This window comes from Choloepus didactylus, chromosome 2 (genome assembly GCF_015220235.1).
Source record: "Choloepus didactylus isolate mChoDid1 chromosome 2, mChoDid1.pri, whole genome shotgun sequence".
NCBI classification, from domain to species: Eukaryota; Metazoa; Chordata; class Mammalia; order Pilosa; family Megalonychidae; genus Choloepus; species Choloepus didactylus.
In genome coordinates, this window is record NC_051308.1 from 33,046,696 (window position 1) to 33,189,403 (window position 142,708).

Below are 142,708 nucleotides of genomic sequence, written 5' to 3' on the forward strand. Positions count from 1 at the left end.
TCATACATAGGAAATAGTTACCTAACTCAAGGTCCCAAAGATTTTTTCTTATATTTTCTTACAAAAGTTTCATAGTTTTAGGTTTTATATTTAGATTTATGATCCATTTTGTTTTAATTTTTATGTGGTGAAAAATTTGGATTATAGTATTTTATTTTATTTTATTTTTTTGCAGATAGATATATAATTTTTCCAGTACCATTTGTCAAAATACTGTCCTTTCTCCACTTTTCTGCACTGTCATCAAATATCAGTTGTCCATATATGTGTGAGTCTATTTCTGGACCCTCTATTCGGTTCCATTGATCTTTGTTTATCTTTATGCCAATACCACACTGTCTTGATTATTGTAGCTTAATAATAAGTCTTGAAATCAGGTAGTGTTAGTTCTTCCACTTTTTCCTTTTTAAAATTGTTTTGGCTATCCTAGATCATTTGCATTTCGCTATGAAGTTTACGATCAGCTTGCTAATTTCTAAAAAAAATCTGCTTGGATTTTGATTGTGATTGCATTGCATCTATATATCAATTTGGTTAGAATTGACATCATAATAATATTGAGTTGTCCAATTCATAAAATAGCATATCTCCATTTATTTAGGTCTTTAATTTTTCTCACAGTGTTTTTAGTTTTCACTCTACCTGTCTTCTACAACTTTTGTCAGATTTATCCCTAGATATTTTATAAGTTTTTGAAGCTACTGAAGATGGCCTTGTTTTTTAAATTTTGAGTTCTGATTGCTCATTGCTAGTATATAGAAATAGAATTGTTTTAGTATTGTGCCAGTTTGAAACTGTTATGGACCCCAAAACAGCTACGATCTTTTAATCCAATCTTGTTGCATGGAACCTTTTCTTTTGATTGAGTGTTTCCATAGAGATGTGACTCACCCAACTTTAATTATTTCCATGGAGATGTGACCTCGCCCATTCCAGGTGTGTCTTAATAGATCACTGGAGTCCTTTAAAAAAGCTCACGAAAATAAGGAGCTCAGAGAAACTGAGAGACACATTTTGGAGAAAACCATTTTGAAACACAACCCGGGAGCAAAGAACCAGCAAATGCCAGCCACACGCCTTCCCAGCTGACAGAGGTGTTCCGGATGCCATCGGCTCTTCTTCAGTGAAGGTATCCTCTTGTTGATGCCTTATTTTGGACACTTTTCTGGCCTTAGAACTGCAAATTTGTAACCTAATAAATCCCCTTTATAAAAGCCAATCCATTTCTGGTATTTTGCATAACGGCAGCTCTAGCACACCGGAACAGGTATGTTGATCTTTATCCTGCAATTTTGCTAAACTCACTTATTAGTTCTAGTAGTTTTTTCATAGATTCCAGAGGATTTTCTACATGGAAGATCTTATTTGCAAATGAGTTTTACTTCTTCCTTTCTGAGCTGGATGCTTTTTATTACTTTTTCTTGCTTGATTGCAATGGCTAGAACTTCTAGTACATGTCGAACAGAAGTGGTGAGAGCGGAAATCCTTAACCTGCTCCTAATCTTAGGGGACATGTATTCAGTCTTTCACCATGTCCTTTATCAAGTTGAGGAAGCTTCCTTCCAGTCTTAGTTTTATAGCTATGGTTTTAAAGACCCATTTCAAAAGTGGGCAAATGGAAACATTGAAGAGTTTAGGCAAACTTTCCCTAACTTTTTTTCTACAGTTTTTTGGTAATTACTATAGAAGACAGAGTATGATAAGCGTGGTTTCTGGACCTAGAGTACATAGGTTCAAGTCCTGGCCTTGCCACTTACCAGCTGCCAGATTTGGGGCAAATTACTCATTGCTTTGTGCTTTAACATCTTCATCTGCTATATGGGAATAATAACAGTACCTACTTCATAGGGTTACATGAGGATAAAAATGTATTAATATTTATAATGCATTTAGAACAGTGTCTGGCAATAAGTGCTATATAAACATTTTTTTCCCTTTAAGTTCATTTAAAACCATGGAAGGCAACTAGATTCTGCTTCTGGACATAAGCAGACCATGCTGGATTCCATCTGGTCCTACCTCCAGTCCAAGATAGGAATCCCTTCTCCATGCCACACCTGACCAACTATTGGCTGCCTCAGGCCAGGAATTCTTCGGGCTGCCTGCACATTCATGAAGCCTGTGTTTTTCAGTTCTGGGAAAGGCTGATGATGTCTGACGGTGAGATGACAGTAAGGTTTCTCATGGGCTGAGAAGCTAAGTTGCTGTGCTCACTGTATGCAATGCTGGGTCTTCTGGTTGCTTCTACCATGACCCTTGACATGGGTATTGGCATCTCCTTGAATGACATCTTCTCATATCAGACATGAACTCCATGGAGTGGGGCTCCTGGAACTGGTAGGTCTTCTTTCTTCTCACTAGGGAACTGGATTAGGGACAAGGACAGGGTTGGCTTCTCTGCCTTAGGAATTGCATAGATCCTGGGTCAACCCCTGAATAAACTCTAGGCTCGTTTTATTTAGCCCTGATTGAGGGCAGGGTAGGGAATGAAGCACAATCTTTTCATGGCATGTTTAAAACAATTAGAAAGGAACTTACAAGTGTCTGATTCCTAGGAATTCTTGACTAGAAGTTCTCTTGGTTCCAGATTTAATATGAGTCTTTTCCTGCAGTAGGTTGCTCACTTAAACAGTATTGTTACATAAATAAGCAAGAGATGTGTTTGCTACAGCAAAGTAAAAATTTCCGTCTGAATTTTAGCTAATAGAGATATAACAACCAAATTTTAAATCTCCTCAGCCTCCTAGCTGAGTTTTCCCTCTTTCCATTAGATGCTGTAGTTTTAAGATTTAGGGAATTGTTCAAAACACACTTGCAGGGAGAGAGCTTAAATGGGGTAGTATCCCCTGCTCAGTAGTGCTGGCTCATGTTTCTTTCCCCCCACCCCTTCTTTTTTGTGCTGCTGGCTGGGAAGGAAGGCTCTTGAAAATAATCCAGTCTACAGAAGACTGAGCAAGAGGGTTTCAGACATTACTCAGGCCTTCTTAGTTCCAGTACCATGCTTTTTCTTAAAATAACTTTGAGAATTAAGTGAATACTCTGCAAATGTCACATTTGCAGTGTGCATTTATAAACATGCAATATAAATCTAGCAATTGCACTGCAAAACCATCCGCAGCTCACAGTCCATCCAGTCTTCCAAAATATGACTGTGATGCATTTTAAAAGCTGCAACTTTGCAACGAGGTGCCCACAATGTATCTTCTTTGTGTTTGCAAATTTATGTATAAGAACACAAACTGTTAATACAGGATTTTAGCTCACTTTAAATGCTAAGAAAGGTTCCCATGGTTTGTTTTGTTTAGAACACCAATTCAAAACTTTATTAAAAAGATTTTCAAAAATAGTTTCATAAAGCTAAGCATAAGCAAGCCTCGACTAAGCATAAGCAAGCCTTGATGGAGGGGTGGAAAATGGATCATATATCTTTAACCCGCAGAAGTTAAAAGGCTTTTTTTTTTTTTTTTTTTGCTAGCTAACAATGGAAACTTTTTTTTTTAAAGTGTTTCCCTCCCTCGGTTCTGCCAAGCAATAGAAAAAAAAAAAGAAGAAAAGAAAAACTTGTTCCGCTGAGTTCAACCCCAGACAGGCTCACAACTTCCTTCCTGCTTTCCTCCCCCACCCCCCGCCTTTCTCCCTCCTCCCTCCTCCCCAATCCACCCCCAACTTTTTTTTTTTTTTTTTTTAATCGCACATTGAACAAACACTGAAGTAGCCCAGAGCAGACACTGACAGGGGTAGTATCTTCACGGCCGAGAGAAGGGTGTGCAGGGCCTGTCCAGCGTCGTCACCGCGGGGATCTCCCAGCGGAGGAGATGCCCCCCTCTTTCGCACGCCTCTCTCTCATGTTTTCTTTTGTCTTTCATAGTTTGGTGAATAAATCATTTCTGGAGCATTTTTACTTTTAAAGTCATCTCGTCCCTACGAGGCTGTGTCCCTGGACAATGTAGTCTGCACAGAACCCGGGAATCTCAAACACCGCAGGTAAGTTTGTCGGCGTTTTCATGACTCGCCTCTGAACCCTCTTTCCTCACCTCTGTTCTGGAGCGAAAATGGGCTTTCCGGGTTCTGAAAAAGCGGCGGGTTGAGGCGACCGGGAAGGGGGTTTTATTTTGGAGGGTGACGTGGAGTAGAAGTAGGGGGAGAGGAGCGAGAGACGAATATTCCGCGTTTCTCCCGCCCGCCTTCCGGGCAGCTGGCTCCGCGCCGCCTCCCTCGGCGCGTTCCTGGCTTCCCCGACTCGGGCCGCCCAGCTGCTCCGCTGGCTTCGGGCTAGGCTGTCCGGGATGCTGAGCAGCCCTGGACTCGGCCGCGCCGCCCCCCGGGGCTCAGAGCACCCGCCCCCGGGAGGTTTGCAGAGCCCCGGACCGCCGCAGGGCTGCAGCCACGCTCGGCCCGGAGATTTTCCGAGTGCACACAGGTCCGGGAGTCCGCAGAGGCAGCGCGGAGAGCTGACTCGCTGAGCGCGCGCGCGCGCGCGTGCCCCCCACCCCCAAACTCCCCTACGCGGTGGGCAACGCGGGGCGGCGGTTACCCATTCCGGTAGAAGGGAGATGTAAATTCTTGGCCCCGGGTGCTGCCAGGCGCGTGCCCGCAGTCACAAAACACACTTGTTTAGGGGCAGGCGATCAGACTAGTATTGAAAAATGCTTCGGCTGCGGCCTCCCCGCCCGCCCAGGCATTTGTAAGCTGAGGGACACAGCCCCAAGGCCAGGGTCAGGAAGGCAAAGCGCGGGCACGCAGGCGCCCTCCCAGACCCGGGTGCAGGCAGCAGCTCCGGGACGGCAGGTCCTGCTCAGGTTCCCTCCGAGTCAGTCCCTGATGCCCCGAGTGGGTGGAGAAGGGTGACCCTCAAGTCCAGGGACGGGGGCTGCCTGAGAGTGGAGCCGCCCAGTTACCGGAGATAACCAGTGTTTGCTCATGGCCCAGGAGACAGTGAATGAGGTGTCTCATCCTCCGAGCGATCGAAATCAGCCGCTCTCCGCACACAGCACACTTAGGAATCAAGTAGTTCTGCGTCGTTTCTCTGCCGGTCCTCGTGGGTTCGGAGACAAATCTTAGCATCTGGAATTTCAAGGGACCTCAAAGTGCATCACAACCTGGGGTGGGGGTAGAACACCCGGGAAAGGCATACGCCCAACGTCCTGGCGACCGAGCCACCCGAGGAATGTGTTCACGCTGAGCCGCACAATCTTTCTAGGTGAGGCGCCCGACTGCACCTGGTCCGGGACAAACTGGGGTTCCCAGAGCTCCCCCTGAGCTCTGCTGGTGGACCTGGGCCCCTCTCGCCCTCTAACCGCTCCTTCGCTTCACCGACATCCGCCCTCTAGGGTCTTGACTTTTCTCCTTGTGTCTCCACAGCGGATCGGATCCGTGCGGTTGTTTATGGAGTTCTGGGAGGGGGCTGAGCCCGCGGAACTGCCCCCAGTCCGCCTCCCAGGCCATGCCGCCCCATCAGCGCTCAGAGCCGTGGCCACCGGGCCTCCGGGGCTGACCCGGGAGCCGCGGGAGGAGGAGGCGCCCGCGCCGGAGCCGGAACGGGAGCCGCGGCGGCGAGCAGCGCGGCGGACCCAGTACTATGGCTGTGTACTGCTATGCACTCAACAGCCTGGTGATCATGAATAGCACCAACCAGGTGAAGAGCGGCGGCGGCCCGGGCCCCAGCGGCAGTGAGACGCCCCCGCCCCCGGGAAGGACTGTGCTGAGCCCCGGCAGCGTTTTCAGCCCCGGGAGAGGGGCCTCTTTCCTCTTCCCCCCAGCCGAGTTGCTGTCGCCGGAGGAGCCCGGGAGCCCTGGGGGCTGGCGGAGTGGCCGGCGCAGGCTGAATAGTAGCAGTGGCAGCGGCAGCGGCAGCGGCAGCAGCGTGGGCAGCCCGAGTTGGGCGGGTCGTCTGAGAGGAGACCGGCAGCAGGTAGTGACCGCCGGTACCCTCTCCCCGCCAGGGCCAGAGGAGGCCAAGAGGAAGCTGCGGATCCTGCAGCGCGAGTTGCAGAACGTGCAGGTGAACCAGAAAGTGGGGATGTTCGAGGCTCACATCCAGGCGCAGAGCTCCGCCATTCAATCACCTCGAAGCCCGCGCCTGGGCAGGGCTCGCTCACCCTCCCCGTGCCCCCTTCGCAGCAGCAGTCAACCCCCTGGAAGGGTCCTGGCCCATTGCGCCCGGAGCGAGGAACGGAGGACAAAGTCCTGGGGGGAACAATGTCCAGAGACTTCAGACGTCGACTCCAAGAGGAGAGGAGGGTTGCCCAGCCTATGCTCTTCGAAGGACAAGGATGGAGTGGCACCTCTCCCTGGCCCAGCTGCCACGACAGGATCAGTGGCTCAAGGTCCAGCAGCTGCAGGAAGGATGGAGAAGGGGATCCCTGCCAGTCACTCCTGTGGCTCTCCCACAGCTATGGAAAATGACAAGAGGGTCTTCCCTCTGTTGGGAGCCGGGAGTTGTCAGGCTCCCTCACTGGTGGGAGTTAGCTTAGCAATGGCTACAGACGTGGCTGCTGCAGCCACCTCCACAGGGTTATATCGCCTGCACATTCCTGCCTTGAGTGAGAGGTCTGGGAGGGTGGGGGAGCTTGTGGGTGCACATCCCCCTGAGGCTCCAATGGAGAGGCAGAGGCAGTCTGTGGGCAGTGACACAAGCCCAGCCCCAGAGAGGGGCAGGGCCCACCATGGGGAGCCCCCTGGGAAGGTGGAGAAAGGAAATCTGCCCTATGGTATGCTGGGCAAAAGGCTGGAGGAGATGACTGTGAATGTACAAAGCTTGGAACCCTCGAAGGCCCCAAGCTGCTCTGGGCAACCAAGACTCCTGTGCTCCATAGGTCCCGAGGAGGCCCATAGCGGGACTTTGGTGGTCCTGGGGCCTGGGCATGACTCTGACAGAGGGGAGGAAGGATCTCAGATGCTTGGCTTGCTTGGGGACAGGCACATAGCACAGCAGGGGACCAGGGAAGTGGAGGCAGGAATTCCCTCTGGGGGAATGCTGGAGCCTTTGACCTGCTGGAAAGTGGCAAAAGATCTGAAAGAGCCTCAGCGCCTTCCTAGGGACAGGTTGGGTGTGCAGCTGGGTAGCTCCAGGGCTTGGCTGGGCCCCATGGAGGAAGCTGGTCTGGCCTGGACTTGTGGCCTGGGCGAACAGTCAGAGGGGACTTGGAGCCAGCCACAGGACAGAGACGCCCACCACGGTCCAGAGCCGCTGACCCCGGATCGGAAGGAAAAACCTTTCCTGAGGGAAACCTGCAGTCCTAGCAATATACCTGCTGTCATCATTACAGACATGGGCACCCAGGAGGATGGGGGCTTGGAGGAGGCACAGGGAAGCCCTCGGGGCAACCTGCCCCTGAGGAAACTGTCCTCTTCCTCCGCCTCCTCCACGGGTTTCTCCTCATCCTATGAGGACTCAGAGGAGGACATCTCCAGTGACCCTGAGCGCACCCTGGACCCCAACTCGGCCTTCCTGCATACTCTCGACCAGCAGAAACCCAGAGTGGTAAGTCTTGCCCCGAGATCTTTCCATAGCTTAAGCTTCTTCCAACGGTTCTTTACTCTCTCGTGTGTTTTTTGTTTTCCTTACTTTCTGTTGAATTATGAAGACTGATCTAGACCGTGGGGTAGTTGCAACTTACAGTTCTCTGTAGGTGGGTTTGCTGGGGAGGTGTAGAGGCATTGACCATGTACTATGTAGCTTGGGTTGGAGAAGGGCAGGGAATCTGTCACTTCCACTGCTATTTCCATGCACATGTTCAAAATCAATTTTGTAAGGTACTTTCTATAGGTCACCCATGAGTCACTTTGTGGAAAGATGATATTCATGAGTGTAGCTAAAAACTTAAACGGATTAATCTCCAAAGATAGTGAACAAAGTTGTTGAGCATCAGCTTTTGTCTGATCAGGTGAAACACTGAATTCTGTGGTTCATTTGAGTAGAGGAAACTGACAAGGACCTCTGCTAATAGGCCAGGAAATAAATGATCTGATTCTATGACAGGACCCTGAAACCTGTAGATGTGGTTATGGCCCATCTGTTGGTTGAAGAAGCACCAAGCCTCAGTAAGCTAAACCAAGACACTATGGGGCCAGAGTAACTAAGGTGCAGTTTGATGTAGGCATTAAAATGGAAACCATGCTTTGAACTCTGCAGACAGTCCCTTTAGTAACATAAGATATTGTGTTAGGTTGAATAGCCTGAGATAGGTACCTGGGTGGTATCTCTAAGGAAGGTAACTCCTAATGGATATGGTTGTCAGCCTTTACAGGTATTTTACAGGTATATTTCAGATAAGTCTTCATGTGCATCTGTTTGTTTTTTTTAATGTAATTTTATTGAGGTATATTCGCACACCGTATAATCCATCCAAAGGACACAATCATTGGCTCATAGTATCATCATATAGTTGTGCACTCATCACGACAATCAATTTTAGAACATTTTCATTACTTGAAAAGAAAAAAGAACACCCAAAACACCCCATACCCCTTTCCCACCCCATTATTTATTAATTTTTTTGTCTTTATTTTATTACTCATCTGCCCATACACTGGATCCACGGAGTGTTACTCATAAGGTTTTCCTAATCACACAGTCACACAATCATCATCAAGAAACAAGGCTACTGGATTACAGTTCAACAGTTTCAGGTATTTCCTTTTAAGTATTCTAATACACTAGAAACTTAAAGGAATATCTATATAATGCATAGAATAACCTCCAGAATGACCTCTCAACTCTATTTGAAATCTCTCAGCCACTGACACTTTAATTTGTTTCATTTTTTTCCTCCTTTTGGTCAAGAAGGCATTCTCAGTCCCACGATGCCAGGACTAGGCTCATTCCTGGGAGTCATGTCCCACATTGCCAGGGAAACTTACACCCCTCAGAGTCATGTCCCACGTAGCGGGGAGGGTAGTGAGTTTATTTGCAGAATTGACTGAGAGAGAGGCCACATCTAAGCAACAGAAGAAGTTGTCTGAGGGTGACTTTTAGGCACAATTATAAGTAGGCTTAGCTTCTCCTTTGCAGAAATAAGTTTCATAAGGGCAAGTCCCAAGATTGAGGGCTTGGCCTATTAAATTGATTAGTCCCTAATGCTTGCGAGAATATCAGGAATGCCCTAGGTAGGGAAGTTTAATATTTCCACATTTCCCCCCAGTCCCTCAAGGGGACTATGCATATATTTTTTTATTTTTATGCATCTGTTTTGATTTATTACATTGACATCTTGTGGCTATAGCAGTAGATATGACTTTATTTTTGTTGCATGGTAATTTCACTTCTAGGCTGTTTTTAATCTTAGGAGTATCAGAGTGTCTTCCAGAAGACATGAGTTGAAGTTACACTTCTGAGAAAGTCTGGACTTTCTCTTAGCTTTTCCAGAGGGTATGGGGGAAATTCCTAGTTCCGTGTGATACCCTTCTGACGATTTTAGCAAGGGGTTGTTTCGCTACCTTGGGGGGAAGTCTGCATTTTATTATAGTGGATAGCCTTCCAATTTCATCCTGAATGTCAAATACAATTCGTTGTACCTCGATAACATTCACTGCAACAACAGAGGTTTATGTTCTTACTTTACATCCTTTTATAAGGTATTTTGGACTCCAAAACATGTTTCTCTCTGACTATTACCTCAGAAATCACAGTCTGAATTTTTGAAGGCTAGGCATTTCTTTTCATGAAATGCTCATTTTTGCTGATTATCTAGAGGCAAATGTGTATGCAAAATCTGGCCCCAATCAGCCTGACTTTTTGTGGCCAGGAAAAGGCCCCAGACACCTTGCACCTGGTGTCAGGAACAGGCAGGGCGGCTCAGAGGAGGGTGGGGCCACCTGGAGAGGATGGCGGTGTGGTGGTTGGAAAATGCTTCTCACTGAAGGCGTGGCCCAGATTTCTCTGCCTTCTTGCCCAGCAATTAGAGGTTTAGTAAATAAGAGGTGGTCCTCTGCTCCACTCCTCAAATTTGCTTTTTAAATCCTGAAGTGTGGCGTCACAGCCCAAGTTGCTTTAACTTGTTCTGCAATTTTCCATTTGCCCTTTCTAATGGTGGATTAGAAGTTCTTTCTGGCTGGTTTTCAAAACAGTTTGTATGTGTTGATATTGTTTGGAAAGGGTTCTTAACAGGAAGTGAGCTAAAGGGGAGATAAACAATGACAGGTGATATATTTATGAAAAAATGAAAAAAAAAATAGCTATTTTCATTTGCCAGAGAGACGCCACTGAGAAACCAGAGGATTACGTGGTGTTCTCAAATTAGCTGACAGATCCAGAGGTAGAAATGAGGCCTGCCTTTTGCCCAGCCTACCTTCCACTTTTCAACAGGTTTTCAGACACCTACAGAGTAGAGCCAGGGAAGAAAAAAATCCCCTGCCAGCTTCACTTTCTGAATCGTGTGCAGCTGATGGGAAGTATGTGTGTTTGGGGTGGGTGGGGTGGGTGGGTAACCAACTGGAAATTATGGGATCTTAGGGACTTTTGAGCTTTTGGTTGAGTGCCTGCATTATAAATTTTCTTCTTGTACAGATTGTTATGCTGTAGCCTTATCTCTGTGATACCAGAACATCTCTGCTCATTGGGTCAAAAATCACTTGATTACCTGAATATTTTGTCTGCAGAAGGCCAGACATCTTGATTTACTGGACCTTTTGGCTAGGCTTTTCAGCGTTTTATAGATAAAACCTGAGCCGGCGCTGTCTGAGGCTCTACAACACTGCAATCTCTTCTCTGGACTTTGCTGCTTCTGACTGGTGCTACATGACACCACATGTGGACATGCTGCCTCTCATCCACTCACACTCACACACTCTCTCATACAGGTTTGAAATCGCAGGTTCAGCTTTCCAATCACACATATCAACCTCTAGCCCTCAGGCCCACACTGCGAAAGTATTTTTTTAAGTTGCCTTGCTTTCCCAAAGTAAGATCTTTCCCAAAGAGTAAGATCTCCTGCGGCACATTCCTGCTGAGGGATGCTGTGTGCAAGTAGCGGGTGACAGCCCGGAGGAAACCCCGAAGCCTGCCTGCTTTGTGAACTACCCTGCTGTCTGGTCTTTCATGCAACTCATCACTGTTGGAAGTAATTAAGTCCAGAGTCAGTAAAATGGGGAAATCAGAAGACTTCCCAGTACTTAAAAATAAGGTGAAAAGCAAGTTGTTTGGAGATGCACTCTGAAAATTACTTAACCATTTAGGTTATGCAAATCAGCAAAGGGCTTTTTACTGGAAGGGACTGTGGTGAGAAGTCGAGCTCTCCTCATTTGCTTCCATGGGTAGGAGCCGTAAAGACATCCTCAGAAACATGCAAAGTGCCTTGGGCCTTGCGTACAGCTCTGGAGGAGCCTGACTGATATGTCTGACCCCCTGAAGCCGAATGTCCCACGTTTTTGCATCTGCAAATCTGTTTACAAAGGATCAGACACTTAAATTTCACACCTAGCATGTAATGGCTTAAATGTCTGTTCGGGGCATTCATCTTACTGTTGGGGAACATTCACACTAACAGAATTGAAATGCGCTGAACAAGGAGGGTGTTCTTTCTTGTTCTTTAAGAAGATTGAAAGTTAGCAGTTCTTTTTTTAGCTTTTTATAATTCCATTTAAGAGTATCTGGGTCGTGGAAACCCCATGTTTAAAATACTGTGTTAAAATATTAATGCATCGTATTTTAAAAAATTGTTTTTGTTGGTTTATTTCAAAGTTGCACTATAAATTATGTTGATAGTTGATAGGACAGAAGTACACTGTCTTAGTTATCTGGGTGATATGTAAAAAACTGTAATACAAAATCTTTGTCTCCTTGGTACTAATTTTTAAGAGCTATTGGAATTTTGTTTTCCTTTGTGGTTTTTGTTGTTGTTGTTGTCGTCGTCTGTTTGTATTAACTAGTTAAAATTTTTTTTTTATTTCTTGGTGAAAACCGAACTCCCTTACATAGAAATAAATTCAAACAGTTTTAAATGGCTTTATGTGTTTTTGAAGTGTGTAAAAATTTTAATTGGGTAAACCAAACTCAAATTTCATTGCCTTAGAGGAGGACTTAAAAGTGAATCTAGTGGTGAGTGGAAAATTCTTTACTGGATGAGGATGTTGAAGGCCTATATTGGGGAGGTTATGAGTTTAGGTTGCGTGTGGTGTTTTCTTAAGATGGGGCACTCTTCTTCGCCGTCAGGTATGTGCCGAGGATCCTTCTGGGAAGTCCTCAGCAGCTTCCAGAGTTGGAAGACCCTGAGAAACATGTGAGGTTTTGGGTGTTACTCTGATCTGTTCAGGGGTGAGGAAACCAAGGCCCAGAGAGGCAAAGGAACAAGGACACACTCATTGGCTTTGCCTCTCTGACTCCGTTTCCTTCTCTGAAAATGTGTGAATTGTGTAACTATGTTCTCATGGGGTCTGTCTGGTTCTAACTCTCTGGGGATAGTCAATTCTAGATAATTGGTTGGAAATCTGGTTAGGTGAGGTATGCATTCAGGTGTCCACAAATGGACTTTGGGCACTGAAGCCACACTCTGGGTACATTAAATTTTGTGCTTTTGCTTGAGAACAATTGATTGATCTGCCTATTTTCTGTATCTTTACCAGGAGAATGGTTCTTTTAAATTTCACACTGAAAAAGCATCACCAAGAGAAATCATCAGTACTCGAGATGTTCATTACACTGATATAAAAGCTGTGCTTGTAGGATACTAGAACATTGACCTAAAAAGTAAAAGATGCATTCTTTATTTAGGGCCTCTGGATGCTGAGGCTTTGCCTATGCAGAGCCAAAACATCATTTCAAAGACCTTGTTTGATCAAAGATAAAAGTAATTCAGCCAGCTTAAAATCCTGGTGTGGTAGAGAGTAAAAGAGGTTGAACCTCGACATTGCTACTTTCCACACAAAACTTTAGGCATTGCAAAAATATAGCTCCAGACTTACCTAGCCTTTAGGTTTCACAAGAAAAACTTACATTAGTCGATTGATATGTTTAGAGAAATGTTTTTAAGGCGCTACTTGAATCATTCTTAGAACTTTTGTTTTCAATTCCTGAATTGCTACCAGAGTCACTTTTCTGATTTTGTTGGCACCTACCTGTTAAATGTAGTTACAGATTAGATTAGTTCTGTGTAGTTTATTTATATTCCTGGTATTGATAGCATTGTTTAGGCTGATTTTATTTTGTCAGGTTTCAACTTAGTTCTCTAAAAGTCGAACTTTGAAGTATTTGACGGAAGGGGTTTTTTTATCTTGGTAGAACAAGCTTTGTAGACTCAGGTAATCAGCAGGTGATTTGGAATTAAACCAGAAACTCCTCTAAATCGTGTTGCAATCACACCATCAGCGTGAGGGATCTGTCCGTTTTAATAGGTGGTAAGACCTCAGCGTACATGGATTACACACATTGCACTCTCAGTTCCATGATATGTATGCCTTGCAATGATTTTTTCTGACAAAGTAGAATTAGCCTTTTGCGAATGGTGTATTTTTCATGAATTAGGTGAGCTTGTTTTAAAAACCAAGCTGTGAACCCTTTGGTGAATCCTTTAGACTGCCAACAGCCATTTTCTCATCTGAATATTTGGAATTTTGTATGTCCAGTTCTCCTGAGACTGTGCCACTCCTGTGACTGCATTCTATTAACTACTGAACCAAATGATGGTGGTGGCACAGATCTCAATGACTCCCAGCAGCTAAACAATGTGAGAGAAACATCCAGCACCATGACTTTCCTTCAGACCCATGGGTCCAGTCTGTCTGAATGTGGAGGGTTCCCTTGGAGGTCTGGAAGAGTCTCCTGATCTGGCCTGTGGCCCTGTAGACAAGCTGAACTTGCTGTAGTTCTGCCGCCAATCTGGAGTCTTATTGTGGCCCTCCGAGAATCCTCGTCATCTGCTGGGCCTCCTCCCTATTCACTCCGTCTTCCTGGTGGAGACAGCAGCCCTGGTCCATTTTTCCAGGAGTGAACAGTTATTTTAAAGACAGGTCAGTTCTCTTTGGCTGAAAGACACCATAAGTATACATGAGCTCATGAGGAAGTTAGGACTCTGTTTATTATTAAAAAATAACAAAACCTTTTCTATAGTTATGTATTTAACATTATATAAATCTTAGATCTGGGAGACACTTTAAAGCTCATTGCCTCCAATACCTGTGTTTCAAAGATGAGGAAAGCAAGACCAGAGAGTGTTTAATACAGTTACAGGACCCAAGCTGACATTCTTCTTTTCATTAAAAAAAGAAAAGAAAAGACAAACTTTATTAGTGGGTAAGCACCTTATATTTGGAGATCCACTTTGGCCTTAAACACAATACATGCTTTAAAAAAGTTTGTTAAATGAATGAGTGACTATGAATGAGAGAAAATATCTCAGCTGCATTATCTACCCATAAAAGAAATATTAAACCATCTGAAAGACGAAGAACAAAGCAAGTATAAAAAGGACAATGAAAAAGCTCATTGCCCACTCTGACCTTGCTGCCATGGGGGTAATGGTGCTGGGCTTGGGTTTAGAAGACCCCGGGTGCAATCCTGGCTTTACGTATACAAGGCTGCAACACGGCTATAACGGAGGGAGCATAAATTTGACCTCATGGGGTAATGAGAGTTTGATGATGTAATGTTTAAAAGTGCCTTGTATAGCCCTGGCACATAGAGGCTCCGTGAACGTTAGCTGAGGTGGAATTGGGAGACATTGTCACTACTAGTGAGGCAGTGTCCGTCTGGCAAGTATGTTGGACCTTCTTGGAAGAAGTGCTCTATAACTATTCTGGGATTTTGTTTAAATTTTACTTTAATCCCAGTACAATCCTGGAAAATGATTCTGCCTCAGCCGTAAAGGTTGGAATGGAATTAATTTCTCAAAGATCAGTACCTGTGATTTCACAGGCTATTGTAGAACCACAGCCATTTCCTTAAATATATTCCATTGAACATTTGGGATAAGGCTGGCCTTACCTTATATTTCTGTTTCCTAGTAGTTTTCTTTTGTTCATATGGGGAATCGGGGGATTACTTAGAAGACTTAGAATCAAAGAGATGGGTGAATAACTTGATTGGCTAAAGTGCAGGCTGTCTGGGGAGTATACAAGCCTCAAGGAACAAGGTAAAGATGACACAGTTTTGCAATGTGTGCAGAAAAGACTCTGATGTTTCTTAGTTTAAGGCAGGGTTTCCCAAGCTTTCCCTGATGAGAAATGACTTGCAATAATCACTTTACCTGTAAGCCAACACGTAGGCTTTTTATGAACTTGTCTGGCGTGTTTCTCAACAATTCCATTAATTTGCTGTTGGAAATCTGATCTTCCCCCCCTCTGTTGAGCTTTATTGGGCATTTTATTGACTTGATATCACTTAGTGATTGAAACCCATTCAACAAAGGGTATCTCTTGAAGCCCACTAGTCAATACTACATTTTTTATTTTCTGAAATTTTTACTTCAATTTTGCTCCAAACCAGCTATTAAATTTTATAATATAAATAACCAAAAAATAGGAGCTACAGACAGTAAACAAGCTGGGTGAACTTCTGCAATTCGTAGATGTGTATGATTTAATTTGAGCGGATATATTTTTATTTTCCCATTTCTGATTAAGTAGGAAAGCATCTCACTCAATCTGGGGTGGTGGTTGTGAATTTTCAACTAAAGAGGAGCCTCCCTTGTGAAACTCACTGTTGCCCTGTTAATCTAGCATTTTACTTTTGTGGTAAGATTCTGGGTGGAAAGGGAAAATGAAATGATACTGCATCTCAAACAAAGGCTTTGAGATTATTTCCAATGACCTGGTGACTAGGATGAGGGTTTGCCTAACCCAGAGACGTTAATATGCATTAGTGATGCAGGGTCAGGGCCTGTTCTTGGCCAAGAAGAACCCTTCTGATGGGTGGTCCATTTACTCACATTTATAACGCATTGAGGGAAGGCTTAAAAGAAGTACTTTTGCCTTTTGCTTTTTGAGCATTGACAGCAGTTTTTTAAAGAGATCTCTGCATCCTGCCATCCCTGCTCCCCCATCCATTTATTGAGAGTGGATAAACTGAATATAACCATCTTTCCAAGAGGAAGCTGTAATGCATTTTATATTACTAGCATTTAATTCACACAGGAAATATTCAGCTGCTGCAGACCATGGGGTTTGGTTCTTTGGTTCCTTGGTGGCTGGCCATCTGCACAACCCAGCCTGCAATCTCTCTTGGTATGCTGAGTGTTTTTGGGACCTGGGCAGTTACCGGGGAGGTCACTGCACCCCCAGGCAGTTCCCAGCAAGTGTTTTTCCAGTTTTGCAGACATTCTTTCCGGGCTCAGCTCAATTTGTTTTCGTCTTTCTCTATGGCGATTGATGACTGAGCCTTAAAATGTATAATTCAGCGGGATTGCTTGTTATGTGCTTCTTCCACAGTTGTAGAGGAGCTGGTGTTTGTCTAATTCTCTGCTATGCATGCCTGTGTAATGGTTTCTTTTTACAAGTTAGCGATTTGGTTAGTGGGTTTGATAAAATAGACCTTTTAAGTGTATGGAAAGGATGCTGGCTGGTATGAAGAGGAACTTGGGAGGGGATCATGTCTGTAATCCTTATCTAACCTGAATCTATTAGCAGGAAACTGAAAAGGCCTGTGTATGGTAATGAGATAAACAGTTTAATCTCTTAACAATGTCGAGTGGAAAATTCAACTGCCAGTAGCTTAAGAAATGGCTAGGAGGTTTTGTTGAGGACAGCAAATCCTGAGACCCAGATTGCTGAGCCAAGGCTAGGAAAATTGATTGCTGCCTGCTAATGCTGGGGAGTAAAGAAAACACTGTTAGGGTTTGGGAAACTATAAAGCAGTCCTTACAGATACAAAATGTGTTAATGTAGAGGACATTTTGAATGTTCTATAATTGAATTTTAGTTTATATGAGGTCATTGCAACCTTTTCCTCTTTTTCTCTTTCTCCTTCTTCATCATGTTCATAGTCAACACAGGATTAAGTATGCATTAGTATTCAGTGTCCTCTAGTACCAAGTAATTTAGGAGACTCGGGGCCTTCTCTGAAAACTTTACCGGGCATATCCTAGGAGTGCAGTGTGCTGGAAAGATGAGAGACTCTCAGATTCAGTGTGTGGCCTCTGTGGGCTTTGGTATCTTCATCTGTAAAATGGGTATATTGATAAAGTCTATGTCATGTGATCTTTCTGAGTCACATATATAGTAGTATCTGTAGAGTTATTTTGGGAGACTGTATATTTCCTGCCTAATTTTAATTATGAGTACCATGACATTGCTTTTAAAGTTTTCCAAAATGAGGATGGGCTGTGGCAAGCATCGTACTTGCAAGATATTCTGACTTCTGTGTTGCTTACAGATAAATAAAACGCTATGTCAAAAACAATCTTTATGTCCACTGCAGAGACAGTTCTGAAGTGGATGAGGCAGTGGAGGTAGGAGAGCAGGGGCGATTATCCTTTTCCACTTCAGTCGCTGCCCAGCCTCCTCCTGCCTGCGTGACCATCTCCGTCAGAGGGGACTGTGTACAGAGTTTCCTTCCCCTGTGGTTTGTTCACTTGTTGGTGGAGATGCAAGTGTGGCAGACATAAAGGAAGGCTGGAGAGAGGAAGGGGCCACCAAGCAGGGGTCTGATATTCCCAGAGCAGGGCTGTCACCTCTGTATAATGGAGGGGAGATTGCTTAATGGGAGCATTGATTTTTCCAGTGCCCTGTAGTGGTTTTCTCTTCTGTGTCCTGGAATGTGAACAAGAGGAGCTCAACAGAGTCTGGAGTTTTTAAAGCAGACATTACATACTGGGTGCCTCCTGTGTATGGCCTGCTAGGCCCGGATACTTGTGTCTCTTTTCTCCTGTCCTGTGTCAGGTTAGAAGCTGGATCTCTGTTCAGGCCCGTGTTGAGCAGCAGATGTTGCACATGGGAGGCTGCCCAAACAGCGGCACTTATCTAACACCCATGTCTGCAGATACCTGTGCTGAAGAGAACGGCTTAATTGATGCTGTCTTTGTGCCTGGAGACCTGCCCTCTAAGACCAAGCTGTTGCCAACAGACATGCTTGAGATTTGTGAAACGCAAGAACAAGTTGTATAGTCATTAAACAAGCACATTCATTAAATATGAGTTAATAAATAATGGATTGATGTCGGCATGTGAAATGTAGAAAGCATCAGTGTGTGCTGTGGAACAGGGAGTACAGGAATTGAATTTGGGCAGCAGCCATTATGAAACGGATGGGGTGAAGGCCTCGAGAGTTTGCTACCTTTTAGAGGTGGTCAAGTAGAGAGACTGCTCCAGATCCAAAGGTTCTGGGCTCTCTGAAACAGGGCAGCCCCCCGGTGAACTCCTGAACACAGCACACTGGATGCCACACATATTGACGCTCAGCTGATAAAACATGGGCAGCTGCAACTGTTAGTGTGCTCTGGTGAGGCTAAAATGGGTCTTCAGCTCCAGAGCGTTTTCCTACTTATTCTTCATTGATGCCCATACCTCCCTGCTCCACCCCCCAGGCTGACCAGAGAGGCATGGCCAGGGAAGCTTGGGAAGGACTTCTGTTCAATAAGTGTCTACTGAGCATGAAGCTGTGAGAGAGCCCGGGGGTGGTGGGGTGATGTGGTACAGGGTAGTAACAGTACACACCCTGGTGTGGCGTCAGGACCGCCCAAGGTTGGAGTCTAAGTTCTGCCACTTCCTGACTGTGTGACCCTAGAGGAATGTCTTACCTTTCTGCCCGTCAGTTTCACCATCTATAAAATGGGACTGATAATATCCACCTTAACAGGCAGTTACGAGCCTTAAGCGAGGTGAACTGTGAAGCGCCTAGTACAGAATCTGGACACGCGAAATGCTCAATAAACAATAGCTGCGTGGGCTCTCGAGGCAGTGTGGCACCAGTCCTCAGCATCCTAGGCTGGGCCTGCAGCCTCCACCGTTAGCTTTGGTTGGGTGAAGGTAAGGCAGGATAGCTGAGGGAGTGTTGCTTGCTGGTCACTTCTCCTCAAAAAACAAAACAAAACAAAACAAAAAAACAACAGTGGGACTCCTCGACATTTTGTAGGAGACTAAAGCTGTCTTGGCGGTCTGTGTGGGAGGAGGACTACTCTGAAGTGAAAAGGAGCACTATGGACTGCTGCAAAGTGTGGGCCTGGGTCAGCCAGACCTGAACTCACACTCTCACTCTGTCCGCAGACTTGACAGGGACTTCTCCAAGCCTCATCTCCGACTTGAGGATAATGATCCTCCCTCACTAGCTGTTGCGATGATTCATTGAGATAAAGGAGCCAAAGTAGCTGGCACAGAACAGGCACACGGTGGAGGCTGCCCCCCTCCACCCCTGCTGCCCAGCTGTGAAGCACATAGTGGGCTGTCTAACTTGCCTCCCTGGACTTGCCTTCACCAAGTTGTGCAGGCCATGTCATTCCAAGTACAGCTAGTGGTGGGGGATGATGACAAAATAGGCAGCAGGATTTATTTTTCCAAAGAGGTCTCTCAGTTGCAAGAGGCCTGACTTTGTTAATAGGGCTCAGAACTTGAAGTTTAAAAAACAATCTGCTGTATTCAGCTGCCGGTGTGAGGTATTAGGTTACGCACCCTGGGGGAACAGCCCCTTTCGATTCTGTTTTGGAGGTGGAAACTCGCCTTAGGTCACCCAGACACGGAGCGCCCAGCTTATGGGGGTGTGGAAGGCTCAATCCTTTCTCTTCCCTCTCCTTGCTCCTCTGCTTTCTCAGAAGGTCTTTTAGGGTCACCATAGCTCATGAGAGAGAGAATGACATGGGAGGCAGGCGGGAGGGATACGCATGCATCCCTTATGTATATATACATCGACCGCACTTTGTATAGCTGTGGCTCTCTGAACGTGTGTGATTTAATTGGTCTTCATTGTTCCTGTGCTGCATTTGGTAGACAGGCACCTGCTTATTAAAACAGGATCTGTCTTCGATTAAAGAGATGCTTCATTTTACTGTAGACACAACTGAGGCCCAAAAACATGTACACTTAGAAGGATTTTGACAACCAGGACAGCTCTCGGGTATCTGAAGCCCATTTTCCACCACCCAGTGCCTTCTCTGAAGTGAGCAACAGAGAATCCTCCCGACACTTCCCAAGTCACACACCAGCCCTTTGCCGTGGACCTGACAGAGCAGTCCAGAGCTGAGGCCAGACTTGGTCTGCTGGAGTATTCCTCAGGACCAGAGGAGATGGTGGAGTGGTGGTATGGAAGGAAAACCAGACAGGTGACAGGACAAAAGGTGAATTAACCTGGAGCACGACAGCTCACTTGAGCATCCCAGGAAGGCCTGTGGGAACTTGTGAAGCCTATGGCAGGAGCTGGGGCGAGTTCCATCAGAGTTGCAAAAACTCTTCCTCAGTCTCAGGTACCCCCACCTGCCAAACACAAGCTTCTACTTTGCTACCCACCTGATGTGTGACGTGAAAAACCTCTTTCCCTTTTGACCATTCTAGGGGGTGGGCAGCCTGCGGGTTAACCCTTGGGGTTTGCATCTTTCCTGCCTACGTATGGTCCATGTGAGCCTTCTGCACACCACAGGGTGGTGTGGCTGGCGATTAGGCGTCTGTGCTATTTCCAGGCTCTGAGCTGTTGGCTCCTGTATGTGATAGTTCTTGGGCCATGACCTCAGGCCTGGCTTGAACCAACTACTCCTGTCACCCACCCCACCTCCCAGCCTCCTCACTGCCCTTTGTGGGGATGGAGGGATGAAACCGCAAAAGAACATGCTAGTATGTGGCAGCGTTGACCTCAGAGGCAGGCTGAATGGTGAGTGGGGTAGATAGTAACTCCCTTATTGCTCCAACCTGGAAGTATGCACATGACGGTAATTAGTTTTGATCTCGGAGTAAAGCCATATGGGCCAGCATCTGGGATGCTGTTTACATTGCGGTATTAAACCATACATTCAAAATCAGCCTCCTCTCTCTGGAGATCCGGCTCCTGCTTCGCTACAGACCGCTGGCTAACAACCAAGAAGCTGAACACAGTCCCGCAGGTCTTGAGAGTCTTCCTGGCATCCTTTTTGGGCATATGGACTGGCCTAGATTTTCTGGTCTGTTACCGTCAGCGTCAAATACCACATCCCTAGGGGAAGGCAGGACAGTGTCACCCAGGAGTTTCAGGGGCATGGAGTCTTTTTTTCCCCCCCTGCCCCTTTTTTTAAAATTAGAGAAGTTGTAAGTTTACAGAAAAACCAAGCAGGAAATACAGAGTTCCCATATACTCCTCCTATTATTAATACCTTGCATTAATGTAGTCCATTTGTCATAATAATTGTACTGTTAACTCCAGTCCAGGGCTTACATTTGGTTGGCAGGGCATCTGAAGAGCTGATTGTGGGTTTGCCTGAAGGGAAGCAGTCTGGAGGTACATAGTGGTATGCACCTATTGTGTGCCACACACATTCCATAAATTACTTCATTTAACTTTTGCAAGCTACGTATTATTTTCCTCCTTTTACAGTGAGGAAACTGATGTGAGGATCAGACAGAGTCAGTGGCAGGGCTGGGATTTGAGCTCAAATCGGTGTCTCTGCAACTTGTGCCCCTTCCTCTCTGCCACCATTGTCCGGAACAGAGGATAGTGGGGGGACTCTAGGCAGAGTGAGGGCTGCGTTTTCTGGCTCTGTGCTGGAAGAAGAATGGGGACTATACAGAGTGCTGAAGAAGATGGGTGGAGTGATGAGGAGGTCTGAGCCACCCGCCGCACTGGTGGAGATGACTGAGGGAATTAGGGTTTCCTGTTGCCTTGGAGATATTAGACCTGGGGGGCAAGAGAGTTGTCTTCACACAGTTGCCGCAGGGTAGTGCTTAGTCCAGAGGTGGAACTAAGAGAAGACTCTTTTCCTTCTAAATGAATGGATCTTTGTACAAAACCACAGACTTAGGGGATGTAAAAGGTAGCAGAAGTGAGCTTCTGCAACTGCCGGTCAGCCCCCAGGCTCAGTGAAGAGGAGGACTCCTCATCCTAAGAGAGAGTAAAAGGGTTAAACTCCTCACCGCTGCAGACAGGCCATGGCAGCGAGCAGGCTGACCCTGGAGAAAGGGGTGCACACGCAGCATTCCTTCTGCAGTCCAGGTCCCAGGGAACGTGGCCTGCCTCTTTCTATGAGAGAAGAACCACAGTTCTGCCTGCAGGACAGCAGGTCTCAGCAGGGGTAAAGCACAGATCTGTTCGTGTCCGGTTTCCTCAGGCCACCCAGAGAGAGCATCATGGGCCTCTTTATTTCATGAGGCTCTCTGGATACGGTTTTAACGTGCAGCACCCAGGCATTGTATACTGGGCGGCCCAGGCTGAAGGCCACTGAACGTTTTCAGTGACACTGGTAAAAGCCTGTTGTAGTCTCCTGAGCTGGAGTTTAATGCATTGCGTTGCATTACCTACTTTGATTATAAGACATTGATGATCAAAGGGAAGACAACGTTTCCTTTCAAAGGGGCAGGTGGATAGGAGGAGACCCAGGCTTTCAGTAGATGGTTGTCTTGGGATTCCTCACTCTTGTGTAGCTTCAGGGGGCAGAGCTGGAACTGAAGGGTGTAAAGCAGGATGCAGAGGAACCTCCTTAGGAGAGGAGCACAGCAGTGGGCACCACATGAATTCAGCACAACAGACAGCCACCACATGGGGCAGGGAGTGACCTGTGGGGTGCAGGTATCAAGTGGCCCACTGACCACCAAACTCTCAGGGAGTCTGAGGGAAGGGAATTCCTTGGCGGGGGGGGAGTTGGATTACTCAGCCTCTGCTTTACCCTCTTGAGATTATGATTAAATTGCCACTTTTAGGAGGGAACTTCTGGGTGATTCCCAGTTAGGGGCTATAATGAGTAAAGCTGTTATGAACCCTCATGTACAGATTTGTGTGTGAACACAAATCTTCATTTCTCTGGCATAAATGAGTGTAAGTGCTGGGGTGTATGGTGGATGCCTGTTTAGTTTTCTAAGAAAACTGCCAAAAGGTTTCCAGGGTGGCTGTGCCATTTTACATTCCCACCAGCAACGAAGGAGAGAGCCAGTTTATCCACATCCACGCCAGCATTTGATGTTGTCACTATTTTTTATTATAGCTGTTCTGATAGGTGTGCAGTGTTAGCTCGTGGTTTTAATTTGTATTTCCCAAACGGCTAATGATGCTGAACATCTTTTCATGTGCTAATTTGCCACTTGTGTATATCCTCTGAGGTGAAAGGATCAGGCTTTTAGAGAAAACAGTCCACAGAAGGGCTGTGAAGGAGCATGGCCAGGGCTGCCAGAAACTTGGGTGTTAATCTCTACCCCCACCCCCCTCCACCCACTCCCGTGGATCTCACCTCTCAGGGCTTCAGTTTCCTTTAAGGTGAGGGGCTTGTCATCTCTAGGGTCCCTTCCTGTCCAAACCTTCTCCAACTCCAAAACAGAGTCGTGACCCAGAGCGGTCTCACACTTCTGGGAAACCAAGGACGGTGGCCCCAGCCCACACACCATCGACCTCCAACTCTGTCTCCACAGAACCCCAAGGGGCTGACTCACAGGTGCAGTATTTAAGGAAATTGATTGCTGGGCCTGGAAGTAAAAAGAAAAACAAAGAAACAAATGTAGTGTTTCCTTGCCATCCTCCTTGGCCTCCTGGGCCTCCTTGCAAGATTGTGGCTGAGAAACAGGCCTCTCCCGGTGAGACTCTTTCAGCCACTAACCCCTCTCTTTGCGTCTCTTCAGCCTGGGCCTATGCTTTGAGTTTAGTTTTGCAACAGTGGTGCTGAAAGTCCCAGAAATGCTTCCCACTTTTATTTTAAAAAAGAAAATTTGTGTCTATGATTTAAAGCTGCTAATATGACTAAAGTAATTTTCCTCTTTAAAACCAACACTGAATTACACCCTTTCCGCCTGGGCTGCTTGACAGTGTTGATCTTGCCTTTTCCTCCTGTCTCAGGAGGAGGGAAGTGGTCTTGAGTATCTGGGATTTTTTACCAGTTTGAGGACCTCCTGGAGGGGTTAGTCTCCATCAGTTTAAGAATTTATTTTTTTGTTTCTCTGTCTAAAGATGTACATGGGACTTCATAGTGTGCCAATTAAAGCATACTTAGCCTCTATTTCAGTGAGTCAAAGAAATGAAAAGCCACCGTTGACTGTTCATTGGCGAAATGAAGAATAATATTGGGAAAAACTCCTTTGGTGAAATTTGTATAAGTGATCCATCACAAAGAAAATATTGTTTTTTTTGTGGGTTTAGAGGATTTTTGGAAAATGAGCTGAGGATTTTATATGTATCCACTGAGGCGGGATAGAAGAGATAGTCTCATGAGGGTAAATAAACGTAGATGACCATGGGTTTTCCACTCAGTCCTATGGCCTGTCCAGCACATTTCAGCAGTCATTTGATTAGGTCCGAGACTAGAGATGCAAACTGAGTCAAATGTTGTTTTGGTGCAGAGTATACATTTTTGTTCAGAATATTTTTCTGGTTCAGTACCTTTTGAAAACCTAGGTTTGCATCTGGTTTGAACTTGTCCAGTAGACTTAAAAAGTTCTTGTTACATTCCTCATTCAAGTTAAAATTTGATATATGTGTTTGTTTTGAGGTTGAATAAATAAACTTTGTTAAGGCTATTGCCTTAACAAACATGAGTAGTTCATTTTGCTTTAAGTTGCTTCTCCAGATAGCATCCTTGTTACAGAATTTATTTTCCATTGAACTTGAATTCTTCTAGGAGGTTTGCATGTGTTGATTTTCTGGTTTCTTAAAGATTCTGGTTAACTGAAAGCCACTCTATTTGCTTTAGCACTTTGCAACTAACTCAAATTATAATAAAATACTTTACACTAAAACCAGCAGAGGTTTTGGTAAATAGAATGCATAGACTTTGTCTTTGGGGGAACAAGCAGAAAGTTTTACTTACTGTTTTCACCTAGCTAGGTTTAAGGAAAGGGTGAACTAACTTTTAAACAGTCCACAGACATTTACTGTTTGCCAACTGTATCCAAGTTATGCAGGCAAATAGGGATACATAAGTAAGTAAAGTTTAGTCCCTACCTTTTATGAATTTGTAGTTCAATAGAGGAGGCAAATTACAACAATACCTAACATCTATTAAGCAGTTATTATGTGCTGAGCACTGAATGTTTTATTTGTATCTTCTCATTTAATCCTAGGAATTATGAGGTACTTACTATTATTATCCCCATTTAACACATGGGGAAACCAAGGCTTAGAGAGGCTGAGTGACATGCCCCAAATCACTGTAATAGAAGAGTGAATGTATGAACCCAGGCTTTCTTACTCTACAGCGGGGTTTCTCAACCTTGGCACTGTTGTCATTTTGCGCCAAATAATTCTTTGTAGTGGGGGCTGTCCTGCCCACTGTAGGACGTTCAGCAGCACCCCTGGCCTCTACCCACTAGGTGCCAGTAGCACCTCCCCCAACTCGTGACAACCTAAAATATCTCCAGACATTGACAGATGTCCCCTTTGGGTTGAAAATCACTGCTCTAGAGCTTGCCCTTATTACCACTACTCTATACTGTCTTTCTGGATAAGTAAATGCTATAGTACAATATAACTGTGTTAACAGTGGTAACTCCTGATTCCTGCTGGAAGCAGGGGACAGATACCAACTCTTCCAGAGGTTGATAGAGAAAGAAATCTTCTCAGGGATGGTGCTATTTGGGTTGAGTTTGGAAGGAATTCACCTGGTCAGAGAAAGAAGGACCTTCAAAGGTGAAGGACCAGCATGCATGAAAGCATGAGAATACAAGGGAGGTTTAGGGGCTGCAGGTAGTTTTCTAGGGACCATTCATTTCTCTCTCTATTGTGGTTTTCTTGTTTCCTTCTTTCAAGCAGCGAGCTGGGTCCACAACAGCCATGTATTTTTTACATTAAGTCAAAGGATGGGCAGGGTTATGTTGTGGTAACAAACAGCCCCACAATCAGTGGCTTCCAACAGTGAAGGTTTATTTCTTGCTCACATTACATATCTGATCTGGATCAGCTGTGGGCTCTACTAGTTGTCCTCCCTCCAGGACCACCCGGGGCTTTGCTGGCCATCATGGCAATGGGGCGAGAGCGGAGTGAATCATATACTGCACCATGTGAAACTTCAGCCCAGAGAAGGAACATGCATCACTTCTGGTCCATTTAAGTGGCCAAGCAAGTCACATGTTCTCACCTAACTTTAAGGGGCAGGAGAGTAGACTCCTACATGTGCCCAGGAGAAGAACTGGAAATATTTGGGGGACAGCTCTATGCTTGCCCCAGATGTCAAAGACTCACACCTGGAATGTGTGAGCACATACAGCTCATCTTCTCTCTGAGGGCCTCCTAGCTTGGCTTTGGAGTATGGCTTTTTGCCACACTTAAAAATTTACTGAGCATAAAGAAAAAATCAGACTCTCCAGATTTCCAAAAAATGTTAGTTCTCTGAATAAGTCAAAGGAGGATCATTGTGGGTTAGCACTAGGTCACTAACCTTTATTTTAGAGTTAGGACAAGTAAATGTGGACTGGATGCATAGATTGCTTTAGTGAGTTGGGGGCCGTTGCTTAGGACACTGATAGTTCGCTGAACACCTGGGATTCTTTCTTTGGCTGTCACTGTAGTAAACAGAACAGCCTTAACCCCCTTGCCAAGTGTCAATGTCCTTTGTGAACTATGACTTTATGGGGCCTTAACTGAGATGGAAGAAAGTACTGAATGCAAGCAGTAGCAACTGAGAGCATTCTGGATGGTTTTTAGAAAGCCTAAAATAATTCCTTATAAAACAAGGGACTTTTTCCTTGTTGGAAACTCACCCAGACCACGACTCTGTCCCAGGCCCTGGGGTAAGGAGATAGTGACTGAGCCTGGCTGCAGTGGATCTAAAATGGGATAAAACCGGAAACCTGTGGGGAGGATGCTGTCCTTGTCTCCCCTTGACAGAGGGGGCACAGAGGGCTTAGAAAAATAGAAATAAAAATAGCAATCTTTTCCTACTTCCCTCCCCAGTAGAATGCTCACTCTAAACGGGGTTTCCACTCTATTTCTGAACTGTTTCTCAACCATGCTGGGTTGAGATCCGGGGTAAGCAAGGCAGACATTAAGTGGGGGAGTGAATGTGGGGGAGTGAGGGGTGGAGGTGGGGGGGATGCAGGCACCGACTCAAAAGGAGACAGAATTAGTAACAGTTTGGGAACATCGAGGTAGGGGCATTCTAGGGACAGACAGCCAGGTCCAGAGAGTGTCCTCACCTCTGTGGTTGTCCCAGAGTGTGTGTGCACCCAGGGGAGAGGGTGTGGCGGCAGGGTGTGCAGTTGGTGAGCGTTGCTGACCGTCCTGTGGTTTGCTGATAGCTGCCCGACTCGGTTGCGTGTGTTTCCCCCCTCCTCTGGCTGACTTGCCAGGGTGCTCCATGATGCACTGTGGCTTGCTAACATTTTTCACAACCCCTGCTCTTTTCTCACTCAGAGGGTAGGAAGGCTGCCTCTGCCCTTCTAGGGGCTAAGTAGGATATGGAGGACCAGGTCATGTAAGAAGGAACCTTCGAGCCCCTTGTCTTACAGACAGATGGGCCTGGACAGGACCCCAGGCTGGTGGGTGCAGGGCCAGGGCAGGGACCAACTGTTCTTCCTCCCAGTCAGGTCCTCCCTCCACCATGGCCCACGGTCCCTTCAGTACCTTTGTTTTCTCAGCTGCAAAGTGGGCACCTTGCATATAGATGACCAGGAAGTGTCTGCGAAGGTGAAGGCTCTGGGAATCTGTTTCAATTGGGATTTTGCCCACCGTGGGCCAGGAAGGCAAAGGACCCACACTGCTGTGGACCTCACAAGGGCCCGACAGTTCCCAGTAAGAGGATTTGAGGTGCTAGAAACTTGGGAAATAGCAGGACTCAGAGAAGAACTGCCATTCAGGTAAGCCTTTGGCCCACCCCTAAGGGTGGTAGGAAGATTGGGTAAAACCACGCTCTTACCCTGGGCTTTGAGGTCTCCGGAAGACACAGGTGCTATATATAAAACCAAGACTATTATCTCACTCTTGCTAAGTTTCCACCCTCGCGGCTTACTATACACGACTGGGGAGCCGATTTCCTGAAGCCCTGCTCTCAGACCTCTGGGGGCCAGGCTGAGGGAGCTTCCTGTGAAAAAGAAGAGAGTCCCATGCACCCCCACCCCCACCTCCGGGAGGCCTGTTGCAGGACTGGGCTCGCTTGAAAAGGAGGAGGAGAGAACGAATGGGGTCTTCATGAGCTTCCTACTAACTGATTTTGAGGACTGGTAAGATACCGGGCCTGCAGTGAGACCCCTATTTCCTCCCCTTCTTGCTTTTTAACACGGAGTCTCTAGATTTGGGATGGAAATGGTGGTATGAGGGATGCTAAGTCATGGCAGACAGCCTAGTGTAGGTTCAGCTCAAATATCAAAGAAGAGATGGGCAACTCTACCTGAGGGATTTCTGTTGGGCACTTGTTTTCTCCATGACAAATGATCTGAGATCCAAATAGGTATGCTTCCATTTAAACTTTGGTTACTCACCCTTTCCCTGGGCAGTTTTTCCAAATGGGACATTACTGATACTTTGGGCAGGACAGTTTTCATTGTTCAGGACAGTGCAGCAACCACAGGTCATTTAGCATCTTTAACCCATGGGCAGTATTTGCCTGTAGTAATTCCCCCATCTGGTGAGCAACCCAAACACCACCCCCCACCCCCCATGCACACATACCTCAATGGGGTCGGGGACAGGTACTGCTGCTGGTTGGGATCCACTGCAAGTGTTTACTTTGGCAAAATCTGAAGAAGATATCAAGTGAGTCAGAGGATTTTTGGGGGATGAGAGCAGGGGGTGCATGTGTAAAGGAGGCAGAGGATGTTAGGCTGAGAAATATCACATCAGCTTGGACAGAATGTTGGCCGTATATTTTTAAGTAATAAAATGTAATTTTTCATCCTCTTTATGAACATGGGGCACCCTCAGTTAATGGGATGATGTTTTGTTTGTTTTATTATTTGTTTTTCTTCTCTCTTAATAAACATCATTACCTCTAGGACCAGTGTTATGGATATGTGACCAGTACGATGACTCAGATGGCCCCTCTCAGGAGGGCCTGGCACTCAGGAGGGCCCCAGTCAGGGTTTAATGCTCTGCAGTCACCATCCGGAAATTCTTAATAAGTCTAGCTTTGAATTTGTGTTTGGTAAGTGAAGTCCAGTGGACAATGGAGCAGGAGCCCCTGGGCCTTTCCCCACTTGGCCTCCCTCTTCCCCACCCCCCAGCAACTGCTGTCACCCTCCAACCCCATCGGAGTCCGGGGTGAAGCCTCAGGGAGAGTCAGGGTTGGGCAGTGCTGTGGGTGCCTAAGAGTGAGTTGTGACACCCCTCTCAATCCCCACCTCAGGCTGGCAGTGCCGTGGCAGGGCAACTCAGAGGGGACCAGCCGTTCACTCACCCTGGATCCAGGTAGAAGCATGTCCTGGTGCAGCATGCAGGCTGAGATCACTTTGGGGGATCACCCATCCTCCGACTACATGTTGGCTGGGTGGCTGGGGTGGGGGGAGGCCAAGGCCCTGGGCTCCTGCCAGAATCTGTCCTTGCTCAGTGAGAACCCCCATGCTCCAGGGAGTCAGACATTAAATAGCAAATAAAAGCCACCACATTGTGTTGAGAGAGAAAGACTGCAGAAGAAAGGAAAAAGTTTTATATTTTAGTAACTTTCATGGTGTTTTCCTGCTTTTTGAATAAGGTATGCTGTGTTTTCACTTTGCATTGGGCTTCTCAAATGATGTAGCCAGCCCTGCTTACTTCATTCATACCTGCAATTTTTGTTCAGTTCTTTTCTCCCATTTCCAGAAGGAAAACAGACAAGTTAAAGGTATCTCCATGAACACAAGAGCTTCCATTTGTTTTCTCCCTTCTGTTTTTCTGAAGTTCCAGGTCACCAGTTATCCCACCCCAAATTTCATTTCCTATGATTCCTGTTAGCCCAGCACCTTCTAGGGTAGGCAGCCAACCAGGGGAGAGCAGAGAGAGGTGGGGAAGGGAAATCTGTTTGTGGCTGGGACTTGGTAGAATTTTTCGTGACTGGTTGTGAATTTTTCCTCTGTCAATAGCTATTTCTTCATAGGCATTTCCTATGTACCCAACTCTGGCCTAGTGCTGGGCCTGAGCAGGACACTGTAGGGACATAAGACAGGTACGATAAACCAAGCAGATCGCTGACCTGCAGTTTCCAGGAAATGAGGCTCTACTCTGATCAGCAAACTTTATTAAGGGGTTGTTTGTGAGTAGGTAAATAGCGGTGCACCGAGCAAATTAAATAGACATTGTCCTTGGCCCCCCGGGGATTATGCTGTAAGACACGGCCTCATGGCAAAATACTGTGCAGACAGCCTGACCATAGGTAAGGTAAGTCTTTAAAAGTGGACAGACGTTTGCTAGGGCTCTGCCCACTGCTGCTTCTCATCATTTGTTGACAGAGGAAAAGTCATGGAAATTTCATATTTATACAGAGTAGGGTTGGAGAAACATCACTTCTGTTTCATCTGTGAAGTTCATGTAGGGGGAAGTCAGATGTCAGGAGCCACTCTGCCCTACTAGTCTCCTCCCACAGCCTGCTAAATAGTTTCCAAGCCTCTCAGGACCACAGTGACAGCCGCCCCACCCGTATATTTTAAGTGTCAGCCACTTTTTGTCTGTTACTCTAAAATGCACATCAGACATTACTAGACTCATTGGAGACCTGGTAAGGCCAGATCCCGGCCCTCTCCTAGCACCGTGTCAGACACACCCAAGGGCATTCCAGATGACAATGAGGGGGCAGGGAAGCCCATCTCAGTTTCCAGCAGGTGGGCAGAGGTCTTTGTCACTAGTCTGGTGCTTGCCACTTTGCCTCTAGCCTGGCAGAGAGGAGACAGCCAGAGCACAGGCATGGAAGCATTAAATATGGGACATACCTACACTGAAAAATTATTTATTGTTCAAATTCAGATTTTCACTGGGAATACTTTTTCTGGCAGCCCTACTCCAGAGAGCAGTTTTTCACAGCCCTTGTGGAATGTGTGAATTCAGAAATGAGAGAGCTGGTGGCCAGGAGGCCTCATAAAAGACCAGGTGCCTGGGGGGCTCTGATGTCCAGTGCCGTCACCTGCTTGCTGTCCCATGTGGAGTTAGCCCTTGGGCCTGGGTGTAGCTCTTTTGTACAGTGGGATGGGAATCCAGTGCTTTTTCTCCTTCCACCTCCCCTATGTTCTCTCCCAGGATGAGATGCAATGAGGGGGTCCCTGCAGAATGGATTAGGCTCAAAGATTTGCTGGGTCTGCCAGGCCTCCATCAGAAGACTGCTCAGTCTCCCTGCCCCATTAGTGAAGATGTCCTCCACTGCAAGTTAACAGAAAGCTGACATTGTACTGCTCGAACAATAAAGCATAGGCAGCTTCAGTGTTGGCCATTTCATCAGCACAGCGATATCACTCAAGTACCCATGTTCTTGCATCTCTCTTCCCTGTCCCTGCAGCATGTTGACTCAGCTCTTTTCATGGTTGTAAATGGCTGCTGCAGATTCGGGTGTCCAGAGGAGGAAAAAGAGGGGATGGTTCTTCCTTGTGTCTAAGATGTCGTTCTCAGCAGACATCCCTAACGTCTCATTGACCTGTGTCAAATGCTCATGCCCAAGTCAGCCCCTGGCATGGAAGTGGCTTATAATAATCAGTATTTACTCTTGGAGCTGCACAGCACAAACACATTGTGCTGAGTCCCTCGGGGGGAGATGTAGACACCCAAACAAAACCAGGTCCCTCAACTTTGTTCCCTACCTCTTCTATAAAGGGTTTGAGGCAGTTTTTATTTTTAATTTGTTCTTTTAGGTTTTTTTTTTTTTTTTTTTTTTTTTTAATCATTTTATTGAGATATATTCACATACCACGCAGTCATACAAAACAAATTGTACTTTCGATTGTTTACAGTACCATTACATAGTTGTACATTCATCACCTAAATCAATCCCTGACACCTTCATTAGCACACACACAAAAATAACAAGAATAATAATTAGAGTGAAAAACAGCAATTGAAGTAAAAAAGAACACTGGGTACCTTTGTCTGTTTGTTTGCTTCCCCTACTTTTCTACACATCCATCCATAAACTAGACAAAGTGGAGTTTGGTCCTTATGGCATTCCCAATCCCACTGTCACCCCTCATAAGCTACATTTTTATACAACTGTCTTCGAGATTCATGGGTTCTGGGTTGTAGTTTAATAGTTTCAGGTATCCACCACCAGCTACCCAATTCTTTAGAACTTAAAAAAGGTTGTCTAAAGTGTGCGTAAGAGTGCCCACCAGAGTGATCTCTCGGCTCGTTTTGGAATCTCTCTGCCACTGAAGCTTATTTCATTTCCTTTCACATCCCCCTTTTGGTCAAGAAGATGTTCTCCATCCCACGATGCCGGGTCTACATTCCTCCCCGGGAGTCATATTCCACGTTGCCAGGGAGATTCACTTCCCTGGGTGTCTGATCCCACGTAGGGGGGAGGGCAGTGATTTCACCTTTCAAGTTGGCTTAGCCAGAGAGAGAGGGCCACATCTGAGCAACAAAGAGGCATTCAGGAGGAGACTCTTAGGCACAAATACAGGGAGGCCTAGCCTCTCCTTTGCAGCAACCGTCTTCCCAAGGGTAAAACTTATGGTAGAGGGCTCAACCCATCAAACCACCAGTCCCCTATGTCTGTGGTCATGTTAGCAACCATGAAGGTGGGGTAGGCAAATACCCCTGCATTCTCCACAGGCTCCTCAAGGGGGCACTACATTTTTTTTTTTTTCCTTGTTTGTCTTTTTTCTTTTTTTTTTTTTTTTTAACTTTCCCTTCTTTTTTAAATCAACTGTATGAAAAAAAAGTTAAAAAGAAAACAAACATACAATAAAAGAACATTTCAAAGAGACCATAACAAGGGAGTAAGGAAAAGACAACTAACCTAAGATAACTGCTTAACTTCCAACATGTTCCTACTTTACCCCAAGAAAGTTACATAATATAGCAACATTTCAGTGAACTTGTTCCTACTACATCCATCAGAAATTAACAGACCATAGTCATTTCTGGGCATCCCCAGAACGTTAAATAGCTTATCTGTTCTTCTTGGATTATTGTTCCCCCTTCCTTAATTGCTCTCTACTGCTAGTTCCCCTACATTCTACATTATAAACCATTTGTTTTTACATTTTTCAAAGTTCACATTAGTGGTAACATATAATATTTCTCTTTTTGTGCCTGGCTTATTTCGCTCAGCATTATGTCTTCAAGGTTCATCCATGTTGTCATATGTTTCACCAGATCGTTCCTTCTTACTGCCGCGTAGTATTCCATCGTGTGTATATACCACATTTTATTTATCCACTCATCTGTTGAAGGACATTTGGGTTGTTTCCATCTCTTGGCAATTGTGAATAATGCTGCTATGAACATTGGCGTGCAGATATCTGTTCGTGTCACTGCTTTCCGATGTTCCGGGTATATACCGAGAAGTGCAATCGCTGGATCGAATGGTAGCTCTATATCTAGTTTTCTAAGGAACTTCCAGACTGACTTCCAGAGTGGCTGAACCATTATACAGTCCCACCAACAATGAATAAGAGTTCCAATTTCTCCACATCCCCTCCAGCATTTGTAGTTTCCTGTTTGTTTAATGGCAGCCATTCTAACCAGTGTTAGATGGTATCTCATTGTGGTCTTAATTTGCATCTCTCTAATAGCTAGTGAAGCTGAACATTTTTTCATGTGTTTCTTGGCCATTTGTATTTCCTCTTCAGAGAACTGTCTTTTCATATCTTTTGCCCATTTTATAATTGGGCTGTCTGTACTATTGTCATTGAGTTGTAGGATTTCTTTGTATATGCAAGATATCAGTCTTTTGTCAGATACATGGTTTCCAAAAATTTTTTCCCATTGAGTTGGCTGCCTCTTTACCTTTTTGAGAAATTCCTTTGAGGTGCAGAAACTTCTAAGCTTGAGGAGTTCCCATTTATCTATTTTCTCTTTTGTTGCTTGTGCTTTGGGTGTAAAGTCTAGGAAGTGGCCTCCTAATACAAGGTCTTGAAGATGTTTTCCTACATTATCTTCTAGGAGTTTTATGGTACTTTCTTTTATATTGAGATCTTTGGTCCATTTTGAGTTAATTTTTGTGTAGGGGGTGAGGTAGGGGTCCTCTTTCATTCTTTTGGATATGGATATCCAACTCGCCCAGCCCCATTTGTTGAAAAGACCATTATGGCTCAGTTCGGTGACTTTGGGGGCCTTATCAAAGATCAGTCGGCCATAGATCTGAGGGTCTATCTCTGAATTCTCAATTCGATTCCATTGATCTATATGTCTATCTTTGTGCCAGTACCATGCTGTCTTGGCAACTGTGGCTTTATAATAAGCTTCAAAGTCAGGGAGTGTAAGTCCTCCCACTTCGTTTTTCTTTTTTAGAGTGTCTTTAGCAATTCGAGGCATCTTCCCTTTCCAAATAAATTTGATAACTAGCTTTTCCAAGTCTGCAAAGTAGGTTGTTGGAATTTTGATTGGGATTGCATTGAATCTGTAGATGAGTTTGGGTAGAATTGACATCTTAATGACATTTAGCCTTCCTATCCATGAACATGGAATATTTTTCCATCTTTTAAGGTCCCCTTCTATTTCTTTTAGTAGAGTTATGTAGTTTTCTTTGTATAGGTCTTTTACATCTTTGGTTAAGTTTATTCCTAGGTACTTGATTTTTTAGTTGCTATTGAAAATGGTATCTTTTTCTTGAGTGTCTCTTCAGTTTGTTCATTTCTAGCATATAGAAACATTACTGACTTATGTGCATTAATCTTGTATCCTGCTACTTTGCTAAATTTGTTTATTAGCTCTAGTAGGTGTATCGTCGATTTCTCAGGGTTTTCTAGATATAAGATCATATCATCTGCAAACAATGACAGTTTTACTTCTTCTTTTCCAATTTGGATGCCTTTTATTTCTTTGTCTTGCCGGATTGCCCTGGCTAGCACTTCCAGCACAATGTTGAATAACAGTGGTGACAGCGGGCATCCTTGTCTTGTTCCTGATCTTAGAGGGAAGGCTTTCAGTCTCTCACCATTGAGTACTATGCTGGCTGTGGGTTTTTCATATATGCTCTTTATCATGTTGAGGAAGTTTCCTTCAATTCCTACCTTTTGAAGTGTTTTTATCAAAAACGGATGTTGGATTTTGTCAAATGCTTTTTCAGCATCTATTGAGATGATCAATTGATTTTTCCCTTTCGAGTTTTTAATGTGTTGTAATACATTGATTGTTTTTCTTATGTTGAACCATCCTTGCATGCCTGGAATGAACCCCACTTGGTCATGGTGTATGATTTTTTTAATGTGTCTTTGGATTCGATTTGCAAGTATTTTGTTGAGGATTTTGCATCTATATTCATTAGGGAGATTGGCCGGTAGTTTTCCTTTTTTGTAGCATCTTTGCCTGGTTTTGGTATTAGATTGATGTTAGCTTCATAAAATGAGTTAGGTAGTGTTCCATTTTTTTCAATGTTTTGAAAGAGTTTGAGTAAGATTGGTGTCAGTTCTTTCTGGAAAGTTTGGTAGAATTCCCCTGTGAAGCCATCTGGCCCTGGGCATTTATTTGTGGGAAGATTTTTGATGACTGATTGGATCTCTTTGCTTGTGATGGGTTGGTTGAGTTCTTCTATTTCTTCTCTGGTCAGTCTAGGTTGTTCATATGTTTCCAGGAAATTGTCCATTTCTTCTACATTATCCAGTTTGTTGCCATACAGTTGTTCATAATATCCTCTTATAATTTTTTTAATTTCTTCAGGATCTGCAGTTATGTTACCTTTTTCATTCATTATTTTGTTTATATGGGTCTTCTCTCTTTTTGATTTTGTCAGTCTAGCTAGGGGCTTGTCAATCTTGTTGATCTTCTCAAAGAACCAACTTTTGGTGATATTTATCCTTTCTATTGTTTTTTTGTTCTCTATGTCATTTATTTCTGCTTTAATCCTTGTTATTTCTTTTCTTGTACTTGGTTTAGGATTGGTTTGCTGTTCATTTTCTAGCTTCTTCAGTTGATCCATTAGTTCTTTGATTTTGGCTCTTTCTTCCTTTTTAATATATGCGTTTAGTGCTATAAATTTCCCCCTTAGCACTGCTTTTGCTGCATCCCATAGGTTTTGGTATGTTGTGTTCTCATTTTCATTCGTCTCTATATATTTAGCAATTTCTCTTGCTATTTCTTCTTTAACCCACTGATTGTTTAGGAGTGTGTTGTTTAACCTCCAGGTATTTGTGAATTTTCTAAGTCTCTGATGGTTATTGACTTCTAATTGTATTCCATTGTGGTCAGAGAATGTGCTTTGAATAATTTCAATCTTTTTAAATTTATTGAGGCTTGTTTTATGTCCCAGCATATGATCTATTCTGGAGAAAGTTCCATGAGCACTAGAAAAGTATGTGTATCCTGGTGATTTGGGATGTAATGTCCTGTAGATGTCTGTTAAATCTAATTCATTTATCAGATTGTTTAGGTTTTCGATTTCCTTATTGGTCTTCTGTCTGGTTGATCTATCTATAGGAGAGAGTGATGTGTTGAAGTCTCCCACAATTATTGTGGAAACATCAATTGCTTCCTTTAGTTTTGCCAATGTTTCTCTCATGTATTTTGTGGCACCTTGATTGGGTGCATAGACATTTACGATTGTTATTTCTTCTTGCTGAATTGCCCCTTTTATTAGTATGTAGTGGCCTTCTTTGTCTCTCAAAACATCCCTGCATTTGAAGTCTATTTTATCTGAGATTAATATTGCTACACCTGCTTTCTTTTGGCTGTAGCTTGCATGAAATATTTTTTTCCATCCTTTCACTTTCAGTTTCTTTGTGTCCCTGTGTCTAAGATGAGTCTCTTGTATGCAACATATTGATGGTTCATTATTTTTGATCCATTCTGCGAATCTATATCTTTTAATTGGGGAGTTTAATCCATTTACATTCAACGTTAAAACCGTGAAGGCATTTCTTGAATCGGCCATCTTATCCTTTGGATTATGTTTGCCATATTTTTCCCTCTCTCTATTAATATCCTTTATTGTACCCATACCGAATCTCTTTAGTACTGAACCTTTCTCCAGGTCTCTCTGTCCTGTCTTTGTTTCTCTGTCTGTAGGGCTCCCTTTAGTATCTCCAGTAGGGCAGGTCTCTTGTTAGCAAATTCTCTCAGCATTTCTTTGTCTGTGAAAAATTTAAGCTCTCCCTCAAATTTGAAGGAGAGCTTTGCTGGATAAAGTATTCTTGGCTGGAAATTCCTCTCACTCAGAATTTTAAATATATCGTGCCACTGCCTTCTTGCCTCCATGGTGGCTGCTGAGTAGTCACTACTTAGTCTTATGCTGTTTCCTTTGTATGTGGTGAATTGCTTTTCTCTTGCTGCTTTCAGAACTTGCTCCTTCTCTTCTATGTTTGACAGTGTGATCAGTATATGTCTCGGAGTGGGTTTTTTTGGATTTATTCTATTTGGAGTTCGCTGAGCATTTATGATTTGTGTATTTATGTTGTTTAGAAGATTTGGGAAGTTTTCCCCAACAATTTCTTTGAATACTCTTCCTAGACCTTTACCCTTTTCTTCCCCTTCTGGGACACCAATGAGTCTTATATTCGGACGTTTCATATTATCTATCATATCCCTGAGGTCCATTTCGAGTTTTTCAATTTTTTTTCCCCATTCTTTCTTTTATGCTTTCATTTTCCATTCTGTCATCTTCCAGGTCACTGATTCGTTGTTCAACTTCCTCTAGTCTTGTACTATGAGTGTCCAGAATCTTTTTAATTTGGTCAACAGTTTCTTTAATTTCCATAAGATCATCCATTTTTTTATTTAGTCTTGCAATGTCTTCTTTATGCTCTTCTAGGGTCTTCTTGATTTCCTTCATATCCCGTACTAGGGTCTCATTGTTCATCTTTAGTTCTTTGAGTAGCTGCTCTAGGTGCTGTGTCTCTTCTGGTCTTTTGATTTGGGTGCTTGGGCTTGGGTTATCCATATCGTCTGGTTTTTTCATATGCTTTATAATTTTCTGTTGTTTTTGGCCTCGTGGCATTTGCTGAACTTGATAGGGTTCTTTTAGGGTTTGTAGACCAGTTGAAGTCCTTATCTCTAATTTATCAGATCTACAGCTTCGTGGAGTACACTTTCTCTAACTAACCAGCAGGTGGCGTCCACGAGCCACCTGTTCTCCACAAGCCAGATCTCCCCTGCTTAGCCTTTTTGGTGAGTGGGGGAGTGAGTCTTGTGGGGCCCAATTGGTGTACCAAGCTTGCGTGTGTAGTTGGTGTTGCCTGCCCTGTATGTGGGGCGTGTTTCTGGGCAGTCGGGGAGGGGGGGGTGGCCCTAACAATCAAATCTCCCTGATGATCCTAGAGTTTTAAAGCTGCTGCAATAGTCTAATCCTTCAGTTCAGTCCTGCCACAGTTTGTCTCTGCCACTGACCCACAAGTCTTTGGTATTGGCGTATGGCTCCTGAGACTTGCAAGTGGGCCCCTCTTCCAGGCTGTGCACCCCGGGTCCTCTGTTGAGGGATGACTGTGCTATGTCACAGGTGAGTGCCGTCCCCCCAGGGCAGTTCTGGGCTGCTGGGCTGTGTAGGGAGGCTCCCAGTCTGCTCAAATGATGGCTGAATGGGGCTTTGTTAATTCACACTGCTCCACCTTCCCAGCTCTGGGACATTCAGCTGAGGTTGCAGGGAAGGCTAATGTCCACGCCCAGTTTTGTGGTGTGTGCCTGTTATTTGAAGCACTTCCGTCACACTGGGTTGTCTGGGGCAGCTCTGGGCTATGGGGCTGGCGATGGGCAGGAGTGTTTCCTGTCCACCAGGATGGTGGCTGTGAGCGGACACCCCCCTTTTCTTGGGAAGTTGTGTTGTTTAGTGAATTTTCTCAGCCACTGGAATATTGCCTTTTGTCTCAGAGCTCTCTTAGTTCTGCTCTTGACTTGACGTGCCCAAATTTCAATTCTTTGAAGCTTTCTGTATTGAGCTTCTTAGAGTAATTGTTTTAGAAAAAGCAAAAAGGATTTAAAAAAAAAAAAAAAAACAAAAAACAAAAAACGGCCCTCCTCAGAGATCTAATGGGTTATTGAAATGCTAATAGACAAAGCAACCAGGGCCATTAAGGAAAGGTGCACAGGGCAGAGAGATCAGCTTTGCTTCGGGATTTGCATATGCGCCTCAAGGCCTGATCTCCGCCCTTCCCCTTTCTGTGTTCACCAGAACTCCAAAAATCCTCTGCTTTTATTTTGGAGTTTTTCGTGTTGTTTTTTTCCTATGTCTGTCTCCTCTCTGCTGGGCTGGCTGCTCTCAGAGTCTCTGGTGTCTGGTCTCAGTCTATCTATGGTTGGAGTTTGAATCAGTAGAATGAGTTTCCGATAAGAGCAGCCACTGCAATTCTCCCTTCTCCTTCCCGGAGCTGACAGCCCCTCCTCCCCCGGGACTGAGCCTGGCAGGGAGGGGCGCGGGTCCCCTGGCCGCAAAAACTTACAGATTTCGCTGATCTCAGCAGTTCCACGTTTTCATGAGTGTTGTATGAAGTATGCCCAAAGACAGATTGCTCTGTGGTGTCCAGTCTACGCAGTTCCTGGCTTTTTACCTACTTTCCTGGAGGAGTAACTAAAACATACAGCTCACCAGTCTGCCATCTTGCCCCGCCCTCTCTTTTTGGTTTTTAATATAAGCTTAATCATTATAGAGAAAAAAAATCTAATGACCATGATCAAACCAGTGATTTAACTTATTCCTAGTGTACTTCTGGTCTTTGATATCTGCGTGATTTTGTTTTACATAGTCATAATCGTTTGTACTTGTTTTATCTTTTTGATTTTATCATTTTAACATCATTTCACATTTTCATTTTCATAGAGTAACATAGGTCATCTGCTTGACATTTAAAATGAATATATAATAATGACAATAGCTGCTCACTTTTATCAAGTACTTAACTATGTGCCAGGCACTGTTCTAAGTGATTTACGTGGATTGTCGTCTTTAAACCTCATAGCAACGCCATGAGGCGCGTGCTGTTATAATCCTCACTTTCAGATGAGGAAACTGAAGCACAAAGTATCTCATAATCTACCGCAGTCTGATTCCTTCCTGAACCTGAACTAGGAAATTTACATAGTCATGCTTTTTACTTTTGGGGCAGCTTCCATTTTTGTTGTAGTTGTTATTATAAATGGTACAGCAATGAGCATTTTGGTAAAAATTACCCTCCTTCCTCTCCCTTGGGAATGTTCCCGTTGGTGGTAATGTATAGCTTGTCTCATCTTCCCACGGTGCTCTCTGGAAAGACTGAACCAATTAGTGTCATCTGTGAAGTCCAAGTGTACCTGTTGCTCCACCACCATTGGGTTTTATTTGTTGTTTGGCTTTGTGTAATGGTCCCTTAAAAGTTTTTGTCTATAATTCTTTAGTTTCCAAGTGGGACTCTACATGTTTCCTTGTAATGATGACCTTTAATTAGTTGTGGGTAAATGCCTGTTTATCCCCATTGAGCAACGATGTAATAAAATTTGAGTATTGACAGTACATGCTTATAGAAATTTTTATATAGCAAGCTATCAGGTTATTTACAAATATTTTTCCATTCTGTGTCTTTCTCTTAAAATTGTGTTTTATTTTGTAAAAATGTTTTTGTTTTGTAAAAATGTTTTTATTCTGAATTACTCTAATAGATCCACCCCCCACCCCCCCCCACCCCCCTTGTGAAATTGTTCTTAATTGTTCTGGCCTGGAAATAGGGACCATCTGGTACTTGAGGGCAATGTTTTTTTTAACTAATTTTGCTTATGTAACCAACCTTTGTTGTTATATTAAACCTGGATATCTTTGGGCCTTTGGACCTTTTTAATGTCTTTTGAGAATTTTTAGATAGAAATAAACTATGCTTTGTAGAAAAAAAAAATCCTTAGAGGATTCAATTGGGCCTCACCATGTGAAGAATGAGCTTTTTGGAAACTCCCTTCTTGAGGCCCAGGAAGCACTTCAGCTGAAAACTGGTGTCTGGGTGCTAGCTGGCTGGCCCCTGGCCATATTCAGCCACCCCCAGTCGCCCTGGCCATCTGTACACCGCAGCAACAGAGTGGCAACTGACACGCCCAGGCCCAGAAAGCCAGACAGAGAGGCGGCTGGAGACTTCACGGAATCCTTATAATTAGAAATGGAAAAAGCCTGCTAGCTTGTTTTGTGTCCTCCTCTTCCTCCCACAGGCCCCAGGCAACTTTAGAGGGTGACTTACAATTTGCTCTGTCACCTGAAGCACTCAATTGAGTTTTGTGGGCCTTATCTGTGAAATCCTAGAGCAAGATCAGATCAGTGGTTTTTTAATCCCTTTGGGTCTTGTGCCATTTTGGAAAGTTGGTGAAAAGCCTCTCTCCCTGGAGAAATGCACATTTCACACAACATTTTGCATTCTGGAAAGTTTCCTGTCAAGAAATCTAGGGAGGGAAGTGGGCAAAAGAGGTGTCTATTGAAGGAAACACTGTTCAGCCCAAGAGTTTTCAATATCTGGTATTTTATTTACTTTTCACTATTTATTATTTTCCAGGATGGAGTTCAACTTTGTGATACCATATTCTTTCCCTTCATCTTATCCTTTTAAAATTTTGACCTGCCTCTGACTGAACTCTTGAAATCTTCCAAGTTGGTGGGATGGAGATGAGATGGGCACTCTGAATGCTGTTTGATCTTCCCATTTCACAGGAAGGGAGACAGCGGTAGAACATCTGCCCAGGTGTCCCTGGCTGTTAGTCTTTGCCTGTGGACCCTTGGCCTCCTTTTGAAGCCCTGCAGCAGCTTGGAACAAGAGTGAATGGGCTGGATGGACTGACATTTATGTGAACAAGTAGGTGCTTGGAAGTTAGAAGACAGGGATAAAAAGTTTCTTTTGAGTGCTCCACTAGTGCTTTCCCAACACCTCTGAACTTGCTCCGTTAAGAGGCTTTGCCAGTTGCCAGGGACTTAGAGTATCTAATTCCTCAGATGACCTGTCTGAGAGGGAGTTGTAAGGAATGACTCGGCCTCTCAGGGGTCAGAGGAAAGACTCTCAATGCAAGTTAGTATTATCTGGAGGGGATGCCCTTAGCTTCCAGATTGTCGAGCCCAGCCCAGCCTCACCTCCTGGAATGGGGTGGAGGCAGTCACAAATACAAGCCTCTATGGCAGGAGGTTGAAGGTATGCATGTGTGTATGTGTGCACAGGTGTACAAGCACTAGGCTCTTTTGCATATTTGGATTTGACCCAGGAAGTTGACAGGGTTTGGGCAGAAGAGAATCAGAATTTTCAATTCCAACTTTATGTTTCTAGAATCTCTTCCCTCCCTCTCTAGCCACTAGAATGTTTCTGTAAAACATAGCACAAGTGATAAAGGAATTAGTTCCTAAATATTTTACCAACTTTTGGATGATTTTTCTGTGTGGAAGAGTGGCCCAAATGTGGGGAGCCTTGGATCACTGACCATTAACTTTTCTTAGGCTCTTCTTGTTCTACCATAGTTACTGATGCTGTTCTTACTTCCTGCCTATTCTGGAATTCATCTGTGAACACTTTTGGCCAGGCAAGGCAATGCTGTGATTTTTTTTTTAAGCACACAATTTTGTTAGTAGTTATCCTTTCAAATTCTAAGTTTTAAGAGTTTTACCACAGTGCAAAGGAGCCTACAAGTTACAGAAAGTTCATTCCAGCTCAAGATTTCAAATGAAGTTGAAGCTGTGTGAAGTCACAGGTTTTCTCATATTTGCTCCTAGACTGGGCATAGCATTGTTGAAAGGTCCATCATTTATCAAGTAGCCAGTGAGCTCTTCAAAAAAAGCCTGGCTGTGAAGTTGCCAAATTGATGCACTGCTTTGTTTCAAATCACTGTAAACTCTCTTTCCCCGTGTCATTTTTTATCTCCAGTGTTTTTGTCAGGGTCTTTCTGCTTGTTTCCCCAGAGTGACAAAGTGTTGCATTCTCCAGAAAATCTCCCAGAAAAACAATTTTCATTGTTTTCTGCTCAATTCAAATGTTCCTAACGTCCCAGGAAAGAAACCAGTTGTATTCTTCTCCAGTCTCATGCTTCATAATTGACATACTGATGTCTTCCCATCAGTACCCACAAGAAATTTTATAAACGAATTTTTCACAACTTTGACCAATTGTGATGGCTGCTGTGGTATTGTGGAGTGGCTAGCCCAGATTATATTATATTTTAAAAAGGTAAGTCATTTTATTACTTTCTTGGTCATGTACAGTTACATTGGGGATCTATTGTAATTGGTATTTATAGCATTTTTATGTCAACAGATTTTTCTGAAGCGTTTGTACTACCAATGTTTATACTACTCAGTTTAGCAGCTTTTTTTATACTTCGAAGATATGAATTATCAAAAGTTCTGTGAGGTCTAAACAAATAGTATGTAGATCCTGACCCTTTTCCTGTTTGAGGTCTAGGGAAATAACAAACCTAAGTCTGACGGCTTTGGATGCAGAACCGGTACCCTTTGCAAGCTCTGCCTGCGGGGTTGGGAAGTGTTGTCTGAAGGGATGAAGTGGATTTTTTTTTTCTTTAAATTCAGCCCTTACACAATGTTAAGCAATAGTGGGACCAAAACTTGTTGCTCCTGGGAGTGAGGGAGAATGCGGGAAAGCCTTAAGATTTGAGAGACTGTTGACATTTGTCTTGTTCATTTTCCGCAAAATTCCTACAAAAGTATTATACCCATTTTACAAATGGGGAAACCGAGACATAAATAAATCCTCCCCATGGACTGGTAAATAGCAGAGCTGGGATTCTTTCCTTAACAAGATGCAGTGGTAGTCCACCGTCGTCCCCACCTTGAGGGCACAAAGCAAACGCGCGAACGAGTCTCTCAAGCTCCCCTTCCCCTCTATTTTGGAGCCTCCGTGCCCCCAGCGCAGTGTCCGCGGCTGCGAGAAGCCCTCCGGGCCCGGCCGCCTCCCCCGTCACGTGACCGGCGCGAGCGCGCGCCCCACCGCCGAGCATGCCGGGAGGCGCCCTCCCCTTCCCCCGGCCGCGGGCGAGGAGAGAAACCGCGGAGAAAGGAAAGCCCCCTCGGAGAGCTGGATCTCCTCGGACCTACTCGGGGAGACGTCGCCGTCTCGGCCGCAAGCGTCAGGCGGTGCGAGCCGAGCCCGCTGAAGGCGGAACAACCGCTTATCTGTCGGTTAGCTGTAAACAACTCGAATGAGAAATACAGCCAAGCCCGTCCCCCTGTCAAGAGCTTGGCTGGTTTCGGGAGAGGCGCAGCACTTGATGGGCTTGGCAGAGCCCGGCGGCACCTCCAGTGGCTTCTCACACCCAGGGGTGCCAGCACTCGGTCCTTTTCATGCTTAGGAGAGAGGACTTAACGTGTGCCATCACATTTTCTAGCTATATCTACTTTTCTTCCTTCAGCCACTCAGACATTCCTCATTTTTCCTCGTAATCATTTTCACTTAAGCATACACACTTAGCCATTGGCAAGCGAAGTGGAATCTGGAGCCCTTGTCAGACCTCAATGTTTAGTTGCTGAAACACAGGGCATATTTGATTTAGATATTTTACTGTTATGAAAATAAACTACCTCCTGCAGTTACACCAGCTCAAGATTTTTCCTCGATAGGGTCAGGGTAGTTTTTCCTGAAGGGAAAAAATGCTTAATTGAAAAGGAATACAATGATTCTAAATCCTAGTTCATGGAGGCTGGAGGAACTGAGGCAAGGAGCAGTTACAGATAAGTAGAAAAAAGACCAGGGACCAAAGTATCGGTTGGTTCCAGGTGACCAACCTTTCTTATATTTACATTCTTCTCAGCATACTGCCCCAGGTTTCCCAGTTCGCGCTTCACTTTAGTCTTAGTGGGTTCTAGACTGAAAGCAGGGAAGGCACCCTGTTAATAGTTCATTATCAACTGCCCAATAATGGTGCTGAGAATTGTATTTCTTGGGTTTTGGAGCCGAGAATGACTGAATGAAACCTATGCCCTTGCTGTGTGGTCAACTCCACCTATCTCTGGGCATAGTGCCAGTTTCCTGCCTGTTTTAAAAAACAGATACAATGAGGCCCTAAGAAGGGAATAGAATGCTGAGCAGAAGAGAATTCTTTCTCCTTACCTCACCAGGATGAAATTGTGGGATCCATTAAGTTGGTGTTCATGTTAGAGACTAGTTGCCCTGCTCCTCACTGTTCTCCCTACTCCTCCTCTCTGTCTTCCTAACAGTTTACTGAGCAGTCTCTAAGTATCTGGGGAGGTTAAGAGATGAGATTCTTGGGGAAAATGGGAAAGTGAAGTTTTTGAAGTAGGGCTGTTGTCATTAAGAATGTTACAGCCCTTGGGGCTTTATAGGAATTCTTCTGTTGGGATTCTTCCAAAAACAGAAGCTCTGGGCTTGTAATAAGTGAGAGCCTCACCTGCAGCTCAGACAGATCCTGTGTGGCTGGCTTCTTATCAGAGTGCCAAAAACATACGAAGTTCTTGGAGGTGTGTTAATATGAACAGTCAGTGTTATTGGGCAGCTGGGACATTGTGAGAAGTCTTGTGCACCTTCATGTTCACAAAAACTTTCAGGCTGCCTGCTTGCTGCTTCTCCTTGAAGGCACTGTGTGCTACCATGTAATGCCCTATATAATCTAAAAACCAGAGTCAAAGGGAAAGCTGCAAATGATGACAAATCTAGAGAGAAAGAGAATTTTAAAAGACTGAGAACAAGATTATAGGCCTTTACCAGACAGTGAGTTTCTTTTGAGGTTCCCAACATCTCTTTTTTGTATTCTGTTCTTTTCTTGCTTGAAGTCTGTTTGGGCTCTTGCTTCCTTCTCACTCTATAGGGTAGGAGAGGCTGAGTTTGCATCCCAGCCTGGCCAATTACTAATGTCACTTCAGGCAAGATACTTACCTTCTCTGAAAGTACTTTCTGCATTGGGTTTATGTGGAGACTAAGTGATATAAGTAAAGTGCCTTGCATGCACGGTAATTGGTACTTATGTTTATTTTTTTAATTAATGAAGCTGTGTTATACTGGGTGCTATGGAGAATATCCCAGAAAGGATTGCTCTCAAAAAGTTGGCAGTAAACATGATATTGCTAACATTTATCGGATGCTTATTATGTGCTAGGCATTGTTCTAAGTGCCTTAAATATTTTGACTTACTTAATCCTCATAATGGCCCTGTGAGAGAAGTACTATTAGTATATCTATTTTGCAGATGAGGAAACTGAGACACAGAGAGGTTATTTCTCAGGTGTCAGAGAAAATTCTAGTTTGTGAACCCCAGCAGTCTGGCTCTAGAGTTTGGGTTCCTGATTGCAATGGGAACTGTACTGCTCCTCAGTACAGGCTATTACATGAGGGAATCAGTGTTGTCAGCAGCCTACTGGGCACCTGGCAGGGCGGAGAACTTGGCGGGGGGGACATACCCTGGGAGCCACAGCCTGAGCAGTCCCTGTCCTGCCCTTGCACTTTCCCCCGCTCTGTCCCGGTGCTGCTGTGACCAGGAGGCCTGTCCCGGTGCTGCTGTGACCAGGAGGCCAGGAGGCCGCTGCCTTTAGCCTTCTCATGGAACAAACAGCCCACTGAGTACTTTCCCTTTGGCTGAGACCTTTCCCTCCCTCTTGGCCTGATAGGCCCTTATTATCAACATGTTAGAAAGCTGAGGCAGTTTCTTTATAAGAGGTGGTGAGGGTGAGAGGAGGCCAGAGGGCCATGGAGAGTTCAAGGAACCCGAGGAGAACTTAAGGCATTGTTTCTTGCCCTCCAGCTCTTCCCTGGGTCCTCCCTGGCAGTTTGTTAGAGTTTCTAGATGAAACTGGTTTGATACTGGTTTTCCAGCCTTATCCTGAGCTGCTGAGCTCAAATCCCTTCATTTTAAGCAAGTAAGTGCAACAGGGTAGAGAGGGCACCAGCTTTAGATATGACAAGAATAGCAGAGCTGGGCCGCGGGGCTCCTGCTGGAGACGGTCAGCAGAGCTGTAAGTATTTCGGTCAGCAGGAGGGCAGGAGGAAGGCTAGCTCAACTGCCTAGAGGGGAGGGTGTTGCTCTCTCTGGAATGCAGCTGCCCATGACCTCCTGCTGATGGTGCCTTTTCTCTTCCTGCTCTGACAGCAGTCAGCATCTAGCTCACTCTTCCACCAGGGGAAAGAGTCTTTCTCTTCCATTCTTCTCCAGACTTAGAAAGCCCATCGCCTCTGGTGACTTAGTAATGACCCTTTCAGATATAAGTGGACAGTCCCTGTCTCCAGGACCTCTGTGTCTTTTCCAGGGGTGGTTTGGTTAATTGGGCCTGCTCTGTGTCTGAGGATAGGTAGGAGGACCAGTTGAGGCACACATTTCCCATCCTTATGAGTCTGAAGGGTCGACCCTCCTTTAATTGACTCAGAGCATCCATGCTGTCATTTAGGAGAGGTCTCTCAGCTGCACATTCAGCATCCCTTGCCCTGCCCTTCTGGCCTTGAGTTCAGTTTCATTCAGTCCAGAAATGAGCTGTAACTGGCACTTTAAGGTCCTTAAGGAGTTAGTGACCTTTCTCATCTTTCATGTCAACAGAAATTTCCTGAACATCCACTATATGCCAGGGACCAGGCTAGGTGCTATGGAAACAAAGATATCTCAAACAGTGCTTCTGCCCTTAAGGTTTTGTCCAGTTTGGGTGATTCCCCTTGGCCCCTTGACAATTACACCCATGACATTTAAGGGAGAAAAAAAGATTTGAACCGGTTGGGCAGAGAAATCCAAGGCTGCCTTTCAGCCTGCAATGCTGTTCTTCCCCTGGGGCAATGTTGTACTTGGTCTGTCTGGAGAGCGTAGTGAGTGAGACCCTTCCTCGTGCCTCCAGGCCTGTGGGCAGCTGGCTGTGGCTGTGACCTGGGCTGCCCCAAGAGGGTTTTGGCTTCTCTCTGGGATCCCTTAACATCCACAGGTGAAGACACAGGGGCTGCATTTCTTTTTTTGGCTGTTCTTGCCCACTCTGATAGGGACTTAGAGAAACCTTTCCTGGAATTTGCTCTGAGGAGGTAGTGAATCTTTCATGGACATGGGATAGGCACATTTGGGGGATAATACAGAGCAGAGGAATGGCTACAACACAAAATTCTGCCTTCCTTTAGGGTTTGGTTTGGTGGTTACTTCCCCCTTAGAGTGCTCTGCTCCATGAAGGAAAGCTTGAGAGGATAGCCAAGGAAGGAACTTGATGTCCCTCTGTCCCTCCTTGGATCTAACTGCTGCCTGAACCTCTGTGAGGTCTCTCTGGAGACACCAGCCCATCCTAACCTATGTGCCCTTGGCATGGGGCATGGCTGGTGCCTGAAGTGCCAGGCCAGGCCAGAGACCATAGACACAAATAACTGTGGCATTTCTGGAGTAGCTCTTACGAGAAGAGTTCTGGGTTCTGGGCAGAGACCCAGAGAATTCTTGCTCTTTCGCTGCCACCATCTGGAGCACATTTCTGGGGTCTTCACATGTAACCACCTGCCCTGTCTAGCTCCCACAGTCATAGTGAGGAAATGTGACTTAAATGCTCATCAGAGTGCTTGGAACTGCATAAAGCATTTCACAGTTCCATTTCAGCTCATCCCAGTATGAAATGGTCAGCCATTGTTGGCAAAGTTGGAGAATCTGGCAAAAAGAAAAAAGAAACCTCCCATCTGACTTCCAGGGGATGGGGATAACAATGAGAAGAGGAAATAGTTTCCTTCATTACTGATGCCAGGGCTGTGTCTGCTTTGAGGTTCTTGCTTGTCTAAACGGGGGAAATTTTATTTCTCATGCTTTTGCACTGTGTGTTTGTGCTGTTTTTAGATTTGCTTATTGATGAAGAATGGGGAAAGAAACTTAACGCTTGTAGAATATTTGCCAAACCCTGTACTGTGTCCTTGAATGCAATGACTTAATCAGTCCTCACAATAACTATTATTACCTTCATCTTTCAGACAAGGAAATAGATTTAGAAAGATTAACAAATTGCAACAATCATGTAGTCCTGAATCAGTGGATTTCTTCCTGAACCTACCGACTTTTAGTTGAAACTTGCTAGGTTTATGGTTCTGTGAGCTATATTGTATTGCTCTCAGATGATAACAACTCCAAATTAAAGAGCACCAATTTGTTTGGTGGTTGCTGGTATGTTCCCAAGGGGCCTGGTTTAATGCACTCCATGGCTGTTTCTCGTTTTTAATTAGAGATGCTGCACTTGTCCTTCCTACAGGAGGCTGGCCCCATTGAGTGTGGTCAGTGTTTTGGGAGTGGGGTCTCCTCACTCTGGTGGGGTGCTGCAGGAGAGACTCAGGCCTAAGGTGGAGGCTTGGGCCATATCAAACTGCACTCAACTCTGGGATTCTGTGACCTTAGTAAGTGTGATGAAACACTTTGAAAATATTCACAGCCCTAACCAAATAGGAAGTATTGTATTGTTGTGTTTTCTCATTGCTTATGCCTGCAGTGAATTCTCTGGAGAAAGTAAGTCATCTCAGTGGTCACTGTCTCCAGAGGACCCTACCAGTGAAATAGTAGCAGTTAAGGCTCCAACTAGAAAGTGGTGTCCTGGGGAAATAGAGTAGAAAGTGCAGAGGCTGGGCCTGCCGCTGTTTCCTCTCAAGCCTTGGCCTTGTCAGAGGTGGAAGTTGGTTGTTTGAGAGAGTAAAATGGGGTTCTTTACCTGCCAGGGTTGCATATTATAATTAACACTAGCTGCCAGTGAGCTCTGTGTATCAATACAAGCACTGTAATAAGTATTTAATATTTGTCATCTAATTTAATTCTCATTTAATCTCACAGCAAAACTATAAGGTAGATGATATTATCCCCATTTCACAAATATGGAAACTAAAGCTTAGAGAGATTAAGTACTTGGCCTAAGGTTACACAGTTAGTAACTGATAGAGCCAGGATTTTAATCAAGCATATTGAACTCCAAGACTCCAAGGTAGGGTAGGCGGTGGGCTAAGCTGGGTGCCCTGGATGAGGAAAACGAAGGGGCTGGATGGATGAAGAAAGATTAAAGTAGGAATGAATGCTAGAGGCCTGAGGAGGGAGTTCTGGGGACGTCCGTCTTGTTGCTCTGTTCTTTGTCTCTTCTTGTCTTTCTGTTCCTGGTCCCTTTCCTCCTCTCCTCCCCTTCCCCCTTCCCTCTCTTCGCCTTCATCCTACTGTGGTATCTCCTGGGTTTAGGAGATACTGAGATAAGATATGTAGAAGTACTTCTAGAACTAGAAAGTGCCATATGGGTACTCATAAGTCATATAAGGCTGCACTATGCCACAGTTTTGCCATTTCCCTCATCATCTCCTTTATCATCTGTTTCCCTCTTCCTCCTTTCTTCCTTCCTTTCCCTTCTTGCCATATCTACTAATTTTATTGCTCATCATACTTCTTTTGTGGACTACCAGAGGGCAGGGTGAGAATGGAGCAGAAACGAGTTCTGCAGGGGAGGTGGGAAGCAGTGGTGGTTTCAGGGCCTGCTGTGGTGGGTGAGAAGGGGAGAGAGGATGCCAGGGAAAATGCTAGGGCACCTGGGCTGAGTGTGGGAGACCCTGGATTGTTTGCTCCTGGTTGCATCATCATCTGTGGAGTCACGCTAGCACTGCGGGCTCCATGGTAAACCAAATCCCCAAGCCTTCTGTACATTAACTGCCACTAATCTAGCACCAGCCTTGCTTTGTACAGTTGAATTTTTCAAGCCAAAATATGGGACTTCATAGTCTTTTATTATTGATTTTGGCCTAGCATTTCAATTAGGATAATTTTGACTCTTGATTTCTGTGACTTATCATATTCACTATCCCTCCTTGCTTTTTTTTTTTAAACTTTATTTTTAATTATGGTAAAATATACATAGCACAAAAAAAACACATTTTAACCATTTTAAGTGGACAATTCTGTGACATTAACCTCCAGTTTTTTAAGAGGGTAGGAGAGGAATGAGGAGATCTCAATTCAAATCCTGCCCCAACAACTTGGGCTTTGATCAAGTCCCTTAACCAAAGTGGTTTCAATAGGGGGTGCTTTTGCCCCCCAGAGGACATTTGGTAGTGTCACAGCTGTAGGGGGAGTGCTACTGGCATTTAGTAGGTAGAAGCAGGGATGCAGCCAAGTTTCCTACAACACAGAATTATCCTGCTCAAAATGTCAGTAGTACCAAGGTTGAGAAACCATGATGTTTGGGCCTGAGTTTCTCCTGTGTAAGATGAGTATTGTAATGTTATGAGCTTTACTACCTCAGGTTGTTGGGAGGCTCAACTGAGATAAGATATGTAAAAGTACTTCTAGAACTGGAAAGTGCCATATGGGTACCCATAAGTCCATTGATCAGTTCTTGTTGAGAGTACTCCATGCCAATTAGTCCTGTTACTATTCACAAATTAAATTAGTCATTGATAAAAGGCTGATTAAGATTGGACTCAGGAAAGAACCCTCTGGAATCCTGATAGAGGCATTCCTTGGGGAGGGGAGGGCTTAAGTGTCCATTACCAGTAGCCTCTGAGGGAGTAGCTGTCCAGAAGCTTCAAAACTACCCAACTACACTTTCATGCAGATTTAATTTCTCTAGCTTTTCATGCAACTTGATGATACCTGAACACAGTTATCTATGGCATTCTTCCTGATCTGCTAGCCAACGCCAAAAGAAAAAATGATACTGGTATTGAGACCTTAGTGATCCCATGTAGACTTTTAGTGGTCTCTACTTTTCCCTGTAAATATTCACAAATCTCTTGTGCCATAGGGCAGCCTTACATTTGCCGGTCTGAAGTTTTCAGGGTTCAATTTGGCAAAAAAGAAAAAAAAGGCAAATATTTACCCATCTTTAGTTCCCTAGCCCTTCTCATATTCTCTGTGGTGTCCTAAAGGTAACTAGTAATGGTTCTGTGAACACACATTTGAGTTCTTTTAGGGCTACCCTTGAAGAGAAGGATAACAAGCAAGGTGTGTTGTAAGAACCCACTGTATATGGGGCTGCTGGATACTTTGAATTCTCTTAAAAGCACTGGTGTGGGGCTTTATAGGTGAACTTGAGATTTCCAGGAGAGGGGAATAAGATAGAAATCTCAGATGTTTATCTTCTGTCTGGCCCACGATGTCAGCATAGACCTTTAGTTCAGAAAGACAGGACTAGCTCCTATGAACCATAGCAGTTTTAAATAAAATAACAGATCATGACCTCAAATGGGGGTCAGTTTAGATGGTCACAATCAACGTTTTTTAATGAAATAGAAAATATAGAACACAAACTGTAAGAGTGCATTGCATAAAGAAATGTTAAGTACGGGTTTGTGAAACTTTTGTTTTCAATTTTATGTATGAGGAATATACTAGGACATGCTGTAAAATGTAAAATGTTTCTTACGATGGGTCCCCATTTAAAAAGTTTGGGAGGCAGGAAGTGGTTTCCACAGACCAACATAAGTGGCTCTAAAGTCTAGAAATTAAATTCTAAGACAATGACTTCTAGACAGAAGATTCCCTAATCTCTGTGGCAAAGAGGCTCTCAACATTGCTCACTGAGTGGTTTAGAATAGCCAGAAAAAGACAAGAAGCGAAGAAGGTTCAGTGGAGGGGACTGACGACTTCCAGAAGCCTGAGGCAATCTTAGCTCAGTGTCTTCTGTTTTCTTCTCTGGGCTGGTGGCTGTTCTAATTCCCAACGGAAACTTTAGGTATCTGCTTCTGAAAAAGCCTGGCTCTGCGCTGTCAGCTCACTAGTATCCCCCCAGCGCTGGGAATCAGAAGTCACCCAGAAGTCATTGTAATGGTGCTGTGGCTGTAGGTCCCTGTACAAAAGTAGTACCCAAATTAAGGTTAAGATGTGTGCTTTCCTCTCTGACAAGCTGAACTCTTGATCTATTGGGGTCTGACGCAGCTAGCTCATCAGGGATTTCAGCTGAAGCAATAGAAAGCTGAAAGCCAAAGACTTAGGAGCCAGATGTTTTTGAGGAGAAAAACATCTTTATTGCAAAGAGAAAGAAAGGAAAGCAAGAAAAAGAGAAATGACTTTGTTCACATTCACAAAAATACTTGTACAAAGCAGTGGCATTACATGGGGAGGTTTTTTGCTTTTGTTTTTAAAGAAGTTGGCATGTTCCTTCTTTTTGGGGTATTCTGTTTATATTCTGGGCATTTATATATTGTGCATTAATGATGCTACATTTGAAGAATAAATTTCTTGCATCTTTTGGATGACATGCCACTTTTAGCTCTCATTCTTGAGAGTAAGCTGGGTGGTAGTTAGATGTGATTTCCGGTCCAGGAACCTGCTGAGAAATAGCCAGCATACTTATTGCCCAGACAGACCATCAGGCTTTCTGGAGTGGGACATGAGCCTTGGAGCCCAAGTTCAGCCTCCCACTGTAGCAGGGTGAAGGGAGAATTCGGGCTGGTTTATGTTAAGGAGTCAGAGCTGCAGAACTGGAGTGCTTTCTTTAGAAGCTTACCCCTTTAAAAATGATTTCCAGTATATTTATTTAAAGAGACTTTTGGACTTATGTTTATGAAATCTCCTCCTGCCATTTCATGTGACTTGGGACATAGCAGCTGGGTTGATGTTCTTTTTACCCAAATGGAAAGTTGAGCTGGACTGGGGCCTGTGGAAAACTTGGCGAAATTTAGAAGTGAGGCAAGCAGGATTTTTTTTTTTTTTGAATCATTCTGAGAGGCAGCCTAGTGTGTAATGGAAAGAGTGTAAACTTTGGAGTCAGATGACTTAGACTTGAATCCTAGCTCTGCTTCTTCGGCATACTGCTGAATTTCTTCAGCCTCAGTTTCCTCATTTATAAAATTTGAAAATTATTGTCCTGTGAAGGCGCAGTGAAAAACAGATATAGTACCTGGCACGTGCTTGGTAGGTCACCTATTTTGGCTTCAGCAAGTTCCCGGGAGCCCAGTGCAAAAAGAGGGCTACAGATCCCTGGTGGGCCCTGCGTGGCCTTGTGTAGCCACTGAAATCTGTCTTCATGATCAGTACTGCCTCAGTGGAATAGTACTCTATGAGCTATTATGTGTTTGTTTTTGGTTTAGAGTAGTTTAAAACTGAACCCATGAAGTACAGTGACGTGACTGGGAAGGATGGGAGGGAACATAAACAGAATCTTTGGGAGCAGAGTGCACAGCTGTTGAGATGGCATGACAGCCTACTTGGCATTGCAGCATTATTATTTATAAGGGAAAGTGAAATCAGTCAGAGAACAAAGTTTTCCTTAAGACATCAGTCTTAGGACCAGCAGCCTGTTTTCATTTTTCCTTTACTATAATGTTTTGCTCTGCTCTATATTGGACCAAATGCACGAGCCAGAATGCTGCTTTGCAAATTGGGGATGTCTGCTAGGTACTCCCCTTTTTGCTCTTGATTCAGGCTCGGGCAAAGGCATGTATATACATTTGGGGGATTTTCTGGGGCTGATTTTAGAATGCCTGCTTATTGTGCATGCACAGCTCTCCTCAACCATGCTTGACCATGGCCTGTCTCCTGCCTCTGTCAACTGAAGCCCTATGACCTGAGCTTGGAAAGAGAATAGAAGAAATTGAGCTTGTTAACATGTTTAAAGTTAGTTTGAGGAAGAGAACAGGCATTCTGGCCCTCAAAGGAGAACTAGTTTTGAAATATTGGTATCAAGGCCTGATTTTCCGTGCCTCCTTGTGAGGGAGACCAGTTGAATTGACAGTTCTCTGTATGAGGGAGTGAGCTGTGTGTGAAAGTGTCTTTGAGTGTTCGTCTGTCTGAATGTGTATGTCCAAGTTTATGTATATAGGAGGGGTATGAAAAGTCCCGTTTTATATCTGAAAATACTCTCCATGCCTACTAGCCTTGTCAGCCATTCTTGATGAAAGAGTAAACACGCGGCATGTGTGAGGCAAGTACTTGACTGAGGTAAAAGAAGACACGCAGCAAACTCCTACTCATCCCATGAGGCCCAGATCGAGTTTTACCATTGCAGCTTTTCCTGACTATTGCCTCTGTTAGGATGTGTGCCTGTTGTACTGTTATAATCTGTTTACTGCAGGGTACTCGGTGGTGGAGGGTCTGACATGGGAGCCAGAGAGCCTGGGTCCACGACCAGTCCTGTAATTTCCTTAGGCTAAATCACTTAACCTCTCTTAGTCTCTGTCTTGGCACATGACAGGATTGTATCAATAGCTGTAATGTAATAATAGCTGTTATCCCAGTACCTGGCTTATGGAATATATTCAAAACATATTTGTTCCCTTTCTTCTCCCTTCTCCACTTTGCAGTGAGAAACCCTGTTTATTTACCTACCTGGCCCCAGGGCCTAACAAAGTGAGGCACACAGCAGGATGGTCAGTTGAGTGCTTGTTAACATGCTGGACACATTGTAGGAAAAAGGCTATTTTTCTACAAGAGGACTTTCTGAAAATGTTCTGAGCAAGCACAGCATCAGTGGAATAAGTGCAGAGCTTCCTAAGGGGGCCACTTTGTCGGACATATTATTTATTTGGATGGTGAATTCTGACTCGTTTGAAAAAGAAAAACGTAATACTGGCTTCATTACTTTTTTGATCATTGCCTCTTTGACTGTGTATAGAGTGCTTTTAAAAGATGGTTGCTTGGAACCTTTAAAATAGGCCAGTTGTCAGATGTCTTGGCAAGAAAACATATCCCAATGGCTTTAGGAATTTTCATAAAGCTAAACATCTGTCCTCAGAGAGAGCTGTTTTGATCACTAGTTGTTGAATACACTCAGGAGGCTGGAGAACAAACTCAGTCATTCCCAAGCTGGTGACAGGGAATCTGGATGTCAGTAAAGTGGGGGAGAATTTGTGTGTTGGTGGTAAAATTAAATGATTGATCATAGGAGAAAGAGAGTTCAAATCATTCCTTCTAGATGCCCTCCTACCCCCACCCCCCCAAAAAAGGTCATCATTGGTTTTTGATCTGACCAATAAGAATCATACCAGCCTTCATGGTCAGTTTGTGGCCTCAAGGCATAAAAAGAGGGTACAAGAATTGTTAGTGGGGTTCTGTAAGTCAGGTGAAAGGAGAAAGAGAAAGTTCTAGCATACAAGCTCAGCTTTGGACTCAACAGGCTATTCCAGCACATGGGACAATTGCAGCAGCTTTGTGGGCTGGGCTGCCCCTGAGCAGACTGCTAATTGCGATGGGCTTTCATTAGCATTCGGCAGTGGTCCCCACCGCTGCTGCCAAGGGTTGCTTTGGTGATGGTGAATGGAGACCTCCTTTCCTCTCTTCTCATCTTGGCCCTCATTATTATCTAATGCCAAACATGGCAGAGTGAGGATGACTCTCCTCTTGTCTTACATGGGACCCTAAACAAATGGCAGAGCCTGAGGATTTATATCTGAGTTTCCACGAACAGCTGTGTAAAGCAGCTCCCCAATAGCTTTTGTCCAATTTGTCTTTGCATTTCCAGTGCTAGCACAGTACCTATCACATAGAGACATTGAAATTGCAAAAGGGACTTTCTTCTTTTCTGGGACTCTCAAGGGCTGGCAGGTATCTTTTTAAAATAATGCCACTAGACTGAGTTTTCACTTTAGAGGGGCTCCACATCATTGCTTAACCCTATCATATCAAAAGGGTAAACTATCAGAAGCTTTAAACTCCATTTTGTCTTGCCTTGGGCTTGTCCCTGAGACTTGGTATTGCCTTCCACTTTTGGTCTGTTTATCCTTAGGAAAACCTGCAGAGATCGGAGCTTTCCCCTCTTTCTTGTTAAAAATAGAGTTGTAGAGACTCCTTTTGTTGTGGCAAAGACTCCTGGGGTTTGTAGGAGCAGCTCTTTCCTCCTCCTCAAATGCCTGTGAGAAATGCTAAGCACCTAGAGGAGGTGCAAGGATGGTGCCTTTTTACCTCTATCTCTGTGGCACACATAGAGGAACCCCTTGCAAAGGAGGAAATGTGGTGGTGTTGCCCAGCTGGCATCTGTGGGCTACACCTGAGCCATGCTGTGCTGCTGTGAGGGATGAGGAAGCCCCATCCCGGGGTAAGCCCCATACAACACTGGAGCTGCTGGGACTTCGATCTCACACAACCTCTCTGTTTCGCTGGCCTTGAGTTGGCAAGCTCAGAAACAGATTTCGTTTCAGAGCATGTTCACGTGCCCTTACAGTGGGCGGCACCGGTGGTCTAAGTGGAGAAAGCTGTTCCAGGGACAAAAGGCAGAGTCTGTTTGCTGTGCTGGCCCCGAGCCTGGGGCCAGAAACACGGGATGTGGGTGTGACATGGAGCCACCAACAGCAGATGGTAAATAAGACTCCAGACCCTATTGTTCCCTTTTTAGGCCCACTTTTGTGGCTCATTGTGGGCCATGGGTTAGACTTTTGTTTTCATCCCAAGGATGAGGAGCCTGGGATGTAATGACTCTGAAATAGCTCTCTTCGTGAGTAATTTACAGTTCTGTATCTCATGGTCTAAATATTTGGCAGCATTCTGCACTATTTCTGCCTTCTCTTCTTGACCGGTTTATTTTGCTCCACTCTCAACTTATTTCAGCCAAGTGTAAATGATGCTATAGAAAAATTCCTTTTATAGGTATTCCCTTTTCCTCACTGACTATAAATATCCTGGAAACCCAAGGCAGCAAGTGACTTGTGCCACAGATTATTATGTCCCAGCCCAGGCTCCTGACTCCATGGGTTTTTGTAACACAGTCAAATCCTCTTGAGCTGTAACTCTTGGTTTCCCTGCATGCCCCTCTGCACTCCGAGCAGAACCATTCTCCTCCCTTCAGCATTTAAATGCCAACCAGTCATAGTCCCCAGCGCACTGTGGCAAGTTCACACTCTCCACCCTGGGACAGACAGTCCTTGGGAAGAATGGACCTATTCTGTGATATCCTTTTCTGACATCGTGCATAGCTACATACTATATTTCAAAAAAGAGTGCTAATTTGGCAGGAAGCAAGCCAGAAAGTGTCCTTTCGGTGCCCACCAGACATGGAGAGTGCACTGGCTGGCTATCTTTAAGGAGGTTTTATACTGGGGATCTGTGCTGGGGTTGAGGGTACCTTTTACTCATGGACCTGGGGGAGGTTGGGACCTCTCTAGAAGCAGGGAGGCATGCAGGAGCTTTATGTTTTTTGAGTGTCAAGTGGCTTGGGTGGTCTGATCCTTTTGAATTCCTTCATTTTCCCAAAGCCCAAGGTGGTTCTCCAGCTCTGGACCTGGCACATACCAATGTGAAATACTTGAGAGAGCTTGAGTCCAGACATGGTATCTCTGTGAATCAAAGGGAATTTTTCCACTTCCTTTTTAACTGACCATGACCAGCTTTCCAATCAATATCAGACGTGCCCAGAAATGAAATTAGGCCCACTGGATGGCTAGGGAATTAGAGACATTTCAGCCGGACAGAGCCTTGCTGTTGATTCAAGGGCAGATGCTTCTGTGACCTGCTCCCTGCCCAACCACTTGCAAAGCCTCAGTACAGCAGACAGAACTGTTCTGAAGGCAGCTGGCCTGCATGGCTTTCCCATGGGTTCTCTGGAAGTTTCCTGGTGAGTCTTCCTGTGTGTTTGTGGGTCTTATCTGCCATACTGGACAGGCCCATTCTCTTTCCTGCAGCAACTTGCCTTGTTAATCTTGGGTTGGTTTCTGCAATAACGTCATTATTTTGGTATCTTCATCTTATCCCCACCCCTCACTCCCACTGCTCCTCCCTCCCTGCAACCATCACCAGATCTTCTGCAAAGACAGTCTTCTTTTATTGCCCCATGTTTATCTGCCCAGAGGAAAGCCTTTTCCTTAATGCTGCCCATTACTCCCCAGGGTACTCAGAAGCATGCCATGCCACTTCACTTCCCCAGATCCAGAGCTTTGGGATCAAGAAACTGGAACTTTTTTCTTTATACTTGTCTTGATGGCTTTTAATTAATTTGTGTGTTCATTTTATGAACACTGGACTAAGTCCCTGTTCATGCTAAACACTGCAGGGCACATAAAGTTGAGTGAGACCCGGTGCCCACCCTTGAGGAGCTGGAGACCTAGCTGGTCTCAGCCATGCAATCCAGTTGCAGCAGTGGGGGTGGTGGAGTGGGGCGAGTTCACGGCCGCAAGAGCACAGCCCAGGGAGGGAGGACTTCAGCCCTAGGGCACGCTGGGATGCTACCTGGCAAGACAGCTCATCTGTGAAGCCTTCCCCAAAGAGGGGACAGTTGAGCCAGGTGTTAACTGTTGAGTTGGGGCCTCAGTGGCAGAACAAAGAGGGAAATAAGATTCCAAGTTGAAAGATCATCATGAGCATCAGCCAAGAGCCCTGAGAGGATGTGGAGGGACCGGGATATGGTGAGGGGACTAGTGTCACTAGGACTTTGGGGCAAGGGGGTGGGATGGGGGAAAGGGCTGGAGTATGTATAATGAGTGTTCTGAATGTTGAGATCAGTATGAACTGGATTTTGAAGTGCCATCTTCTAAGGAAATTAGAATATCATGTGGATGACAGGAGGACATATCAAATTTTGAAAGGGGCATCAACAAATCTAGGTTTAGAGAGGTAACTCTGATGACAGGGACTTTGGGTTGAATATATTACTGAGATGGTCCTATGAAAGGCTGTTTCCCACTTGGTATGTAGAAGGTTACCTCCTTCATTCCCCACCTCTGTTACAATGTCTGCTCAAGCTTTAAAAGGTAAAAAGATAACAAATGGCTTTTCCTGACTCCATTCTATTTTCTCCGTATAGGACCTGTGAATTGGCTTGATTCTGTGTTCTGTATTCAGCTGTCTGGCGATACTGACCTCTGGGGCTTGATTGATGGAGGGCAGGGGGCAATAATGGATGGAACAGGTCAGTGGAGATGGTACATCTGGGCTCTGCTCCTACCTGCCTGCCTCCAGGCAAGTTGTTTAGGCCCTCTGTGCTTCAGTCTTCTTATCTGTAAGTTCGATGTGAATGATTGCCTACCCACTGGAGTCTCTGTGAAGAGCAAATGAAATAATAGGAGAATAGCATTTTAATGGCATAAAGTCTGATCTCCTTGCATGCATTCATTTGTGTTCATTTAGCAGGCCTTCACATGGGCTGGTTCACTAGCATCCCCTATTGTGGAAAGGACTTTCTGCCTGAGGAGAAGGGCTTTTAGACATCAGGATCCCAGAATAAGTATAATGTTGGGCTTTTATATACTGCATCTGTGGGTGCCCTTCCCTGGTTTAAAAAAAAAAAAAAAAGTGCTACCTTTTGTTCCATCCCTGCACCTTGAAAGAAGAGCTTCTCTGCCAGATCTGAATTTAGGCATTCCACACAGCTTTTGAGAGAGAGGACCACTGTGATCTACAAGGCTGGCTGGCCGGCTCCCTGGCTGGTGCTCTCTCCTTCCAGAAGCCTTGTGCCAAGCAGATGGTTGGAGAATCCCTGGGAACATATGAGCAAGTGTTTCTCCTGCCATGAGTTCTGTGGGGGTGATTCAGCACTCACTTCCACATTCTCTTCTTTTAATACTTGTATTAGTTCCATTTCATTCCCCTTGGTTTTATTCCTAATGGCCTCCACATCAGTACTCCATACCAAGGGTGAGAATGAATTCTCAATTGGTGAGAACTGGGTGCTATAAAGGGGCTATTTTCCTACTAGTTCAAGCTTATTTACCATTTGGATGGAAATTTCCCTGAGACCCAGAAAGCCAGATGGTTTGACAATATAGGCCGTGCCTTGGAGAATTAGCAGAATATTCACACTTCTTTGACTGGAATTTAACATTTCCCACTTTGGACCAGCAAGAACAAACTTTTTTTGCAAAATGTTTTGTGATATCTTCATTTCTTTAATTTTTTTTTTTAAATGAAGTTTTGGTAAGATGAAAGCTGTGTTATGGGGTATAGGCTTTGTAAGATGCTTGTTGGGTTTTTTTGTGTGTGTTTTTTTTTTTTCCTGTCCTCCTTCACCCTGGCCCTGGGCAGCTGGCTTTGCCATTTGCCTTTTCTCACATGAGGAGAGGAGAGGGGTATAGAAAAGAGGGAATGATGTGTTGCCCAAATGCAGTCTTAGAATTGAGAATCAAAGAAGTGGGACTCTGAGCTCTGCTAGAGCTTAGATTAGTTCAGTAACCACTTGCCTTCTCCCCCCATTTCACAGATGGCTTATGCTGCACAGCAAGCAGGAGAGCCTTTGAAATGCTGGAGGGCAAGGGAGCATAGCATGGTGGAGAGAAATGGGTTCTGCCACCGATTAGTTCTGTGGCCTTGAGCGAGTCAGGAGATCTGCCCGAGCTTCTGTTTTCTTATTGGTGAAGTGGGGGAATCTTTCTCCCTGCCACCACTGGCCTCACGACTGTTTTTAGCATCATAAGAAATAATGTATGTGAGAAAGCCCCATCAGTTCTACAGATGTTAAAGGAGAAAGGAGAGAGGAGGAAAAAGAGCAATAGTAATGTTGGCAGGAGGTTCCTTTGTGCTGAGCTGCCCAGAGCCTGAATGGGGGGCTGTTGTGCCAGAGTTGGGATTACCCTATCCTTTGGGACTCTCTGCCTTGGGGCTTCTGTCACAGATTCCCAAGGGTTGTCTCTTCCTCCCCGATTTATACAAATTATTATAGAGAACAGGTGACAAGTTGCAGTGCTAGCTGCACCAGGAGCCTGGTTTCCCTCAGAGAGTCATGGTGTAAAGTAGGAGGGAGAGGCTAGGCATGGGTCCTTGAGTGGACAGACCTGTCTTGGGCAGCACTCCTTGGTGTGACACAATCCAGGGTGACACAATCTAGTCTGATTGCCACCCACTTTGGGAGGTAGGGTTGTGGCCAGGTAGAGTTGGACCCTTTCCCTCCAAGTGTACACCTCCTCCTGAGGCTGAGCGCGGAAGTGAAAAAGGAACTGGGTGGGTCCTGGAGGCTGGAACCACTGGCTTGCCTGCCTCCCACACACTGACCTTTTAACTTCAACAACTCTTCCCCAAGGAAGCGTGAATTTCACTCACTAAAGGGGTTCCCTCTGAAAGGGACTTTCAGTCCACAATATCTCTTCTCTTTATACCAAACACAAGTTAATCTGAGATGCAATTTATTAACAGTAATAGACCTGGTATGTGCCAGGCAATGACCAAGTGTGGCTAATTCTTAAAGCAGCCCTGTGAGAGAAGTATTATCATCACCATTTTACAGGTGAGGAAACTAAGGCTCAGAATTATTACGTGACTTGGTGTGGTCACACAATGGGCAAAGTGGTGGAGATAGGATTCAAATTTCTGCTTACTTGGCTCGAAAGCCTTTATTCTGCCTTGCTACCTTGCTTTTCACTGCCAATGAAAGTCCCTTTGGGCTTTCCCTGTTCTCAGAAACCTAATATAAAAACATAATATTATTTACATATTCCTCACTCTTCTGGGCCAGCTGTACTTTGATCAGACACCAGCCCTGTGGTTCTTACCTAGGCTGCACATGAGAAACATCTGGAAGCTTTAACAAAACTCTATACCTAGGCTGTACTCCAAACCAGTTAAACCCCAGAATCTCTGGAAGTGGGATCCGGCAACACTGTTTTTTAAAACTCCCCAGGTGATGCCAGTAAGCAGCCAAGATGAAGGGCCTCGGCACTGGCTCACCCTGCCTCAGCTCTTGGTGCTCCTTTCAGGAATGACGGTGAGACTGTGGCAGCTGCCTGGGATCCCTCAGGACACTGAGAAATTCTTCAGCCAGACCTTTAGGGGCCTGCATACGTTGCAGCTATAACATTTCCAGTTAGCTCTGTGACTGACTTAACTTACAAGTAGCATCTGACCCCCTAGCTGGGCTTCTTAGAGACAGATGCTGGAATACAGACATTGTTTGAAAGAAGTGGGGTATTGTCAGGAAAGTTGGAAATTGTGTTCTGCAAAGTTACCAAAATGTTGGCCAACTTGGAGACCTGCATTTGCTCCCCTTCTCATGCCCAGGGTGAAGCACTTAAATGTTGTTGCAGGTAGGAAAGAATAGACCACATCTAAATCTGCACAATGCAAAAATATGCAAAATGTATTTTACAATAAAAGATTTAATTTTTAAATCAAATTTTACCTTGCTGTAGGTGTGTTTCTCTGTGTACCCCAGGCAATTGCAGGAAGGCAGCTTGACATCTGGCAGGCCTGAGTAGAACTGGGCTCTGGATTTATCAGATTATCGACACTTACCAACTTTGTGCTCTTGTCGGGGTGGTTGTGAAATTAGAGAATGGCTGTAAGCTCACTTGCATGGTGGCAGGTGCAGAGTGTAAACCTAATACCTATTCATTCATTTCCTTTCCTTCTCTGCTCCATTTTAAAGATGGGGATGCCTGCTACTCTGCAGTAGTAAACCTGCTAGTTAACCCAACTGTAAAAAGAAAGTAAAACCCCTCAAGAGCAGAAGAGCTGCTTCTAGTTCAAGTGTTAACCACAGGCTGAGAAGGAGCCATTTGGCTTCTCTCTGGGAACCAGCAACAGTGTGTGCTGGGCTCAGAAATGCCCTGTTAGGTTTTCTCACTAGACCACTGAATGGGACATGTTGTGAGGAGGGTGATGTTACTTTTGTGGCCAAGGCACTCAGCTGAAAGGCTAACATGACTGGCATGAATAATTTTTGCCAAGTGTGGGAGGTGAGGGTTGCAGACGGCAATGCATTTCAAATACAGTCAGGTGCAGTAATGGAGAGCTTGACCTTAAAGGCTGACCATTTCATATTTGGAGACTTTCTCCTAGCAGTATGAAAGAAGACACCCACTTAGGGTATCACAAGGTGTGGAGTGAGGTCTTGCATTCGTCTAGGATGGGACTGACACTGTTTTTCCTCTGCTTGTTTATCTTTGCGACAGAGTATCTCTCGTGTCCAAAAGGTTTCCAATGAAAGGCCAAGAGGCTGTTGCAGCTGCTTACTGGGATTTTGGAGGGCAGAATGAATCCTTCTGGAGAGAGGCATTTTAAAATGTCTCTTGGACAACAGTGCTTGGCTTAGTTCTCTGTAATCTGAGTTGCATCTCAACTATGTTGTGCCTGGTCTCAGAGAAGTCCTTCACAGATGTTGGTCCCTTCCTCCCTGTACTGCGGGATTTTGCTTTCCTTTTAAAGAAGAACCATGAATGACTTAAAACAATTAATCGCGGTAAAGTTGTCTCTCCAATAATTCGTTCGCCCACTGTTCCTGGAAAAGGGCCCTAAACATCCAGCGTTTTCTCTCTCTCTCTCTCTCTCTCTCTCTCCCTCCCTCCCTCTCCCTCCCTCCCTCTCTCTCTCTCTCTCTCAGAGCCCACGCAGTTCTATTCCTCCTGCTTGTTCTCAGCTGCCCTCACTCAGGCTTTCCTCCCTCCCTCCTTTCTGCCAAAAGTATTTAGAACCCTAATGCTGTCTTTCCACTCTCAAGGAATGCGGGTTAGGTTTCAGGAAGCGGGGGCGTGCTTTCGGGGTCGAGCCGACGGGGGCGCTGCGGCAGTTCCGCGCGCTCCGCCCCGGCGCCGGGTACCCCGCGCGTCCCGCCAGCCGGGCCGCCCCGCGTCATGGAAAAGCGGGCGGGGCCGCGCTCACGTGGTCGCCCCGGGGGTGAGGCCCGCAGGCGCCGCCCCTGAGTTCGCGGCTCGAGCGCGCGGCGCTGGCGCTCGGTCCGTGCTGAGCACCCAGGGCTGCCGGGGCGCCGACAGCGACCTCAGGCGCGGAGGTGGTTGGTCTCCGTGAGCAGGCACTGGGCCGAGGTGCTAATATCAGTGGGAAAACAAAAGGTTCTTGGGGGCTTTTTGCACTTCCCTCTTCTCCCCCGCCCTCCCCGGCCATCGCCGTCGCTTTAAATCTTCTCGGGTGTTTTCCATGGTTGGGAGAGAGGACAGTTAACGTTGGCGAAGAGGGGGCTTTTGGTAGTCAGATTTTGCTTCAGGATGAAAAAGGCCGTCTCCCCAGCAAAATGAAATTTAAAGTAGTAACTTTTAAATTTATTTTTAAATGTTTTAAGTCCCTTGTAGATAATTCGATAAATCCAGAAAACTGAGAAGAAGAAATGAAAATCACCTATACTCGGTTGGACATTTTCCTAAGCATATAGGTAATTTAAATTGTTTTCATACTGTTAAAATGCAATTACTCTGACAGGGAGGAAGATGTCCATTTTCTTATCTTCTTTCTCTTTGGAACACAAAGTTCAAAAGGACAGATAATATTGCTGCTGATCAGTCCCCACGATTCAGCTCTGAGACTATCCAAGAGCACAGAATTTCAGAGCTGCCTAGTATTTTTGAGTTTATGTAATTAAGCCTCCCATTTTATGGACTGAGAGCCAGAAAGTGACATGACTTGCTTAGGTCTTCAGAGTTGGCTGCAGAGCTGGGACCAGGAGAACCCAGGCTCCAAAGTTAGGTTCCCCCAGCCCCCTCCCTGCAAAGAGAGAAAGAACCAGTGCTGGCTGTGTCCCCAAACTCCAGGAACACTGCAAATCTCAGCTCATTTTTATGTAGGTGATTTAAAATAAGCTCAAAGGCAGGGAAGAGAAGAAGGGAAATAAGTAGTTACTTTAGAAAAGGGACAGTTTTCTTTGGAATTTTGGTGTGTTTTAATTCCTTTTTACAAGTGGAAACAAAGTGATGGTTACTAAAATTCTGAATAGATGTTGTCCATTTTCCATTGGAAGAAAACTGAACACCAGCAAGAAGATAAAGAAAGCAGAGAGTTCTGTCTTTAAGAAGCACCTGGCTCCTCGGGACATGTGGACCTGTCCCTGAAGCAGTTGACTTGGTGATGCCCAAACCATGGCTGTATGCCTTGGCTTGCTGACCTGCCTCTCTGGCAGCCACCATCCTTTCTTCCTTATGAGTCAGTAGCACCCTGGCTAGGGCCTGCCACCTGGGGATGCCCATCTTTCTGGTGTCCTCTCTGTGCCTGCCTTATTTCTCTTGCTGGGAGGATTAACTGACACCTCTTTTCTCACTTCCTGGGAGGCCTCACTCATCACACAGGAACCCTTGAGAACAGCCTAGAATAAGTGCACTGTGATTGTTTGTCAAGTCCATGTAACCGCCTGACCAAAGCCTTAGCCCAGGCATAGCTCCTTTTGGAAAAGAGAATTCATCCTTTTTCTATCTGATTGGAACTGATAATGATAATAATAATGAACACCTTTGTAGCATTTATTTAATGCTAGACATTTCACATATTAATACACAGAATCCTGAGCTTCTATTATTATCCTCATTTTACAGATGAGGAAACGGATGGGGCACAGACAAGTTGAACATCTTACCCAACGTCACCCAGCTGTAAATTGCAGAGCCAGAATTCAAAGCTAGTTAGCCCAAACCCAGGCACCATGCTTCTAACCACCAGACTGGACTAGACTAGATGGCTTCCTAGCAAGGACTTGGCCCTTTCCCTTGTACGACCAGACACCGTAAGAGGTCTTTGGGCCATTTACACAGGGATTTCCATTTGCACAGGGATTTTTTTTTTTTTTCCATCTTGAACCTATCCATGCTGAGTAGTAACCTTGGTTCATATGCCCTGTCCTGAGTTTGTGTGGTAGCCAGTCTTGATTTTGTGTCATTACATTTTATTTTTTTCCATAAGGGCATTTTTGTCATGTTTAATAACTAAATGTCATTTAGCCATTTTTTAAAGGAATTTTCTTATGAATAATGTTAGGGAAAAAATGTCTTAGTCATCGAACATGTCCTGGTTTGAGGTTTGGAAAAGTGGTCATTGTCGATACTTGGTAGAGAAGAAGAGATAGGGTACAGAGAGAAAGGACTGGTGCTGGCTGCTCCTTGGCTATTGGAAGTGTGGAGGTGTGGCCAGAGATTATATTCTGGAATTAGGCAAATCTGTTCAAATCTAGACTCTGCTCTTAACTGGCAGTGTATCTTAAAAAAATTTTTTTTAATTTGATATTTTTTGAAGTATACAAATAATGCTTGTACAAGCTTGCTAGAACAAATGAAATAACCAAAAAGTGACATACCTATATAAGTGCAATAATACAAGATATATAAAGGCAAATCCATTCACATTCCCCTTCAACCCTGTCCCTCTTAAGCATTATTAACCATGTTGCTCTCCTGGGCAATTCACTTAGGCTCACCAAGATTGTTTTGCCCCTAAAACAGGGATAATGCATCCCACCTTGTGGAATACTGTATGTATCCCAGGTGTAGCATGAGGTGTATGGAGTAGATGCATTTTAAATGGTAGTTCCTGTTATGTGGCGGGAACAAATGCCCATCTGGGCAGCAGTAAGTTGCATTTTTGCCATGGAAGGTTAGCATTCTTATTTTGCTTTTGGTCCCTTGAGAGGTGAGGGGAGAATGGGAGAAGGGGTTTTCCAACTTTTCCAACACACTTGGTTTCTCTAGACTTCCTTGTCTTGCTATCTTGCAACCTCTGGATAAGCCCAAAGCCCAGTAGAGTTGCCATGCATGCCTCAGCTGGGCCAAGAAGGCACAATGGGAGTTCCCCCCAACCCCCAGCCACAAGCAGGGTGGGTCTGAGTTCCAGACGCATCTGATCCTGGGGTTGGTCTCCTATAAGGTTGGAAGGAGGTTAGAGAACTGAGGAGGGAGGAGAGAATGCTTTAAACCCCACTCCTTCCCTCTCTTTCTGTCAGAAATCTCAGCTCCTCCTGCTTCTTTGCTGTACACATCGTTCTGCCTTCTCTACCTTCACAAAAAGGTCTCTCCCCGGCCTTGGTGGCATCTTGCCCACATTGCTAATAATAGAAAAGGGTAAATCTGTCGGGCAGTGAATCAGAAGGCTGTCCTAGCTCTGCTTTTTCACTGTGATCCTGGCAAACTCTTGTGGGGCTGATTTGGTAAATATCCTTGTGAGCAGAATAAGCCTTTGTGTGTCCTGGAAACTCCTGCTGTTCCTGAGGGTAACACCCTCCTCGTAGGACTATGGGGGATGTCTTTGGCCCCAAGATCTTAGGAAAACAGAGTTTCAAATGACTCTAGACTTCCAAACCAGCCTGGAGACCAGGAAGGAAGTGCTTGTAGATTTGGAGAAGGAACTGCCAACCTGCTCAGGGGAGACAAGAACCTATTGGGAACAGAGAGAGTGGTAATTGTGAGGAGGCTGCAGTTTTGTTCTTACCTAAATGGCAGCACAGTACAGTTATGTTACTCCTTTTTGTCTCCTTTTTTTTTTTTTTTATTTTCAGACTTTAAAGCAGAAATAAGTGTGAAAAAAGAAAAGTGAAAGATCTGCAGTTTTCATATTAAAACCAAAATCCAAAGCCTTCTACCCAATTCAGTGGGTTGTTTCTGTAACTTGCTTGGATACACTCATTTAGAAATTGCTTAAGAATACCTCCAGGTATTAAATTCTTTTTTAATCAAGGTAAGGTATGAGTCCATAATGATTTAAAGTAAAATACTTCCAGATTTCTGGGTTTTTCTCAAGGCAATTTTGCTAGATAACAATATCTTATACTATGACAGTGTTTTGTGGTTTACAGAGCACTTTCATGTCTATTTTCTCACTTGGTATTCATAATAACCTTGGGAGCCAGGCAGGGCATGCCTTTTTATTACCTGTACTTTGCAGATGAGGAAGCCAAGGCTTTGGAAGGTTGAGTGGCCTGCTGAAGGTCACACGGGTGCAGAGGGCATTGGAATTCAGTCTTTCCTTCATTATATTGCCTCCCACTGAGGTGAAATAGTATGATGGTACATGGCAGATTTTTACCTGGGACCTAAAATCCCTTTGAACTCTTAGATTAAAAGGATCCACAAGTTCTCCTTGATGAATGTTTGTGGACCTGCTGATAGTGGCCTTTCGGAACTGCCATTCTTTTCTTCGTTAAACTTTGCATATAAGATTGAAACCAAGATGGCAGACCTGCCCTGTGCCAGACCTGTCCTGCTTTTGCACCATGATACAGTGCCATGAGTTAGGATGGGGATCCGTGATTATTCTCCCTGCATTGCTTTAACGTCTGCTTCCTTCACATACTAGGATTACCTTGCAGGTAATAGAGAGTTAAAAGACTACGCAAAAGGCATCAGCCAAATGTTCATTTTAATACATGGAAAATATGACTAAGAACTGGGCCAGTCTGACCCTCCAAGCAGGCAAATTAGCCATTGAGGATGAGGTCTTTGAGTTTGGATTGTAGAGAATGTGGGAGCAGAGAGCCCAGGTTCAAGTCGTTTGTTTTTTCCTGCTTTTATTATTTGGCCTTGCTTATAGTCCTCTGACCAAACATTGTAGGATATTCTACTGAAATTGTGCAGAAATGTGGACAGAAGTATATATAAGACTCCAAATGGTGAATTGGAGAGGTACTAAAGTGAAAATGTAGCTGAGAGGATGAGTTTGAGTAGTGAGAGGTTAATGCCCAAGAAAGCTTTATAAAGACCTTAAACTTGTTGATATATACAAGAACCTTCACATGTGTGCCTTAGTCCTTTGGAGTCTCTCAACAACCCAAGGATGTGAACAAGGCTGTTAATAATATCCACATTTTATAGAGGAAGTAGAAACCAAGAAGCAGGAAGTTTGAGTAATTTGCCCAAAGTTCCACAACTAGTAAACTAGTAAATGGCAGAGCTGGGACTAAAGCCCAGGTCCTCTGACCCTTACGTAGTTCAATGTTCTTTCCACTACATTGTCCAAACTTCTTTCTCTTCCTTCCTTCCTCCTCTGCATAGCTCCCCAGTGCCTGCTGTCCATTCAGTGTGCTAGTGGTAAGAGAAGTAATCATGAGAATTTTTCCAGCACTGAGATGTTTCTGAAAATAAAGTGAACCTGTATCTGGGCCCCGATCTGTGTTTTACGGTTTGGGGTCATAGGACTGAGCCTTAGACACTCAACTCATGCACTCTTGAGAGTGCATGTGCAAGGGTTTCCAAGTGTGGTTGACTTCCTGAGCACTACTAATGGAAAGTAGTAAGAGTTCCATTTTCCTGTTTCAAGCGAGCATTTCCTCTCAGGGTTATAGCAACCACTTCCTCCACAGCACCCAGTGGAACGTGGTAAACACCAGCAACAGCAGAGTATTCCCTTCTGAGAAACTCATTGGCTTCCTTTTTTTTTTTTCTTCTTTTTTTCTTTTTGTCTTTTTTTTTCTTTTGGTCTTTTAAACACATACACAGAGTTCTAAAGAATAGATTTCCTTCCCCTCTGGTTCACAGTTTTCAGAGTACCCTGCAGTGGCCTTGGAAACAGAGAATCCACACATGGGTCAAATACAGTTCTAGTCGGGTTGCTTTGTCATTCTGCTCCATGTGGGAGAGAACTGGATTGGAGTTAACTTAGTAGGAATGTAGAGTTGTTAATTATTGGGGCATCAATCCAAAGGCATGTGGATAAATAGGAAGGTCACAGATTTTATGGGTCATTGAGAGTCATAAGGAATAGATGTTATGATTGTTATTCTGAAAGTGGGGAGGGAGAGCAGGGCTTGTTGTCAGGTATTGAGGAAAAGGAAGCAAATAGGGATTCTAAAGAGATTGAAAGGGCTTGTGGGATATAAGGAAAGGGTCAGCATGGAGTAAAAAGCTTAAAGAGAAACGTTAATTTTAAATACTTTTTAAAACACTAATTTTTTTTTATTCACTTAAAAAAATATCTCTAATTGCTGGTTTTAATTATAAGAACCTCTTCTGGATCCACCCCAGTTTTTCCTGAGCCTCTGAGACCATGGAATTCTTATCAGCAGAAAATGATTGTCAGGTAGAGCTGATAAGCCCTGAATTTATACAGTGACAACAGACATCGTTTGGAAATGGTAATAGGGTGGGAATAGGAATGTATGGGCTATAAAAGCCTACCAGCTCTGTCCTCTAGCCATGCTATGACTGAGCAAAAACGAAAAAAAGTCGAGCCACTCTGTGTGTTTGTGCTTATCTTTATGCATTAGTAAATAGAACAATGAATAGCAGTCTCTGGGCCGTCTGGCGAGATCTCTCAGCAGAATAAGCAGAGCTCCCGCAACTCGGAGGACACGTTCAAGACGTCCGGATATAAAACTTACACTGCAAACAGCTTGTCATTTTCTACTTGGTGCAGATAGATAATCAAGCTTGAAATGCCAGAAGTACAAATATGTAGTATATTTATATAGATGCATATGTTTCGATCATAGCTATACTGTATCTGTATATCTATTGTTATCTGTCTTTCTATCTAGGTTCTAGAAAACCTATTAGGAATTTCCACACACCTAGAGAATTTAGGAGGATCCCTTTATAGGCAAGAATTTAAACTCTTTGGCTGTAGGTTGGGAGTTGGCTGAACTGGTTTCTGGTCCCACCACCTCGTTGCTGTGATGGCCTTTGTGTTAGCCTTCCTTAAATCACCCCATCCCTAGGCAAGACAGAACCTGTTTCCACAATTTCTCCAGTTCATCCCTATTTTAATGGGAATATCTGAAAGAACATCCTTGTCATACACCTGGTGCAATTTAAAGCATGTCTGCCACTTGTCAGAAACAGAATTCTGATCAGTAAAAGCCATTAATATAAGTTTGGCAGGGTTTTTTTTTTTTTTTTTTAATGGCTGTAATTGAGGTATAGGAACCAAACACAGGCTCTGTACTCTACTCAGGAGCTTCTTCCTGTTTGTTTGCCCAAGTTCACATTTCTCTTAGGAGCTGCAGTCTAAAAGTAGTGTGATAGTTACAGCATATGCTCCTAATCAGAATCTGTGGAATTCATTTAATGAAACCATCTCCTACCAAGCAGAAGATAGATTTCTTCACCCCGTGAGGCTACACCTAATACAGAACTTCCCACCCATGCTGGCTGACAGCCTCTTTATCTCTGGCATGAAGATTCTTTTCCACGTCCCTGTTGCCCAGCTCCTTAGGCCTTTGTTCAGGAGGCAGCTAGCTACTTTCAGGGAGGATAGAGTGGGAATGTGCATGGAGCCATGCCCCTCATATGGAAAGACAGTGTCATCCAAAGCAGTGGGATTTAAAAAATATCCATTTTCCTCTCTCAGACTAGACTACTACAGTGGCCACAAAACTGGTATTTCCTGCTTTTGCCATTTTCCCCCTACTCGACACATAGCCTCCAGAGTGCTCTTTTAAAAACAAGTCCAATTATGACAGTCCTTGCCCTAAATCCTCCAGTGGCTTCCCATTTCACTCACGTAAAAATCTGAAGTTCTAAGTACAGCCTATAAAGCTCTGCTTGAACTGACCTCATTTCATTCCACTCTCCCCTTTGTTTACTTGGCTCTAGCCACATTGTTTTTGCTGGTATTTGAACCTGCCCAGCGTGCCCTTGTCTCACGGCCTTGCACTTGGCTGTTCCCTCTGCCTGGAATGCCGTCCCCCTACACTCGTGTATGGCACGTTCTCTCTTTTCCTTCAGAAAAGGCCTTTCCTGGGCACCTCTGCTAAGAGATGCCCCTGCCCTCTGGTGCCTCTCTTTGCCCCTACCTTGCTTTATTTTTCTTCAAAATACTGTCACCACCTGATATACTACATATTTGTTTGTTTATTGTCTGCCTCCCTCTACTTAGAATATTAGCTCCTTCAAGGGCACCTTGAACAGAGGCCCATAGTAGGCACTCAATAAATATTTGTCCCAGGATGAATGAATAAATGAATGAATGAGGCCATTTACAACAGCATTTATTGCGCTCCTTTATTGGGCATCGTGTTTGTCCAAAGGGGTACAGCGATGAGTATCACAGTTCCTGCTCTCAAGGAGTGCGCTTTTTTTTTAAGTAATTTATTGAGGTGAGATTCACATAACATAAAATTAACCATTCCGTGGTATTTAATAGTGTGTTCACTATGTTGTGCAACCACTACCTCTATTTCCAAAACATTTCCATCATTCCAAAGTGAAACCCCTTACCTATTAAGCAGAGCTCACTCTTTTTTAATCTGTTCTTGTGGAAGGGTTTCTCACATAAGAGTATTCACCACTCCCCTTCTTGCTCGTGCTTTCTGAGTACTGGGAAGGCTCGTCTGCCTATGATTCTGGCCCTACACTAATACTCCTGGTTGCACAGGGTCTGCACAGAGCAGACGGCCCATTCAGGGAACGGTTTTCAGTCCTGACCTCGTGGAACCTGCACAGAGGTTCTATTTCTTCCTTAGATGAAGGGACATTTTGGAGGGAGCCATTTTCCCAGATCAAATGTAAGGAAGAAGTGTTGAAGGAGCAGGGTGAGATAACAATTTCTTCATGTTATTTGGTGATCCATACATTTTTTTAAATTGTAAAAGTAAACTAAACATATTACAGAAGTTTTGAAAATAAGGTTTAGATCATATATCTTCATAACTCTTTCATAACTAAACAAAACAATTCTGTTGATTATTAATTAATTGGTTGGTTTATATTCCACCTTATTTGAGACAGGATTTGAGGCTGCTTACAAACTTACATGCAGTACAATAGAATATAATAAATAGTTAAGAAATCAGATCAAAGGGTTTAAATAGTAAATGGATGCAGTATGAACCTAGTGTGCAAAAATGCATATTAATACAACTGCTCTTATAAATTAGTATATCTCCTTTCTGCCTTTTAAACGATGCACATTTTTCATAGCCTATACTGCTTTTTTTCCCTTCAACATTAAAGCAAAATTTTCCATGTTTTTTTTCCTAACCCTTATTGTTAAGGACTGCATGTTTAATCCCATGGATGTACCTACACCTTATTTAATCATTCCTCTATTGTTGGATGTTGGGTTATTTTCAATGCTATTGTTATTATAAACAATGGCATAATTAACATCTTTGTGCTTGTGCCTTTTTCCCTATTTTAGATTATTTCCTTAAGTAGATTTCCAGAGGTAAAATAACTAAATGAAAACGTTCAAACATTTTTATGGCCCTTGAGACATATTCCTGAGCTGCTTTCCTAAAGGGTTGTGTGCATTTGGGATGTCTCCAGAGGCACATTGGTGCACTCCACTGTATCCTCCGCATGAGGAGGGTTCTGTTTTTTGCTAATTTAGTACACAAACCATATTTCACAGTGAGTTCAAGAAATTATAATATTGCACTTGTCTTATTTCTTTGGGATTGATTAATTGTGTCTGTTATTGAAACATTTTGAACATAAACAACAACTCCCAAGTGGACCTAAATACATAGTGTATTGTTATTTTCATTATATGTAAGGTGAATTATATGTACGTTGCTAGGTTGTCTGTTGACGTCTTGAGTTTTTCCTCATCCGTTTGTGTTCATGTACAAAATGTATTCACTCTTTGACCATAATATTTTTTGTTAGATATTTTCTCCAGTTTATTTGACTTTTACTTTGCTTTAGAGGTTTGCTTGTTTTTTGCTTTTGATATTTAGAAGTTTTACATTTTACGTAGTCAAGGTTTTTGGTAATTTTCTTCGTAATTTCTACCTATTTACTTGGAGATGCTAGTCCAAGTTTATCAGCTTGGTAGTCAAGGCCTTCTGTGATCTTGGCTCAGTTCCTCCTTCCAGAGCCTCGTCTTTTGTTCTCCTCTTGAAACCCGTCAGGATGCTGAACCCCAGTGGCGTATCTAGCATATCTGACACCTGGAGTGGATGATTTTTTAACACTCCCTTCTTCTGTATGACAAAATTATTTTTAGTACTAATTAAGAAATAAAACAAGTAATAATAATGACCACCAAAGAACTGCAGAGAAACTTTTCTTTTATTGAATTTCTTGTCTATGACCACAGAAGTAAACATTTTTTTTAATAAATAAAATTAATTTAGTACAAAAAACGGAGGAGGAAGGAATGGATTTAATACTTTTTAATTACATTAATGCGTTTTTTGGAAAAGGGGGAGAAATTACATATTGGTTTGTAGTGGTAATGAATAATAATGTTTAGTTTCTCTTTATGAGTCTTCTGTAAATTTGTCAGACTTCATAAAAATAGATCTTTGCATATTCATGTTCAGTAACCAGTATAGCCGGATTTGTTGATCTTTACTCGTAGTTTAGTCACAGAGTACTTTTTATTAATTTTAATTTTGAAAAGTTTCTTCCACTTGAAGCAGCAGGTATACAAATAGGAAAAAATCTTAAAGATAAATTTGGCAGACAAACACAAAAAAACCATATTTCACAATGAATTCAAGAAATTATAATATTGCCCTTGTCTTATTTCTTCGGGATTAATTAATTGTGTCTGTTACTGAAATATTTTAAACATAAACAAAAACTCCCAAGTAGACCTATAGATTGACAAAATTGAAGTAACCTGGGTTCTGTTTCTCCTTCTTTATCATCACTGTGCAGCCATTGTTTAGTTCTTATCTACTCTTTAAACTCACGAGCCTGGAGTACCTCAAGAGTTGGGGATACACTCTGTGCCTTGGAGTGAGCTTGCAGGATACTGAATCCTGTGAACTTGCTCTTGAAACGTAAATAGCTGAGTTCCGTGCATGTCAAAGGGTAACTTTGTAACTGAGAATTCTCTGAACTAACTTCCATGTAGAATACAATATTTATTAAAGAATGAGTAATAAATCTCTGCTAATGTGAAGCTTAACATATTTTATTGAAAGTCAAAAGCAATTTAGCAATTGTTTTAAGGTTTGGGATTGGTAGGAAAAATGTTTGACTCAGAATTGCCTGCTCATAGTGATAGAAAATGTTGGTCTGTTTTATTACTGTTTTCAATTCTCTACAATTTATCCTCTTATTGCCTGCGCCTGGAGCAAACCGCTCCCATTGCCTGCCCTTGCTAGCTGCTGAGCTGTTTGCTGCTTTGTATCTGCTTTTTTGTTTCTCTGCTTTTGCTCATACTTTCCCCCAGGCCTGAAATTCTGCCCCCATTTCCTAAACACACACACACACACACACACACACACACACACACACACACACTACTCATCTTTGAAGATTTAGCTTAAATACCACCTTTTCCATGAAGCTTCCTTAATCTGTTCCCCCTTCCTCTTAAAATATATTCCTCCAGCCCAATATCTGCCTCTAATATCACTTACCATTTTCTATTCTTTATTATAGTCATTGGTATTTTGGCCCATGTTTATCCCCTATTCTGGATGGTGAGCTCCCCAGGATTTAGCACTGAGCCTAGTACTACCTAGAATAGGAATTTGGTATATATTGTTGGATTCGAATGGGTAAAAATTATCCCAGTCTGTAGAGTGCCAAAGGAGGGAGAACTAGGAGATGAGTGGAGGCTGTTTTAGTCAGAAAAGGGGCTGGGGGACTGGGGCATGGGTAGAGCTTGGCAGCACTGATTTGCTCTCAGAAAGCATAGACCCTTCTGGAGGGGAGGGCTAAAGTGGTGGCATGCTTAGTGGAAAGAGCACGGACCTGGGTGTCAGGAGACCTGGGTTCTACCTCAGCTCTTTCTCCACGAAGTTGTCTCTTCCTCTCTGGAAATTCTCTAAAATAATGGACGTGGCCAGGTGATCTTTTTCTAGCCCCTTCTTGTGCTTGTGGTTCGTAGTATCGCACTGGGAGGCCTGGCGACTCTGCCTTCCTCATGTGCCCAAGAGGACTGCCATCCAGTCCTATCCTAGATCTGGGAGAGAAAGCAGATCCAGTGTGTAGTAAGTAGCCAGGGGCAGCAGTGATGTCAGAAAGAGAGGGTAGCCCAGTTGGAGTCTCTTGATAATGTTGAGCTGGGTGAGTAAAGCATGGACAAGAAGGCCAGGGGCAAGCCTAGCGTTGCCTGCCTGGGTCCTGGTTCTGGGCTGTCCTGGTCCACCTATGCCTGAGAGGCTGGTCCTGGTGGTGGGATCTCACATTGAGTATCAGAGGCTCCTGCCTCTGGGTCTTGGGCTCTGGGTATGTGTGAGGCTTCCCTTTGTGGTTCAGGAACCCCAGCCTTAAGCCAGATTGTACAGTTAGGGCTGGGGATTCTGGGAGAGTCTCCTCTTCTGCTTTCTTTGCCAGGCTCTGGGTCTTGGGGGCTCCTGACTGTTCAGTTTGAACATGCATTTATTGATGACCAGCCCGGGGAAGGCCCTGTGCTAAGGGTTAGGGATTTAGCAGTGAATGAGTCATGATCGCTCTAGTGGAGACGACACTCATGGCACAACAAGGTCATTTGAGTGCACAATAAGAAGAGCAGCAAAGAGAAAGGTGGGGCAAGATGGAGTGGTGAGCTGTATGTTTTAGTTACTCCTCCAGAAAAGTAGGTAGAAAGCCAGGAATTGCGTGGACTGGACACCACAGAGCAATCTGACTTTGGGCATACTTCATAAAACACTCAAGAACACGTCGAACTGCTGAGATCAGCGAAATCTGTAAGTTTTTGCAGCCAGGGGACCGGCACCCCTCCCTGCCAGGCTCAGTCCTGTGGGAGGAGGGACTGTCAGCTCCGGGAAGGAGAAGGGAGAACTGCAGTGGCAGCTCTTGTCGGAAACTCATTCTACTGATCCAAACTCCAACCATAGATAGACTGAGACCAGACACCAGAGAATCTGAGAGCAGCCAGCAGAGAGGAGACAGGCATAGCGAAAAACAGCAAAAGAAAAACTCCAAAATTAAAAGCGGAGGCTTTTTGAGTAATGGGTGAACATAGAAAGGGGAAGGGCAGAGCTCAGGCCCTGAGGCTCATATGCAAATCCTGAAGAAAAACTGATCTCTCTGCCCTCTGGATCTTTCCTTAATGGCCCTAATTGCTTTGTTTCTTAGCATTTCAATAACCCATTAGATCTGCCAGGAGGGCTTTTTTTTTTTTTTAATCTTTTTTTTTTTTTTCTGTTTCTAAAACAATTACTCTAAGAAGCCCAATCCAGAAAGCCTCAAAGACTTGTAATTTGGGCAGGTCAAGACAAGAGCAGAACTAAGAGAGCTCTGAGGCAAAAGGGAATAATCCAGTGGCTGAGAAAATTCACTAAACACTACAACTTCCTAAGAAAAGGGGGGTGTCCGCTCACAGCCATCATCCTGGTGGACAGGAAACATTCCTGCCTGTCACCAGCCCCATAGCCCAGAGCTGCCCCAGACAACCCAGTGTGATGGAAGTGCTTCAGATAACACGCACACACCACAAAATTGGGCGTGGACATTAGCCTTCCCTGCAACCTCAGCTGGTTGTCCCAGAGTTAGGAAGGTGGAGCAGTATGAATTAACAGAGCCCCATTCAGCCATCATTTCAGCAGACTGGGAGCCTCCCTACACAGCCCAGCAGCCGAGAACCGCCCTGGTGGGACGGTACTCACCTGTACATAGCACAGTCATCCCTCAACAGAGGACCCGGGGTGCACGGCCTGGAAGAGGGACCCACTCGCAAGTCTCAGGAGCCATACGCCAATACCAAGGACTTGTGAGTCAGTGGCAGAGACAAACTGTGACAGGACTGAACTGAAAGATTAGACTATTGCAGCAGCTTTAAAACTCCAGGAACACCAAGGAGATTTGATTGTTTAAAGCCACCCCCCCCCGACCCCCAGACACATGCCCCATATACAGGGTGGGCAACACCAACTACACATGCAAGCTTGGTACACCAATTGGACCCCACAAAACTCACTCCCCCACTCACCACAAAGGCAAAGCAGGGGAGAACTGGCTTATGGAAAACAGGTGGCTCGTGGACGCCACCTGCTGGTTAGTTAGAGAAAATGTACTCCACGAAGCTGTAGATCTGGTGAATTAGAGATAAGGACCTTCATTGGTCTACAAATCCTAAAAGAAACCCTATCAAGTTAAGCAAATGCTGAGGCCAAAAGCAACAGAAAATTATAAAGCATATGAAAAAAAACCAACCAGACGATATGGATAACCCAAGCCCAAGCACCCAAATCAACAAGACCAGAAGAGACACAGTACCTAGAGCAACTAATCAAAGAACTAAGGATGAACAATTGAAACCATAGTATGGGATACAAAGGATATCAAGAAGACCCTAGAAGAGCATAAAGAAGACATTGCAAGACTAATTAAAAAAATAGATGATCTTATGGAAATTAAAGAAAACTGTTGGACCAAATTAAAAAGATCCTGGACACTCATAGTACAAGACTAGAGGAAGGTGAACAACGAATCAGTGACCTGGAAGATGACAGAATGAAAATGAAAGCACAAAAGAAAGAATGGGGAAAAAAATCGAAAAAATCGAAACGGACCTCAGGAATGTGATAGATAATATAAACTTCTGAATATAAGACTCATTGGTATTCCAGAAGGGGAAGAAAAGGGTAAAGTCTAGGAAGAGTATTCAAAGAAATTGTTGGGGAAAACTTCCCAAATCTTCTAAACAACATAAAATACACAAACACAATGCCCAGCGAACTCCAAATAGAATAAATCCAAATATACCCCACTCCAAGACATATTCTGATCACACTGTCAAACACGGACCGAGAAGGAGCAGTTTCTGAAAGCAGCAAGAGAAAAGCATTCCACAACATACAAAGGAAACAGCATAAGACTAAGTAGTGACTACTCAGCAGCCACCATGGAGGCGAGAAGGCAGTGGCACGATATATTTAAATTCTGAGTGAGAAAAATTTCCAACCAAGAATGCTTTATCCAGCAAAGCGCTCCTTCAAATTTGAGGGGGAGCTTAAATTTTTCACAGACAAACAAATGCTGAGAGAATTTGCTAACAAGAGACCTGCCCTACTGGGAGATACTAAGGGAGCCCTACAGACAGAGAAACAAAGAAAGGAGAGAGAGAGATTGGAGAAAGGTTCAGTACTAAAGAGATTCGGTATGGGTACATTAAAGGATATTAATAGAGAGAGGGGAAAAATATAATACGACAACAGTAAACCAAAGGATAAGATGGCTGATTCAAGAAATGCCTCGATGGTTATAACATTGAATGTAAATGGATTAAATTCCCCAATTAAAAGAATAGATTCACAGAATGGATCAAAAAAAATGACACCATCAATATGTTGCATACAAGAGACCATCTTAGACACAGGGACACAAAGAAATTGAAAGTGAAAGGATGGAAAAAAATATTTCATGCCAGCTACAGAGCCAAAAGAAAGCAGGTGTAGCAATATTAATCTCAGATAAAATAGACTTTTAAATGCAAGGATGTTAGAGATGACAAAGAAGGCCACTACATACTAATAAAGGGGGCAATTCAACAAGAAGAAATAACATATCAATAATGTCTATGCACCCAGTCAAGGTGCCACAAAATACAGAGAGAAACACTGGCAAAAATAAGGAAGCAATTGATGTTTCCCACAATAATTGTGGGAGACTTCAACACAATATCACTCTCTCCTATAGATAGATGAACCAGACAGAAGACCAATTAAGGAACTGGAAAACCTAAACAATCTGATAAATGAATTGGATTTAACAGACATATATAGAACATTACATCCCAAATCACCAGGATACACTAGTTCTCTAGTGCTCATGGAACTTCTCCAGAAGATCATATGCTGGGACATCAAACAAGGCTCAATAATTTAAAAAGGATGGAAATTAGTCAAAGCACATTCTCTGACCACATTGGAATGCAATTAGAAGTAAATACTATCAGAGACTTAGAAAATTCACAAATACCTGGAGGTTAAACTAACATACTCCTAAACAATCAGTGGGTTAAGAAGAAATAGCAATAGAAATTCCTAAATATATAGAGACGAGATGAGAATGAGAACACAACATACCAAAACCTATGGGATGCAGCAAAAGGCTACTGAGGGGGAAATTTATAGCACTAAATGCATATATTAAAAAGGAAGAAAGAGGCAAAATCAAAGAACTAATGGATCAACTAAAGAAGCTTAGAAAATGAACAGCAAACCAATCCTAAACAAAGTAGAAGAAAAGAAATAACAAGGGTTTAAAGCAGAAATAAATGACCTAGAGAACAAAAAACAATAGAGAGGATAAATAACACCAAAAGTTTGTTCTTTTGAGAAGCTCAACAAGAGTGACAAGCAACCTAGCTAGACTGACAAAATCAAAAAGAGAGAAGACCCATATAAACAAAATAATAAATGAAAAAGGTGACATAATTGCAGATCCCGAAGAAATTTAATAAAAAAATTTATAAGAGGATACTATGAACAACTGTATTGCCAACAAACTGGATAATGTAGAGGAAATAGACAATTTCTGGAAACATATGAACAACCTAGAATGACCAGAGAAGAAACAGAAGACCTCAACCAACCCATCACAAGCAAAGAGATCCAATCAGTCATCAAAAATCTTCCCACACATAAATGCCCAGGGGCCAGATGGCTTCACAGGGGAATTCTACCAAACTTTCCAGAAAGAACTGACACCAACTATTACTTAAACTCTTTCAAATATTGAGAAAATGGAAACACTACTAACTCATTTATGAAAACTAACATCAATCTAATACAAAACCAGGCAAAGATGCTACAAAAAAGGAAAAACTAACCGGGCCAGTCTCCCTAATGAATATAGATGCAGAAATCCTCAACAAAATACTTGCAAATCGAATCAAAGACCATTAAAAAAATCATACACACATGACCAGTGGGGGTTCATTCCAGGCATGCAAGGATGGTTCAACATAAGAAAATCAATCAATGTATTACAACACATTAATAATTCGAAAGGGAAAAATCAAATAATCATCTCAATAGATGCTGAAAAAGCATTTGACAAAATCCAACATCCCTTTTTGAAAAAAACACTTCAAAAGGTAGGAATTGAAGGAAACTTCCTCAACATGATAAAGAGCATATATGAAGAAACCCCCAGCCAGCATAGTACTCATGGTGAGAGACTGAAAGCCTTCCCTCTAAGATCAGGAACAAGACAAGGATGCCCGCTGTCACCACTGTTATTCAACATTGTTCTGGAAGTGCTAGCCAGGGCAATCCGGCAAGACGAAATAAAAGGCATCCAAATTGGAAAAGAAGAAGTAAAACTGTCATTGTTTGCAGATGATATGATCTTATATCTAGAAAACCCTGAGAAATCGATGATACAGGTACTAGAGCTAATAAAACAAATTTAGCAAAGTAGCGGGATACAAGATTAATGCACGTAAGTCAGTACTGTTTCTATATGCTAGAAATGAACAAACTGAAGAGACACTCAAGAAAAAGATACCATTTTCAATAGCAACTAAAAAAATCAAGTACCTAGGGATAAACTTAACCAAAGATATCAAAGACCTATACAAAGAAAACTACCTAACTCTACTAAAATAGAAGGGGACCTTAAAAGATGGAAAAATATTCCATGTTCATGGATAGGAAGGCTAAATGTCAGTAAGATGTCAATTCTAACCCAAACTCATCGGCAGATTCATGCAATCCCAATCAAAATTCCCACAACCTACTTTGCATACTTGGAAAAGCTAGTAATCAAATTTATATTGGCAAGGGAAGATGCTTCAAATTGCTAAAGACACTCTAAGAAAAAAAGCGAAGTGTGCAGGACTTACACTCCCTGACTTTGAAGCTTATTATAAAGCCACAGTTGTCAAAACAGCATGGTACTGGCACAAAGATAGGACATATAGATCAATGGAATCGGATTGAGAATTTGGAGATAGACCCCCAGATCTATGGCTGACTGATCTTTGATAAGGCCCCCCAAAGTCACTGAACTGAAGTCATAATGGTCTTTTCAAACAATGGGGCTGGGAGAGTTGGATATCCCTATCCAAAAGAATGAAAGAGGACCCCTACCTCACCCCCTACACAAAAATTAACTCAAAATGGACCAAAGATCTCAATATAAAAGAAAGTACCATAAAACTAGAGATATATGTAGGAAAACATCTTCAGAGACCTTGTATTAGGCGGCCACTTCCTAGACTTTACAACCCAAAGCAGAAGCAACAAAGAAAAAATAGATAAATGGGAACTCCTCAAGCTTAGAAGTTTCTGTACCTCAAAGGAATTTCTCAAAAAGGTAAAAAGGCAGCCAACTCAATGGGAAAAAATTTTTTAGAAACCATGTATCTGACAAAAGACTGATATCTTGCATATATAAAGAAATCCAAACAACTCAATGAGAATAGTACAGACAGCCCAATTATAAATGGGCAAAAGATATGAAAAGACAGTTTCTCTGAAGAGGAAATACAAATGGCCAAGAAACACATGAAAAAATGTTCAGCTTCACTAGCTATTAGAGAGATGCAATTAAGACCACAATGAGATACCATCTCACACCGATTAGAATGGCTGCCATTAAACAAACGGGAAACTACAAATGCTGGAGGGGACGTGGAGAAATTGGAACTCTTATTCATTTTTGGTGGGAATGTATAATGGTTCAGCCACTCTGGAAGTCAGTCTGGCAGTTCCTTAGAAAACTAGATATAGAGTTACCATTCGATCCAGCGATTGCACTTCTCGGTGTATACCTGGAAGATCGGAAAGCAGTGACACGAACAGATATCTGCACACCAATGTTCATAGCAGCATTATTCACAATTACCAAGTGATGGAAACATCCCAAATGTCCTTCAACAGATGAGTGGATAAATAAAATGTGGTATATACACACAGTGGAATACTACACAGCAATAAGAAGGAACGATCTTGTGAAACATATGACAACATGGATGAACCTTGAAGACATAATGCTGAGCAAAATAAGCCAGGCACAAAAAGAGAAATGTTATATGCTACCACTAACGTGAACTTTGAAAAATGTAAAACAAATGGTTTATAATGTAGAATGTAGGGGAGCTAGCAATAGAGAGCAATTAAGGAAGGGGGAACAATAATCCAAGAAGAACAGATAAGCTATCATGGGTAAATTTAACGTTCTGGGAATGCCCAGGAATGACTATGGTCTGTTTAATTTCTGATGGGTATAGTAGGAGCAAGTTCACAGAAATGTTGCTATATTAGGTAACTTTCTTGGGGTAGAGTAGGAACATGTTGGAAGTAAAGTGGTTATCTTAGGTTAATTGTCTTTTTTCTGACTCCCTTGTTATGGTCTTCTTTGAAATGTTCTTTTATTGTATGTTTTTTTTTAATTATTATTTTTATTGTTTTCTTATTTTTTTATTTTTCATACAGTTGATTTAAAAAAAAAAAAAAGTTATAAAAAAACGAGGAAAAAAATATGTAGAGCCCCCTTGAGGAGCCTGTGGAGAATGCAGGGGTATTGGCCTACCCACCTCGATGGTTGCCTAACATGACTACAGACATAAGGGACTGGTGGTTTGATGGGTTGAGCCCTCTACCACAGGATTTACCCTTGGGAAGACAGTTGCTGCAAAGGAGAGGCTAGGCCTCCCTATAATTGTGCCTAAGAGCCTCCTCCTGAATGCCTCTTTGTTGCTCAGATGTGGCCCTCTCTCTCTACCTAAGCAAACTTGAAAGGTGAAATCATTGCCCTCCCCCCTACGTGGGATCGGACACCCAGGGGAGTGAATCTCCCTGGCAACGTGGAATATGATTCCTGGGGAGGAATCTAGACTGGCATCATGGGATGGAGAACATCTTCTTGACCAAAAGGGGATGTGAAGGAAATGAAATAAGCTTCAATGGCAGAGAGATTCCAAAGGAGCCGAGAGGTCACTCTGGTGGGCACTCTTAACGCACAATTTAAATAACCCTTTTTAGGTTCTAAAGAATTGGGGTAGCTGGTGGTAGATACCTGAAAGTATCAAACTACAACCCAGTACCCATGAATCTCGAAGACAATTGTATAAAAATGTAGCTTATGAGGGGTGACAATGGGATTGGGAAACCCATAAGGACCACACTCCCCTTTGTCTTGTTTATGGATGGATGAGTAGAAAAATAGGGGAAGGAAACAAACAAACAAACAAACAAAGGCACCCAGTGCCTCTTTTTACTTTAATTGCTCTTTTCACTTTAATTATGATTCTTGTTATTTTTGTGTGTGTGCTAATGAAAGTGTCAGGGATTGATTTAGGTGATGAATGAACAACTATGTAATGGTACTGTGAACAATCGAATGTACAATTTGTTTTGTATGACTGCGTGGTATGTGAATATATCTGAATAAAATGAAGATTTAAAAAAAAAAAGAATATAGCTTATGAGGGGTGAGAATGTGATGGGAAAGCCATAAGGACCACACTCCCCTTTGTCTATTTTATGGATGGATGAGTAGAAAAATGGAAGGAAAAAGACACCCAGTGTTCTTTCATACTTTAATTGCTCTTTGTCACTTTAATTTTTATTCTTATTATTTTTGTGTGTCTGGTAATGAAAATGTCAAAAATTAATTTTGGTGGTGAATGCACAACTACATAATGGTACTGTAAACATTTGATTGTACACTATGTTTTGTATGACTCCATGGTATGTGACTGTATCTCAATAAAAATAAATTAAAAAAACCTAAAAAAAAAAAAAAAAAGAAGAGCAGCAAACTAATGTGCAAGGAGTGGAGGAACAGTTTTGCATAGGAGGAGGTGATGAACTTTTCAACGCATTGTGCAAGGGGAAACTAGGTTTGGGAAAACTGCAGAGAGGAGGTAATAGCTGAGCATCATTTTAAGGAATGAAGAAGAGTTCTCTGGGCAAATTTAGAAGGCTGAGCCCTAGAGCTTGGGCCTTGCCTTTACGAAGCGTGTTACTGCAAAGGAGAGGCTAAGCCTATTTAAAATTGTGCCTAAGAGTCACCCCCAGAGAACCTCTTCTGTTGCTCAGATGTGGCCTATCTCTCTAAGCCCACTCAGCAGGTGGATTCGTGGCCCTCCCCACTACGTGGAACATGACTCTCAGGGGTGTAAATCTCCCTGGCAGTGTGGACATGATTCGCGGGGATGAGCCTGGACCTGGCATTGTACGATTGAGAAACCATTCTTAACCAAAAAGGGGAAGAGAAATGAATTAAAATAAAGTTTCAGTGGCTGAGAGATAAGTGGAGTCGAGAGGTCATTCTGGAGGTTATTCTTATGTGTTATATAGATACCCCTTTTTAGTTTTTACTGTGTTAGAATAGCTAGAAGGAAATACCTGAAACTGTTGAACTGTAACCCAGTAGCCTTGATTCTTGAAGACAACTGTATAACTATGTAGCTTACATGGTGTGACTGTGTGATTGTGAAAACCTTGTGGCTCACATTCCCTTTATCCAGTGTATGGACAGATGAGTAGAAAAATGGGAACAAAATTAAATGAATAATAGGGGGGATGGGATGTTTTGGGTGTTCTTCTTTACTTGTATTTTTATTCTTATTTTGATTTTTTTTTTTTTGAGTAATGAAAATGTTCAAAAATTGATTTTGGTGCTGAATGCACAACTATATGATAGTACTGTGAACAACTGATTGTACACTGTGGATGATTGTGTGGTATGTGAATATATCTCAGTAAAGCTGAATTAAAAAAAAAATCAAAACCTCTGCATTGTAAGAATGGGGAGGAAAAAAAGTTCTCTGGGCAGCTGGGGGAGAGGTATTGCAGCCAGATGGAATTACGTTAAAAAAAAAAAGGCTCAGAAGCATAATGGCAGCATGATGTGTCTTGGCAAATACAAAGTGTAAGGACTGAAGGTATGTGGCAGCAGAACAAGAGCCCTCCAGAGTCCCTAGGAAGAAGTTTTGTGTTGGTCCTGGAGCCTTTGGGAAAGGTTTAAAGCAAGGAAGGGGCCTTATCAATTTTACACTTTGGCAAGATCTCAAAGCTTAGGTGTAAAGAGTGGATTGCCGGAGGGTGGGGAGGGGCGGCATGGCTGGGTGGGGGGGTCTGTTTGTCATCAGGAGAGATGAAGACACAGGGAGATGGGAATAGAGACTGGATAGAGAGTTGTTAATGTAGCAGAATCAGGGAACTTGGTCTCCTGGGTGTTTTGGAAGAGCTGTGCGAGGAAGCCCCATGGTCGCAGTAGCTCTCCCAGGGTCTCCCAACATAATCTGTGATCCTCATTAGTCTCTGCGGTACTGCCAGGCCTGCTGGGCTGGTGACCACAGGTCTGGTGCTTGGATAGGACTCTGCACACGCCCCATCTGCTCCGGGCTGCCCCTGCCAGTTGCCACCAGGGAACCATTGTTGTAGGGTGATGAGAAGTGGTAGAGCTCAGATACTGTCATCTGTGATGCTTCGTGAAGAAGCTAGAAAGAAGAACGATGACCTTTTGCTCCTGGGAGTGCAGTGAGCATTCCATCTCAACCCTCGGAGCTGCTCTAGCTCCATGGGAAGTGGCAGAGCCACCTACTGGATCCCACTCTTCTCACGGGTTCCTTGCTCTTCTTGTATCAAAGCTGCTTGCTCTACAACCTTCTCAGCAGAGTGTCTGGTTGCCCTCATAAATTGCTTTTGGAGGACTTTAGGGCAGGACCTTGGATGGAAATGGGATTGATGGCATTTATCATTTAAACTCCTCTGTATCATGAGAGAGGATTACCAGGGACATTTGGATCTGGTGTGGGTTAACATCGAAAGGGCAGTTGGCTACTGCTCTGTGCACTACTCCAAGGCCACTGTACCCTGCGATGCCCCTAGCATTTTGAGTGTTGAGTTTTATTGCCAAGATGTGCTAGACCTCCTCCTGGGAGGTGTAGCCAAACAAAGTATGTCTATTGGCCACTGGCTTGAACCTCTGCCTTAAATAATCTGTTCAGTTTTCATTAACTGGGTTTGACTCCTGTGTCTGATTCAAATTTAAGGGAACACTTTGCTGACTGACTTTCCTGTTAGGGGAAAGGGGAGAACTAAGTTTGGAGAAAGGGAAGAGGAAACTGTTAGGAGTTCTTCTGGTTCGTTGGCGGATGTCCTGCTAGCCAAGTGCTATTTAAATAACTCAATCTCCCGGATTCCCAGGGCACATACTTCCCATTTTCCTCTTGGTCACACTGAATTCTGGGGTTCCTTGGCAGTTTATCAACTCACATCCTTTTCCAAAGATTGAAATGACGATTGCTTGAAAATATTTTTTAAGTTGGGTTTTTCCTTGGTGACTTCACTGCAAAGACAGATGTGCCCTAATAATAGCATTTAAAGCTAAGGGGAATAAATCAGCCAGCTGGTTCTGTTCCTTAGAAGTGATGTTACAGTTCCTAAATATAGACTGTCCCCAGGGACCTCGGAGGGGCCCAGCCTGTGAGAGAGCAGAGGTCTCCGTGAGACTCCAGAGGCCCTTTGGGGGCAGAGGCCCTGCTGCTCTTCTCCCAGGCAGCTTCCAAGGAGCTCTCTGACTTCCACCCTGACAAGTGTGCTGCCCGGCACACGGCAGGGAGACGTGAAGAGGTTTTCCCCTTTCACAGATTGGCAGACAGAGGCCCATCCTCAGCTGCAGCGTCACTCTGAGCTTGCTGAGATGTAACACCTGTCTGCGTTGAGCAGACCCCTCCTCAGACTGTCTCGGTGGTTACTTTGGTTTTGATTGCTGGTTGGAAAGGACTTTCATTCCCTAGCTTTCACCCTTCCAGAATTCATTTTTTTATACAACCCATTCTGTGTCTCTCAATAATGTTGATTTCCCCTAACTCAGTAGGAAGGAGACAAAACGAGTGTGAGAGAACCAGGAACCTCTGTAAGCAGTGCTGGCAAAAGGGCCTTTTGTGGGTTGTTGACCTTTGGAGTAGAGGGCTGTGTACTTTGGATGGAAAACCAGGCTGGCACACAGAGGTGTCGGTGCTGTGTTTGTTGGTTAGCTTCTCCGTAAATCTGAGGGAGAAGACAAAGGAGGCTCTAAGGTGGGGGGCCCTTCTTTGCCCCTTCCTGTAATTTGGGTCTCTAGACCCCCACCTCAGTTTCCTAAAAACGCATCCTATCTGTAATTATGCCAAGAGCCCTTGTAAAATAATTTTATAAAATAAATGTTAATACATTGTAGCCTTAAGAGTAAAAAAAGTGAAGGAAACAGTCATGGGGTGCCCCTGCTTCCCTGGAGTGGGAGATGCCCACTGCAGTTGAGCATGCAGGCTGTGGGGGTGGGAGTTCAGGCAGGACCCCCGAGTCTGTTCCCAAATCGGAGCACAAGCCCTTTGCCCCTGTTGGCTTCTGTGTGAGATGAGTCTGCTGCTCTGCCTCACGAGGGCCTGGGGAAAGTGCTAAGTAAGCACCCTGCTGCCACCACCTCCACTCACCGGGGCCCCAGCGGGCAGAAGATGCCCAGGGAAGGGCGATGAGTCAATCTGTTTATGAAAATCACACATACCGACACCAACGTCAAGATGACCCAGAGGACAGCTGCTGGCGGGCCACACGTGAATAGATGCATGACTGCGTAACTGAGACGGGCCTCTGCTCTCATCGGCCCGGTCAGGAGAGGAAAGCGGGGTGACTCATAGCAGAATTCGGAGTGCACAGGGGCCCCTGGGGCAGGGCTGCAGGAGCTTCTTCAGAAAGAAACCAGGGTTTCTTACTCTCTGCAAGTCTGCATTTCTATTTGCTGAGCACCATTTAGCCACAGGCAAATCAGTGTAATCTGTCAGAGGTATGAATTGCACCAACGCAGCTTGCTTGGAAATATTTTCTAAATATAGCTAAATATTTGATACTGCGTGTAGGCTGTGTAATGTGGTATCCAAGTTCTTCCTGAAAAGTTTCCTTGTTAGAAATTCCTTAAGTGGGAGTTCTCAAAAATCTGGTTTTGGAGTTAGTTTGGGGTAACCCCCTTACCAAATCTCTTACGAGCACGTTCTGCATTCTCAGAAACTACTGAAAGGTAGCATTCGGCTGTTAGCGTTCTTGGCCTAGACAGGTAAAATTTTAGCAAGCTGAAGGTCCCTTGTCCCTTCTGCTATGTCCAGCAGTAGGTTTTTCATTTATGACCTGAAGATGTTTCAATCTTTAGGGAGTCCCTGAGAAAATACAAGAGAGAATTAAGGAGCTGCTAATACAGGAGAAGCTTGTGGCCTTAAGAAAGAACTGTACTTGTGAGAGCTGGGTGGGGAGTGAGGATGACATTTTAGGTTCTTCAACATTTTGCAGATTCCTGGCTTTTAAAATGTCAGCTTCCAGCAAGGGATAAAGAAGTCTGTTTCCACGTGTGGCCACCGACAGAGTTGTCTGTCTGTCCTGTTGCCTGACTGAGGCTCCCGGGGAACAAGCAGTTGTAAGCAGACCCTAGGTCCCTGCCGGTAGGATGGGGGGAGGGGGCCAGGGGCCGTCTCTGCAGGAAACAGCAGCTGCTTGTGGCTCCTGTACAAGGCTGCATCTCCTTGGGCGCATTCCTTCACATCAGGCTTAAATGGGACTCCTGGGCATTCTGGAGTTCTCCCAGAGGCTGCCCTGACTCTGTTTAAGGCAAGCCCCAAGCTCCTCCAGAGCTCATTGTGTGGAAGGGAATAGGACTGAGTTGGGCTGGACCCACTTCCTGCCAGCTGTGGCCTTCACTCTCTGAACTTCCCTCTGGGAAAGGCGGGTTCAAAGGGAGACAGGAAGATTTGGTCCTACCTGCTGCTAATATCCCCAGAGCCAACACAGAGCCCCTTCCTATGTGGTCATCCCATCTACAGGCCCCTCAGGGGGCTTACAGACCGGACAGCGCAGGGGAGGCACGTCGTAATAAGTGACCTTTATCATTTACTTCTATTTACGTAGCAGGCACTGCACATACAGAGTTCAATTTAATCCTCAAAACAACCCTGCAGGATAGGTGGTATTCTCATTTTACACATAAGGAGGAAATGGAAACTCAGAGAGGTTTGATAACTTGCCTGATACCACCAGCTAGAAATAACAGGATCTAAATTTGACATTATCTGGCTATAAAGTTACATTTTACAGATGGCAAGAAATGAGGCAGCCTCGTAGAGTGATAAAGAACTTGTACTCCAGAGGGAGACTGTCTGGGTTCAAAACCTGCCTTTGCAACTTACCACCTATGGAGCCTGAGACAAGTTCCTTAACCTTTCTGTGCCTTGGTGTCCCAGTCAGTAAAATGAGATAATGGGAGTAACTGTATGATATGTATGAGATATTCATATACGTGAAATATATTAGCATATATAAGACACTAGTAAGCACTCAGTAAATATTAGCTGTTTATCATCATGACTGGAGAAGCCCGAGTGCTGTTGTGCTGTCCTTTCAGCTCTCTCCCTTAGCTGAGGAGGGACTGAGCGCCCCTCCCCTTCTCCCTGCCCCGCACCTGTCTGAATCCTGAGTGACATCCCTAAGGAATCGGCCTGGAAGGGACATTGGGGGTGCTCTGTGGTCTCAGAATTTTAGTATCAATTGTCTGCTGGCTAGTGAGAACCTTGGGTAAATTTCCACCCTCTGTAACTCTGCCTGTTTTTTGCATTTTTACCAAAATAAAAATAAAGTCTCTGGGGAGGGGTGGGTGCGGCAAAGGGAGGGAGAGGACCTGATCTGTGTCTCAGGGGAGGAGGGGAGGTCCTGGCCTGACAGGGCAGAGCCCGGGTGCCCTTTCCCAGAGGGAAGGAAGGCTGAAGCCTTTCTGACCTCCCCCCTCCCGAACTCCTTCCCCCCCAACACACAGAGGCTCTTCCCCAGCCCCCCTCGGCCTGTTTCCTTCTATTGTTGGTTCCCTCCCAGCCTCTGTTGCAGCAGCCTTTGGGGGCCAGGCCAGGCTCCTGGTGAGAGGTATGCGCCTCTGTGTTTCACCAAAGCATTTCCTCTGCTTCCTGCTGCTTCCTCTCTCTGATGTCTTTCTTCTAGCCCCCCATTATTTTTAGTTCTTGAGAGGATGGAATCCAGAAGGGAGGAAGAGGAGGGAGAAGCCAAGTTAGTGACCTTCCAGACCAGTGCTAGAGCTTTGCTGGGCCCTGCCTGGTGGGGAGCGTCAGGGACATTTCCATTTTGGGTGAAGGACACCTAACTCTTGGGAAGCCAGGAGGAAAGACTGGTTTGGCACGATAGTGGGCCCTTTGAGGCCAGATGCTGCAGGGTTGGGAAGAGGGAAAGAGGGTGGATCTGACACAGAGAGTCGCTAATGGAAGAGCATTCCTTGTTGGCTGCACACAGCGTCGGCTGGCGAGGACATCCCAGAGTCAGAGTGGAGAGTCTGTGAACAGGGTTAACCGAGTCAAAGGTCGTCCTCCAAGCCCTCATGTACACACGTGAAAAAACCCCTGGGCCAGCCAGGCTGCTAGCTGTCAGGACCAGTGGGGTGCAGAGAGGGTTGGGGAACACCAAGAGGCCAGCCCCAGGCAAGTCGAACAGGATGTTCCTGCAGGTGTGTCCCTCCTGCTCCCTGGAGGTGTCTCTGGAAAAATCCAGGCTTGAGCAGGTGCACATAAAGAAGCCTGAGTCTCAGTTCAGGCATGTTTCATCTGCTAAAAGATGTGATGTGGCAGGACCTGAGCCCTTCCCGTGTGCTGGGTATGTCAGGTCTTACCAGTCAGACAGCTGGGAGTATATACTCTTACGGTGTGTCCAGCCTGGGGCATATAGAGGGTGTAGGACACGTTCCCCATTCTCAAGGAGCTCTGCCAGGAGATGTAATACGGTGCATGGAGATCGCAAAGCACCCGAAGTATCCTGCTGCGTGGAGGATTCAGGGGGTTGTGTGAGGCTGTCGTGGTTGAAGAAGCTTTATGGCAAATGTGGGGCCTGCTCACACGTTCCAGAGGGATAGGCTAGAGGGATGGATATAATGTGGATAAACAGAAGCGAGGAGGGAGAACAGTCCAAGCAGAGCACCTGCATAGCAAAGACCTGGGGATGACAGTTATGGGACAAGGACACGGCCGGCCCTGATGCATCAGAGTGTACGCTCGTGAGTGTCGTGGGAAGTGCGGGCGAACCTGTGTCCTCAGCGGGGCCGTGGTCCCTCCTTGTGGGAAGGAGCTCTCAGTAGGCCCTGGCTGAGGGTGTTGGGGGGTGGGTGGGGTAGCCCCCTTGCTTTGCCTCTGCAGCCCTGCCCTTGACTGCCCAGCCTCGGGCAGGGCTTATGGGTGGGGTGGGGTGGGGTGGCCATAGTGGAGGACCCAGAGTTCAGTCTGTGAGCCGCCCTTGGCCTAGGCACTGGATCTCCAGTTCTAACAGGAAGAAGGCAGCTAATCAGGAGGGGACAGCTGTGCAGCCACATGGGATTTTCCTGCCCTTTGCCAGAATGTGCTGCGAGGAGTAGGTTGAACAAGGTGGCATGCCTGGGAAAGGCTCAGCCTGGGTTTGGATGCTCACATCAGGAGCGCCTACCTTAAAGCAGGGCGCTGCGGCTTTCTGCCTGAGTGGGCCCGCACACTGCCTGGTGAGGAGGTGGGAGTGCAGAGCATGGATTCTGAGAATGCAAAGCCAGTTCATGCCTCTCTAGACTGCAGTAGCTAAGAGGGCCACAGGTGCCCATTCTCCTGCCCCAGAGCAGCCGTTTGATGCCAAGGGAGGGTCTTCACCCACCCCTAGTCTCTCAGCCTAATTCCCACCCTACACTGATGGGTTCTTAAAAGTACAGATAAGGAAAAGCTCATGCCTGGCAACGAACTCTGAAAGGTGAGCTAAACCTCTCAACATGCGGGAACATCATGGGAGGGGTGGGGAGTTAAAAAGGGTTCTTTTTCAAAAAGTGCTTTTGCACTTGGTTCTTAGGGGAATTTTCTTGTTTGTAAAAGGGGGAAGGTGGTTAGTCTTCAAATTCAGACTCTATTTTTAGCCTGAGCTACCTGCCCTGCCAAATCCTTGGGCTTAATTTTTCCGATCCTCGGTGTCTTGGTTTTGAAAGGCCTTCCCTCCCCTTTCCAAGCTCACGGCTTACTTCTGGCAGGGGCAGTTTTCGCCACTGGCCCCAGCCAGGTTTCTAACCAGGACTCCAGAAGGGAGCTGTTGAGCCAGGGGCCCCTACCTGCCTGGGCCTGCACCCAGCTGCCGTCATGGGAGGGGCTCTGCCGGGGTAGATACAATGAACAAAGTTGGCCGCTGCCTGCTCCCTGCAGCCTGGGAGAAGCACCAGGCTTTTCCTCGGCAAAGGGGATAATGGTCACTAGGGAAACCCTGACTGCTTTTTCAGAAGGACCAAAAGAAGAAGAAGGAAGAAAAAGACATTTTTTCTAAACATGGAAAACTCCATGGCTTTCACTGAGACTTTTGCAATTACAGAACAAAGGTGCTGACGCAGAGCAAGCCTTCTCTGAGCAGGGGCATCCTTTGTCCACTGTTAGTGCTTTGTTAAATATGCCTTCCCTACGTGAGTGGCAGTGAGGATGTTCTGGGAACAGACTTGGAGGGAGAGCAGAGCATGTCTTTATTCAGGCCTCCTCCATCTGAACGGTCACTCTACTGACAAAGCACTCGCTGTTTGTGGGAGGCTATCTTTTAACAGGGGGAGGCAGATAGCCTTGGGACAGGGAGAGGCAATGGGGACCCAGTAATCCTGTTGGCTGAAGCAAAATTCTCAGAGCTAAATAGTACAAACCTAAAAGCTGTGTGACCTGGGTTAAGTTTTTTAACCACTCTGAGCATGTTGCATCATCTCATCATCTGCAAAATGGAAATAACTGTATCTATAACGGTATTGTGAGTGAGGATTAAATGAGACAGCAATGTGGATATTAGCCTTAGCAATATATTAGGTGTTTAACATGTGATTTCTTTGCCTCTTTCCAAGCAAAAGTTATTCTCACTACTCACCAGAATACCCAGACACACACATGTATATGCATAAACACGTGCAGCAAAGAGCTAGTCTGGCATTATTCTGGAGAGTCACTAGGTCCAGAGATAATTTCCCTCTTCTGATATTTTTAGAGATTCCCCTCCCCATCTCCTTTATTCTAAAAAAAAAAAAAAAAAGAGAGAGAGAGAGAGAGACCTTTTTTTCCTAATTCTCTAAAAATAAAAGCCAAGTGATCAAACTATTTAAATAAAAAGAGAAATGCTGGGTGAAAACAGTGAAAATTGAGGGGAGAAGTCAGGTGGGAAAGGAGTTAAAGAAGATTACTAAATCCCCTTAATAAAGTGAAATTTGTCAAGCAATTTCAATATTCATCCCCAAAATACTCTTTTTTTACTATGCCTAGCAGAAGTCCAAATTTGTGAGATTGGGTTTTATTTGGGAAATGTTTCCAAATTTGGAAATGGCTGGATTTTCTCAAAACTGAGAGTGGACTGCCTCACGGAACCCATTCTTGCTCCTTTTTGCAATTGTACTGACCTTCCGAACCAGGAACCAGGTGTTAAGACACCTCGCATTGAATGACTGTGAGCTCTGAGGCAGCAGAGGCTGCCACGCAGATTCCAAGGGGAAGCTTTGCAAGCGATTAATCACAAAGTTTGCTCATCTTATTACCACCAGAGAACCATCTCGACATGCCCAGTTGGATTCATGCCAGTCCGCTGTGCTTGGACAAGAAAATTATTCCAATTAAAAATAAATAGACACAGATGTAAAAAACAAAGAGAACATCTAAGGTTTGCCTGTCCCTTGACAGAATACAGAGCACTTGTATGTGTGGATCACCTCATTGAATTCTCACCATAACCCACGGGGTGGACAGGGCACGGGTGCCGTTATCCTGCCCACAATTACAGACGAGGAAACTTAGGTTCTGTAAGATTTAAAAGCTTGTCCACGGCTACAGCTGGGAGGTAGAGCAAGGAGTCATTCTAACTCTCAAACCTATGCTGTGCTCTGCTTCCTTGGGCTGTCTTCTGGAAATGAAATCCAAGACCGTTCCAGCTTGGGAGGCTAAGGATTTTAGACAGAATCCAGGCGGACAGGCAGAAGTATGCTGCTTTAGTCCTTGGTTCGCAGTACAGCGAATCAGCCGTTGGCCTGGCAAAGTCAGCGAGAGGGGAAGCTGGAGGAAGGATTGGCTGTCTTGGGGTGAACGTCAGTGTGTAAGTAGCTGTCTTCGGGAAGCCTGCCTCTCTGAAATAGTTCAGGCATTGCTGCTGCTGACAGGAATCTGATGTCCTGATCAGAAACGGAGCCGAGCCTGTGCCTGCCTGGAAACTTACACTTGCTACAGGAGGCTCTGACCAAGGTCCATTTGTGCAAATGGGGTCTCTTGAGCCTGTGGATTTGGTCTCCCTCCTCTAAGATGGGTGGGAGGCCTGGCTCAGCGTGCAGGCCTGGGCTGGCTGGCCCTTGGTGGCGTCCCAGGAATCCCCCAGCCAGGGTTTGCTCTGTGCCTGGTAAGCCAGGTGCTGGGGTTTCCTGGCCTCGGGAGGTTTACTCCTACCCAGAAACCAGCTAACACAGATAAGAGCTGGGATGGAGGTGTGCCCAGGTGTGCCCAAGGGGCAGCTCAATCAGAGGGAAGGCCACAGGAAAGGAACATCTGAACTGAATTATAAAATACGCATAGGAGTTAGCTCAGACCTGGGCATCTGTAGCCCTTCTTTGGAAAAATTCCTAAGGGGAGAAACTTACACCCTTGGCAGGTCTGAGGATGGGTTGGGGAGAGGTGTAGCCAGAAGTTTTAATCTCAGAGGTCTGAGAGAATGCATGCTTAGTGACCCGCAAATAATTCCATGTATAGGATGGGGGGTGGTGCCCGCTGACCACCTAAGACAGGTGGGGTAGCCAGAAGCCAGCACCACCGAGAAGGAGGCCGCAGGGCGTGAGGGAGCAAGGCCAGGCCCTAAAGAATGTGCAGAGGGTGAACATGGGGAGGGCTGACGACTGGGACTGCCCTGGTCCTCCTGCCAGGCCTCTGGAGGGGGCTGTTGTGAGCCCCCAGGGGGAGCTGCGGCTGTCTGCAGCCGGACATCCTCCCTCCTCCCCAGCACTGAAGAGCCTGGAGCAGCCTCTGGGCATTGGCACAGAACCGGCAGGTCTGGATACAGAAAGCCCCGCAGGCCCGTTTTCCACCCTAGAAGCCAGGCTGACTTCGTGGGAGGAGACCTGAGCAGTCCCAGAGGTCCTACAAAAGGGCCCCACACTCAGTTTCATGCTCTGCTGGTGCCGCCTTCACATTCTTAATAATTCTCAGACAGGGGACCCTGCACATCTTACGTAGCTGATCCTGATGGTAGCTGAAGCTCTTTGTAAGTGAGGTGGCCAGAGGACCCGGCCCGCCTCTCCCAGCCTCCCTCAGCTACCAGCCACCAGCCCTCAGGCTTGCTCTTTTTTGCCTCCCTTGTGGAAGACAAAGGCCAGACTTTGAGGTTATCCCAGTTCCTCATTTCAGTTGTTTAAGGCAGTGTTTCCCTGTAGCATTTCTGACTGGGAGAACCAGCCAGAAGATGGTGTTTACTAAGGAGGCCTTAGGATCTTCAAGAGGCTTGGGATTTGGTCTCCATCAATACACCGAATCACAGACCCTGGGGAGGCTACCTTTGCTGGGCTCAGCCTGGGCCTTGGCAGCCTGCTGGCCGGTGGGTCATTTCTGCCCTGTGTCTGCCTGCCCTGGGCTCTCCAAGGACGCCTGGCAATTCCTAGCAGAGGCCGCATTTGGGGATGAGGAAGCAGAGGCCGTCAAAGGCACGGCGTTCTTTGCTGGGGCTTTATCGGCGGCAGAAACGCTGCATCCGTTCTGATGTTCCCCACATTTAGCAGAACGAGTTTGCCCCTGGTAGGCTCCGGCCTCCCAGGAAAGATTCCAATCTGCTCTTGAGACCTGAAATCTGGGAAAAGGGAGAGAGGAAAAGGTGGAATGAAAAACGCTATGACCTTGAACCTAGCAACGGTGATGCTTTCCTCCTCACAGGTTGCGTAGTGTGGTGGAACCTGGGCTTGCTTTCTGTTGCTGGACAATGCTTGGCTGGCGTGTGTTTCCAAAACTCCCCTTTCCTGTGACTTCCTGTTACCTCAAGCATGAATAATGTTGGGGTTCTGTTGTTTCTGTTTTTGATGTGTTTTTTTTCTCCCCTACTGCCAACATCTTCCTAATTTTCTGAATATGTTAGCTCCTGTCAAGTCAGTTGCAAGCAGGTGAGGGGAGGAAACTACCCCTAGCAGCTTCAGCAAGGCAAGAGGCTGCTCTGAGTGTTAAGGATCCACATCTTCTATCCCCTCCCTGGCTCCCTGTCTGGCTGTTTTCTAGTCCCTTCCTTCTAAACTTCTCTGAGTGAACTGGGGTCCTACCTTCCCCTCCACAGCTGGAGTTTAGCATGAGACCCCACATCTTACAGAGCAAGAGCTGTGCTGCTCAAAGTCAGGGCTGTAATAGGCAGGGGGTGGGATCAGCAAGGGGACAGCAGAAGGTTCTGCCCAGCACTCAGGGAGAAAATGGAGCGAAGCAAAAGCCAAGGGTGCAGTGATTCAGAGATTTGTTTAATTGGTTCTCCCTCAAGCCCCTGCATCTGAGGGGGTTACCTGAGAGAGCTCACTCCTAGCCTTCAGTTGCTTTGAACACTCAGCGTTGCATCAGAGTACATTGAAGCCATGTGACTTCCAGCCTACGCCACGGTCCTTACCTGCCTGGCGGGCACATAGCTTTGTGGTGCTTTCCTTTCCCTTGAAATGCTCCCAAGAACATCACAAATGCAGAATTCCAACAACCGAATCTAGTATCTTTCAGATGGTCTGATCTGATACATGGGAGAGCCTGTGTCATCTCGTCTCTAAGCCAAAAGTAGCATCTGAGCAGCCCTGGAGTGGGAATTATTTGGGGTTTTGGTGGCCGGTGAAGGAGCATTTTCCCCAAAGCTGTGGGCTCCTGTGCTAAAGGAGCAGTTAGAAAATTCCCGGAGTGAAGCAGCCCAGGGGAACTGTCCTGGATGAATCTCCTTTTTTGTCCTTCTTGTCCAATCTTCTATCTCCCATCATTTCATCCAGCTGTTTCAGGGCTGGAAGGAGCGCTCAGGCATGGGGTGGGGTGGGGTGGGGGATGCGCTTTGATCATAAGTACAGAAATTGCTGAATGGATTTGAGGTTTCCAATGTGAGCTGGTACCTACTGGCAGGGGCATAGAATGGAATGACTTTGAGGAAGTAACAACTTTTTTGAGCTTCCTTTTCTAACTCCATAAAATGGAGAAAATATGTCTACCTATCATAAAGTTATTGTGAAGATCAGAGATGATACCATAAAGCACCCAGCCCAGGGCCTATCTTCTAGCAAGAGCTCTGCAAAGGATAATTGTTACAAACACCTTACCACAGGCCCCGTGCTGAAGGGCTGGTGTGCATGTTTTGTACATCTAGGGAAAAGAGCACTCCCATCTCCAAGTGAGATGGAAAAAAGCAGAATGCCAGCCAGCAGGGAGTTTCTGAGAGCCTTTCCTGCATTGTAATACCCAGCCAACTTAGAAAAGCGTCCCTGTTCTTTGTGGGGATAAATAATAAGTCAGGGTAGACTGTGGCAGAGTCAGCTGGTCAGCCTGAAGTTTACATTTGAAGACCCACAGCCCGGAGAGGCAGAGAGACTTGTCTGCATCTCTTGGAGCTTTGGGGGCCCGCCAGGAGGGGTCAGCAGAGGCTGTCCAGATGCCCCTCCTGATTGGGAGGTGCCAAAGGAGCAGGCTCTGTGAAATCAGCTGGCTCTGCCGTCCTGCTGGCAGCCAGCCCTGCCTCTGGGGGAGGGCCCAGGTGCCCTTTGCTGCACCCCGTTGAAGGCATTTGAATGCTGCTTTTGTGTTTTACAAAGCTCGGCTCAAGATGTTGGAGACCTGGGACTGTCTGATGTCAGAGGGAGAAGTGACTGAGAAGTGGCTGTTATTGAGTGTCTCCCCTGGGAGAGAGAAGTTGGAAGGCCAGAGTCGAAAGTGATGAAGTCCTCTGGATGGTACCCCTCCACGTTGTTGGCTGCTCTTCTTTCTGGCTCCTTCCCCCACCTTAACTGGAAGGAGAGACTGGAATCCATTTCCAAGGCCTGTGACTTCTTCCAGTGTGGCGCTTGCAAGGAAAACCATTATGCCTAAACCCTGCTCTCACCCACTGCCTGGAAAGTAGTTTCTGCCTAGAGGAGGCTTCATTCCCAGGGCAGAATACTGTCCATCTCCCAAGCCAAGTAAAGGACTTATTCCCTGTCATCCCCTCCAGTTTATTTTCTCCGCTCCTCGTGGACTAGAGGGTGTCACCCTGCAGCCCTGCTTTTCCCTGGCTGGGACCTGGAAGTCCTTTTTTTTAATATTTGGCAGTGACATGAGGCATTGCCTGGGTGCTATTTTAAAACCACGGGAAAAACCCGTGTGTTGCTGCCAGCAGGTAGTAAAAAAGTCTCCTGGTACAGAGCCATGGCGTTCCTCTGCAAGTGGAATATTCCACTGCCCCTTGTCCTGTTCAGAGCAGGCAGCTTTGGGGTGGGAGCACCCTCATGCCTTCAGCCGTTCGAGCAGGCCCGTTTTCACGTTAAAGAAATGCTTCCTCTTGGAGGTGGACTGGGAAAAGGGAAGCCAAAGTTGGATTACTCAGAACTTAGTGGTGCTGGGAGGGGCATGGGTGCCTCTCAGCAGGCTCTTGGGTCCCCTTTACTGTCCATCCTGGAGCACTCCCTCCTTGCTGGGACCCCTGGTCTTTAGCCTCTGAAGAGAGGTTCTGGTACGAGACATTTCACAGCTTCACTCGGCTCTGCCAGGCCCGAGCTGCATCGTTCCCTCCTGCCGTCCTGGGGCGCAGGCCTGCTGCCAAGGCTGTCTTTGTAGGACTCCCCAGTGGGGTGGTTTGGACCTGGCTCACAGCTCCTCAGTCTTTATTTTTTGGTAACCATGGCAACGCCTCTACCCAGCATCTCTGGGTAACTTCAGAGACACTTGTGTCCCCTCCTTGAACACCGAGGGCTAAAGACTCTTCCAGAACACCCCATTTGCCCCACAGCCTTCATAGCTTTATCCTTTGAGATAAAGGGAATCTATGTATTATTCCAATTTATAGATAAGAAAAGAGGGCCCCAAGGAGGGTCAGTAACTTTTTGAGCTCAGTCAGTGAGGAGGGCCTGCTCTCCCACACCGTGCTCCCGAGTCCGGCTCCTCAGCTGGCATTTGTTGCCGGCCTCGCCAGCTCACCCTCACCTCCCACTGCCTCCAGCTCCTGTTGCCAGCAGATCTGTTTCCTAACTGCTCAAATCCCAGCCCCCGAGGCTCTGTCCCTCAGGCCCCTGCCTGCCATGGTCTTTCCTTCGTCTTCCTGAGTCTGTCCCAGACTGTCTCTGTTGGGTGCAGCCCCCACCCTTCAGGGAACTCGTCCTTCCCAGCCTCATCCACCTTTGCATGGCCCCTCACCGACCCGTGAGGGACCTGCCTCCCAAGATCCTCCCTCGCTTGATCCTCGCCCCAGGTCCATTTCAGGACCAGAAGATGGAGCGAGGCCCAGAATGTTCAGTGGCTTGTCTGAGGTTGCACAGCGCGTCTGCGCCCTCACCTGCACCCAGCGTTCTAGCTCTCAGGCCAGGCCCCCCTCCTCTGGGCGCCAAGCCCCTCAGGGCAGGCCCACTCGTCATGTACCCAGCACAGCACAGCTCTCGGGGCATACTCGGGACGTGGTATCATTTATTGCACCCCACACATGGCTCTTCCTGTGGAAAGCATTTATAATCCATCTTTGCCCCGTCAGACTGTTGGCAGGCGCTGCAGAGGAGATGCCTTTCATGGCCCTTCAGAGTGCCTGGCATGCTCCGTGAACCCCCAGGCCCTCACCAAATGAGAGGAGGGGCTTTGTTCACTCATTCAGGGCCTCCTGGTGTGAGGGCTTATGGGTCCTCAAAGCCCTTTCCCGTGAGCCCCAGAATATCCCTGGATTCTCACTTCCAGCGTTTTTCTTCATATCCCTGCATTTCCTGAATTTTAAAATGTTCTTGAAATCCACACTAACGGCATTAAAGATCATCTTCAGTTACAGAATTCAAAAATGAGGATACTCAGATAAGTGCCTTTCCCCATTTTAAAAGTGAGAAAACTGAGGTTCAGAGGCACACACAAACCTGGAGTGGTGAATAGGAAACTAAACTTACCCAGTCTTCGGATTCTTAATGTGAATTAACTTTAGTTAAGAGAAGGCAGTGTGAGCATAAAGCTGAGTGCATCACTCTTTGTCCATCCAGCGTAGCCAGGCCTGCGGCTGTGCTGGTGGGATCTGTGTCTTCCTCCAAGGCTCCTACACTCCCAGGCAGAACTGGTGCCAGAGTAGAGAGCATTAGCTCTCTGTGAGATCCGATTGCAAGGACGTTCTCAGTAGAAGGTGATTCGCTGTGCCCGTTTCCTCTGGACCTGCCGTAATGGCTTCCACATGAGCTGGACAAACCCCTGCTTGGCTCATCTCGTGTGATTAGGTTTTTCCATTGTTGCCCTCATGCATTGTCTGCCCAGATTGTTTACGCAGCCTTCTGGGTGCTTAGATAAGAAATACCCCAGCCTTCGTTAGCCGTCTCTGGTGAGCTCCATCAGAAGGATCTAGAACAAACAGTCTTTTCAGTAAAGGCCCAGCCCTTTTGTCACAGGGCCCTGCGGATGCTGTGCTTCAGGATAGAACGGGGCTTGGCGTTAGGGTGAGGGGTTACGTGTTGGGGATACGAGTTGTTAGATTTAGTAGGGAAGAATTCCTCGCCTTAAACAGATTTTAACTTGAAGACTTGAAGACAAGAAGCAGCTGAGTTTTAGGGAATGAAAGGAAAAAAAGGAGGCTTTTTAACCCTTGGGGCCCAGCAGCTGGAGACTGTCCTGGTGCTGAATGCACGGAAGGTTGGCTTCGCTGCCACGGTGCTTCCTGCGTCACGACCCAGGACTCGGGGCAGGGACCCAGGGGCCCCACATCCCCTCCTGCGGCCTCGTCTTCTCGGTCTCCATGGGTTAAGGCAGGACCATCCCCGTCTCCTGCTTCTGCAGAATTCCTAGGTGCTCCTTTCCAGCTCAGAAACTTGCAGTTTTTACTTCCTGTGACTTTGCTTGTCAGAGATCCCCTTTCTCAGTAACTTGAAATACTTCTCGGTTCAGGTTCTTCATCCCACTCTTCAGAAGGGCCTGATGCCTTTTGGGACAGGGGATCTCTGTCTCTACAGCCCATTCTTATTAAAGTTGACTTAGGGATATTTTTTTCTAGGGAAGCGTTTATTGCTGGAAAATAAAAGGATTTTGGTTTTTAAAAAGTAGTCATATGGGTGAAGGTTTAAATTCCAGCTATCACTTACTGCTCTCAGGCCCAGTGTCTACGAAATGGAAGTAATAACAACTGCTTTGCATGACTTGTGAAAATAAAATGAGGAGATGGTCAATAAATGCAAGGTCTCCTCTTTTTTCTCCCCAAGGAGCTCACCCTCCCCAAACACACACACACACACACACACACACACACACACACACACACACACACGCATGCACGCGCGCACACATGCACACAGGTCAATCCTTGTTATTTTGCATATTCTATATTTATATTTGAGAATTCACCTGTAAACTAAAATTTATTTGTAACCCCAAAATTAATACCAGCGGTACTTTTGCAGCCATTCTCAGACATGAGCAGAATTTGAGTTACCTGATCTGCACATTCCTGCTAAGATAGAACAAGGCGATGCCCTGCCTTCTTGTTTCAGCTCTCACACTGCAAACAAGTGACCTTTTGGGGATATGTTTAGTGCCACTTTTTTTTTTTTTTTTTTTTTTTTTGCATTTTTGTGTTTTTTGTTTGTGATTTCGCTGTTTACATTGGCTCCCAACTCTAGTGCTAGAAAGTACTAAAAGTCTAGTGTTGCCTAGGGCAAAACATTATGATGTGCCTTATGGGGAAATAGACTTGTTAGATAAGCTGCTTTCAGGCCTGAGTTACAGTGCTGTTGGCTGTGAGTTCAATGTTGATGAATCAACAATATATAATAAATAAGGTGACTTTAAATGGAAACACACATAAAACAAGTTTATGTATTGATTGAGCAGTTGACATATATATGACCAGAGGCTCACGGGAACCTACCCCTTCTTTTCTCCTAGGGGTAAGAATAGCTCAGTTTTTACTAATTCAGTGTTCTTGGAAGCTTTATAGAACATAACTAACAAGAATAACAAGAACTGACTGTATTCACATACACGGATGGTCCTCACTGTTTTTACTTAAGAAACATGCTGAGAAGGAGTAGTACAGAGAGAAGAGCAACCCGCAGGCTTGCTCACTCACTGTGTGCCCTGACACCATGGGGAGGGGGCTGTTTTTAAGGACTCTTCTCAGACTGCTTAAAGGCAGGAGGTGCCCCCAGTTCCACTGTGTCCACACATAAAATGGGAACTGACACGTTGCATCGGCCTTCTCCCAGCTTCCTCTGCGGGTCCACTGATGTTGGAATAACAGGTCGTTTTCAGAGCCCTAGAATGTCCATCAGTCCAAGAAGTGCGATGAGCCAGCTGTCCTCCCTTCACTAGACAAGTGAGAGGGGGTGAGAACGAGGGCAGTCGAATGGCTTGGTCGTTTCCCTGGTGGAGAAGTGGTGGGAGTGGGGCGGGTGCACACACACTGCCCTCCCCATCCTCCCACTCCACTCACCCGCAGGTCTCCTTGCCTCTGGCTGTTCTGATCAGCCTATTTGTAGGATGGGTAAAGCCACCTCTGACTGTGGGCCACAGAGATGACGTGTGGGAGGCCCTTGCAGCCCACCAGGGGCTCCTGGGGCCAAGGTCAGGCTACTTTTAATTTGTAACAACAGGCTTTGAATTCATCCTAAGCAGAAAGTAGTGAGTCTGTTTGTAATGTCAAGCTTTTTGTTTGCTTTGTTCTAGAGCAAATCATGGAGGAAAATAAAGAACATGGTGCACTGGTCTCCCTTTGTCATGTCCTTCAAGAAGAAGTACCCCTGGATCCAGCTGGCGGGACACGCAGGTGAACAGAGCTCTCTGGGACCTCCCCAGCAGGAGGACTTGGCTCTCAGAGGAGGAGCCGAGTAAATGTGAGAGGGGTAGGGCCTGGTGCCAGAGGTTCCAGGAGGGAAAAAGCATCCAGAACAGGTGTCTCCTGAGGGACTTTCTAGCCTGAAGTTGCAGCCATGTTTGCAAGATGTGGCTTTAACACTGTGTTGTAAATGAGCCACAGACAACTGACATCTCCAAAGGCCATGCCACAGCCTGCCCCCCACCCAACACACAAACATCCTCTCCTCCCTCTGTCGCTGCCTCTTTCTCAGTCTCTCTCCTTCTCTTTCAATCTCTGCCAATTTTACTGAGTAAAACAGCTAAAATCAAACATCTTTATAGCATGCTTACCATTGTCGATCTGGACAAGGAGGCAAAGCTAACCACTTCATTGAGCACCTACTGTATACCTACATTGCAACAGTCTGGGGGTTACATTAATCAAGATGTAGTCTCTGCCCTAAAGGAGCTTACGGCTGGTGGGAGATGCAGGCAAATCACCCCACAACTGCAAGACAGTGTGCAAGTGCTGGGATGCGGGGAGGCTGGGGTTAGTGGTGTGGTCTCCATCAGCGGCACAAGAGGAAGAACATCTGTAGCCAAAGCCCCAGCACCGTCTAGTGTACTCATGGGGGTCTTTGGCACGTGTTGTCCTCTGGGGGCAGTTCAGTGGCTGCCTGTGGTCTTGGCCTTCATAACTTTGCCAGTCTGCAGGTTCTTTCCAACACAAGGTCTGACATTTCTGTAGTATCTCCAACCACATCGGCGCCTGTGGGGTGGGCACCCTTGGTAAATACTTACCTGAGTTTATGGCTCAGAAAGGGCATGGCCCAGGCAGCTGTGCCTTGAATCCACACTCGTCAGCCCTCTCGTTCTCCCCGAGCTGGTGCAGAATCCTGTCCTCTCCCAGCTTCTCCTCTCCTGAGACTGAGAGACACCTTCATTGCCTTAGAAGCAGGATCGATGATGGGATTGGGATAATAATAGTGATCACAATAAGAGTTCATAGGTCTTAGTGCTTATCACTTGCTCATTTCACCCTGAGAACCCTCCATGGGGAACTGTGGTGTTATCCTTCTTCAGATGAGGAGTCGGGGATCAGGGAAGCCGAGAAACCAGCCCAGGCGTGCATCCACCGCCCCACCCCCCATTTGACTGTTGAGCTGAATCTCCCCTGTAAGTGCTCATGACCCCAGGTGGGGATTTGGCGCACTTAGAGCCCTGAGCGTGTGCAAGTGCACCCGCATCCCAGAGAGGTGCAGGAACCAGAGGGTCAGAGCAGGGAGGCCTCTGCTGGTGGCAGCCTGGGGACTGAGGCCCTCCTCCCATCTTGCTCTGCAGGTAGCTTCAAAGCCGCTGCCAATGGCAGGATCCTGAAGAAGCACTGTGAATCAGAGCAGCGCTGCCTGGACCGGCTGATGACCGATGTGCTGAAGCCCTTCGTGCCTGCCTACCACGGCGACGTGGTGAAGGACGGGGAGCGCTACAACCAGATGGACGACCTGCTGGCTGACTTCGACTCGCCTTGCGTGATGGACTGTAAGATGGGCGTCAGGTGAGCCAGGCTCTCGGGGCACAGGCTGCCGGTGTGATGGGCACCCAGGGTGGCCTTTATGGCCAGGAGGCTGGGGCTTTCTGGACTGCCCCTGAGCCTCCTGCAAGGACCAGCTAGGGTCCCCCTACCTCAGACAGCTCACTCTGTGTGCACGGGGTACAGGGCCCTGGCTTTACTCCGTGACGGCCCCTTCCCTTCTCTGATGCACTGTGGTGGAGGGGCTGGAGCCAGTAGCCAATGGGGTCAGAAAGGGGTTCCCTGACTTGGTGCTGAGCCTCGCCAGGGAGAGGGGCTAAGAGAGCTGCCTGTTGGGGATCAGGTAGGATTGCTTGGAGGAAGAATCAGGGAGGAAGGAAGCAAAATGGTGACCTCCTTTATGTGAGCCACCCAGGGAGACTGGGGCAGAGGCTCACCACGCCCGGTGAGTGGGAAGAGAGAGAGCTGGCTCATAGAACACGTTGTTTTGCCAAAAAATACTTGTGCCTGCTGTGAGAGTGCAGCTGTGGAGGGCGCCCAGGAGCTCGAGAGTCTCTGCCGGCGTACACTCCCTGATTTGGGCCTGAGTGTGGCCCAGCCCGGTGGCAGCGAGCTCCAGGGACCTTGGGTCTGCGTGTAGAATTGGATTCCACCCTGCAGGTTCTTGACTGCAGGACCCAGGCTCACTCCGAGGTCTGCCCAGATTGGCAAACCTGGATGGGACTTTGGGAAGGGAGAGGAGAAAGGAAGAGTGGGCTGGAGGAGGCAGGGCAGAGAGCAGGGGTAACGAGCTGCTTTGGGAGGGAATGGCTGATATTCTGGCTGTGGCCTTTTCTCATCCCCTTTCAAGCTTTTACCTTTCAATCCTAAGAGTCACCGCGGCTCCTCCTCCCCTGCCGGCCTCTGTCCCTCTGAGGCACTGTTGGCCCATGTGGCGTCCAGGGTGCTCTGCTCACCTCGGAGAGCCTGTCCCAGACTGCAGGTGACCAGATGCTCGGCCCCTCCACCCCTGCCCTGCGGGGCCTGGGAAAGCAGAGCTCAAGCGTGAGAGAGACAGACTTGGGGAGAAAGGGCAGAAGCCTTCCTGCTCCCCCTGGGATTTCTGCCCTAGAGCCAGATCCTGCAGGCCGACCAGCTGCTCTTCCCTTGCTAGTGCTCCCAGGGCAGGGCTGGAGGGGCAGGGGGGGTGGACGGAGAGCCCCAGCCTCGGCTCTCGCACCGTTCCTAGGTGCCTGCCTCCCGCCATCCACGGCCCTTGGTATCTCACCTGGCAGGGAGCTGGGGTGCAGCTGGGAGGAGACAGGACACCCCTCCAGCAACCACTGGGCCCAGCTCTTCCCAAGAGACTCGTTTCTGTCCCCAGAATACCCTCTTCCTCTGGCGCAAAAGATGTGTTCCCTCAAGGGGAGGCCTGGCCCTCCTTTCCAACCCAAATACCAGAAGGATTCAGCCTGCCTGCAGGGGAAGGGAGTTCAGGTCATAGCACAAACAAATGGAAAATATTCCAGTTGGTGTTCACCCAGACCGTGACTAGAGAAGTACAGCCCTGTGTCAAGGACGGTTGGCCAGTGGTTTCCTGAAAATCAGCAGCCCCAAGGACGAGCGCTGCAGGCTGAGCCCTGGGTCACACTGCCTGGTGCGCTTGCCTGTTCGGCGGGCCTGCAGGAGGTGCCGTGGGCAGGAACCCTGCCCACTGAGGCTGTCCCCTGGTCCCCCTGCCCACCAGCTTCTCTCCCATTGCACCCAGGACTCTCAGGAAAGCACCTAGAGTGACCAGCAAGGCTGCAACATTTAACCCTTGTGGGCAGGGACTTGGGAAAGGAATAGGCCAAGGGTTCTAGGGTGAGAAGAGTATGCCTGCTAGGGCGGATGCAGGTTTCCCCAGAACCAGGAACCCCCTGACCCACTGCCATCTTCCCTGCCTCCTGTATCCTATTCTGGAAGCCTGGAAGTTGCAAACTAAACAAGAAGGGCAGACTTCCTATTGCTCCGAGTGCTGTTAAAACATTTCATCCTCATAGCCCCCTGCGAGAGGATGGTGTTCCAATTTGAGCAGTGAGACTCTGACCCTCAGGGGTTAAGTGATTCACTCGGGCCATATCGCCCGTCTGTGTCCCAATCCAGATTTGCACCAGGCCAGCACTTCCCAAGTGTTCTGGGGAACCCTGCTTGTATGGTGTGCTATTAGATGTTCTGCAGTCAGTTACATTTGGGCTGTGGATTGTGGTGTCCCCTCGATGCACCTTCCACATCCCTTTGCCGTAGAGCCTCTCCTGTGACCAGCATTTCATGGCAGTGCTTCTCTTGGTCACACCCCAAAATGTGGCCCCATCCTTGCCAGAGCAGGGAGGCTGGAGCCGGAGCCAAGGGCTGCTGTGGACACCAGGCCGGGGCACTGGGGGCTGAGGCTTGTCACAGGGACACGGCACGAGAGGAGAGCAGCAAACCCAGCAAGTGATGCAGATGCCTGTAGCATCTTAAACTAAGGGCTTCTAGCGACCCCTGTTCCATATACATGTTTTTCCAAATGGAGAGCCTGGAGGTTGTTTTGAAGAGTTTTCTTACATTTGACCCCCTAAATCTGCATCCTCCTGTCGGCCACTGGGAGTCAGGAAGTATGTTTTTGACATCCAGACCAGGGCTGATAGGTGGACTCCCAGCACCTCTCTACTCTTTTTGAAGGTGCTGATGGCTTCTAGACTCCTTCCCGAGAAGGAGCACTTCCTTGAATTAGTTTTGCATTACCTCTTTTAACCCAGCTTACCTCGATGCGATGAGCGGGTTTCTGCTCCCTCTGCAGGTGATAGCAGGTCTGGCTTTCCCTCTGGTGGAGGGCAGGTCATGCTGCCTTCAGGGCAGCACATGTGTCTGTACCCTGCCCCCCCACCCGGAGGACCCCAGCCTTCACTATACAGCTGGTGACCCTTGTGGGCACCTCTCCTAAGCCCCTGTTCTCTCCTGGGGGTGAGTGACTGCCCAGTTCTGGGCTGCAGAGCCCTTTTTGGAGAAAGCCCATGTAAAAAGGGACTTGACATCAAGGCCCACTTCCTCTTTGAAGAAATGCTTGGGAGCTCTTTGCAGAAGTGCTGCCAGCTACCCACTCTGCAGGCCCTGGAGCTCACTCAGTAGTATTCGGGATTGCCAATCCCTTCCCCCAGCTGCTGCCACTTTCACCTGCCACCAGTCCACACACAGAAGCACACACACCGGGCCAGCTCACATGGCACCCAAAGGGCTGGATGCAGAAACACCCTGCTCACAGCCTCTCTCTGCTTCACAGCTCTCCTCACCATGGGCTGTAGCTCCGTGTGTGTGCACATTAGTGGTGCATGTGCATATGTGTACATGTGTGTGCATGCATGTGTATTTGTGTGCATGTGTGGGCATGTTTGTGTGTGCATGAACAACCATGGGCTGATGGCCTCCCACCTGCAGTCTTCATTACCTCCTGAAAGATCCTAAAAGACCAGGCCTAAGTTCACACCCAAGTATTTGTTTTTCCTTCCCTTTTCTCTCACTGCAAATATCAATTGATTCAGTGGTTTCTGAAAACCTATCTTGTTTATGATGTCATGGGATTTTTCTTCAGTCTGTTCTGCAGTTTGTTCAGCAGCTTGGAGAAGGTGTGGTGGAAAGCGGTGGAGCAAGGCAGGGGGCGACAGGCATGGGGATAGGGCATGGGTGCAGGATGGGAGGAGGAGGGGCCTGTTGTCAGCAGCAGGCTGCCTTGTGGCCAGCTCCCACCCAGGCAGAGGCTTCGGGGAGAAGAGTTCCCTCTACTGCAACTGACACTGCCAATTTCTGTTTCCCGGAGTCATGGTCACGTCTGAGCCCATTTGTTGAGGGGAGAAGCAAGGTTTAAAATGGGAGTAGGAAAGAGGGGAAGGGCAGGGCTTTGGGGTATGTGGAGGGGTTCGCACCTATTTGTTGCAGGGGTGACTCGCCCACCTCCAGTTTGGGAGACGGTAAGGGAAGCAGCCCTGCAGGCAGCCTGATGTAGCCCAGAGCGTGTGTGCGGCCTGGCAGCCTGGGCCCGGTCTGCAGGGTCCAGTGGTTCAGCCTCCAGCTGCTCACGTCTTGTACTTGTCCCTGCTTCTGTTACACCACTATTTGCCAGGCAACCCAGCCTGCTCGTGAGGAGGGCAGGGCAGTGAGGCCATCCATTTGGACATGTTTTCTCAGGCCTCTGGGCCCGGGGACTCTGGTAATAGTAGGCTGATGGGGTGAGGTGGGCCAGGCACGTCTCGGGGAGAGAGCAGAGGCAGAGAGGCCACAGGGCGTTTTATCCCCATCATCTAGCACTGTAGTCCCCTTCAGAGGTCACCTCTGGCCTAGGTTTTGTGTTCAAGCTTCCCCTACTTCAGAGAGAGCCAGAAATGTTGAAGAGCAGGCTTGGCCCTTCAGGCTGCTGGAGAATTGGGGTGATGGGTGGGAAGAGGAAAACAGAGTGAGTTCTCTGACCAGCACAGAGCTGGCTTAGAATGCCCTTGCTTTATGGAAGGGACTTGACCCTTTATGGAAGGGTCCCAGGCAGCCGAGGGACACAGCTGGCCATGAGCAGACCCTGCATTCAGCGCCCTGCCTGGTCCCCACCTGCATTCACGATGAGGGACGGGGAAGTTTCCACTCTGCAGGGTGAGCCACTGAGCTTCTCTGCCTCCTCCTTCCTTACCCTGTGATCCCTGCGAGGGTCTCAGCTCTGCTGCTAAGCTGACTGTGGACCTCTGGCAAGGTCCCCACCTGCTCTGTGCCTCCATCTGCAATCAGAGCAAGGGGCTGCCACGGGCCGTGGCCTGGCCTCACGTCGCCCCGCTGCCCACACAGGACCTACCTGGAGGAGGAGCTCACCAAGGCCCGCAAGAAGCCCAGCCTTCGGAAGGACATGTACCAGAAGATGATCGAGGTGGACCCCGAGGCCCCAACAGAGGAAGAGAATGCCCAGCGGGCTGTGACCAAGCCACGCTACATGCAGTGGAGAGAGACCATCAGCTCCACGGCCACCCTTGGGTTCAGGATCGAGGGCATCAAGGTGAGGTTGGCGAGGTGTGGCGTGAGGCTGCCAGGGCTGTCCGCTCCCAGGTGGGTGGGCACTGGGGCCTCAGCCCTGCCTGAATCCACCCTGGGGCCTCTTGCTTCTCTCAGGATCCTTAGGAGGCTGTCAGCTTCTCCCTGCACAGGCCCAGGGTCTGGGCAGCCAGCCACAAGGACAGACATGGAGAAGTTAGTTCCTGGCCTATCCCCTGGGCTGAGGTGTAAGTGGATGCTTCTAGTCCTGCCCAGCAGTCAGCCCTTTGCTGACAACTCTACACTTAACCAGGATACGGACCACGCCCAACATGGGGACCCCTTCTTGGGAGCCAGCTTGCAGGATGCCAGGGGGAGAGCTGGCTCGTCCTGCCCACAGCCCACTCACTGGGGCACTGGCCGTGAGATACAGCCGGCAGGACACACATGGGCTGCCTTTGGTGTCTGAATCGTGGTCCCCTGCTTTACTCAAACAGGCAGGACTGAGAACCCCTCATTGGTGTCACCAAATGCATCTGGTGAAGCTGCACTTAGGGGCCCTTGGCCGATCTGAGACCACCCCCAGTTTCTAGGAAACCTCATTCTCTTTTCTTCCCTCCTCAGTCCCCTGTGAAGGGTTTAAGGATGCTCTTCCTGTATGGAGGCCCCTCCACATCTCCCCTGCTATTAAACTTGCAAAAATCGGCTCAGATCTGCGCTTACCCAGGGGTCACGCGCATGAGGCAGGGCCTTGCCCCTCTCGGGCAGCTGTCCCTCTGGGAGTGGGTGGCTGTTTTCTGCAGTGCTTGTGAGTTTCCGTTCTCTGTCCCTTCTTGGCCCTTGGAGGAGGGCTAGGGAGATGGGAGTCCTGACTCATGAGCAGCTGACGTGAGGGAATTGAGACGGGGTCCTGTCAGGGCTCCCCAACAGCCTCTTCTCAGGTGGTGTGTAGGTGTCATTTCCTGCAGCTTCCTGTGTCTCACTGCTGACAGGGACATGTGGGGAAAATCTTTCGCCTTCCCCCAGGACGCCTGCTTTGTGAACTCAGGACTGGGAAAGCCATTGGCCCCTTCCCTGTCTTCTGAAACCAGCTTTTCCCTCTTTTCTGTATAAAAGCCCTCAGACTGGAGGCAATTATGAGCTCATCCTCTTCCTTTTAACACTCATTTTCCTGTATTTATCTGTTCAGAACAAATCTACTTTCCCCTTCACCTTTCCCCCTCAAACAGGACGTCTCTTGTGGTGCTGTGGGAACAGCAAACAGCTGGTCTCCTTGGGCCAAAGGTCCACCAGCTCAGAGAGGAATCAGCTGCCACCATGGGCACCCTGTCCACCCCCTGCTCGGCCCTCAGTCCAGGAACCGCTTTGTGCAGGAGGCCTGAGAGAAAGACTCCACCAGACGCCCCCTCCCGCCCCTCTGCTCTCTGCCTGTCCACTCCCCACTGCCCACCCTCTGCCCAGGGTCCTGGCCATTCTTTCAGAGGCAGCCGCAGTGTGGTCAAAGTTTTAACTCATCCTCAACCCGTGCTGGAGAGGTTTGGGGGCTCTGGGCAGAGAAATCCCTTCTTACCCTTTGTCTGCTCCTCGTAGATGAGCTAAGCCCTGTGTGCCGCCCCCTAACAGCCTGGGACAGAGAGGCACCCCGGCCAAGCAGATGAAGCAGCCTCGTGCTAGGTGGATCAGGGAGCAGAGTTGGGGAGCAGGGAGAGGGTCTAATTCAGCTTTAAGGGGCTCTCATAAAAGATCTTAAGATACTGAAGGGAGCAGAGCTAGACTTGTAGGGAGCACGTCTCTCCTGTCTGAACAGATGGACCTTTGGGCTATGGCCCTTCCCTGACTGCAGAGCAAACCTGGGCTGCCTGGAAGCTGGCACTCCAGTGATGGGGAAACCGAGGCTGGCTGGCTCCTTTGGCCCCTCGTGCCAAACCCATAGGATAAACCGAGGCCAGGCCATCTCCCTCGGGCCCCCCACCTGCTCATGCTCAGGACAGCTGGCTCCCGCTGCCAGGCTCCTCCCCCTTTTTTGCCTTGGCCCAAATGCCCCTTCCCACCTCCAGGTGGCCTGCCTGGAAGGCCTTGCCACCCTCCCGTCTTCTCATCAAGGCCCAGGACAGGGCCCCTCTGTGGTGCTGTCTGAATTAGCCATTTCTTCCCTGGACACCCCTGAGCCTGGTTCTGTCGGGCACCTGCCTTCCTGGCCTGTGGGTGAGCCCCCTGCTGCCCCCTGTGTCCCCATGAGCAGCCTGGGGTATGGGAATCAAGATGCGTATGGGACAGGGGTCAGGATGGGGTCAGCATGGGGTCGGGATGGGGATCAAGACAGGGTCAGCATGAGCTCGCTTGCTCTGCAGCCCCTGTACCAGCACAGGGCAGGCACAGGGGAGGCCTCCAGGACCCTCTGATGGGTGAGTGCCAGCCCTGCCAGTGGGTCCCTGCTGACTGCTCCCCTGGGTGGGGGTGTCGTTCTCCTTCTCAGAAAGAAGACGGCTCGGTAAACCGGGATTTCAAGAAGACCAAAACGAGGGAGCAGGTCACCGAGGCCTTTAGAGAATTCACTAAAGGAAACCTTAACATCCTGGTGAGTGAGGGCACCTCTCGGGTGGAGGCCGGGGCCTTGGGGTCTCAGGAAGGGACAAGGGGCCATGCCTGCCCTGAAGCCTTCCCCACCCTGGATGGAGCTGGGCCATGGTGGTGGTGGCCACGGTGCCCACACAGGAAACCCTGGCCCCTGACTTCTGCTTGGAAGGTGAAGAGCAAGGTGATGTGGTTGTCAGCCCTGTGTGGTAGTGAGCAGGGAAGCTCAGCAAACACCCGCTAACTCTTCTCCGTAAGTCATCAGCCTCACAGCTCCAGAAAACATTTTCATTTCCCCAAGAGAATAATTGCTGTATGTCTTTAGCATCTCCTGCCTGCCTGCCTGCCAGGTGTCATGCTAAATGCTCATTTAACATCAGTGCGCCCCTCTGATGGGGATAGATGTTCTTGTCCCCATTTTAAGGTGGAGACACTGAGAGGTCAAGTACACACATCTGGGAGAGGGTGGAGCTGGGATTCAAACCCAGGGCAGCCTGGCCTCTGCCTGGGCGAGGGGGCTGAGGGAGGGAGGTCTGCCCCAGGGCTCATACCACCTGCAAGAAATGACTGTTTCTGAGCCTGGGGCTGTGGGCAGTACAAGTTCATGACAAACAGATTTCATTTGTGTTTGCTGCTGCAGCAGTGGGCAGGCTGCAGAAGATGTTTGGGCCTTCCAACCTCTGGGTTGAAACTCTCATTTTCCCAGCTGAGTTAGTGTGTGTTGTGCCACTGTACCTCCTGGGCAGGGCACCCCAGAACAGCCAGAGGCCTGGGCACACCGGGGTTGGGGGCTCTGGGACTGCCTGAATGGGCTCCTGAATGCGGGGTTGGGAGGAGTGGACTCAAACAGCCTTCCCCTCAAGGAGACTCAGTTATTGGCTAGTGTGGGGACACCCCTCCCCTTCTTTTTGGCTCTGAATAGCTGCTCATTATGCTTCCCGTGGCCCCTGGAAGCCCCGGTCCTGCCTGGGGCCTGCTGGGGACTTCACCCCCATCTCCCACAGTCTGAGCCCTCCCTGGTTCCTGGGTCAGCCGCTGCTGGGGAGCCTCTCAGCTCCTCAGCTGAGGAATAAATTATCAAGGTCCAAGACCCTCCCACCCCTGACACCCAGTGGCTCTGATGAGCTAAATGGGGCTTAAAGTCCACTCTCCCCCTCCGCCTGAAAGTGTTTAAAGATCAGGTCATCTCTCTGCTTCCAGATTGCCTACCGGGACCGGCTGAAGGACATTCGGGCCACCCTGGAAGTTTCTCCCTTCTTCAAGTGCCATGAGGTAGGTTCCAGGCTCTCGCTCTTGGGCAGAGGGCCACCAGGGGTCTGTTCACCGAGGAGGGGGCATGCCGCCCAGGCTAACAGACCTACTTGTTCCAGAACCCCGGGGGTGCTTTTAGGATGACTGCAGCCAGGGGCAGGCCGTCCAGGATCACCCCCTCGCCACGTGTGGCAGCCACATAATTTGTCTGTGTCAGGCTCCCCTGAGAAATCCGTAGTCCTTGTTCTCTTCCCTCTTCCTCCCCGTCCCAGCTCCTGAGGCTTGTCCGTTCCGGGTGGCAGTGGTAGGACTTCTGTTCCACATACCCCAAGGTCTGAGGGCAGAAGCTCTCTGAGGTGGTAGAGTAGCCGAACAACCCCTATCACCACCGCAAGATCTTCAGAGGAGCCCCTGAGGAGGGGCGGGCGGGTCTCAGGTGCCACTCTCCGAGCAGGCCTGGAACTTCCCACCTGCTGCCACCTTCACAGGGTCAGCAGGCAGCAGGCAGGGAACTTAGAGGGAACCCAGGGATTCCAGGGCCCCCAGCCCTGCACACACACATGCACACACATGCACACACACACCCCTCACCGCCCTGCATGTGTGCACCCCCTCACACCACTGGACACTCAGGGGCATGCACCCCACCCCTAGGAATGGTTGCACCGTGGGGGCTGGGTAAAGCAGCTTTTAGCACTTATAGCTTTTACATGAAGCAGCCCCCACCCATCCAGCTCTCGAAGGGTCTTGTAGGGAGCCTCAGCCTGAGCCCTGTCCACCAAGAGGGCTGTGTGTTCAGCAGGAGGTGCTGGAGACTGGTGGTCCTGGGGCACTTGGCAGGGGGAGTGTCCCTATAGGGAGCATGGGCTGGGCCCTGCTAGCCCACACTGCACGTTTGTGCACTTGCACCGTGGTGCCCTTCCTCTGGGCAGATACACTGTGTGCTGACCTTGCCCTTGGGCTTTGCCCCTTACTTGCCCCTTGGTGGGATGCACTGTATATCGTTACACATGGTGGCCCGGAGGGGGATGCCTAGGCAGGACCACCCAGGAAGATTGAGTGGAGGTGCCCAGCTGACAGCTGCAGGCCTCACTCTGCCCCTGAGCAGCTACAGTCTGTCCAGCCCTCTCCTTCCTCTGTGGAGGATGGGGACGGAGTCTGGAAGGACTTACTGCAGCAGGACCTCCATGCTCCACGTTGGCTCTGAAATCCCATGACCCCTGACCTCCCTGCACTGCCCCAGGCTTGGTCTAGCAGCTCTCCCACACTTCTTCAGCACCTTTGTTTTTATTTCTCGGAATACTCTTTTGCTGTACTCTTTCTGGTGATGCAGAAATTTCAGGTCTAGAAAGAGGCCACATCAGCTGGGATCTCTGTTCATTTCCATCTGGGAAGAAGCAGCCCCTTCTCTGGGCTCGGTATTTCAAGGGGGGCTTCCCTGCCTTGCCCTGGGCGCTGGGGAACTACAATGACACCTCAGCCCCGTCCCACACCCTCTTGCCTCTTTCTGGCCCCACACAGGTGACCTAGGGGAGAGCATGACAGATGGAGTCAGTCTGGAAAAGCTGAGCCTTACTTCCATGCCTCTGACCTGCCCGGAGGGGAAGGTCTTTTGGTGCCCACTGTCCCCGGAGTAAACTGTAGGCAGAGACCAGCCTGGGGACGCCCTACTGGGCCAGTGTGTCCAGAGTTTGTGGGGGCTGTGCTGCTGGAGATGGGGTTGGGGCTGTCAGAGCCTCGCTGCCCTCCTCTTGGTGCCGAGTGTGCATTTGTGCCGGGTACTTTTCTCTGTCCACCACTTCCCCCAGGCAAAGCATTTGGAATCTCCTTAGCACCTTCCCTTTCACCCCCAGCAGTCACTTGAGGGCTTATTGGGAGAGGTCAAGGTCCAGAAGGGGGAAGGGAGGGACCCTCAGGGTTTACCGTGGCTTGAAGCAGTGGGAAGTGTGCAGGCGAGAGGCGGGTGGTGAGGTCTGCCATCCACACGGAGGGGTGGCCACGGTGCCCGGTGTCCGTGCCGTCTGCCCCCCACACTGTCACTCGCCAGCCACCCTGCTCCTACAGGAGAATGGGGCGCTTCCCCCTGGGTGGCGCTGTGGCCTTATGGACGGGTCAGGGGCTCCAGCTCATCCCCCACCCGCCCTTGCCCCTCTCCAGGTCATCGGCAGCTCCCTCCTCTTCATCCACGATAAGAAGGAACAGGCCAAGGTGTGGATGATTGACTTTGGGAAAACCACGCCCCTGCCCGAGGGTCAGACCCTGCAGCACGACACGCCCTGGCAGGAGGGGAACCGGGAGGACGGCTACCTCTCAGGGCTCAACAACCTCATCGAGATCCTCACGGAGATGTCCCGGGGCTGAGAGCCGCCCCCTCCCGCCAGTGCCTGCCTCTCCCTCCCCTTTGCCCTCTTAGTTTTTCCTTCACTTCTTCCTGGGTTCAAGCCTCAGAACTGACCCTCCCGAACTGCACTACAAGACACTTTGTAGAAGAGGAGAAGAAAGGAGGTTTCCTGGTGATTTTCCTAACTTAAGGCTTTGGGGGTGGGGTTTCCACTTCCCTTTGTAAATAGGGTCACCTACTAGAAGAGAAATGCCCAGCGCCTAGGCAGGGCTCCCTGTACAGGAGGTCAGTTGGGTTTAGAGCCTGGAGGGAGGCTTTGGTGGCTGCAGGGTCCCTGGCTGCAGAGGGGAACCTCTAACAACGTGGGATCCCAGCATCCAGGCGACCCCTAGGAAACGCAGGCGTGGCGGGTTTACCTGTGGGCTCCTGCTGCCGCCTGGTGTCCGGTGCCGTGAGTGCACCACTGCCCAAGCACAGTCCCGTTTGTGCCGGGCAGGGGCTCTCAGAGCCCCCGGGTTACAACAGGTTCCTGTTGCCTGGCCGGGAAGCCAGACTTTCTGATAGTTGGGGCACAAAACCACTGGGGAACTATATGTTGGTGGGAATAAAGTGCCCTCTGTCTAGCTGCCCAAGGGATCCCAGAGACAACTTGACCTCTCTAGGGTGGCTAAAGCAGGGACCCCACCCCCAACCCAGGCTAGGGACAGGCCCAGGGGCCAGGGCAGGCCAGAGCGATCTTGGCTGTGTTCCCTGACCAGGCCTTCCCAGAAGGGGGCAGGCAGGAATACTCCCACGGCTTCTGAGGGACTCTACCAGCCCCCGCTTCCCTGGCCCCAGAGGAGGATGGCTCTTCTCGTACCCCTTCACCCTCCCTGGCCTCTCTTGGTGCTTGCCGGCACACGTGGGGTCCTTTCCTGGGGTCCCAAGACCCCAGCAGTTAAACAGCGAGGACGTTAGGCCAGTTTAGGGCAGTGAGGAAGCAGGGCTTCGGCTTTTTGGCACCCTTTTTTCCCTGAAATAAGTCTTAGAGCCTGGGGGAATTAGGCCCATGTTAACCAACTGGGTGTGGCTGCCAGCAGGGGATTCCAGGCCCTTCTTCCTAGAGTCTCCATTTTGCTTGAAGATTTGTGGGAAACCAAGTAATGTTAGACCTTATTTTAATGGTAAAGCAAGTAAGTCTTTATTAGTAAGGAGAATGTAAAATTCGTGTGACTGTTTAAGGAGAAAAACTCCCCTCAAAGCATCCCCTCACTCTCCTTGGCTGTGAGTCCTGCAGGGGTGCAGGGGCCGAGACGCTCTCACTGGGTGCCACCCGGCAGGGGCCGTGGCTCAGTGGCGAGCTGCTGGTGCATACCGAGGTGTGTGCACTGGAGGGAGGGACCCCTGGGCCGCCCTCTTGCCACCCCAGGGTCTTGGGGGCAGCTATCGATCTGCCCCCGTGCGTGACACACGTTCCCTCTGTCACGCTGGGCGAGTGACAGTTGGTGGGGGTGGAGGGTGGGCCAATGAGGATGTATAAGTGCAGCTTTTAAAAAAGGAAATCACTTTTTAAACTTCCTGGTTCTTGTTCAAAATAGTGGTGAGCTCCTGCGTGGGCCGACTTGCCAAAGGTCACACCCCAGCCTCAGCTGAGCAGAGAGACTCATGAGGGCATGTGATCCTGGAAGGAAGGAGGCCTGGGGGCCCCAGAGCTCCAAAGCCAGCTCCCTGTCTCCAGAAGTTAGAAGGGACTGACCCTGGAGGTCTGTGGTTCAGCTGAACTGCTAGGAAGGACCATCATTAATTCAGATGTAGAGATTCTACAACAACAGGCTGGTCAAATGCCACCTTCATTGTATCGATGAGAAAAGTTTGCTAAAGCAAATTAGTGGTGTGAACAAAAATTACCGGGGACCAGCTTAACCGACTTAAAAGAACAAACTTGCCAAGCACTTTAAGCGAGCACCAGTTGTTTGCGATGTGCTGTATGTAAATAATTAGTTGATTAAAGGAGGCCCATGGGGGCTTCTTATTGGGTCATATAATGTATGTGAAAGTGGTATAAAACGGCATCATTTTAGGGTTATTCTATTATTTAGGGTTTTTTGTATTTACCGTGCTAGTTCTCCTACCCTTTCACATCTACTCTGTCTCTAACCCCTTCTGCCTTTTTCCTCCCACCCCTTCCCCTGCCATGTGGCCCTTCCCCCTTGTCACGGTGGGGCAGGTGGACCCTGGAATGGAATTTACCAGCAGCCGCCCCGCCCTGGTCCAGCAGGGACCCCTGGGTTCCTGGCTGTGTGGGTACCGGGAGGTGGGCCCTCAGTACTAATGTCTCTGCACTGCTTGGCTTAGCGTTTGCAGGTTTCCTCAACTGCTTTTCCCAGACTTGCCTTTAGTGTCATGTAAGAAGTTTTTAAGTTATATTTATTTTGTTGGTTTTTAAAAATTGCACAAAACACTAAGACTGAAAGGCTGGATTTTGTTTTTCCTTTGAAGCTTTGCCTTCTTTCTGAACTTCCTTTCCCTACTTGGTGGAAAGAGCTCAGAAGCAGCCCTGGCCCCCAAGATGGACTGCTTCCTCCTCTAGTTGTATTTAGCTTCGAGTTTCTCTGGATTTGGCTAATCCTCGTGTGCAGAAGCAGGTTGTTTATATCCCCCATCGGTGCCCCTGTTTTCTGGAGGCTCTCCTTTCCCTCTGCACCCCTCTCCCCCACGGGACCTTGGAGAAAACTGAACTGTTACATATGCCCCACGCACAGTGCTGCCAGACGGACTGTAAATGCTCTGTACCCTCCAAAATAAAGGCCTTTGGAAACCACGGTGCCCGCTGCGGTGTGACGGCTCTGACCCCTGCCTGATGAGTGGGTGGGTGGGGGTTCTCTTTGGAAGCTGGAGGATGGTCTTGGGGCTACGATGATCCTGGAAAACAGGGGTCAGATGAGTAATTGTTAAATCTACAAAGAATTTAAAGCACTTCAAATTAGTCTTTTCTACGGTCTTCACATAACCTTTTAATAGAATCCCGGGGCGCAGAGCAGCTGACGAAGGAGTGCCCCTCCCCTGGGCTGGGGGACTCACTGGTAACCACAGCTTACTGAGCCTTGTTCCGTGCTCCAGTGCTTGACATCTGTTCTCATTTTGCCCCCACATCAACTCTGAACATGGCACCCTGGTTTCCGTTTTACAGGTGAGGACACTGAGGCTTAGAAAGATCAAGCAACCTGACCTGGGTGGCAAGTGGGCAGTGATTTGAATCCAGAATTTGTCTGGTTTCAAGGAAAATTCCACCTTCTTCTGTCCATACCCTGGGAATATCTGGAAGGCAGAAAGCTGGTTTTCTCTCTGCCCCAGGCCCCAGATGCTAAGCTTGGTGCTTGGCGCAAAGTAGCTGCCCAGAGAGTGTTAAACTCCTAAATGGCTGTTTGGCTGGGTCAGGCGGCAGCAGCCCCCAGATTGCAGAATCCTCTGCAGCTCACCAAGGCTACACTGTTACCTACCATGTGCCTCCTTTAGGCCCCTAAGCCTCCTGGGGGCTTTATTTGCAGAACTTACAATTTTTTTTGGGGGGGGGGGGTGGGGGTGGAATTCATCCTTGCTTATTTTGAACAGTCATAAGCTAAAAGTACAGAAAATGAAAAGCTACAGGGCTTTTGCAACATCTGCCTGGAATGTTCTCCCAGGTTATCATGGGATAGCTATGCAAACTTGAGATTGTCGGCCTTTGTGTCTTATTCTGTCAGTGCCTCAGCAACCAGCTCTGCGTGGGTTCCGTCCAACTTCTATGCAAGTGCAACCAGACAGCCCCTCGCCTGGGGCCCACTCTACACCCAAGTTGTTTCCTGTTCTGCGGCTTGGAGGCCAGTGCCTGTGTAACCTTGAAGTGTGGGGGATTTGACCACCCTCCACCCCCACCCTCCGCTGCGGTACAAACCTTTCACGAATGGGAGACCAGAGCAGGGGGACAGATTTTTCCTCCTTCTCCACCACACCCAACTGACAGCTGCAGTCTGACTGGTGTCTTGGAGAATGGTCCTGTGAGATCACGTGCAGTTCGTAGTGGCCAGCTTGAAAAGCACCCCTGCATTGGTGCATCCTCCTTCCCTGCTTCTTTCTCTTCTTGCCCCTCATTCCTGCTTCCTGGGGTCACACTCTCTTAATAAAGTAGTAGGACATAAGCTTCTGCCTCAGGCTTTGCTTTCTGGAGAACCCAAGCAAAGACAGCCATCCTTGATTTCTTGGCTGAAACGTTGCCCCCTTGGAAAGACCTCTGACTCCCCCAGCTATAGCAAGCTCGCTGTGGTCACTCTCTACCGCATGGCCCGGTGTCATCTTTTAGGGGTGTCCTTACCAGTGTTCAGAACCATTGTGCAGGGTTTATGGTCCGTCTCCTCCATTACCACCTGGCCCCTGCTAACTGCTGCTGCTTCAATGTCTAGCAGCACCAGAGATGTGGCAGGAGCTTAATAAGTGTTTGTCCCTAGCTGCACTGGGTGGGGCTTCTGTCTGCCCTACATGGACCACAGCATTTGGGGTGCATAGACTTCCCTGAGAAGAACATCAGAGAAGAACAGCTCACAGTGTGGGTGGATTCCCTGGCCTCTCACTTCCTCTCCCCCGGTGAGCTTGCCCTGCACTCCTTCAGCCGTCACTCCACTCTTACACTAACTCATTGTTACCAGTGATTGGCCTGTGTAGCCACTCCATAAACACTTTCTGAATGAACGAATGAGTGTCACTCCCTCTTTTAGGCAAAAAACCATCCACCTGCATCTGCCCCGGTGCACTGGCCCCTGGGAGGGGAAGAGTTGTCCTGCTAGCTCAGTTCATGAGATCTTGGAGCTTTCTGCCAATTTAAGACAAACATCAATCAGTGTGTGAGCCAAAGGGAACTTGGGAAGCCCCACTGCTGACATGCCCCGTGCACCTTTGGTGGTAGGAGACCACAATTGAGTCCTGCCTCCCTCCATGTGGCTTCACAGCCTCCGCAGGTTCTGACCTTGGCCTCCAGGGCAGGGATGGGGAACCCCTCTGCTTCGATGCTGTCTCCCCAGGCCTCATAGGGGCTGGCCAGGCCCCGTAGCAACAGCTCATGTGCTTATAATTCATTGGGCAGTGTCTTTACTCTTTAGGTAAAGCAACGATCTTGAGAGCTCTTGTTGACGGCAGGGAAACCTGTCCCAAGTGTATACCTGGGTATCAGGGAAATGACCAAAGGAGGCTCTTTGGATCCACAGGGCTTTCTGCAAGATGGACTCTGTAAGCCCCCACTTGAACCAGAGGACCATTTCAGGTCCCCAGTAGCATTGTCAGTGCAGACCCCAGAAGACTCACACTGCTGCAACGGAAAATTGTAGACCCTTCCAGACCTAAGTCATTTCCCAGACCCAGGACTGTTGGCTGAAGGGTAGGCCAGACCCCCTTGAGGGAGGACACCTGTGGCAAATATTCCTTGAACCTAATCCCCAAGGGCTTGCAACTAGTGGCCAGAGTAGCTGTGCACTGGGGAAAGAGGATGCCGACTTTCTGAGGATCCGATACGCTTTTCACAGCATGCCTGACGTTGGCAGTCAGCTGCCCTGAACCTGCCACTTGCTTTTTGCAAGGCTTCCAGTGCCATCAAAAGCAGCCAGACCACACAGCAACCCTTGTCATTGTCACTTCCCCCCCGCCCCACCCCCAGCAGACCAGGCACCTTGGCTCTGGGTACCCCAATGCCTCCCCTCCCTCCTGTATTTCATCCCAGGAACCACAGATGGAAGTCTGGTAATTGTGATCTCACCAACTTCCTTCCACCAGCAGTGAGGCCCTTACCGCCTTCAGACCTGTGGACAATCCAGCCTTAAAATCCAATGCTGTAAGGACCAAACACCACTTTGTCTAGTTTATGGATGGATGTGTAGAAAAGTAGGGGAGGGAAACAGACAGACAAAGGTACCCAGTGTTCTTTTTTACTTCAATTGCTCTTTTTCACTCTAATTATTATTCTTGTTATTTTTGTGTGTGTGCTAATGAAGGTGTCAGGGATTGATTTAGGTGATGAATGTACAACTATGTAATGGTACTGTAAACAATCGAAAGTACAATTTGTTTTGTATGACTGCGTGGTATGTGAATATATCTCAATAAAATGATGATTTAAAAAAAAAAAAAAAAAAAAAAAAAATCCAATGCTGATGTTTTGCTCTCTAGGATGACTACCTGTCCTGGAAAAGTTCCACGTCCTGGGGAACCCCGGACAGCTGGTCACCTGACTGCTTTCTGGTCCACTTCAGGTTCCCCCTGTCCTAGCTGGGTGCCTTGGAAAATGGAACCTAGGGTAAAAGCTTATGAGCTAACACTAACGGAGAGGGAGATCCCAGGGAAGTGGGAATGGGGGTGGTGGAAGGAAGTGGGGTGAGGAGGAGAGGAGCTGATACCCAGGGAGGCAATACTAAGCTGGCCACTGCTTGGCAGCAAGTGCAGCCAGCTGCTGGGTCTTGGGGACCGGCTTCAGAGTGGCCTGTGAACTGCTGTGCCTTGGGACAATCCCCCTGGGTGAGGTGGGGAGAAGGTGTAGGCAGTGCCTTACCACAGCCTGTCTCCAGCCTGCACATGGGGTGTTACCTCCTGGGGGGCGTCACCAGCCCCAGGTGTCCCGTCCCCTCTGCTGGTCGGTGCCTCTCGGGGCATCCCATTGGTGGTGGTGGCAGTGTTGGCAATCTGGCTTCATGGCTGTGGGGACAGCACAGGCTAGTGCTGCTCTGCTCAGAAGCCAGGCAAGCGGCGATCTGGGGGCTGCACACACTAAGTTCAGTCAGGACCTTTTCCCAGTGGACACCAGCAGGGCAGCACCCATCCAGCTCCCAACCCTCCAGCCTGCCCCGGTTCTGCCTCCCATGTGTCCTTGCCTGGGGCCTCACTCCCTGCACCAGCTTCTAAGGTCTCCTTGTGACAGCCGCGCTCTGATCTCTGCCTGCTCTTCACCTGGCCTTCTCCCCATGTGTCTGTGTGACTGTGCCCACATTTCCCTCTTACGAGGACACCAGTCACTCTGTTAAGCCTCACTCTGATCTAGCTAATCCCGTCTGCAGAGACCCTGTTTCCAAATAAGGTCATAGTTACAATTCGGGGTTTAGGACTCGAACATACCTTTGTGGGGGACAAAACACCCCTTTACCAATGGGACAAGAAGCCAAGGGCACAGCAGATGGCTCTCCAGGTGCTGCTGGGTCTGGAGAGGCGAGAGAAGCTAAAAATAAAGGCGCTCCCTTGGGGGGCTCCACAGTGGGTTGGCTTGGGAATGCTTGGCTGTCTTGGTAATGATGACACTGTCACCTGGGCCAGGGACCTCCAGAAATACACTCTGCAAAGCACAGCTTGAGAATCAGTAGTTAGGGTGGGGGAAAAGGGGCCAGGAGACCCTCTTTTGCTCTTGAGCAGCTGTGGACCTGGTAAGTCTTGTGGCCTCTCCTCTCCGCCTCTGTGAGGGCCTCAAGATTGCCAGAGGGTTTTAGCCTTCACTGAAGTCTGGGGAGCAGTTTGCTTAACATAGGAGTTCATCACCTTTTGTGTGTGGCATGGGGTTGGGGGGGGGGTGGTGGTCACAGAACCCTTAGACAATTTAGAGAAAGCTCTGAACCCTCTCCCCAGAAAAATGCCCATATGCATATACATGAACAATCTTATATACAAATTCAGGGGACACACAAGACACCCCCTAAAGCCCATTAATAAATCTTCAGAGGGTGTTTGGGCTCCAGTTAAGAATCCTTGGCTTACAATAACCCTTTCCAATGATACATTATGGACTAGCAACCCCCTCCCTCTCCTCACCTCCATCTCTAGGTGCATCGGGGACCTGCCTGGCCTCTGCCCGCTTTTGCACTTCCCTAATCACCCAGCCTTCTGAACAGACATCACTTGGGGCCCCAATTACCTTGAACTATGGCTCACCTATTTCTGTAAAAGTTTTATTGACAACAGCCATGCCCATTCCTATACCAGCAAAGTTTGGTAGTTGCTACAGACACCGTGTTGCCCAAAGCTTAAAGTATTTACTATCTGGCCCTTTACGGTAAAAGCTTGCCAACCCCTGCCTTAGAATAAAGTGACCCCTGATTAAGAATTACTAGGTGCCAGGCACCATACCAAGTGGGGTTAAGGCTAAGTAATGTAATCCTTACAAAAACTCTGTAAGATGAACTTGAACCCCATTTTATAGCTAAGAAAACAGAGGCACAGAGAGGGTAACTTATCTAAGATCACACAGCTGGTAAGCAACAGACTTAGACTTTGAACCAAAGTGTAAGACCTTTCCATGACTCTGTTTCCCCAATTCCTGAGCAGTCCAGGGAGTCTCCAAGCAGCAGGGTTTGTCCTGGCACTGGCCTTGTTACAGGATTTCTGGAACAGCCTGTTGTCTAATATCCCACCTGTTGGTAAGCCACGAGTCCTGATTTTGGTGGGGAGGGTATAATGCCGGGGGCTTAGCCAGGCCCTGGGAGTAGTGTTCCCCAGCAACCCCCTCCTGGGACCCCTGCTGGGGCTGCAGAGCCCGGGCCAGGCCTCCCTGCTCGAGGCCAATGGCTGGTTTGGGGGAACTGGTGAAGGAGGACCCTGGCTCAGGAGCCCCCTAAGCGCACACTGTTTGTCCTGGGCTCTTTGTGACACCCCGGGAAGTGCAACCTGTGGCATCCAGCCCCTCTCTCTCCCAGGGCTCCGTGACACAGATGCTCAGATTTGCTATGGCTCCCACCCAAACAGGCTTCCTTGCCAACTCACCAGCAGGCTTGCTTGCACGCCTTTCACGGGAAAACGGAAAATGCACCCTGGTTCCCACAAACATGGAGAAGCAACATGCTTATCATCTTTCTCACTTTTTTACCATGATGGCTGTGCCCCTGCTCCAGGGATTTTGTGCACCAGGCACAGGCCTGAGCTACCAAATTCAACAGAGAAGTGAGAAAGGGGATGGAAAAAGAGGGATGAGAAGAGGAATCAGATGATTTAGGAAGCTGCAAGGGCTTGAACTTAATGTTTTTTTAATCAAGAAAATCACTAGTTGATATGAAAGTAATAAAAGAAAGTGCCAGAATGCGTTCCCTGTATAGGTGTCTCGGTCACTAGCCGACATCTGTGGACTGTTCTCCAACTCCACCTTCCCTCTTGTACCTTTACAGACTTGTGAATGAGTAAAAGCAGTTTGGAGGAAAAAAAGTGCAATGCTAATTTCTGTGGTTGTCAATGTGGCAACGCGTGTTTGGTTATTTTAAAAGCAGTTTCTGCAAATTATGGACAAACAGTATCTCACCGAGATAATTTGCTGTCGACAGCAGCCCTGTTTTATTTCAATGGAAACAATGCCCAATTTTAGTCATGCTTTCTGAGAAGACGTGCTGGAGGGAAATCAAGGACAGCCGCCTACGGAGCCTGCTGAAATAGCTCAGTCCCCGACAGGGGAGGCTGCCCCCTGCTGGATGGTCGCATCCACTACAAGGTACTGAAGGAGACGGAGCTGGGTTGGAAAGTCAATTTTAATTTCAGGCCCAGAAGCCCAGTTGCTCAGTGAGCCTCCACTTCTGTCCTGGGGAAGAAAAAGTTCCTTTCTTTCGTGCCTCCTCCCAGCTGACTGACACGTTTGGCCTGATCAGGATACAGAGACCTGACAATGAAAAAGGGATCACCACCAACCGTTATCAAGAGCCAGATATGGTGGTGAGCCCTGCGCATACCTCATTTAATCCTTACAACAACCAGTCGCCAGTTGAGGCATGTGTGCTATCCCTTTTGCTCAGAAAGGTTAAGTCTTTTGACCAAGGTCACGCCACTAGTACATACCAGAGCCAGGGTTTGAACCCAGTTTTAAGACATGATCTTAACTTTCAAGAAACTTGCAGGGTGGACAGATAAACAGACACTTGCAATGCTGTGTGAAAAGTGACTTCAGGTGAGCATGGGGTCCATGGGGCTCAAGGAGGTGCCTCACCCTGGAGAGGTCACTCGAGGGGCTTCCCAGAGGAGGCACCACCTGAAGTCAGGTTAGAAGCTGAGTATAAATTATCCAGAAGGGTTGGCGTGGAGGGAGCAGGACGTGCAAAGCCACAGAGACCCAAGAGAGCACTGAGTCCGGAATTCCTCCATGTGGCAGGCGATGGGGGGTGGCGAGGCTTGGACAGGTGGGCAAGGCCAGATGGTGAAGAGCCCAGTGATCCAGGGTGAGGCGTTTGGACTTTCTCCCAATGACAATGGGTTGTCCAGGGAGGCTCTCCAGCTGGGCCATGGTGAGATCACCTTTGCATGTGGCCGGATTGCCCTGGCTGCCCATGGCTCAGAGTGCGGAAAATGAGTTAAGGAGACTCATTAGGAGGTGGTGATGGTAAGTCATAGGAGAAATAGTGGGGTCCTGAAATGAGGTGGAGGCTGTGGGGCTGGTGAGATGGTCAGGAGGCACAGAGGATACACTTCCAGGTGGTGGCTGCTGGAGAGGCGGGTCTGGGATGCCTGGAAAGCATGGCCGGCTGGCTGGGGCAGGGTGGTTCCACTCACTGATGGGAGACATTAGAGGGGAAGCAGGGTTGAGGGCCAGAGGTGGGGGAAGATAGTTAAGTTTGGACACGTTGAGTTAGAGGTGCCTCTGGGACATCCAGATGGAGACATCCAGGGACAGCCGGACACATGGGCCTGGAGTTCCAGAGCAAGTCCTGGGCGGAAAATAACACTTGGGGAGCCATCAGAATAGAGACCACGTGTGGGGCAAAGGAGAACCCCAGAATTAAAGGACGAGGGGAGGAAAAGGAACTCAAAAGGGAGAGTAAGAAGGAGCAGCTGGTCAAAGGGAGTTTCGACAGCTTTGGAGGGTCAGGTCAAGAAATGTAAGTTCTGAAAAGTTCCCATTGTTTGCAACCAGGTATTCATGGGAGGCCTTAGAGAAATCTGAGTGTCTTGCAGGACCCCATGGAGGGTGCTGGCTTGGCGTGGACAGTGGAAGCCTCAGGTAGCCTGTGTTCATTGCCCTCCCACCTCCACCTTATCTAACTGTGCAGCTGCTCTCAGTAGCAGCAAGACCAAGATACCACCTGCAAGGACACGGGGAGCCCCTGAGCGGACAGGGAAGGCACCTCAGGGGGTGAGCCTGGATCACAGCTGGTCCAGGTTGCCTCATTTCACCTCAGACCTTCCGATGCTGAGGGGCTGAAATGTGCTGGAAAGCACAGGCAAGGATGCGGTTTCTGTCAGGGACCCTCCCCGAAACGCCAGCAAGGCCGGCTGAGCAGCTGGTGCGTCCCCCTGCTCCCCCAGGCTGCTCCCCAGCCTGGACGCTGTGTTCACATCCCTGGCCCGGCCTCACACCCGCTCAGCGCCCGCTCAGCCTTCCAGAGCCAACCCCACGCACCTTCCCACGATGCGGAGGCGGGCAGCCCGGCAAAGCCTCTCTGGAGGCGGCTTGACAAGAGGGATGAGGGGTTTCTAGGTCAGGTGTGACACCACAAGGGAAAAGCTAGAGGGAGAAACCTGGGACTGTATAGCATAGCGAAACCTGTTGTGAGCAGTGATTCTAGTAAATTGTACAAATATAAGAAAGTTCTAACATGAACTAGAACAAATGTATGTCACCATTACAAGGTGTTACTAATAGGGTGGTGTATGGGAAAAAATACAATTAATGCAAACTAAGGACTATAATTAACAGTAACATTGCAATATTCTTTCATCAGTTGTAACAAAGGTACCACACCAAAGCTAAACATCAATAATGGGGTATATAAGGGATATGGGATTTTTTTTTTTTCGGGGCAATGAGAATGTTCTTAAAGTGATTGTGGTGGTGAATGTACAACCTGTGATTATACTGCAAGCCATTGATTATATACTTTGGATGGATTGCATGGTGTGTGAATAAAACTGTGGAAAAAGGTACTGGAGAAAGGTACATTGCATTGGACTAAATAAATATTGCTTTTAATTTAAAAAAAAAGAGAGGTATGGATAGCTTTAAAAATATGCATGCCCTCTGACCCAATGATTTCACTCCTAAGAATTTATCTTAAGGAAATAATCAGACATGTAGCCAAAGGATTATGTATGCAAATATCTGCATCAATGATTTCCATAATAGTAAATAGTTGAAATCACAACAAATGTCCAACAATTGGGCATGAACTAAATCTATTATGGTATATATGATAGGAAATCCTATACTGGTATTTTAAAAATCATGTTTTCCAAAGATATTTAATGAGGTGGAAAAGCTCTCATAATGTACCTTTAAGTGACAAAAACAAAATTCAAAATTGTATGTGCTATTGAGTCCTGATTTTTAGGTAAATGGATAGAATGAAAAGAAAAACATCAGGTTATTAACAGTGGGTTTTTTGTTTGTTTTTTGAGTGTTGGGCTCATGAGTGGTTATTATTTTGTTTCTTAGAGGTTGTTTATTCAAACTTCTCCAGCAGGCATGATTGTTTTCATAATCAGAAATATGTATGTGTATAAGTATTGTGTTTTAGCCACTACCTCTGTGACGCTCCTGGCATTTCTGGTGCTCTTTTCTTGTCCCCAGAACTTCTCGTTGGGAGCTGTAGACGTTTCACTGTGGGAGGTTTGTGTCATAGTCACCCTCAGCCCAGCCCAGGGCCTGGCGTGGAGAGGGGCTTAATAAATGTTAGCTGAATAAATGGAAAAATAGAACTTCGAAGGCCTTACCACAAACCCCTGTGCCCTGCGAACAGGCAAGAGCTTGGGGTCTCCAGGGCCCAGGCACCCTGTCCCCGCTGGGATCAGAACAGCTGGGATGAGGCTGAGATCTGCTGTTCATGGGGCTCCCGCCTCCTTGGCAAAATCTGCTTATAAAGGAAAATCTAACTATTTGTAAATGCCATATGAAATAAGGAGCAATAACGAGTAATATATCAACTCGTAATTAGTGAACTGGTTAAAAAGCAATTTGGCAAGTATTCCATATTTTTAATGCGCATAGCTTCTGACCCCACAAAAAATCTCTAGGTGTTTATTTACAGATATGAAAGCCCGCCTGTCAACTGACATTGGTATAAGGATATTCATTCCAGTACAGGAAAAGATTGCGAAGGAATGACATGTCATAATGAGGACTGATTCAATACATCCATTCTGCAGCAACTATTAAAAAAAAGTGCAACACCTCTGTCAGTTCTGAGAAGGAACACAATCCAGAACATATTAATTCATAAAAAACTAGGTTCAACAGCGGTATATGTTTATCATTGCATGGAATTCCCTGAAGGACTTATAAGAAACTGGTAACAACACCTGCTTCCAGGAGGACAGCCAGATCGTGGGATCAGCTAGGACGGTGGCATGATGCTCATTTTAGTGTCTTTCTGCGACTCTGGTTTTTTACCATGCTTAGGACCACCTATATGATAAATTAATAAAATAAGATGTCAATATTTAATGTGTACAATATATCACAGACTGTTGTGGGTCAAATCGTGCCCTCCCCCCAAAGATATGTTCAAGTCCTAACCCTGGTACTGTGAAGTGATATTATATGGAAATAGGGTCTTCGCAGATCTAGTTAGGTCAAGATGACATCATGCTGGATTAGGGTTAGCTCTGGTCCAATGTGCCTGGTGTTCTTTTAAGAAGTGGGAAATTTGCACACAGACACGTGGAGACCCTTGGGAGAGAAGGCTGTGAGAAAAGGGAGGCAGAGATTTGAGCACTGCATCCACCAGCCAAGGACCACCGATGGGGCTACTGGGAATGGAAGATGCAAGGAAGGGTCTTTCCCCGAGGCTTCAGAGGGAGTGTGGCCCTGCCAACAACTTTATTTTGCACTACTTGCCTCCAGAACTGTGAGAGAATAAATTCCTGTTATTCCAAGTGACCTAGTTTGTGGTTCTTTGTTACCACGGCCCTAGGAGACTAACACACAGGCTAGAACTAAGTATGTATTTTAAAGCACTGTATATCAATTGTATTTTGTTATCTTCTTTTCAAATAAAATTCCACTCAGAAAGAGTAAACTTTCTCATTCTGTGGCAGCGGCACAACTATCCTTTATATCTTAATATATCATCTTGAAGAAGCTGAGATAAAAGATCCGTGTTCTAATGAGACTGAAAGTGACATATCTCAGGGCAGGCAGGCTCCGGTACTCAAGCAAACATTCTGTCTTTTTCTTCCTGCCTGTCCCATGAAGCAGTCACATGAGGAGCTGACTGAGGACCTGGGTGGAGAAGATGATGCTGGGGTGGCCCCTGAGGACCATGGTTGGGTAATGGGAGGATGAGAGAAGCTGAGGGGCTGCAGAGAAAACACCTGACCCTCATCTACCCACTAACCTCCTCCTTTCTCTGACCCGACGAGAAGAGCCATACAGAGGGGGTGGTGGAGAGCTTTCGAGAGTGGACCCAGCCTCTTCCGGCTGTGTGATCTTGAGCCTGTTTCCCCCCCTATGGATAAGCCCTCGCTGTAGGATTATAATGAAGGGGGTGGAGGGATCCCCCTGCCCCTTCCAGGCAGGTGGAAAACCCTGGAATCCTCACCCAGTTCCAGGGCACCGTGCACATTGGCGTCGCTGTGAATGGTGCCCCCAGAGCCTACAGCGAGGGCCTCTGGTGTCGTTCCTGAGCCTGAGAATCCCCTAATGGCCTGTGCCGGAGCCCAGCCAGACGGTGGCCCTGGGGGCCCAGGGTGTGATCTAAAGGACCCGGGGGAGAGAGGGATCCATGCTGGGGACCCAGTAGCTTTAAACAGTGTAGGGTCAGGAAGCAGAGGAGCACAAGAGACAGTAAGGTGTGGGAGCCAGGGCCAGGTGAAGGGCGAGCCTCACCGGTGGTTCTGTTGTTGGACCCCACAAAATGGGAAGTGACACTGTCCTCAAGATTCTCCTTCTAGAAGCTTTCTGGAGTCTTCCCCTGGCCCTTCTCCCACCCTGCTGAGGCCCAGGGGGTCTGCAGCTATTCTGACTTCAGGAGGTGGCCTGTCTGCCTGGTGGGATGATAGAGCCCTGACCTGAGAGACTGGGAGGGGGTGGAGAAGAGAGGACACCCCGCTGCTGGGACCTGGAATGCTGGTTGCCAGCGGCCACACTAACATCTTTTGTTCCACAGGGAGAAAGCCGTAGAGCAGACATGGTGGGGAGGGGCATCGGGGCACCCCAGGCCACCAGGGGGTGTGGGAGAGCAGCCAGACCTGCTCAGTTCTATGAGAAAAGGCACCAAAGTTGGACCGAAAGGGAAGGAACAAGAGCAGAGGCGAGAGTGAGCCTAGGGGGACTGTGGTCTGGATGAGGGACCCCGCAGCAGAGGGGGCTGGGTGGAGTCTGCCTGGGGGTCACTGGGGAATGCAGCCACGGCTCAGATTTCCAGCTTGGAGGGTTCTGGGCCCAAGGACGGCAGGGGCCAGTCACCTCCGACAAGAGGCTAATGGGACAGGTGGGGATGCATAAGGCACCCTTCCTACACTGTCAGCTGAGGGGAAGGGGAGGTAAAGGGACAGCAATCCCGAATGTGATAGGGTTTTCAACCTGAAGTGACAATAAGCAAAGTCACCGAATTCGATTGTGTGTACAGGACTCCTTCTCCCATCAGCTCCTAGTCAAGGGACACCATCAGGGACAGGCCACTAACTCTCTCATCCCTCCCCCAGCTCTGAGTTGCAGAGACTAAATCCCCAGAGAGTGTGGCTGAAAGGTCGGGGGCTGCCTTCGTCCCCCTAATCCCTACTCAGAAGATGGGGGCTGCATTCCAGGAATGAGAACACTGGGGCCCTGATCACGCTCGCCTCAGCTTGGCCATGGGGCAGAAGTTCCATGCCGGGAGAGGTGAGCTACTGTCCCCCCAGCACCATGCTCACAGAGCAGGGGGGTCACTGCGAGAGAAGTATTCACTGGAAATGGCTGGATTACCTTTCCTGCATCAGACAGAGTGCTTGTCATAGATAGAAAATAAATCCCATCATAGGAAAAGAAATAAAATTAGATTTTCTTCCATATGTGCATTTGGGATTTAAAATCTGCATTCCCAATACATACTCTCCATCATTTGATTCCATGGTTCCCATTGGTCCCAAGAGGTCCTGCTTTCTCCGAACGGTCTTGCCCAAGTGCCCATCCTTAAGATGAGAAGGTGTATGTGTGGAGGGAGAGAGAGACTAGGTGGTACTGGATCCTTCCTCACCTGCACTTCAGGTGAGTGTAAACCCTGAGAAATGCCCGGGGTCTCTCTCCCAACCGCCACCATCCTCCTCACATGCAGAGCAACCCTTTCTTACCCCAACCCTAATCCAATATGGCTCCAAACTCAGCCAAAGCATCTCAGAAGGGGCGAGCGTTCAATTCTTACTTTACAAACAAGCCCGAGCCTGCCCAGGGCCACGCATTGTGGGCCCCAGAGTAAAGCTACTCCCTGTCCCTAAGGGACTCACGACCTGTGAGATATGGGGAACCTGGAGCATCGCAACCTCAAGGGAACAGCAGGGCATATGCCCTGGGGTGGGCAGGGCTGGGAAGGGGCCACTGAAGTCACAGGTCCCCACTCCTGCAGGGTCCAGGGCCTCAACCTTCTGAAATGACATTGCCACCCCCAGAGGACCCTGGTCACTGTCTGAACAATTTGATTCAAGGCTCTAATAGCCCATAGGACTCGGTGCTGCCTTTTAACTGGCGGAACATATTATCATTACCTTTTTTCATAGAAAACCAATATACCCAACAATTAAAAACACAGACATCATCAAAATAATAGTGCATATGCCTCTGTTTACATGACTTTCTGGAAAAGGAAAAACTAAAGTAACAGAAAACACAGCAGTGATTGCCAAGAGCTGAGAGTGGAGAAAGGGGAACCAGGGAACTTTTTAGGGTGATGGAATTTTCTATATCTTGACTGTGGTCATGATTATTCAACTGCATGTGTTTGACAAAACTATACCTAGAACTGCATGTAGAGATGAGTATGTTCAAAGAGCTGTGCACTATCAAGCGTGGATTTTGTTGAATGTAAATTATTCCTCAAAAAACCAGATTAAAAAATAAATTTATATCCAATACAAATTGAAAAGCCTACAAAATAAAGAAAAGAAATACTTCCTACAATCACTGTTGGTGTCTTGGAGCACTCCCTTACACATTTCTTTCCAGTGTATCATCACCATTTCTCCATTGCCTGCTCTGTAACCATTCTCTTCTTGGCCTTGAGCATGCATTATCTCATTAATCCTTACACACAATTATTATTTTACAGAAACCCAGTGTGGTGGTCACTTTTATGTGTCAGCTTAGCCAGGCCATGGTCCTCAGTTACACCATCAGACACTAATCTAGTGTTGCTGCGAAGGTATTTTGTAATGTGATTGAAGTCCTTAATCAGCTGACTTTAAGTATGAGACGATCCTAGATAATCTGGGTGGGCCTGATTCAATCAGCTGAAAGGCCTTAAGTGGAGAATGGAGGTGACTCTGAAAAAGAAGAATTGTCACCTGTGCATCAGCTTGTGCACGAAGGTTCCCACCTGCCCACCTGATGACCTGCACCACGGATTCTGGACTTGCCTTACCAGCCCCCACATTTGTGGAAGCCAATTCCTTGCAATAAATCTCTTCATTTATATCGCCTACTGGTTCTGTTTCTCTCGCTGAACACTGACTGATACACCAGGGCTCGGAGAAGTTAAGAAACATGCATAAGCTTGCCCAGCTTCCCGGCTAGTGATTGACTGAATGGGTCCTATTCTCTCCCGCTGTGTGATAAGACCCAGAAGTGAAACCCTCAGGGACAGAAGGAAGGAATATTTGACTTGACTCTCAGACTAATCAGTTTAGGAAGGAAGGAATGGGAGCTTTTTCTTCTACTGTATTCCATTTTATCCCCATATTCCCACTGCAAAATCCTGGTCAATGAACTCTCTAGGACTTTTTCCTTATTTTAAAGTTGTTTCTCCCCCTCCCTTCTCCCCATCTCAATCCCTGGATTCCTCTTCACTAGCAACTGACAAGTGTCCTTTCCTGGGTGAAAGAGTCAAGTGCTTTAAGGCCATAGGCTGACAGTTCTCTCACCCTCCAGATGTCCTCTCTTGTCCACCCTGCCCATTGTCCACTTGCTTCTGGCAGGCAGCTGAGCAGCTGTGGAAGAGACTCTTCCTCTTGGCCCATTCAGGAAAGAACAAAGAGGAGAGCTGGCAGTGGCAGGGATGGGAAGGTCTAGTGGTTTCAGGAAAGAGTGTGAGTTGGCTAGGGCCCACTGTCAACTTTCCATCTTTCTGGGGTTGGGGCAGAGGTGGGAGTGGTGCTGGGACCTTAGGCCTGCACCACGTTTGGTTTGAATTTGGGTTATGATGACTCAGGAAGGGAGGCAGAGGTACAGTGCTGAGCGCTTATTTATTTCATGGATGTTTCCAGATCTGTGCTGGGCAGTGATGTGACCATTGCAAGGGCAGAGCTGTAGGGACCCTGGCTCTTTCTGACTCAGGAAGACACTGCTCGTGGTGGGTCAGTGGGCCTTGCCGTTTGAGACCACATGTGCCCACGCACGCACACACGGACAGCCAAACCATAGGGCCAGAGCAGGGCCCTGTCTGGAATCTGGAATCCAGGTCACACGAGTAAAGGCTAAAAGGACCAGAGGTATTTGCTCTGTAGAAGAGAAGGGAGATGCAAGGCAAGAGAGCACCATCAGATGTCCAAGACACTGGTTTCTTGTGGAAGGAAGACAGACTTCTTGCAATCCCCTCCTTTCTTCCTATTTTTTGGTTCTAGAAAAAAATCACTAGGACTGATGGAAGTTACAGGGAAGCGGTTATGACTCAATATGTCTTTAACCATTATTTCTGTCCCACAAGAGAATAAGGTAGCGACTTCCTTGTCCCTGGAGGCCCTTGCATGGAAGCTTTATGATCAATGGGAATCTGTGGAGGAGACTCAGAAAAGAGGGAGGGTCGGATACGATGTCCTTCCGAGGTATCTCCCAACTCTGAGATTTTATGCTTCCACAGAAGAGCTGCTTTAGGATCAATCTTCTATTTTGAGTTCTATTTTTTCCCCAATCTGTCATGGGCTTATTTTTGTTGTTGTTGTTGTTGTTGTTGTTGTTAGAGAAGTGTGGGTTACAAAAAAATCATGCATAAAATACAGGATTCTCATATACCACCCCATTATTAACACCTTGCATTGGTGTGAAACATTTGTTAACAATTGATGAAAGCACATTTTTATAATTGTACTATTAACTATTCCATGATTTAACTCAGGGTTCTCTGTGTTGTGCAGTTCCGTGGACTTTTAAAAAATTTTTATTCTAATAGCATACATACGACCTAAAATTTCCCTTTAACCACATTCAAATATTTAATTCAGTGCTGTTGATTAAGTTCACAATGTTGTGCTACTGTCACCATCATCCATTACCAAAACTTTTTATCGTCCCAAATAGAAACTCTACATTTTAAGCCTTAACTCCCTATTTCCTATCCCCACCCCAGCCCCTGATAACCAGTATTCTAGATTCTGACTCTATGAGTTTGCTTATTCTAACTAGTTTATATTAGTAAGTGCACACAATATTCGTCCTTTTGTGTCTGACTTATTTCACTCAACATGATGTCTTCAATCAAGCTTTCATTTTAACTACTTTTTAACATTTTCCAAAATTAAATGAACAGGGTTTGCTATCACAGTGAAAAAGATAAATTTAAAAGCTCAAGTTTATTGTGTCAAATCTACACAATCAGACTGTCTGCCAGGGCGCTGATAGGGAAGGAGTAAGGCAGATTGGCAGGAAGCGGATCTAGGAAGGCTCTCCAAGGAGGTGAGTTTTGAGCTGGATGGTCTTGCCCCTCTCCACCATGTCGAACCAGACTACTGTCAGTTGGGGAGAGGATTTGACCTTGACTCCAATTCCACACCCAGGGCAGGTAATCCCCACTCAGCAGGCCAGTCCAATCCCTGTTGCTCCAGATCCTGGGAAAAGCTTCTGCAGGCTGGGACCTTGCAGCTGAGGCAGAGTTGCAATAACTTCTTTCTTTACACCACTGCCCCCCAACACCCACAGTGTTCCCAACCGCTGCAAGTGTGGGCTCACTTATATGTGACCAGACCCATCCCAAATGACCTGGAGCCCCAGGACTCTGGGTGCCATATGATCACATTGAACAATGCTTGGTGGGTCCCACAACAGAGAACAAAGCCTGTAAGTTAGATGCTTTCACTGAAATTTCAAGGCATTTTGGAAATCCTTATCAGGCCACCTGGTTTCATCACCCCTTCCTGAGGCGTGGCTGTTTCTCTCCTTCCAAATATTTGCTCTTTTCCTGTCCAGCTTCTTTCAGGTCCAAATGAAATTCTTTGACCCACTGGCCTGTGCTTATTTGCATGGCTGAGAAACCAACACTTCAGGCAGGCAGGAAGCCAATGGAAATGAACTCTTTCTATATTAGGTACAGAGAGGATTCTTTGCATAAAGTATTTTCCCTTTTTGGTAGAAGGTGGAAGGTGGGGAGAGAGGATTGGTATGCAGGTATGCTTCATATCAATTAACAACTTGTTACTTTAAATTCCACCTTTTTCGTACAAACAAAAGCTTAGAACAGGGCTATGGTCCACATGAGGGAAATGAAAACATTAGAGGAGCTGGCACTATTTGAGAAACCTGGCTCTCTCTATGAAGCGACTGTAAGAAAGGAATAAGTTTCGTTTTCACATAGAGACAGCATGGAATAAGGGAAATGGAGGCAAAACCAGTTTAAACAAGCCCCAGACAAAGAGAAGAGAGAATCTGCCTGATGTAAAGAGACATGAGGTAGTATCAGAGGCGGGAACTCACAGCAAAAAAATAAAAATTTGGGGGGGGATTGGCTAATCAGTTCAAAATCTCAATAATGAGCTAGTTGGCTCTCTGGGATTGGCTGTACAAATTAAAATCTCAAAAGATGAATTAGTTAGTGTTCTCGGATAGGCTGTAACCTCTGTAGTACCCAGTCAATGGGGAAACAGGGGAGGGACTTGCGAATTAGGAGTAGGAGATTTAAACATCGCCATTCTCTTCCTCTGGCGCGCCAGCCTTCCGTGTGTTTGGCTGGACGCCCCATCTTGCAAGATCGTAAATAAATTCTTTTCTCCTCCAGAATCGAGAGAGCGTTTATTCCCTTACAGGAACCGCTTTATTTCTGACAGCGACTTGCCCCCAGCCTTGCTTAGCGGAGGACTTAGCTGGGCTGGATGGCAGGACACTGGCTGATAGGCAAGAATCTTAGAAAATTTGCAAAGACTTCAGAACATAACCTCTGGGCAGCTGTTCAGTTTTCACAAGGGCTCAGAAAGAAAAGACTTAGACCTAGGTAGTGAGACTTCAGCCTCAGTCTCACTCTTTCACTGGTCTCTCATTAACCAGCTAGCAACTCCAAACCTGCCCCGGGTGCCTCCCCGAAGGCCCTGCCTGGAGGGCGTGACTCACCCACAACCAGGTGTGTCTACATTTCCAATTAGGTTAGCACAAAACAAAAAGGGTTGGCGCATGCATATTAATCTTTTCCGGAATTTGTATATTAAAAAAAGTGTTATGCACCCACTTCTAAATACTATTCTCCATTACTGTTGTTTGAGGCAGGAGGAAACAGGTGGAGTGGGAAGGTAGGAGGGCAGGAGGAGAGGGGAGTGTGGGGGGAAATGAGGGGGGAGATGAAATACTGCAACATGTAAGTGCCAAATCCATCCCTTGTCATGCACTGAAAATGATTACATGTGTGCCTAGGCTTGGCGTGTGTGTGTGTGTGTGTGTGTGTGTGTGTGTGTGTTGTGATGTGTGTAAGACCTAGCTTGTGTCTGGTGCATTGCAGAAGCTCATAGACGGTGGCTTTGTCCTCAGGTGGAAAGAACAGTGGAGACACAATGCATCAGGGGAGACTGGGGGGCAAGTATTTGCTAGGATTTTATTTATTATTACTACCGAGAGAAACAACTTGAGCCAATTTACAGAAAAAAAAGGAAGGAAGGAAGGAAGAGAGAAAGAGAGGGAGGGACGAAGTGGCGCACAGGTGACTTATGCAATTAAACTGTGGGGTGGGCAAGGGCAGTCCTGGTCTCGGGGATGACGGGAGTAAGACATTCTCTCTCCGTCTCTCATCTCCGTTCTCGGGGTGTTGGCATCTTGCTCTCATCCTCACGTCTCCACGAGGCGGGAACTTTGGCCATAGATAGCTTTGGGCTTATCAAACTACAGCCCCCTGACCAAGGAGGAAAAATAACTTTCCCATAACTCCAATTAGAAAAAGCCCAGGAAGACCCTGACCATCCTAGGTGAGCTCAGGGAGCAGGGGCTGCTATTGGCCCGGCTGGGGTCACAGGCCCACCCCTGCCTGGGGATGGATGGGTTCTGTGATGATTGGCAGCCTCCCCCTGTGATTGGCAGCTGAGTGGGGGAAGGATTGGTCCCCAGAGAGCCGAGCAGACAGCACCACAGTCACTCACCCCTAGTGGTTGGGGCTCTTGAGCCTGGGGAGACCGTAGGGTGTGTTGGGGGTGAGGCAAGGAGAGCTGCATTCCACTGAGGGGAGGCAGCTGCAGATTCTGGGGGCACCATCACGGTGAGGGACAAGGATCCTTAAAGAAACCACACTGATTTCTTTGTCGTTAAATCCATACATCACCACCGCAGCTTTCTCAAAAGATCCTGGGCTTGTTTTGAGTTTCCCTATCAGCCAACAGGAGAGGCGAATCCTCTCGGACTGGAACCTCAGGAGATGGGACATCTTCTAAATGTTTGGAAAGCGCTTATTTCCTCCACTAACAACATTCCTAGTTTTAAAAGTTTCTTTGCTTTCTAGAGGTTTTCTCTTTTTTTAGCGTAGCTATTTTTGATGAGAATATAAATATCACCCGTCTGACTGGAGAGACAGCTGCAGGCTCCTGAGCTGAGCACAGGCCTCCTCCTCCTCCTCCAACTCTCTCCGGAGAGCAGAGGATCCGTTCTGGGGGCCCTGAAGCCCGCATCTGAGGGGTGGAGGAGCCACTAACCGATGGGGCCATTCACAAGGCCGCTCACCGTACTCACCAGTCATGCTGGGCTCCAGGTGTCCTGCAAGTACACACGGGACTGCAGGGCATCAGGACAGTGCCTCACAGAAACTGGGGGGTGGGTGAGGACTGACAATCGAGGGGCCACGCTGCTGCCCTGCAGCCAGGAAGGTGCTCCCCCGGGAATGTGACCACGATTGCTCTGCCCCTCTTCCTTTGTGGGGTCCCCTCCTGCTACCAGCCAAGTGACTGTCAGTAATTCCCAGTTCACATCCCTGTGCGAGAGGGTCTCCCCGTTTGGCAGAGTTTCCCATTCCAGGGCCTCATGGGCCACTGGCCGTCCCTCGGCTTCCTCAGTGAGGCTGGAATGGGCGAGGTTTCCCTCGCGATGTGCTGGCGGTGGCCGCGTCTCCACTTTCTGACCCTGGATTCAAGCACACTGAGTAGGGGGTGCCGGGGCTGGGGCTGTTGGCACTCCAGGCCTGGGTGCCTGTTCCACAATCTCGACCTTATCTCCTGGAGAGGGGTTGAGCTGCATCCCCCCAAAAGACACGTTCAAGTCCTGACCCTGGTACCCGTGAGTATGCCTTATCTGGAATAGGGTCTTTGCAGTCGTGTTTAGTTAAGACGAGGCCATACAAGGGTTAGGGTCGCTCCTAACCCCAGTAACTGCGGTCCTTATAAGTGGAGAGGACACAGACGCCCTCGGGGAGGTGCTTCGGAAGATGGAGGCAGAGACTGGAGTGATGTGGCCACAAGCCAAGGATCACCGACGAGTGCCAGAAATGCTGGAAGGGGAAAAGGCGCCGGAAGGGGAAAGGAAGGACTCTCCCCTAGAGCTGTCAGAGGGAGCACGGCCCTGTGGACACATTGCTTTCAGACTTCTGGGCTCCAGACGGTGAGAGAATCAAGTTCTGTTGTTTCAGCTACCCAGTGTGTGGTACTCTGTTATGGCAGCCCTAGGAAACTCAGACACCTTCCAAGTTGTGCATATGATCTTTGCAGAAGGTTGGGTCCCTCTTCTCCCACCGCACTTATTCTTCATCATGGCCTGGGTGAACTTCCAGCCCATGCTGAGGGGCGAATGTGAATGTTTTCCACTCCTGGCCTCACCATTGTCCCAGGCAGGTACTTGGAGCAGCAGATGGTGCTCCAGCTTAAAGGGCCACCTAATCTTCCCTTATCCGAGGGGGACTAAAAACCCTCAACAGCCACTTCTGGGAGTCTCTCCCCATCAAAGATCCAATAAAGTGTTTCTCACCAAGGAAGGGGAGGCACAGTCCCTGGCTGAGAAACCCCAGGGAGCAGGAAAAAACTTGAGGCCAGGAGTCAGAGGCAGGATTAAAGTCGGGGCTCTGCCACCACACAACTGTGAGTCTTTGGACAAGTTGCTTCACTTCTCTTGGACTGTGTCTTCAGATATGAATGAGATAACAATATTAATATCTGATAGACATATCTTTTAGATTCGTGAGGGTAAACAAAGTACATGTGAAAATTCCTGACACTTGATAGGCACCCGATAAATGCAGATTCCATTGGAATAATTTCTTGAAGATGGTGGAAAGTACTTTGTAAATGATACAGCACAATCCAAATGATAATGAGTTATTGTCATCACCCACACTCATCCCTGACATGTTCTGTATAACTGAATCTTGAGTTACAAGGCCATTCCATAAGGCTTGCCATTAGGAGCCCAGATATGCCCACAGTTGGTCCCCTTGGAAACGAGGACCCAGTCTCTGGGTTCCCCACCAGGAATCCTCTCTGCCCCATGTTTGTACCCTACTTCACCTCTGAAGTCTGCGTGCAGAAAAGTGGATAGACAACCCTGGCCACAAACCCACCTCCTGCCTCCCTGCCTCCACCCCACTTCTTGTCCCTCAGTGCATCCTCACATGTGTCTCCCCAGGACTGGCCACACCAAGCACGAACCTCTCTCAGAGGCTGGGGTCTGGGGGTGTGGGGAATTCTGGGGAGCAGATGCTTTAATGTTTGTTCCTTTCCTCTGGGTTTGAGAACTCTCTTGGGAAGACACACTTCTACTCACCCTCCAGGAGACACTGGCTGGCTTGACCCAAGTCACCCTTCCTGAAAGCAAGAGGATTGGGGCTAGGAGAGGAGAGAGTATCTTGGTGCACTTGAAGGGTTTCCTTTCTTCACTTAGTAGGGCTAGAGGTGGTGCTAACTTCATCACCCATTGGGCCGGGCCTTCTGACCAGCCCCTCTGAGCCGGACAACTCTGCAGAAAGAATTCTCTGGCCAAGAGCATTCCTGGCATAACTTGAATGCATTGTATATTTAGAAGATCCACACAATCAAGAAATACTCCCTATGGTGTTGGGTGACCATGACAGCGCTTTGGGTCAATATGCTACCTTGGGCTTTGAGTCCTGGTTTTAGCAGTGACTGAAGTCAATCCTGAGCACAGAAACCATGTCTGGGGTCTTGAAGGGGCCACTGTTGTTGAACTTGAGGCCTCACCAAAAAGTTGTACCTGGAAGCCGACTCACTCTTTGGGGCAACAGCAGCATCAGGCCCCTGAGGTTGCAGCCTCTCTCCCTAGGCACACCAGGGCACCCCGGGCAAGTGGGCCAGACAGCAGGTCTCCAGGGATCCTGGGCCCAGATGAGGAAGTGGTGAGAGAGAGCCTTTCCCTTGCGGTACAAGTCGCAGGGCTCATAGTCAGAGACGCAGTTGCCAGGGTGTTGCCTTCTATGGTGCCCGACACTGAATGCAACGCTTCAGACATGGTCTCATTCTAGACCCCAGCCGCTGCTGTTAATGCCCCTGAAATCAAATGGTCTGCTTTCTCCAACCACATCACAACACCAAGCTGCCG

The 142,708-nt window shown here is 47.0% G+C and overlaps 1 protein-coding gene and 1 long non-coding RNA gene across 3 annotated transcripts; one reads left to right on the forward strand and one right to left on the reverse strand.

Moving 5' to 3' along the window:
• Positions 1 to 3,706: 3,706 nt before the first annotated feature.
• Positions 3,707 to 119,716, forward strand: ITPKB (inositol-trisphosphate 3-kinase B). Of its 2 annotated transcripts, none has more exons than XM_037822758.1 (8): positions 3,707 to 5,200; positions 5,362 to 7,483; positions 104,084 to 104,183; positions 105,554 to 105,767; positions 110,568 to 110,772; positions 113,224 to 113,325; positions 114,522 to 114,593; positions 116,730 to 119,716. In XM_037822758.1, exons 2-8 carry the CDS (start codon positions 5,579 to 5,581, stop codon positions 116,931 to 116,933), a joined length of 2,802 nt encoding a protein of 933 aa, XP_037678686.1. In that variant the 5' UTR covers positions 3,707 to 5,200; positions 5,362 to 5,578; the 3' UTR covers positions 116,934 to 119,716. The 2 variants fall into 2 exon arrangements, with proteins under 2 accessions (XP_037678686.1, XP_037678681.1); XM_037822753.1 differs by having other exon boundaries at positions 3,707 to 3,984.
• Positions 23,443 to 29,410, reverse strand: LOC119524115. The gene is made up of 3 exons (XR_005214763.1): positions 29,346 to 29,410; positions 28,622 to 28,689; positions 23,443 to 23,493 (listed from the first exon to the last, which is right to left on the reverse strand). It is a non-coding gene; the product is annotated as an uncharacterized LOC119524115 (long non-coding RNA).
• Positions 119,717 to 142,708: the final 22,992 nt, after the last annotated feature.

Coding starts and splice junctions, on each gene's coding strand:
- ITPKB (XM_037822758.1), top strand. CDS start 5,579: ATGGCTGTGTACTGCTATGCACTCAACAGCCTGGTGATCATGAATAGC. Junction 105,768..110,567: donor GACTGTAAGATGGGCGTCAG/GTGAGCCAGGCT, acceptor CTGCCCACACAG/GACCTACCTGGAGGAGGAGC. Junction 113,326..114,521: donor AAGGAAACCTTAACATCCTG/GTGAGTGAGGGC, acceptor CTCTGCTTCCAG/ATTGCCTACCGGGACCGGCT.